This window comes from Epinephelus lanceolatus, chromosome 13 (assembly GCF_041903045.1).
Source record: "Epinephelus lanceolatus isolate andai-2023 chromosome 13, ASM4190304v1, whole genome shotgun sequence".
NCBI classification, from domain to species: Eukaryota; Metazoa; Chordata; class Actinopteri; order Perciformes; family Serranidae; genus Epinephelus; species Epinephelus lanceolatus.
In genome coordinates, this window is record NC_135746.1 from 2,816,845 (window position 1) to 2,930,754 (window position 113,910).

General features: G+C 41.9%; 2 protein-coding genes across 4 annotated transcripts; one reads left to right on the forward strand and one right to left on the reverse strand.

Annotated features, from left to right (window-relative positions):
• The first annotated feature begins 3,437 nt into the window (after positions 1–3,437).
• On the forward strand, positions 3,438–4,899 carry LOC117270479 (thyroxine 5-deiodinase-like). Its single transcript, XM_033648110.2, has one exon. It carries the CDS (start codon positions 3,625–3,627, stop codon positions 4,429–4,431), a length of 807 nt encoding a protein of 268 aa, XP_033504001.1. The 5' UTR covers positions 3,438–3,624; the 3' UTR covers positions 4,432–4,899.
• Positions 4,900–60,858: 55,959 nt separating this feature from the next.
• ppp2r5cb (protein phosphatase 2, regulatory subunit B', gamma b) lies at positions 60,859–105,810 on the reverse strand. 3 transcript variants are annotated; one of them, XM_033649346.2, is made up of 16 exons: positions 105,711–105,810; positions 105,102–105,161; positions 96,861–97,023; positions 76,516–76,715; positions 69,349–69,459; positions 69,153–69,245; positions 68,889–69,019; positions 68,721–68,780; positions 65,998–66,106; positions 65,814–65,867; positions 64,038–64,208; positions 63,790–63,917; positions 63,585–63,686; positions 63,267–63,339; positions 62,041–62,157; positions 60,859–61,094 (listed from the first exon to the last, which is right to left on the reverse strand). In XM_033649346.2, exons 1-16 carry the CDS (start codon positions 105,735–105,737, stop codon positions 60,960–60,962), a joined length of 1,734 nt encoding a protein of 577 aa, XP_033505237.1. In that variant the 5' UTR covers positions 105,738–105,810; the 3' UTR covers positions 60,859–60,959. The 3 variants fall into 3 exon arrangements, with proteins under 3 accessions (XP_033505237.1, XP_033505236.1, XP_033505238.1); XM_033649345.2 differs by having other exon boundaries at positions 96,861–97,026; XM_033649347.2 differs by lacking the exons at positions 96,861–97,023; positions 105,102–105,161; positions 105,711–105,810 and adding an exon at positions 84,566–84,780.
• Between the last annotated feature and the right edge of the window lie 8,100 nt (positions 105,811–113,910).

The following is a 113,910-nucleotide window of genomic DNA, read 5'->3' on the forward strand; positions in this document are numbered from 1 at the left end:
CAACATGCTAACGTTATTAGCACAAGCCTATGGCATTTTACATTGTATAAATTAGCCTAGCAGCTAGCAGAGCTTTCCTCTTCTCATATGAAGCCAGGGACAACAGCAACATTTAACAAAGGTAACGTTACAAAATTCAGCTCCATTACAGCTCACAAGGTTCACTGACAAAACAACTGTCTTATACTAAACACGTTTTCCAAACAAATACAACATGCTAACTTTATTAGCACAAGCCTATGGCATTTTACATTGTATAAATTAGCGTAGCAGGTAGCAGAGATTTCCTCTGCTCATATGAAGCCAGGATAAATCACACACAAGACTTAAAATGCTATTTTAGTGGAGGCTTTATTGTCTTCACAATTTATTGTTTCTTATCTGTGAAATTAAAGTAAATCAAAGCTTTGTTTCCACTGAGGGAAATGGTTTCAGCTTACAGAGACAGACAGGAGGTCTGCGTCACCGCAACATGAAGTTACATTTCTTGGGAGGTGCACGTCAGGCTACAGCATAGGTTACAGCGTAGGGTCTGCATCGACATGGAGCCTACGCCGTAGCCACGACGTCGATTCAACGCAGAAGTATAAATTCCGGATTAGGAATGCTACCGACTGCTGGGTGACTTAACACACATATTCTCATTGACTGATTAATTTGCGCTGATTATTTATTATTGTGGCTCATTTATCATGAACACAGTTACAAGTAGTAAAGGAGCATGACATAGGTATGGAAACTTTGGTATTCCTGACCCTTCATCAGTGATGATCACTTCACAGCCTGCAGACTTAACCTGGCCTGTGGACGCAGCTTGGTGGAATGCTGAGTATTTGCTAATTCACAATGTTAATAATTACATTCACACTGGGAATTGTTTTTGTACTTTGAATGTAAATAAGATGCCAGAGTGCATCATATGCAGCAAAGTACAGCTCATTGATCCAAATAATAAAAAACAAAGGAAAAAGTACCAGGGGAGAATTGGCAGGGGCCTAAATTCTAGAAAAGCCTCTGAGTAAACCTGACCTGAGCAGGGCTGCTGTGACTGGAATTGCTTTTTGACAAAGATGAGCGAGAACAGCAAAAGTCAAAAGATTAAAAGAGGCAGTTCATTTATTATATAATGATATAGATTAATAATATTTGTTTGTGAATTATATACAGTTGGGTATCCCTGCCCTGAATATTAAATCATGCTATCACAACAATATTTTTTCTTTATATATATATATATATATATATATATATATATATATATATATATATATATATATTAGGGCTGTAAAAATAAGTGCTTTCATTTTGACTAATTAATCACAGAAAAAAATAACACCTTCAAAAAATTAGCGCTGATTAATCACATTTCCTGGTGCCCTTTGACCCAGTGCATCATTGAAGGCCACAGTGGCTTTGTCATATGATGGAGGCAGTCGAGACGACGCTGCTCAGCCCCATGAATGGAACATTTACATTTTAAAAATGTCCAGATGGAACTGCTGATATGAGCACTGATATCTGTAGTTTCTGCAGTAAGGAATTTCCGTACCATCGGAGTACCTCAAGCGTGAAATATCACCTCAACGCAAAGCGTTTAGCAGCGAACCCTGAGGTCCGAGCTAGCATAGCCTCATGCTAGTGCTAGCAGCCAGCCTCGTCAAGGCGCACTGGACCTGGTGTTCAGACTGAGTAAGTCTACCTGTGACCAACTAACTAACTCCCTTACAAAATGGATTGCAACGGACTGCAGACCAGTTTCAGAGGTCGAGGACAAGGGGACAATTGTGTCCAAAATCCAGCAGCTTGACTACGACATCTATCTGCCAAAATTCACTTGAAATGAAATTTTTTTAAAACTTTCACAGCAAAAGTTGATGCTTTTAATTTAGATTAATTAATCAAAGACCATGTAATTAATTTGAATATTTTTTCAATCGCTTGACAGCCATAAAAATATATATTTGTATTCAAACTCTATTCAAACATAATTCCTGCTAGCTGGCATACATGGACGGGCAGAAAATTAAGATTAAGAAACGTATGCGATATTAAACAAAACATCACACATCGACACAAATTAGAGCTGCAGTATTTCAACAACTACAGAAAATACATTTGCGGGAGGTTTTCCACAGTAAATTATTGTAACAATTAATTTCAGGACAAACAACAAAATCCCACAACTTTTCCAAAACTTTCAAGGATTTTACTATGAATTTTCCAGGTTTTCCATGACCATGGGAGCCCTGCTTTTCTATGTGTATGAAAGAGCAGTAGGTGAGTAAGTAAGTTAGTCAAAAGACTGACACTCTTCTGTCTGCTCTGTAAATATTAAACTATAGCCAGCAGCTAATTAGCTTTGCTTAGCATAAAGACTGGAAATGGGGGGAAAGGTTAGCCTGATTCTGCCCATTGATACAGTACCTTATTATTTTATTTGTTTCATCACTACAAGAACCAAAGTGTAAAAAACACTGTGGTCTGACAGGAGGTTATGTGCCGGACTAAATTCCTTGAGTCTCCGCTGGTTGCCTGGCAACCCCAGGGTAAGGAACAGACTTGGATTTTGATACGTTGGGGCGATGAGGTGACGTGACTCACGCCAGAGCACTTTAACCTTTAATTCACCAGATATGACCCACTGGAAAACATTATTTTGGTCACAGTGGAGTGTTTCTGACACAGCTGGCAGCATAAGAAATTCAGTGTGAGATAAAGCGATATTAAACATAGGAAGCGACACAAAAAAAATGTAGACACAGATTGTCTTGTATTTGGCCACAGCTGTCGGACTCTTTAATTCGATTCAGCGTTGAAACAGTGATTAAAACTTACCTGCAAATGAACTTGGCTCAATCAGTGTCATTTAGACTGGACACCTGTGCAGTAAAACATGATGAAACCATCATGAAGCTCATTTGTTGTATAGATTTTGTCAGAGGGGAGCTGAGGGCTGTTAAAGTGGCAATAAATGTGAAGTAAATGGGTTCATTTCTGTGTAAAAAAAACTTTAATGTATTGAATATGCTTCAGTTTTGAAACTGGTGGTGGCAGGTTTGTTCTGCCTCCTCCTCCTCCTCCCGAGGTGATCAGGGGCCCAGCAGATCAGTGAATGAGTCATCCAGCCTTCACACTCTGTATGAATCCAGCGCCGTCTACCGGCCACAGCGGCCCCTGCACCCATGACAGTCAGCTCTGAGTCCACAGGCTGAATGAAGGAAGTCAAATGTTTTTCTTTTTCCCGACTTTCAGGACCAACCGTGCGTTCAGCCACAGCCAATTAAAACTAATCCAAGTGTCTCACAATGTTGGGGGAAAAAACAGCCATCCAGAGTGGTGTTTTGTGTCTCACATGTGGACTGAGGACGCAGTGTCTCAGGCTGTTTCCAGCACCTCTCTCTCCCTCTCTCCCTCGGGAGGTAATCCCCACCATGTGAGTAGGCGGTGCGGGTACCGGAGGCGTGTTTTTCCTTTTTTTCCCCCCCATTATTCAAATGCTGCTGTACATATAAAAAGAGTGCCTGCGTGCGTCAGATAGCCTAGTTTTCTCCAATGGGTAAAGGTGACTAAATACTTGTTGTTTCTCTCGCCGGCCCAGTCGCATCCTATCGGCAGGGGGAAGAGATGATGCACGACTCCGGCGGTGTCCAAATGGCGAGGGCGCTGAAGCATTCAGCCCTGTGCCTGATGCTGCTGCCCCGGTTCCTCCTGGCCGCCGTCATGCTGTGGCTCCTGGATTTCTTGTGTATTAGGAAAAAAGTGCTGCTGAAAATGGGGGAGCGGCAGGACGGGCCGGACGACCCGCCGGTGTGCGTCTCTGACTCTAATAAGATGTTCACCTTGGAGTCCCTCAGGGCCGTGTGGTACGGCCAGAAATTGGACTTTCTCAAATCTGCTCACCTCGGGCGCGCGGCGCCCAACACCGAGGTGATGCTGGTCCAGGAGCGGCGGCAGGTCCGGATCCTGGACTGCATGAAAGGGAAGAGACCGCTCATCCTTAACTTTGGCAGCTGCTCCTGACCGCCATTCATGACGCGCCTGACGGCGTTTCAGCGCGTCGTGAGTCAGTACGCAGACATTGCGGACTTTTTAGTTGTATATATCGAGGAGGCGCATCCGTCGGACGGCTGGGTGAGCTCGGACGCGCCGTATCAGATCCCCAAGCACCGCTGCTTGGAGGACAGACTCAGAGCCGCGCAGCTGATGCTGGCCGAGGTGCCCGGCAGCAACGTGGTGGTGGATAATATGGACAACTCGTCCAACGCCGCGTACGGAGCCTACTTTGAGAGACTTTACATCGTGAGGGATGAGAGAGTGGTGTACCAGGGGGGCAGAGGTCCAGAGGGATACCGGATTTCCGAGCTTAGAAACTGGCTGGAGCAATACAGGAACGATCAGATGAATTCCCAAACAGCGGTGCTCCATGTGTAGTTATAGAGATGCTGAACTGCTGCTGATCTGTTTCTGCTTCAAGTGTCCAACTCACAGTGCGAGATATTCCGATGCTGCTATCAGACGTTCACACACGGCACATTTTGTTGTTTTCTTATTCAGGACTCTTTGACCAATAGCCTCAAGTCATGTTGAAGCCTCTGTGTAGGCTGTAGGCTGTTATATTGTGCTTGTTCTTGACCTTAATTAATTGCTCATAGCTGATTGTCTTTATTTTTCTGTCCCGCTCCGGTGTCTCTGTGAAGTTCGGCTTTTAAAAGGCGAAGCCAGAGAGCCGGCACTGATGTTCCTGACACCGGCAGCGGGTCCATGTTAGCAGGATGCCTTCCTCAATGATCGATTGCCAAACTGATGTAATGTTGAAACGATGTAACTGAACAAATGTTTATAATAAAAATCAGATCACACGTGCATGATTTACTGTGGACTTGTGGCAAAGAACTTAAAGTTTGCTCATGTTGCTGTGCTTTATTCAACTCAACACGCAAGAAAATGGGTTTTAACTAAATTTGGTTTTGCCTCAACATCTGATGACGTCATACCCGCTCCCTTGGCACGTTCAGGATGTTTCATGAAACTGTATCCTCATATAGAAGTGTTTATCTGTGTGTTACGGTGATTTTCCTTGCCTCCTGCTCTTCTATAATCAGACCTATTCAGGTCAGAGTGATCCCTCATTAGCATACAGTAGTAATCTACAGTAGAGTGTGGATACTGTATCCTCGTGACTGATTCATTAACCCACTTTCAGCCATGAAACATGCAGAAAGAAAAAAAAAGGAGGCCAAGGGAGAAAACCTTTCATGTGTGTGGAAAAGAGGAAACCGAATCCAAATCAGTTTTATTTATAGAGCCGAAAAGAAGAGGGCTGTTTTGTGTTGTGTGACAGGGTTAATCAGAAATGACCATGAATTATGAAACCTGGTGGTGATCGAATGAAAAGGCAAGGTCAGAAAAAGTCTCAATGACAAAAAGGTGCTTTGAGATTTGATGAAATGGTTAATTTAACTCTCCTTATTGGATTTAAAGATCCCCATTCTGGCAGCTAATTTGAAGAAATGACTCATTATTGAACTGATTCAGGAGATTCACAAGATGTAGATTCTCATTAAAACTAGATCATGTCCGGAGGAAATCATGCTCACAGAGAGCAGATCAAAGTAAACATGCTTCTTAGAGGGGAAAAAAATCCTATTTGATCAAATGTTTCTTTTATGTGAAGTGTACAGAGCCGTGACATTTTCTATACGTGGATCAAAATGAAACAAAGTGAGTTGAGCTGATTAGTTGGTGCGATGCAGCGTCTATAATCCATCCATCTTTATCTCTTCCTCACTTTCTCATTATATCTGGAGTCTCTCCCCTATACATTCATGTGCACACACACACAAGCAGGAATTCACACACAGACACACTGCAGCATGTAATTAGGATTAGAGAGCAATGTGATTACTGAGGATACTCTGCAGCCATGGGCACGGGAAGAGGGGGTGCTGAGGGGACAGCAGCCCCTACTGCACCTGTTACAGCACCAACAGTTAATAATAAACAAAGGTTTTAACTTTTCTTTTGGTGTTTGGACTAAATGTTTGTGGTAAAAGATCTTTTTTCCTTTCTTTTAATAAGATCCATTACCATTTAAACTTTGTATCAGCCTGTCACATTTTACTCTGCAATGTCTAATGTCTGTTCCAGGGTTCCCACACTTTTTCATGGACAAAATTTCCAAACTTTTCCATGACTTTTCAAGGACTCTTAAAGATTTTTTTTCTTGCCCCACATTCATTTAATTTATTTCAAAATATACGGGCCCGGTCTCACTCCAAAGTCGTTGAAATCCAACGCTTGGGCAGTGACGAGCAGCGTCAGAAACCAACGAGAAAAGGCGTCCTTTAACGGTGGCATGATACGTGGCCGATTGCCGTTACAGTTTAACGGCACCTGGCAGTGTCAGAGGGAGACGCGGCGGGACAAGGACAAAAGTTAAGGTGGCAAAACTCTGAGTGGCGTGGGCCAGAACAGTGGTGGATGGGCCCAACAAACACAGACTTTCACCCGAGAAAGCTATGTTCATGTCCCGTAAGATTCTAAAGCCAAACCCTGTTCTTTTCTCCTAAACCCAACCATGTTGGGTTGTTGTACGACGTAGTGTGTTTATTTTTAAAGAGACTGTATGCAAACATTAAATTTCCTGTGAAAACAGAAGTGTATCTTGAAAGTTGACACGGCATCCCAGAACGTCAACAACCAACGCACCCAGGGTACCTTGCATGTCATATGTGGACGTGGAAAGTCCATGACCAACACGACGAGGTTGGAGTGAGAACGTGTTGAATAAACACACTATGTCGGTACAATACTGCGAACACACATGGTTAGGTTTAGGAATAAAGAACAGAGTTCGGCTTTACAATCTTACAGGACACAATCATCGCTCTCTCGGGTGAAAGTTGGTGTTTGTTGGACCCATCCACCACCCCTACCACCCGCCCGACTCGAACATTTGCCGCCTTAACTTTTGTTCTTGTTCCGCCGTGTTTCCCTACTGACGCCGCTCGGCGCTGTTAAACTATAACGGCAACGTTAAAGGAAAGCTTTTTTTGCCGGTGTCTGATGCGGCAAGTCACTGCCCAAGCGCCAGATTTCTTCGGAGTGAGACATATCGGATTCAAACTCTATTCAGACATAATTTCCGCTACCAGGCAGACACGGAGGGAGTGAAGAACCCATGGGAGAAAATGACGCAACCTACATGATGGTAAACAAAATGTTGTCACACATCGACACATATTAAAGCTACTTTAAGTCAACAGCTTAAGAAATTTATTTTGCTGTTATGTTACAGCACATGGAGAGATATCCACAGAAGATTATTGTAACAATTTCTTTACACACAACATATTATCATGACTTTTCCAAGACTTTCTATGACTGACTAAATCCATGACTTTTCCAGGCCTGGAAAATGTGGTTGTGTAATTCCAAGACTTTTCCAGGTTTTCCATGATTGCGGGAACCCTGCTGTTCTCATGAAGTCAGAGTTGTTGTTATTTTTACTGTTGAACTATAGGTCCCATCAAATCAAAGTAACAAACAGTCGTCACATATGACCGCTTTGTCAGTGGACTTTTATGTCTACATATTATATGCTAGGTATCCTCCTGCGTCTGCTGTTGATGTAAGCAACCAACAACAGGAGGTCAACAAAAGTACACGTATAGGTTTAGAAAAAAACATCATGGTTTTGCTCTACATTCATATCAGAAGCAAATACCCGGCTCCCCGGTGAAAGTCTGGGGTTTGTTGCACCCATTTACCACCCATACCACCCCGCCCCGCCTGCTATATAGTGACTTTCCAGCTCCTTATGTTACATCATTACCAGACCAGACCTGACTAGAGGCGTATCGTACAGCTGCAACAGGTGACGTTCAGCTGACCGGCAGCATATCATACCTCCTTGAAAGGTGGCTTTGTGCCATGCTTGCATGTGTGTCAGGTGTGCTGTGGAGGTGTTGAAGGTGCAAACCAAGAAGCAGTGATGCCAGGTAGGTGTCTGTTGCTGGAAGGGAGACAGTGAGAGAAAACATGGGGCAGCTTTGATAGCCTGGAAGGCCCAGGTGAGCTCAATCAAGGCAACGACCCTCCCTCGTCAGGCTGATGAGGTTGGCTGGAACATCCTCAAAGACGTTGGGAGACGCGTTACCATATACTTTTGATTTCATGAAATCCTCAGGAAAGAATTCAGACTTAATTTGCCTCTCTGGTGTGAACTTGCATGAATATCTGGCATAAACTAATATTCAGCAGTTTTCATTGATTCATTTTTTGCCCCTTTGAGAGTTTGTGTACTGTAATTAAAAGTGCAGTGTTTTGCAGCCTGTAGCAACCACTCACATGTGTATTTCTTTTTCTTTGTACTCTCCCTTTCTCTCTCCGTCTCTTACTCACTGAGGAGGACAAGGCCAGGACACAACATGTGGGGTAACTGTAATGTTGTCCGGGTGGAAACAGTACACTTTCAGACCCATAGGACTTGTTCACACTGTACAGTGGCAGAAACAGGTTGTGATAACAAGAAAGAGAAAAAAAGGTGTGCAAATTTGTCATAAATCAGGGGAAATACAGGAGAATTGTGACCCCCAGAGGAAATCAGGAGAGGGAAATAAAAACACGAGTCTCCAGGGAAAAGCCTGAGGGTTGGCAAGTATGGCTCCAGAATATTTTCAATGTGAACCTGTTCCCGGGAGCAGCACTGTCTCAAGTCCAGCTATCCAATGACCGCTGCTTCTCCCACAAACAATTGGATGTCTGATATGATACAGAACAAAAAAATAAAACACCATGCACATGCTGCTCAGCCCAAAATTGTCTCTCAGGCATCTGACTATAAATATTATGGGCTCACTGCTGACAGAAGCACTGTTTGGTCCTTGCGAGGCTGTGGAGCCTTCAGAGTGAGCAAGTTTCTGCTGTAGGTGCGCTCCAGTGTGTAAAGGCTCTAAAAGAGCACATAATAAAAAACATTAAAAAAAGCCATGTAACAATACAGCACAGGAATACAGAAAATCTGCATGCTAATTATTCACATGGCCCTGTATTTTCATAAAAAAATAAATAGATAAAAATAAATAAATATAAATATAATATATAATATATGATACAATATAAATATAGAATAATATAAATAATAAATAATAATATAAATGATTTAAACAATGATAATAATAATAATAATAATAATAATAATTTGTGAATGAGGCCTAATGAATTACCCCAAAATAGTGCCCTTTCCCACTCCACACAATAAAAACTTATCCTACAGAAACTGTAAGGGGCTAACCACACTATACTAAACTAATCAGACCCCATATTGATGCTAACGTTAGCTGTTGTTGCTAGTCCTGTCCCTTGACCAACATATACTGTTAGCAAGCTGCTGGGTGATCTCAAGCCATGCATTGTTCTTTATTTGGTTATTGAGGTAGTCTTCGCAGAGTTTTTCATTAAGACAACTGATAAGACCTTTCCTATTTTGGAAGCAAGCTCGCTGTGACACGGACGTAACTGGAACAAAGGATTTAATTGGTCAAACATTCTGCAGGCTGCACAAGTCAAGGTCCTTCCGAATGTTTCACAGGGGTGTGTAAGCATTTATAAAAACCCATAAGATCAGTTTTTATACATTTCTGTGCAAAAATCCTAGCTTGGTGTGAAACGACTGTAACATCTCGTTTCCATGCAGTTTTTGTTTTGTATCCATATTTCCATGTAGTATACAGAGTACGCCTCTAGTGTTTAACGCAAGGACATGCATCTCTTAACGGATGGATACAAACACCACTGCAGAAATGACAGGAAAGTCAATTTTGAGTGTTTTTCGCCATCCAGTCTTGTGGAATATGCACATGGAGACAAATAAGTGAGAACGAGGTTGGCCTGTCAGGTGTGTGGACAGTTTTGTGAAATATCCTGTTAAAAGACGTATGATCCACTATGCATGCACTCTATAGCATGTTACCAATGTTTGCTAGCTAAGCATGCCTTCAAATTTTCACTTGGAAAAACAAATACATGAGTAGAGCTGTGTTACATTCATGGATGTATTAGCAGGACTGGATACAGTGCTGAATGCAGGACTCCGTTCATTCCTATGGTAGCTGTTCAGTGGCGCGTATAAGGATGATCCGGGAATTAGCAGCACCACGTCCACACTGTGAGGCACATCGAGCAAGCGCACGAGACTCTTACGGCAGCCGAGTTCTGCCGAGTGCTACCAGGTGGCTAACTATCGCTTTCTGAATGACTAACTTCCGGTTTAGCACTCTGCTAACTTAAATGGGGATTAAGTAATTTAATGGTGTGACTTTTTTAGACTTTCCAAATGTTATCAGACCAAATGGATCAAATCCTGATAGCCAAACATGTCTTTTCATGGGGGTTGTTTTTTTGAGCCCGCTGGCATCATGTTACGGACCCTGGAAATTGCAGTACCACTGTTTGGCCACTATGAAAAGTGGCTTCAAAGCCCAGCACACTTCTTGGGGGCCTGATTACATTTATCAATCTGTTAGCTAGTTTGTTTTGATGCTGACGTCCTGTGGCACAGCACATTCTAGGTGTTTCTCACTGTCAAGGAAGGATCCTAAAACCGCTGAATTTGAAGGACGCTACGTCATCGAAGGACTGTTCCAATGTCAAGGATCCTTCCGAGTTTCACGAAGGACTGAGTCCTTCATTCAGAGAAATTCGAAGGATGCATGTGTGGATCCTCCGCAGGTATAAAATCCCCACAATGCTTTGCACAGTACACGATTTGCTGGAAGTGAGGGCAGGGCCTCTTCAATGAAACCTGCGCCGGCGGAGCTCGGCAGGATTTAGATTAATATGTCATTTATTTGGATTAATGTCTCCATGAGTTTTTATCATCCAAGCATGAAAAAAATATTGACAGAAACCAAATAATTTACACTTTGTGATGTGTCCACTGCCGAATAATGAGATTTTTTTAAATAACTTGATTTAGATAAAACATAAAAGCTTTAAATGAATCATTCACAGCAGAGATGGAGCGTTAAGTGTATGTTCACTAAATGCTAGTGAGGACTCTAGCCTTGCCTCTGTAGGATCCTTCCTTGGGAGGATCCTTAACTTTGAGAAACACCCACTGTCTGTCTGAAATCTGTTGCAAATGTTCAATTTTTTTTATTTACTTGAGGCAAAGTCTGAACTGAAAAACAAGGCAGGAGTTTCACAAACACTTCGGAGATCATGGACGTTCTCATAGGAATGAATGGACTTCTGGGCGGCTCACATACCTACACAGAGCTATGTCATAATGAGGAGTAGGCATGGACAAAAACATTTTGGCAAACGCCAGCGGATGTGCAGCAGCACACAACATGAAACTACCTGACAACAGCAGAACAATCAGAACACAATCCTGTTTTCACAACACCTCAGCACAGCAATGCTGCAGCAGTAAAATGTGAAACACTGTGGAGGCGAGATTTCCACAAGGCGCTTAATCAAGTGAGGTCAGAAAGGGCACCGCTCTAACTGAGGCTGACCTGACCTCCGTTCAGCTTCTGAGCAACACTGGTGGAGCGTCTTTACACCTACAACTGAGGATGCAGTGCGACCTCACTGAACCTGAAAAGTTCCAGTCCATGAAACTGGAGAACTTGTTTCAAACCTGCATCCACAAACAAGGGGGCTCTTCAGTGGAGTGGAAACGCTGATTCAGCTGTGTTTGTGTCTACCTGCTCCGTAACACTCATGAGGGAGTTTATCAGCACCGCTCCTGAGAAGGGATCTACTTTTAGAGTAGAGTCTGCCAAAGAGACTGCTCTATTTTAATCACTACCACCTGCAGTAATTGCTGATGCTGACTTATTCATTATATCACACCTGAGTTGTGATATTTTACAAGTAGAGGTTTGGCGGATTATGCGGATTGAATTATTCTCACTGCTCTACATGATTACAACCTGGTCTGGTTTTATTCTGTGTTCCAGGTTGCTTTACCTGACCCAGGGGAGCTTTGACGGTTTCTGACTGTAAGTCGCGCTCTTTCATGCTTGCAATTAAAAGTGTTCTTGACGCCATTAGGAGAGTCGGCCACAGTTCCAACACCCCCAACTTCAAGCACCTCCCAGCATCTCTACACGAAGCCCACGTCTCTCCTCTGTAGTTTTAATGTATTCAGCAGCCTTCATGCTTCAGTTGATGCTCATTATATCACCACATGCATGTACTGTATGGCTGTGCGTGTCCTTAAGCATTCATGTAGCGTGCTGCCAGGGGTGAACTGAGAGCAGGAGAACTGACATGCCCCCTCTCCACTCCATCGTGAAAAACTTCTCCCTCACTGTATCTGTGCTTAACGGGAAGAAAGAAGTATCTGTCCCTGGGTAAACCTCCCTTTTCAAATCAATTACAGCCCTTCAGACACAAACACAGCGAGAAGAGGTTCGGTCAATCAGTGATGTCTGACGAAAGAGCTTTTTTTAAAATTACAGTGGTGACCTGAGACTGGCTCATAACACAAACTGTCAAAAGGAAGAAAGAAGGCTATCACTGTCAAGCAGACAAAGTTATGATCTGTCTTGACAGCAGAAATGCTGGAAGGTGATTGGAGTTGTTTGTGCTGACACTGCTGTGTTTTCATTGATTGACACCACTGTTGCCTCAACCTAATGTTTGTAGGATCAGCCCCTCCAGGACGTTGTAATCGCAACATTTAATGCTAATTTAGTCAATCCCTGTTTATCGTGAGACTGCTGCTGTGGGACCAGAGCTTTGTGCCTGGGACAGATTCACACACACAGTGACAGGGCTAACTGTTAGCATCACACAGCTAACATGATCCAACAGTTATCAACAGGACGAACAACATGGTGGAGTTGTTTCAGTGTTGGTGTGAGATTAACAAAGGTTCCCACATATTTTCATGGAAGTTTGACTTTTCAAGGATCCGTGATAATTTTCTGTCCAACATGCATATCAGATTCAAACTGTATTCAAACTAGGGCTGCACCCACTAAGAATTTTCCTAGTCGACCAACAGTCCTCATCAGGGTCCATCAGTGGACTAGTCAGCTACATGTTTCTGATATGAATGTAATGATTAAATGATATATTTTGGTGGTTTGAGTTGAAGGTGTGAGAAAGAATAGTATCAGTAACATTGTTAACACTGTGCTACGTTACAGAGAAATACAAACCGTACTAATGAACCTTCATTAATATAGGCCTATATTTTATCTCCAAGTGCACGTCACACACTGAGCGAGCCGCCTGTTAATGACGCTGTGGGCTAATGGGCATGTAGCTACTTCCATGTTTCACATGATACGTCATGTTTGTAGTCGACCAATGAAGATGAGTTTACATATCACCTTGGGTTCATCCTTCACCTTCTCAAAATGATCCCACACTTTGGATTTCCTGCCCGACATGTTATTAACTAGCCTGTGGAATAACCGCAGGTTATTAGTACTAATTGCACACAACAAAATTCTATGATTTTTTTCAAAACTTGTAATGAATTTTACTAATTCCATGACTTTCCCATCACCTTGGGAACCCTGATTAACAGATGTTTACTGCTGTTGCTGTGAAGCTTTTATCCAAGCAAAGAGACTGTATACAAACTTTACATTTTACTGTGAAAACAGAAGTGTATTTTGAAAACACATAATGCAAGTAACAGGCTGCGACATCCCAGAGCATCAACAACCAACACAGTCGGTGTACCTTACATGTCATATGTCGATGTGGAAAGTCCATGACAAAGCGTCAATATGTGACGAGGTCCGAGTGAGAATGTGATGGTATTTCAGGCATCTAACCAAAAACCCATTGACTTCTAGACAAGAGAACTGGGAGTGCAAAATGCTGACTCATTTTCAGATTCTGGGACTCATTCCTGGGGCACTCTACTGAGGGCTGAAACTAATAGAAAGCCTTTAGCCATGAATATTGGATTTCAGCATGTCAACGGATTATTTTAGCACCTTATGTCTACCAGAGAGTAAAAGGTGTATTGACAAAATCAGGATTGTTGGTCTATCCCAGTGTCCCTTCCCCTTGGAAAAATACTCCCACTGAATGGCCAGATTTTTATCATTGATTCACAAACTGAGATCATCATTTAAGCTTATAAAGATGAAAGCCAGGCCTTGCACATCTACATTGGCTTCAACCTCCACAGTTTGTCTGGTCAAATTATCAAAACGCTCGCTGCACATATTCTGAGTGTCAGGATCCCAGTTTTCTCATTTTCCCTGCTAATACCTCACGTCTGTATCCACTTATGTCTTCTTAAAGGCTCAGGTTTTCAGTTCGGCAGCTTAAAAAAAACATTCTGGGTTTCTTTACCCCATTGGTTGTGCATCCCACCACACATTAGCTTTTATGCATGTTTCTGTTGCTTCACATCCAGGTTGGAACACCTTCTCACCACAAACCAACCGCACCAGAGTTCCTTTGGAACCGGACTGAGACCTTCTTGAAGAGGTGATCTCAGTCCGGTTGTTTTGGTGCACACCTGAGTGTGATTGCTGTGTTCACACCTGCCCAAACGAACCGCACTGAGGGGGCAAACGAACTTGAGTTTGATTGAACTCAACCAAACAGGGCAGGTGTGGACCAGTCTGAACCAGTTGGTAACCATTGTTCTACAGTATAAGAACAGGGACAATTTTACAACAAATTCCACAAAGTAGCAGTCAAAGTAACACACTCAGCAAGAACACTGTTAATTGCGCACACAGAGGAGTGTGACTTACACAGTCAGAAAGCAGTCAAACTTCCTCAGTGTCAGGTGGAGCGACCGTGAACACAGAGAAACACCAAACCAGGTTACAGTCACAATCCACCAAACCTCTAAACCAAACCTGTAAAAAATCTCAATTTGGGTGTTTGATGTAATAAATAAGTCAGTGTAAGCAATGATTTCACAGTGGAAGTGATTAAAATAGAACTATGTTTTAGGCACACTGTTAACAAAAGTGCTGCTAAACTCCCTCGACATCTCCCCTGAGCGAGAGCCAAGTTTTTAGTCGACAAAGCTCGGAGAAAGATCTGTGTGAGGAAAAAGGAGACACAGTTAAACCCAAACAGCTGAAGCACTTTCATTGTGGAGTCCACTTGTTTGTCGAAGCACGTTTGACAAAAAATCTCCAAATTCGTGGACCGTTTGAAACTTTCAGGAGCCGTGCCTGCCTCAGTTCGCCTGCTATTTTTGTTCGTGTCTCTCCATGAACATCTGGGTCCCGTTCAAGTTTGTTTCCAAAAGAGGGCCATGGGCAGGAGATATCCTTGACTTTGCCACGCACACCATCTGGTAGTACACAGCCTGAGAGTGTTGCACACATCCTGTGACACACAGCTCCAAAAGATGTTTTATATAGGCATTTGCCCTCAGCTAATCCTTTAATGAGGGTCGAAGTGCTCTGCACGAAGGTACGTGTGTCGGCTACCACGCACACTTCTCAGGCGACCTCCTGAAGCACAAAATCTAGCGGGTGAATGCACAATGATAAATAAATAAATAATGAAGCGGGACAAATCTCTTTTAACTGGCTTTGACCCCATGAAAGCACCCAGCCGTGCACACGCACTCTGCTGAGTAATGAAGGATCAACAGAATACAAACGAAGAATGAGACGAATTAACTGCATCTGAATAACCCTAAAATACAATAAAGAAACAAACATATTTATTATAAACTGCTTGTGTTGTAACACCTGTTAGGAGGGGGCCCTGAAGACCCCTGAAGACCCCCACTTCCTGCGTCCATGCTCAGCTCACTTTTTCTCAGGTTTAGCTCTCAAAACTAGCTTTTCTCCATACAGAAAACATTTGTAACTGACTTGATTGACAAGGGCGACTTTGGCTCAGAGGTAGAGCGGGTCGTAATTGGAAGATTGGCGGTCGATCCCAGCTCCTCCAGTTTGCATGTGGAAGTGTCCTTGGACAAGATACTGAACCCCAAATTGCACCCTATGGCTGTTCGATCAGCGTGTCAGAGTATGTGGATGGTTACTGAGTAGCAAGTGGCACCTTGTAGGTCGCCTCAGCCACCAGTGTGTGAATGTGTGTGTCAATGCGCGAATGTGACATGTAGTGCAAAAGTGCTTTGAGTGGTCAGAAGACTAGAAAGGCGCTTTACAAGTGTAGTCCATTTACCATTGTTTAGAGGGCTGTTTTGTCACTGAGCTCGCTCAAGTTTGTAACAAGACAAGTCCACACAAATCAATTTATCTAATCAATGAGAAAACAAGATGGGGTGTGGAGAAATGGAAGGAGTCAGTTGTGAAAAGCATGTGTGGGTGACTTACTGCACGGTGGTCCCCAGCTGGTGGGTCGCAGTCCAAATGTTGGTCATGAGTCCATTCTGAATCGACTGCAAGTGACTGGACCCCTTGGCTTGACCAGTTGGGAACCACTGACTCAGTGTATGTGTGTGTGTTGCCAAATGATGTAACCAAGGCAGTGAGACACTGGGTGCGGTTACATGATGGCTTCTCATTCAGAATGAAATAAATCAGAATGAAATCATTCGGAATTAAAGTCTTTCCAGGTAGTTTACATGAAAAATATTCATTCTGAATGAGGGTTTACACGGGAGATCAGTTTAATTGCCTTTTAATCGCCTTTATTCGGGTCCACACAAGGTTTGGGGAAGGTTTCTGATTGGATAGGGGGCGGGGCAGATGTTACGTGTTTCCATTTATCAGAAGAAAACACTGTAGTCCTTGCTCCGGATAACAAGATGCTTGACGACGCCGTTCTTAGTGCCTTTTTCAGGCTTGTTTTGCTTATATTCTTGAAGCAGCAGTACGACAACAACCTTGTTCTGCTAATGCTTCGTCTGTTGAGGAGAAGAAGGGAGGTAGAAGGTCGAAGACCGTGCTGTGGCGAATGGAAACCGGTGAGTGCAACGAGTCTGACTGCTCTATCTCAGCGTGTTGCTATGCGCGCTATATACGTCATCGCGCCAGAAGGGCAAGGAAATGAGCATGTGCAGAAAGACGGAATGAACTTAAAGAGGAATGAGTGTATACAAGTGCGAGAAATTCTTTCATTTGGAATTAGAAACGGAATATTCCAGCCCCTTACATCGGATTGAATTTTCAATCACCACAGGATGTCTCAGCCGTCACAACTTGATCTGAGAAAATTCATAAAACCTGGGATTTGTCATGGAAACAGGTGAAATGTTCTCAATCTGTCCCAACTTCTTAAAGGAAAATCACATTTTAAAACAGATATACTTACATATGATTTAAGATTAGATTAATTTATTACCATTTGCACAGGTACAGGACAGTACCTGTGCATCTGAACTCTCTATCAACTTTGTAAAAAGAAAAAAAGGCGATTAAATGAGCAGCAAGCTACTTGCTTATGAAAAAAATACCCGCTATAAATAATATAAAATGCACATTATGAATTATTGCACAATGAATTACTTCACTATGAATTCTCTGCATGACTGAGCTGAGGGAGCGAGTGGGAGGAGGAGAGGTAGGTAAATACAGAAACACAGTCTGTAAAGTGTGTGAGTGTTGTGAAATGTTGAAGGGTAACCTTTTTTTATCCTAGACCCTGTTTTCTCATGTTTTTATGTGTAAGTGATGAATGGGAACAACTATTTTTGAAATTGGTTCAGTATTGAGTGAGCAGGCTGCAGCCAGCAGCCACTAAACCAGGGGTGTCAAACTCAGTTTAGTTCATGGGCCACATACAGCCCAACGTGATGTCAGGGGAGCTGGAGCAGTGAAACCATCACGTAATAACCTAAAAATATCAAACCTCTCAATTTTTCTCCCTTTTTTGTGTAAAGATTCTGAAAACATTCATCTATTTACAGAACAAGTGATGAACAGCTCATGATATCCTAAGGTTAATATGTGCAAAGTCAACAGTAGGCTATGTCTCAGTTTTTCCACCTGCAGTCAGTCTACTACTCACTTTCATTACATGCGACTTTTAATTCACAAGTTTCCACTGAAGTGGAAGCTGCTGAAGAAGCAGGTTAAGTCTTTCTTTCTTTTTCTTTTATTTGAACCCAACAGCGACAAAAAAGCCTTTCTCTATATGGCTATTTAGCGTAGCCTCGGTCGGGTCGGACACAGCAGAAGTCAACAAACCAGAATACGGCACCTGGAGGCGGAAGTAAGTCTGCACGCCCGCAGCGGCCAGCAGCCATTAAACCACAGAAGAAGAAGGAGCCGTGTTTACGAGTAGGATTTAAGAAACAGGCTAAATGACATGTAGTAGGGAGTAGGCTCTTGTACAGTAGGTGGTGGTATGCACCTGGAAGTTGTTTGCGATCCGCCAATAAATTGAGAGAAGAAGAAGAAGAGCCGTGTTTACAGAGAGTGTTCTTCGAGTAAGCGGTACGCAACGGGCATTGCTGAGCACATAACAGTTTTACCAGATGTATCTAGAAGGACTTGGTTGTACTTTAGATGTCATGGCGGATAAAGAAGGAGCACCATCTAAAAGAAAAAGAACAGAAGAAGGCTAAACGGGACAGTGATAGGGCTCGAGCCCAAACGCGTGTAAACCTCGGTCGGGCATTCACCAAGTGGAGAGAGCTGAGAGATTTGAAAGGTTTTAAAACTGATCCCGAGTTGGCCCTTTTCCTAATCGACAGGTATGTAATTTTTGTTTTTATTTAGAGAATATACCGCAACTTGTCAGACGTTGTTTCACTTCAATATATGACGACATGGAAGTTATAAGCAAGCTAAATGTAACGTTAGCTGATGTGAACCGCTTTTGTCTAGTAACGTTACAACAAACGCCACAAAATTATCTGCGACTGTGACCATGAACACAAATATACAGCAGGCAGTTGTCCTCAGTTTATAAGAACGTTAGTAACGTTAATCCTCTCGCTCTCCAAAACAAATGCATGCGGTAATTGCCGGTTGTAGTTGAGATTTTACGAATGAAGCCGAATGCCGGCTGCAGTCGGAATTTTACGACACCAGGCTGTGGGTGTCATACCTCTTCGACCAAAAGGGGTGCTATAATCAACGAAAACGGAAAGTTCCGCACAGCTACTTTAAGTATCTACTCACTGTTTAAATTGCTCCTGAAACCTCCTGACATCAACATTAGGGGCTCTAGTTTCCCAGCGCAGCGCAGGTGGCAAACCCCACGCAGAGCTAGTTTCAAGCAGCGCAACCCAAGGCGTGCTCAGTTTGGTAGTTTGGCAGACCGAGGTGCGCTGAGATGGGTGTGGCGGCGCAGCAGGGGGAGGTGTCGACAGATCCAGCTTGGCACAGTGACAGTTTCGTGCAAAAAGGCGTCGCCGAAGGTGCAGTAAAAGCTCACCAGCTGAAACCAGGTCTACTGTCAGCACAGGGGGAGCGCAGCCGGTGTAAGCCAAAGTTTGGCTGACCGGCGGACAGTGCGCACACGTCACCAAAACCTCACAGGCAGGTTTCCAGAATGTCAGGCACATTAACGATGCAATAAATACCCACAAAAACACTATTCAATGCAACTATCTGCAATCAGCACATAAATGTATCTCTATATCGACTGTCCCGTCACATCTGATGTCAGATCAAAGGGGATTGGCACCGTTTGGCACGTTTGGCACGCGTAATGGAAACCCAACCTGATTTGATTAACACAGCTGCAAACTAATGAGTTCACATCCCTCTCAGCCAACCACAAACAGCCACAGCATCAGATAGGGAGTATATATTCAGCATCTGTCATCTTAGAAAAGTCAAAAGAAAAGAAACAGAGTGAGACTGCGAGAGAGAAAGAGAGAGAGCGCACGCACGAGAGAAACGCAACATTGATTTACAATTGTGGTGACCTCCTCCCAGGCTACCTTTGCATCATCAGCCCGTGGAGGTCTGCTCGCAGTTCCGTATATTCGGACACTGCGAGCTTGGACCTCCCGGACCAAAACATCAGTTTCCTCCTGGGAGAAGTTTGGCCGTCTGACGCTGCTGCTCTCTTCTGCCATGGCGAATTGAGTAAACTCTCATTACGCCTTCGCGCGGCGCATTTAAGGGCGAGGAGAGGGGCTCATTTGATTGGTGTGATGTGTGTAAAACCCACTCCACGCCTTCTCTCCTCCCTCTTTCCGACTTGTGCCGGTAGGAGGGACAGAGGTGGGAAAGAGGAGTAGCTGCGCCAGCGCGCACGGTGTGCCAAACTTACAAAATCCGCCTGGCCACACCCAGTTGGCGAAGCGCAGGTGCGCTGCGCCCCTGCCACGCCCGGTCTGCGAAACTAGAGCCCTAGGTGTGCAGAGTCATCTAGTGGGCCGGATTGGACCCTTTGAGGGCCGTATGTTTGACACTCCTGCATTTAACAGTCTGCCATGTAAACACCGTTACACGTACATCCATTAAATTTCTTGTTTTGCCACTGACAGGCTCAGATTGTAATTTTAAGTGTCTGATAACATTATCTAAAGGATCCCTACAGAGATAGACCGTTTTGTTTACGGGTAAGATCTTTTCACTTTAACCAGAAAGTTCCAAAATCGATATCGCCAAACCCACCAGACTCATTTTAGCGTGTATAGAGCCAACATGTTGTCACATTTACGTGGGCGAATTAAGAGTTTATTTCAACCGAATGCTAAAATTACTGTTTATTTGAGTACAGTCTGGTGGGTTTGGCAAAAACTGATTTTGAGGCTGTTTGTAGTTAAACAAAAAGGATCTTATTCTTCAACAAAAAGCTCTATCTCTGTAGGGATCCTTTCCATAATGTTTTCAGACACTAATGATAATAACCTGAGCCTGTCAGCGGCAAAAACCAACACATTCTCACTCCGACCTCGTCACATATTGACGTTTGGTCATGGACTTTCAATGTCCAGATCCGACGTGCAAGGTACCCTGGGTGCACTTGTTGTTGATGTGTTGACACCGTGTCAAGTTCTGCCTGTTACATGCATTGTCTTCTGTCAAAATACACTTCTGTTTTCACAGGAAATGTACAGTTTACATACAGTCTCTTTCAAAATAAAAGCACTACTTCGGTACAACACTGCGAATTGACGTTATTTTGGAATTATTCTCGACTCAAACCTCACATTCAAGATACAGGCGAAGAAAGTCACGCAAAAAATCAAACACAACCTGGCCAACTTCAGATACATCAGAAATTGTTTAAACTTGGAAGCCGCAAAATTCTACTTCAGTGCAATGATAATGCCCCACGTAACATACTGCCTCACCAGCTGGACCCAGACCTGCAAAACAACATTAAAACCAATTCATTCTGTGTATAAGCAAGCCCTAAAAGTCCTGGACAAGAAATCTTTTCGTTACCATCATTGCAGTATCCTGGACAAGCATGTCCTTTTAAGCTGGGATAACACTGTAAAATTTCACAACATAAATCTAGTTTTCAAAATTCTCCATGGTTTGGCTCCACCACCACTTGCTGACTTTTTTTACATTGAGCAGCAGACTGAGCAGATCGGCCTCAACAACTACCCTCATTGTACCACTGAGAAAAAGTTCCTTCAGCCAGTCAGCCTTCTCAGTGCGAGCTGCCCAGTTCTGGAACTCATTACCACCACACATTCGCAATATTGAAACACACAAAGCCTTCAAACACACTCTAAAAATATGGTTAAAAGATAATCAGGCCTGCGATCACAATCAGTAGTCCATACTAATCCTATAATTCTGTCTATCTGCTTGCGTGCCTCTCTGCCGCCATGTTGCCTGCTTGACTGCCTATCTGCTTGTCTGTTTCACTTGCTTACATGTTGCTTAAATGTGCATTGCGTTTTGTTTTGTATTGTTCTGTATTGTTTTGTTTCTGGTGTCCTGCCAATATGTTGCATGGCTACTATGTTTGTCTGTTTGCCTGATGTAACCTACCTGCTGGCCGAAGCTTATTTTCCTGTCATTTAATGCGCTTGATGTGCTTTCCATTGTGATTTATGTGCCACTTCTTGTCTTTTACTGTGTGTGTTAAGCCTTCTATTCTGATCCATGTGCTTTTATATGTGCTGTATATTTTACTGTTATTACGTAAGGTCTATTGTAATGTATTTTTTTTCCTTTTAGCTGGCATTTAACACCTTGCCTGGGGACTGCAGTTGGAAACTAGCTACTCAGCTAAAACTGGCACATTTACAGAAATGTTCATTAATGTGCACTGTCCCCGTACAAATAAACAAATAAATTAAAATGAAAATGAAAATTTTCCCTTCTACAACAAACACACATGGTTAGGTTAAGGAAAAAAAGAACAGGGTTTGGCTTTACAATCTTACAGGAAGCGAACACCTCGCCTGGGTGAAAGTCAGTGGTTAGTGGACCCATCTAGAACAGAATACTTTATTGTCATTCACGTACACATAGACAGTGCACACGGAACGAAATTTCGTTAGATTGACTCTTCCAAATAGCAAAAATATCAACATGATCAGTCGATCAGTAAAAGTACTTCACGTGTATATTACAGTGCTTCATGTGCATATAGTTAAAGAGAAATCTAAAAATAAATATATATAAAATTAAGTTAAAAAGTGGCAATGTATAGTAAAAACAGTAGCTCTAGCAGCGGTTTATTGGGTGTTCAACAGTCTTATGGCCTGGGGAATGAAGCTGTTGCAGAACCTGGTTGTTCTGCTCTTTATACTGCGGTACCTCCTACCAGAGTTCAGCAGTGAGAACAGTCCATGGTGTGGGTGTGTGGGGTCTCTGGTAATGCCCTTTGCTCTTGTCAGACAGCGTTTATGACCAACATCCATGATGGAAGGAAGAAAAGTCCCAATAATTTTCTCTGCTGTCCTCACCACTCTCTGAAGGCACTTCCAGTCCACAGATGTGCAGCTGACACACCACACAGAGATGCAGTTGGTCAAGATGGATTCAATGGTGCTTCTGTAGAAAGTGGTGAGGACGGGAGGGGGGAGATGTGATCTTCTCATTCTGCGGAGGGCTTGATACTCGGACCTTTTGCCGCCTTAACTTTCGCTCTTGTCCTGCCGCGTTTCCCCCTGATGCCGCTGGGCACCATTAAACTATTAAACAGCAACCTGCTGCGAAACCTTTCGACATGAAAGGACAGCTTTTTTCATTAGTGTCTGACGCCAGAAGTCACTGCCCAAACGCCGGATTTTGACGACTTTGGAGTGAGACCTGATTACAAAACAAGCACATTCACTAGACGAAAATTGACAGTGTGAACATGCCCCAAGTGGTTAATTCGCAGCCTGTTTTGTGGCAGTCGGCTGCAGCTCTTTTGCTCAATATTGAACCAGTTTCAAAAATCGTTGTTCCCATTAGTCAGATACAAAAACACTGGGATATATGGTCCACACTGAAAATATCAGAGTTACCCTCTCAGTGTTTCTGGAGTGTGTTTCTTGCAGCCTCAGCGATCAGTCTGACCGTGGCTGGAAAGAGGCTGTTGAAGCGTGCCTTCTGATGCTGATGCTCTCTGGCCTGTGGTGTCTCAGTATCCTCAGTTCTTCCACCTGAGCGGAGAGTGAGCTGGGCGGGGGGTGCTCTGTGCTTCCCTCCTGCAGCGTTTTGTATAGAGTGCATCCACAGAGGTGAGGTCAGGGCCAGCAATTCTCTTTTAAGTTTTGATGACTCGTTAAAGAGATTTCCTCTCAGGGTGGGTGGTGTTTCCTAACTGTACGGTGATGCTGCTGGCGAGGAGGCTCTCAAAGAGTCCTCTGTTGGCCTGTGGCAGGGCTGACAGCTGAGACCTGACTTTTTCAGCTGCCTGATGATGTAAAGCTGCTGCTGTGTTTTTGGTCCAGCTCAGGTTTTCTGTCATGTGAAGGCAGAGAAACTTGTGACTGTCAACCTGCTTCACCTCAGTTTTCTTGATGGTGAGAGGCTGAGAGTCCAGAATTAATGTATTACTTGTTTCAAAAGCAACAATCGTGCTCGGAGTCTGGACAAGATTAGGGTCAGGCTACTAATGAAAAAACACTCCAGTTTCATGTAACAGCTTTGGGACACGTAATGTGGCTTGCATAAGGAGCCATTAGACTAAAGCTCCATTCACACGGGAATAGTGTTACCTGTGGACCTCCAGTCATTTGTAATAATTGCGTAGGTTGTCTGTGACCTTAATCCAGTTTGAATCTGCCATGTCCACGGGCACAGTTTGAATTTTGAGTCTGGAGGTTCACACACCCAAAAAAAAGTCAAGAGGAACTGTAGTGTGTACAACAGAGGCTTTGTTTACATGAAAATTAATAACCACGACGCCAGCAGGTGCATTTCCTCATCCCATCTGATATGACCAATGAGAGTACTGCGATAATTACCATAGAAATTTGCATAAACTGTAAACCTGACAGTAAACCAGGTACAGATTCCAGTAATGAGCGTCAATGCTCGACAGTAACGCTTCCCAGAGGCAAGTAAACTTTGCATTGGCGTGAGAGGAACACATCATGCAGTTGTCTGATCGGGCAGGTGAGAAGTAAATGTCTGCTGAGCTGTAGAAACTGGCCCCTACGGAAGTTAACTCTGGGGTCGACGATTGCCTCTTTTATACTGCCTCTTTAAGGCGAGAACTTCCCGCTGTTATGCCGCCTCGCTGTTTTGTATAAAAAGGTACAATCACAGAATGGGAGGAAGGGTTGTCTTGCCTTTAAGCAAGCATTGGAGGTAGTAACAGTGCTGAAACAACATCTGTATAAAAAGGGACGGCCAGCAGCACGAAATCATGGGCGACATAGGTGTCATATTTTAATAACGTGTTATGCGTGTGACCAACTGCTGGAGATTTTAAAAGAAGCTAATAGCAGTTAGCATCTAACTCAAAGAGGAACACTGGCTGAAAATGTCAGAAAATTGGGAAAACAATGAGGTCTGCAAGCTCCTTACCCTCTGAGCAGAGGGCGAGATCAACCGCCATATAACAGGGATGGTGAATGATTGCTGTTGTCATGTTAATGTCGTTGTTATTGTTTAGAAAGTGCTGCCGATGTGAATGCTCAGCATATTCTCATAGAACGGTTCATATGATATATTATGAAAAAAATGCAAGCACAACAGTTGACGTGTGATATTCTACAAATCAGTGCCCCGTGAAAGATGTTACATCGTTAACATACAGTTCAGTGATTAACGTAAAGTTGCGGATGTTAGGTTTAGGAAAGAAACATGTCTCAGCTGAGTCAAACCAATCAAACTAAGGCAGCACGTGTATGGCAGAGGGCTACTTGAGCTCAACGTGGATGTATGCAATTTGAGTAAAATACAAACTTTGCTTATCCCATGTGAATGAGCCACATGAAAGACAGATGTGGGAGGTTTGATCTCTAAATCACATGAGGTTCCCTGGCAACACTAGTCCCGTGCGAACAGGGATTAAGGGTTTGAAAAGTGATGACAAACTACAGGCAGTATATCTTAACACGGCATTTTATCAGATAGAGCCTCTGTTTGCATTAGACAACACAGTCCTCCGGGCAATCTTACCTCCATGGGACAAGCGTTACTGTGACAGACTTGACTCAGAGTTTTGGTTTAAGCGCTCTTTCTCAAAATACAGAGATTTAAAGTGTGTTTATAAAATGAAAACCTTTTAATTGCTAATGTTTTAGATATATTTTCCCACAGAGTACACAGTTCTTTTCAAGTTATGAAACAAAGTTAATTGGAGGCAGCTCAAAGGTCTAAAGGTGGAACTTATTGGACACTGAAGCAGCAGCCAGTGTTTGCAAAGTCTCAGTTTGATGCAATCAAATAAAAGACAAAGACATGACAACAACAGATTTTTGTCATTCCTTCCAGAAAGAACAGCTGAGGCTCGTGAAAACGGGTCGATGGTGTGGATGGCAGCACTTGTTATTCAACAAAAATATCTATAAAAACTGTGGGGGCATTTTTGTCAGATGTAGCCTTTCTGCAGCTTCATCTCACAGACAAACAGGCACCAGGCAGAACAAGAACAACCTTTTTGTTGTTGAGCTGTTTATTTTATTATAAAAATGTGATTTAGTCCAATAATTTCTTTGGCCAGCGCACAAACGATTTATAATCTCAGTGAGATGTCACACTGAGACAAGATGTTCTGGCAACATGGCTGTTAATCTTGATCTCTTCAATCTTTTAAGTACACTTGACTATTTAAAGCTGCCCTAACAAATATTTTAATTGTAACAATTAATTAAATGACTACGTAATGAGAAAGTGGTCACTTGTAATGATAAACCCACTGAGCATTAAAACCCACCACAGAGATTTAGATTCTTTCAGCCTATTGTTTTGGTTTTCCAGCTCAAAGATCTACTATTTACGATTATTTTTTAAAACAAGTAGCTAAAATCCATTTTATGCTTCCTGTCCAACACCCCACTACAACAATACAAAGTTAGCGAGTGACTGATAGACATAATAGGGCCAAGTATTTCACTTGGGAGTTGGTGGAGGCCACAACGGAGCTAAAACAAGTATAAATGTTGCGCTTACATTAATCACTTGTTTTAGAAACATGATTTCTATATGAATGCTAATGTTGCTCAATGTGTAAATAGTCACCTTGTTGCCAACATGATCACCTGACATCAACTAATAAATATCAATGTTGTGTTTACAGGGTAGATTGTATATAATATTAAACATAGCAACTGTGATGTCACCCACAAGCCCTGAGGAAGAGCACTGGACTTTGAATTCAATTTTACATAGTTATCAAAATTGAAATTAAACAGTCTGAGTCTGTCATGTGATACTATGGGGCCCAAAAAGACTTTTACCTTGGACTTACCTGGCGAAAGAGACATCTGTAAATCAGTGGATATACTTTATTTAATGGCTAATGGCTTTATTAAATGACTTGTAACACTATCAGGATTTGATCCATTCAGTCTGATAACATTTCGAAAGTCTAGCAGAGTCACACGATTAAATCTGTTTATTCCCATTCAAGTTAGCGGAGTGCTAAACTGGAAGTTAGCCATTCAGCTGGTGGAAGTTAACTGCTCGGCTGCCCAGAGTCTCTGGTGTGCTTGTTACTTGGGCCCTATTAAGCCTAAGATCTGAGTAATTTCATGCAGTTTTTTGACTTCATGTGCCACTGAGGTACATCCAGGTCTCTTTTTGCATTTATGGTCACCCATTGGTAGCATTTTGCTTTTTGGCCGTTGCCATCTTGGATTTCAGGAGCCCAGAAGTGACCATATTTGGATGAGAGGGAGAAGTTAGCCCTAAAGCTAGCTGCAAGCTTTGTTAGCATGGTGCATTTACAGCTATGGTAACCTTGATATAATGCTAATGGTAGTTTTTGCTAGTGGAAAATGGGCTTAAAACCTCTTAAAAATGTATTTACCAGAAAAACTGAACAAGCTAACCTTAATGTTAGCAGCTAACTGGGTTAGCATGGTGCATTTACAGCTATGGTTAACTGTGATACAGTGCTAATAGTAGTTTTTGCTAGTAGACGACAGACTTAAAACCATTTTTAAAAAAAATGTATTTACTGGAAAAACTGAATATCCAATTTAGCTGCTAGCTGGGTTAGCTACCTGCATTTACAGCTCTGGTTGGTAATACTATTTTTTTTTTTTTTTTTTTTGCTAGCAGACAGTAGGCTTAAAACCATTAAAACAAAAAGGTATGTACCAGAAAAAGCGAACATAGGACTTCTTAAAGGGTCTTTAAGTACAACCAAATGCTGAACAAAACTTTTTTTAGGGGACCAAAATGCTATAGTTAACCTTCATTACCAGAAAAAAACAAATATGGCTATACTCTGTAAATGTGGGGTTACACCCCAGTTACTCTCCCTAACCAACGTTGTCACCGTGGTAGCAATGGACGGCACCCATCTGTCACTTAAGCAGCTATGCCTTTCATAGAGTGTGCCAGTAAACCCGGAACTCCGTTAGCGCTTTTGGCACTTTGGGTTCTCTCGTCTAAAAGTCAATACGTTTTTTTGAATGGGATTTTGGTAAAATGCTTCAAATAAGGTCTGTGGTTAACAAAAGTTTAAGCGAGTTTCAGGTTTTGTTCTACGACATAAAACACGTCGGTAAATACCCTACGTGTGAATTTTGAAGCTTTTACGTGTTGTAAAAAAGGCGGTTGCTAACAAGTTGCTCAATACGACTACAAACCCTGTCGGGGACATTAAACGTCATCACCCCCGAACAGGTGAGAGTGCTGGCAGTCCGCCATTACAGCTTCTCATTTAGCTTAAACAGTCCGATTTCCCCATTATACAATGTTTTTAAAATAAAGCGGCTGAAATCAGTTGAAAGCTTAGTGGCGGTGACGTCAAGAGTCATGCGACCGCGGAGTAGTCATGTAGTCCGTTAAAGCCTAACGTTAGCTTTTTACTTCTAGCGATCGCATTTAAGCTTCAAATGTGGTATGAAAGGTGTTCATATGTGAAGATTATCTCGCTGAACAAAACCTGTAGGTATCATAAACTTGTGTTAGCCACAGAGCTTATTTTCTAACATAATCCAAAACGCAATGCAAAAATCACATTCAGTTTCTCTTATGGGAACCAGTGCGATGCTAAACTTTGGGGTTTTGAATGGCCGAAGGTTGTTCCTTGGTTTACAGCTTGTTGCACTGCCTCCAGATGGCCCAAAAATCAAGTAAATCACCACTAACAGTGAGGTTATCCATCTCAGAAGTGTTTCTTCATAATCAGCATATTTTATTGGTCTAACAGTGGGGGCATCCACCCATGACTCCACCCCCCTGCATGTTGGATTATGAATAAAGCACAAGAGGCCCATTTTGGTGTGACAAAAACAGTGTCCTCGTCCTGCTCTGACTCAGAGCCTGAGGGGCCGACTCTGCACATGTTTAAAAACTACTCCAAAGCCGTGCTAGTGAGGCAGTTCATAAAATAAAATGGTTATTATGCTGTTTGAGACAAGGTACAGCTTGATGGGACATAAAATGCCTTGTTGAAATATCATCATCATCATCATCTAGCCAATCCCATGACTTTCCATTTAGCTGCAAGCCCTTGAAGTCATATGATGTAGAAAATGAGGTTTGTAACCATGGGACAGTGCATCTGTGTGCACAGACACTCTGTAACACACTTTACAATTTTTTGATGTCCTGACCTCAGTGACCTCAGAGTAACTTCATCACAAGAGCTTTTTATTTGTTCTGGGAATGAAGGCAAGATTTGGGCTGTTTTTCAGAGACGGGTTCACGTCATTCTAAAAGTATAATAAATGGCACACAGGTGACAGAAGTTGACATGCAGTGACTTCACACCTGCACTGATGTGTTGTGAATCTGAGCTGTGTGGAGCAGGGATATTAGTTCCTGATGCTGAAGTCTCATATAGTGTATAGAGATGCACAGACAATATAACTTGTGAAAACAATATATACTCATTATAAATGTACGAGACAATAACACTCAGTTTCTATTCACACAGCGTAAACAATAATAATATGAAAGAGAAGCAGTGATGAGTCATTTTCAATGGGGAGTTAACCGAAGACGACAGTATGCAGGTATCGATATAAGCGTCAGTTAAACTTCAGGGATATCAATGTGTCCATTCAGGAAGCACAAGTGATTGTGAATCAGCAAATCAAAGTGACAACAGGTGCAATGGAGAGGCAAAAGCAAGACAACCCCCAAAAGGGAATGGTTTTACATGTGGTGTCCACAGACAGTTGCTCTCTCCTTATCCTTCCTGACTGATTGTTCTCCAGTTTTGTGTTCTGCTAGTGTCCTTGTCACTGCTGGTAGCATGAGGCCGTACCTGCAGCCCAATCAGGTTGCACAGGTAGTCCAGCTCCTCCAGGAGGGCACATTCATACGTGCAGTCACAAGAAGGTTTGGTGTGTCTCCCAGCACAGTCTAAAGAGCATGGAGGAGACACCAGGAGAGCGGCTGTTACACCAGGAGAGCTGGACAGGGCCGTAGAAGGGCATCAACCCAGCAGCAGGACCGGTATCTGCTCCTTTGTGTGAGGAGGAACAGGAGGAGCACTGCCAGAGCCCTACAACATGACCTGTTTCTGACCACACTGTCAGAAACAGACTCCATGAGGGTGGCATGAGGGCCCGACGTCCCCTAGTGGGACCTGTGCTCACAGCCCAGCACCGTGCAGCTCCATCATGCGCCAGAGAATACCAGAATTGCCAGGGCCGCCATTGGCGCCTTGTTCCCTTCACAGATGAGAGCAGGTTCACACTGAGCACATGTGACGGGCATGAAAGAGTCTGGAGACGCCGTGGTGAACGTTATGCTGCACGTAACATCATCCAGCATTACCAGTTTGGTGGCGGGTCAGTGATGGCCTGGGAAGGCATATCCTTGGTGGGTCAAACAGACCTTCATGTCACAGCCAGCTGTACCCTGACTGATGTTAGGTACTGGGATGAAATCCTCAGGGCGACGGTCAGACCTTATGCTGGTGCGGGGGGCCCCGGGTTCCTCCTGGTGCGGGGGGCCCTGGGTTCCTCCTGGTGCGGGGGGCCCTGGGTTCCTGGAAGATGAAGGCATTGATGCCACTGACTGGCTCTCTCATTCCACTGACACAAATCCAACTGAGCGACTATGGGATATTATGTATCAGTGCATCTGACGCCACCAAATACCGCCACAGACTGTCCAGGAGCTCACTGATACCCTGATCCAGGTCTGGGAGAGATCCCCCAGGACACCATCCGCCGACTCTTCAGAAGCATGCCCAGATGTTGTCGTGCATGCAAACAGGCAGTGCTCGCATACAATTTAAAGAGCTCCTCAAAGCTGTCATAATCCTTTGTTTTTGACTGTGAGGAAATCCCTTCCTAAATTCAGCTGAAAATAAACCTTTTATACGTTTCATAAATTTTATAGCACACTGTTTATTTTGTATATTTTTGTTGTTGTCTTGTGCTGCCATTGGTTACTGTACTCTTATTTTGTATTACTCCAATTGTTGGATTTGCTGTACATCAGTGCATCTACAGGGCAACTGTTACTGTTCTTTCTATTTTTTCTAATTGTCTCATTTTAGTTGGGTGCATCAAGGTAACCCAGGAGGTAATTTTTCCAACCAGGTAGCAAATGGGCTTGTTCAAGATGAGCCAGGCCTGCGCAGATAGATCACCGGCAATCACCACACAATGCATGATCTAGATTTGTGTCGGACCTCATCCTGACTTGTTCTGATGTCATGCAAAAGTGGGTTTAAGGCGGCTGTAGTTTTTAGATCCAGGCACTTCAGTTGCTCTTCACCGGCTGCAAGTCCCAGTGCATGATGGGAAACGCCTAGCTCTCATCTGATCGAACAGCTGATTGGTTTAGATGTTGACTCAACAGTCTGACATTTTGTATAAACTTCTCATTTTGTTGGAGAGATTTGGGTTTTATTTGTCTGATTTAAAGGTTGTGTGGTTGGTGATGTTTAGTCGTCAGAGAGACAAAACACATTCATATCACAGATCATAAACTACACATAGGCTAGTGTACTGTATATTAACATTGGACTGTTTTAATTATTGAAGTATGTAGCAACACAAAGTCTTGTAGGTCAGCGGGATGTGACGAATAACACGCAGACGTGAGGTCCTGACAAGGATATATCTGATTGATCTTTCATGAAAGAGTTGTTTTGTATTTCTTTCCTCTGTGCTCGACTGTTAGGCTGATGTTTATACTGTATTTATATGGGTTGAGGGGGCAGGTCTTTTCTGCAGCAGCAAACTGATAGGATGCTGATGTACATGAGAATTCATATAAAATGGAGGCAGAAATGACCTTATCACCTGTGGAGCTTTTTAACAGACCGTGAACACACTGATACATGTGTCTGATAACTTTTTAATAAATGGAAATCAGATCTAACAGGATGTGAGTGTTTCTGTGACTTCCTGTACAAACTGAAGGCTGCTGGAAACAGTCAGGGAACTGTCGGACTCGATGGCGGATTTTTTCTCACCGCCCTCTGCTGCTCCGGCCGCCTGCTGTCGTCCACTTTCCAGGCGAGGCACAGTTCATCTCGAAAGAGCCAATTAAATCATTGCAGAGGAGGAGGGTGCAACAAGATGACATAATAAAAGAGCACCAGTCAAACCAAAGGGTTATCTCCGGGTCTAAAAGTGAAGCAGAAGTGCCTTTAACCAGAATTTTTACTAATGGTCAGCAGGGGGCGACTCTGAGGTTCTCCACCCCTCGCCCCTCCAAAGCTCCACCCTCTGATCCAAATATGGTCACCTCTGGCTCCAAACGACAGCTACGGCTAAAATGTGAAACTGTAGACTTTCTGAAACAGTCAATATCTCAAAACTAGATGATGGAAACAGAAAATGATGAAAATACACCATTTATTTTTATTTCATTAACTTGAGAAACGCTACGCCATGGTCACACTGGACACGGAAGTGCCACGATATGTCAGTATTCAAGCAGCCGCTCATCACCATTCACCTGGCCGTTCACGCCAGGAGCACATTCTTCTGAGCTGACTAGCAAATGACTGCAAAGTTACATAATTTGTGCCGAAGAGACATATGGAACAGATGCGTTTGGGGAAAGGAATGTAAACCTTGGGCTGCATAATTTACCTCTCGCTAAGCCCCGCCACTTTGTGGTGGTCCAACAAGCTGTCGCAGTAAGCATGGAGCCCACACTGTAACTAACTGCACTCCCTGAAGAATTATGATCATATTTTTGGGCAAATGAAAGAGTGATTCCAGAGAGCAGCAGACAGAGGGGTCTACAGTGTGTGTTTGAAGGATATATCCAGGATGTCAAACTGACTCAGCAGCAACAACAGGTTAAAAAGACAAAGACAGTTAGAAGCTAAAGCCGAACTATAGGCTACAGATCACAGTGTAAAAGTGAACCAACACATCACTGCTGATCGCCACACAAGACAATGAATATAAAGGGAAACTTTGCTCATATTGATCCAGCTGTGTGGCATCACAGTGTGTGCAGATGAACTGTGTTTGGCTTCCCCCATGTGCCACTGCCAGCAGCCGGACCTCTACAGCCAGACTGTCGGGGAGCCCCGGGGGAAGCAAAATAATGTTCATCTGCGCACACTGTGATGACACACAGCTGGTTGAATATGAGCAAAGTTTCCCTGCTTCCCTTCACTGGTTTCTGTACAGCAGGGTCGGTCTTTGTTTCACTGTTATAATCATTAAAAAGCAAAAGCAGCATGTGTATACATTCAGTAGGCTATATCTTCAGTAGCTAGCTAGCTAACCCTACACTTTTCAGGGTTTGATTTTGGTTTTGGAACAGGGAAGAAATGTATATCTTTTTCCAACCTCTCCAGGTAGCGAAGGGTTGGTTACAAAAACAATTAACACACAAAAACAGCTGTGATAATAATAAAACATCAAGAAATCAAGCAGACTGTGTGCACAAATTGAAATCAATGAAAGTTCTGAGATGAGATTACAGCGTCATAATTGTATCTTGTCAAAATCATGTAATTGTATGTCATGTATAAATAACAATATTTCTGTACGAAAGATGTTTTGGGTGGGTGTAATTTGCATCAAGTACGAACAGCCACTAATTGGAATTTTCAACACATAATTCTGAGTTTATTACATTTTCTGTAATACAAGCTTATGTATATTATGTATATTTTTAGTACCCATGCATAAATGCATTTCTGAGAGATCACATCCACTCACAAACGTAATGACACCACTTCAGCTGAGGCTGATTTTTTAGCCTAATCAGTTTCTATGAGGAACAAATGGCTGCAAATACAAGAACAAAGTACTTGGAAATCTGACCAACTTTTACAAACATCACTGATCCATACTGAAGAGGCACATTAATCATGGTGAGAGGAGGCTGCTTTGGAGAAATGGTCAGAGTAATTAGCCTGAGAAGAATAGGCAGGAAATGGTAGGAAGCCAATGATGCAGACAATAATTTAGGGATGGAAACTAGATGAATCATTCAGTTTTTTTTTGTTGTTGTTGGTTTTTTTTTTCTTTTGGAAAGTGTTAGTCTGGCAGCCAGTCACTCTGCATATCACCTCAGCATGGCATCTGTATCCTGGTTGCCATGGCGATGCGGTTGCTATGAGATCAATTTATCTGGAGATCTGGCAGTTGCAGATGTCACTGGGTGCTGCTCTCCATAACAAAGCTTCGGTCAAATTACAGACAGTTAAGGCTCATTCCTTCTTCTGACCGAGTGACGGCAAAGATCTTAATAAAGGCAGAGAATCTAACGTGTGGTGAATCCTGTAGTCTATTCTTATCCCTCCTCTGATCACCCCGACAAAAGCACTGAAGCAAACGCACACTGTGGCGTGTTCATTATATCGGATGAATACCATAAGATGCTCGGATCAAAGTGCAGCTTGACATACATCCCTCCCTTCCAACCTCGCTCTCCTCTCCCATCCTCCCTCACTTCAGAGCCTCAGGGCCGTGCGGTACAGTGCGGCCCCTGCATGACGCATGTCTCTGCACCTCTGACGTGTGGATCTGCACAGGAGTGGGAATACCACCTACTTGCTTTCCACCAGTTAATACCCCTGAGCAGCATATGGAAATCTGCCTTTTGCTCTTCTGTATTCATCACAATGTGGATAGAATCAGTTTGAATCATCTCATGTGGGGGAATCAACAGAAATCTGGTCCATGCAACTGTTTACGACAGTAGGGTTGAGACAGTGTTTGGGTTGAATTATTATGACTCGGATAAGGTTAGCTGAAGCTATTGCTAAGGCTAGCATTAGCCTCTAGGGAGGGAATGTATTTGGGGGCAACAGCAGCTAAGTCCGTGGGGACTTGGGTTGGGAATGCTGGTTCAATTCCTGTACAAACCAAGTACTCCTCGGGTTGAAAAAACTTCATCTCAGAGCGGAATAAAGCATCACGTGATGATTTGAGAGGCGGGCCTTCTGTGGTGGTCATGACAACAAGTTTACAGTTGGTAAACAATGGTTGCTGGATACCCAGAGCTATACGGCCTGATGATAGACAGCAGGTTGTCAAACTGCCCCTGAGTCATCCTAAAATATGCCTGTAAACGTCCATGATGGAGGAGAAGCTCCTGGACCAACTGGTGGTACTCCCCATGATCCAGCCTCTTTTTTAGGGTCTCATGTACCCACACAGATCTCTGTTTATCTGCTGACAGCCTCTCACCCTCAACCAGAGCTACAGACAGCACCCTCTGCCTCAACATGGCAGCAACTAGATATTGATTACTGTCAAATAAATAAAATAAATCAACAGTATATTGATTACACAGGAATCTTAAGAGGGGATGGGGTGGTTGCCTGGCAACAATAAAAAGGTGCAGCAGGCGTTTTTCTACTAGTGGCATTCGGTTAAATTAAAAAACAGTGCAGGACGCATTTTGCAGATGACTAAGGAGAAATCTGGACCCCTTGGCTGGATCATTTGGGAACCACTGTTTTAGACTTTCCAAATATTATCAGACTGAATGGAACAAGTCTTTATATTAAAACGAGACATTTCGTAGTGGCTGTGACACTCAAAACAATTTGACTGAATGCCTTTATTGTCATTATACTTTACAATACAATGAAATTAGGAGCGCCACTCCACCATGGTGCATCCAATAAACACAATAAATACAACATTAAAAAAAGGAAACAAATAAAACAATAAATATAAAAGAGCAATAATGACATAAAGTGCATGTGCTGACCTGCAAGAGGTGGCATTGAGTGGACTGAATTTGTTTACGTTTGTTCAGTGAAATTATTAAGAAGCTATTGTGAATCTGGTGGTTCTGGATTTGATGGACCTATAATGCCTAACAGAGGGTAACAGTTGGTGAAAGCAAGAAAATGTATTCAAATATATTATATTTTATTCCCATGCATGCTGTGCAGAATAACCAGAGTCCACAGCTCCTCCCCATTACTTACTCATTGACAATTGTGTGTTATCGATCGTACACTCCCAGTTTGAACAGGCAGACAAGATAATCAGCACAGTTAGGTCGGTTCCAAAAGTCACACAATTTCACAAACTACCTAGTAGCCGATGACCAGGGGTGGATGGTACACAAACCAACAATTTGCAAAGATGGGGTCAAGGTGCATGCCAAAAAGAAAAGCCCGAATTTATGGTCGGAAGGAGAAATACACCTACTTTTAAACATTATGAAAGACTTGGAGATCTGCAGGTTTTTGGATTTGTGCAACACTTACCCTTTCAAGAAGGTGATTGAAGGAGGGACACCATGTTCAGACGGTCAAACAAATCCGCCACCGGTGGAAAACTGAAAAAATCGTGGCACAATCGACAGCCATTCCACTTTTCCATATTTTCACGATAAACGACACGTTAGGGCACATTAATCAGATTATGCGCAGCTGCATGTAACTGGGACTATTAATTAAATATTCATTTTCATTATTCATGTCAGAATAAGGGCAAAAACTGGAGTATTTTGTGCACTAACACTGACTATATTCAATGTAAGTCAGTGCAATGTCCTCACAAACAAACAACCTTGTGTGTAAAAATAGAGAGCAGTACCTTGTCAGGTCCAGGTGCGTCCCATTAGTGCTGACGACCCCCTTAACACTGCCCACCTGTTGCCTGTAAACACAGACTGAGCTCCATTTAGTCACGACAGCCTGGATCATAGAGTGACAAAGGTCGGGGGGCCTATGGAGTGCAGCCTGTACATGTAATGTGTGTGTCGGCTGTGGGAACGCCAGTGTGTAGGAAAGAAGTAAAATTAGGTTTGGAACATGTCACATGTAAAGCTGAACATGTTGAAGGTTGTAAAAATGTGTTCACACATAACATGAAACAAATGCTTTGCTTTTCAGACAAATTCAACTGCTGGACTGTTTTTGAAACCCCTTATTCACCCCAAACAGCCAACATACGTTAGCTTTAGCAAGATTTAGCTGTTTATTCACCCCAAACAGCCAACATACGTTAGCTTTAGCAAGATTTAGCTGTTTATTCACCCCAAACAGCCAACATACGTTAGCTTTAGCTAAACTTAGATGTTTATTCACCCATAACAGCCATTATATGTTAGCTTTAGCTAAACTTAGATGTTTATTCACCCCAAACAGCCAACCTATGTTAGCTTTAGTAATATTAAGCTGTTTACTTGCTCCAAACAGCCAACATATGTTAGCTTTAGCAAGATTTAGCTGTTTATTCACCCCAAACAGCCATTATATGTTAGCTTTAGCTAAACTTAGCTGTTTATTCACCCCAAACAGCAAACATACGATAGCTACATTATAGATTTAGCTGTCAATTCACCTTAAACAATGTACATTAGTCTTAGCTAGATTTAGCCGTTTACTAACCCTTAACAGCCAACATACCTTACATAGAGCCAGATTTCATTCACCCCAGTCATTATATGTTAGCCTTAGCTAGATTTAGCTGTTTATTCACCCCAAACAGCCAACATATGTTAGCTTTAGCTAAACTTAGATGTTTATTCACCCCAAACAGCCATTATATGTTAGCTTTAGCTAAACTTAGATGTTTATTCACCCCAAACAGCCAACCTATGTTAGCTTTAGTAATATTAAGCTGTTTATTTGCTCCAAACAGCCAACATATGTTAGCTTTAGCAAGATTTAGCTGTTTATTCACCCCAAACAGCCAACATATGTTAGCTTTAGCAAGATTTAGCTGTTTATTCACCCCAAACAGCCATTATATGTTAGCTTTAGCTAAACTTAGCTGTTTATTCACCCCAAACAGCAAACATACGATAGCTACATTATAGATTTAGCTGTCAATTCACCTTAAACAATGTACATTAGTCTTAGCTAGATTTAGCCGTTTACTAACCCTTAACAGCCAACATACCTTACATAGAGCCAGATTTCATTCACCCCAGTCATTATATGTTAGCCTTAGCTAGATTTAGCTGTTTATTCACCCCAAACAGCCAACATATGTTAGCTTTAGCTAAACTTAGATGTTTATTCACCCCAAACAGCCATTATATGTTAGCTTTAGCTAAACTTAGATGTTTATTCACCCCAAACAGCCAACCTATGTTAGCTTTAGTAATATTAAGCTGTTTATTTGCTCCAAACAGCCAACATATGTTAGCTTTAGCAAGATTTAGCTGTTTATTCACCCCAAACAGCCAACATATGTTAGCTTTAGCAAGATTTAGCTGTTTATTCACCCCAAACAGCCATTATATGTTAGCTTTAGCTAAACTTAGCTGTTTATTCACCCCAAACAGCAAACATACGATAGCTACATTATAGATTTAGCTGTTAATTCACCTTAAACAATGTACATTAGTCTTAGCTAGATTTAGCCGTTTACTAACCCTTAACAGCCAACATACCTTACATAGAGCCAGATTTCATTCACCCCAGTCATTATATGTTAGCCTTAGCTAGATTTAGCTGTTTATTCACCCCAAACAGCCAACATATGTTAGCTTTAGCTAAACTTAGATGTTTATTCACCCCAAACAGCCATTATATGTTAGCTTTAGCTAAACTTAGATGTTTATTCACCCCAAACAGCCAACCTATGTTAGCTTTAGTAATATTAAGCTGTTTATTTGCTCCAAACAGCCAACATATGTTAGCTTTAGCAAGATTTAGCTGTTTATTCACCCCAAACAGCCAACATATGTTAGCTTTAGCAAGATTTAGCTGTTTATTCACCCCAAACAGCCATTATATGTTAGCTTTAGCTAAACTTAGCTGTTTATTCACCCCAAACAGCAAACATACGATAGCTACATTATAGATTTAGCTGTTAATTCACCTTAAACAATGTACATTAGTCTTAGCTAGATTTAGCCGTTTACTAACCCTTAACAGCCAACATACCTTACATAGAGCCAGATTTCATTCACCCCAGTCATTATATGTTAGCCTTAGCTAGATTTAGCTGTTTATTCACCCCAAACAGTCATTATGTTAGCCTTAGCTAGATTTTGCTGTTTATTCACCCCAACAGTCATTATGTGTTAGCCTTAGCTAGATTTAGCTGTTTATTCACCTGAAACAGCAAACGTACGTTAACTACAGTATAGCCAGATTTAGCTGTTTATTCACCCCAAACAGCGAATATACATTACCTATAACCAGATTTAGCTGTTTATTCACCTCAAACAGCCAACATAGGTTAGCTTTAGCTAGATTTAACTGTTTATTCACACCAAACAGCCAACATACGTTAGCTTTAGCTAGATTTAACTGTTTATTCACACCAAAAAGCCAACATACGTTAGCTTTAGCTAGATTTAACTGTTTATTCACACCAAACAGCAAACATACGTTAGCTTTAGCTAGATTTAACTGTTTATTCACACCAAACAGCCAATGCATGTAGTTTAGCTAGATTTAGCTTCACCCCAAACAGCTGATGTACTTTAGCTTTAGCTAGCTGCCAGCAACTCTACTTCAACTCTTCAGCTGCTTGCAAACAGTTACATATTTCAGCTAAAAAGTCATACATTCTTACTGTTGTATGGGTGTGTTAACATTGTGCACAAAACAAATGTTTGTTTAGGCTGACCAAACGTCCTCTTTTGCCTGGGCATGTCCACTTTTCACGTCCCATCCGGGGCGTCTGGGGGTTTTTATAAACTGATGATAATGTCTGGTTTTCCGTGTGTTTGTTTGTGTGTGTTAGAGTGCGGCACGGGCAGCGTATTTCTGTCCGAACCCGAACCGAGCCCGACATTATTTAATGACCAAAGCACTGAGTTTGTGTCACACAGTGGTTGCAGGCTATTTAACAGGCCGGGCGTGCGCCGTGGGTGCTCAGCTGCGGAGAGGGAGACCTCTGTGTTTGAGACGGGAGCGGGAGGCGGGAGGTCCAACGCTTCTAGCGAGAGGAGAGGGAGAAATAAAACAAAATAAGATAAAAAAGGAGACACCTGTCTCCCTCTTTTATTTTATTTTCAGCGTTTAATCAAGGCGGAGACGGGCAGCTGGAGGTCCGAGACTTCCAGCGAGGGGAGAGGTAGAAACAAACAGCCAATGTGTGTGTGTGTGTGTTATGTTCAGGTGTTGTCACGTAAATAACAGTGCCCAAGCTATAAACAGGACAGACAATAGGATTTTATTTATTTTTACACTACATTTTCACTGAAAGCTGACCGAATCCGACCCGAGCCCAAATACAATTTATAGCTACATTTTTGACCAAACCCGGCCGACCTGTCGGGTACCGTCGGGCTCAGATCGCCACACTCTAGTGTGTGTATGTGTCCCCTATCTATAGGGGCCTATATGAATTTCTGTCTTTGAGAGATATTATTTTGTAATATAACTGAATTTTCTATCCATACATATAAATTTTAAATATATTAAAATTATAAGGCATCTTTGAGTAAACTGCGAGTATCATTTAAGTAGGCTATCTCGTGGCCGGGCCGAGTGTCCTCTTTTTTGGAAATCAAAATATGGTCACCCTATGTTTGTTGTTCACACAAATTCAACTACTGGACTGTTTTGTACATTAGTTTATTGATCCCAAACAGCCAACATATGTTAGCTTTAGCTGTTTATCCACCCAAACCGTATGTTAGCTTTAGCTTGCTGACTGCTAACTTTTTTTTTTTCCAGTTTGTTTTCCTCAAGATTCTGTCATGTTTCACTTTGTCACTGTGAATTTATGAAGTGGAGTCAAAAAGTTTCGGCATGGGGTAAATTCTTCAGTCAATCGGACATTTTCAAGTTGCGCGGTCACGTATTTGTCCCAGTTCGTGTTGGTCAAGGCAATTTTTCTTTCCATTAACCTTTTGACTTAATTTGCTATGATGCCACCTCAAAACTTGTCTTAGCATTTGTTCTTAACATACCTCAAGACTTTAAAGGGACAGTTCACCCAAAATCAAAAACACATATTTTACCTCTTACCTGTAATGCTATATTTATCTAGATTCCTTTGGTGTGAGCTGCTGACTGTTGGGCATATCAGTCACAGAGATGTCTGCCTTCTCTCCAGTATAATGGAACTAGATGGCACTCGGCTTCTGGTGCTCAAGGTGCCAAACATCTGAAGAACTTAACAGCAATGTCTCTTTCTAGAAATCATGACCCCATTACTCAAGATAATCCACAGACCTTCTTGTGAGCAATTTCTTTCAGGAATTATTTTCTTTCTCCAGAACGACACCTGCCAACTGCATTACCGTGTAGTAATAAAGCGTGCCAGCTCACCTAGCACCATTGAACTGGCTACCATTACAGCTCAGCCTAGGAGGACAACCATTAATGTTGGCACTTAACACCACTGTCCTATTTCCAGCCTCGCAGTGCCTGGATTTAAATGCATTTTTCTCCCGCTCGCTTTCTGCTTGTACTTATCGACTCCCGTAGCACCTCTTTTTCTCTGCTCCTATTGCAGCTCGACTTCTCTCTTCACCATGAATTTTTAAAGAGAAGTCTGTTGCTCTTGCTGTCATGTGTGACAAAGAATGGATGAGGAGAAACTCGTTGAGGTTGAGAAATATCTCCAGTTAAACGACCCACAATGCCGTTATTATAAAGACAATGGCCAAAAAGATAATGCCTTGTGAGTCATAGCTCTGGAGATCAGCTCTTCAGGTGGGAAATCAACTTTTATTACAGCTGTCCACACTTGATTTTAAGCTAATGCATAGGTGAAGAAAGATCTTTCAGTAAAAGAAGTAATAACTTTTCGTGGTCGTCCGTTGGCAAGCTGCAGTGCAACGCATCCATTGTGTGCTAAGGGCAGCACTTGATGTACGTCATATCTGTAGCCATGGCGGCGCCGGTGTGTTTTCAGCTTAAAAGTCACTTGGTTTTTTTGTGCCACTATTGCACAGGGTAGCAGCTGGCTATTTTTCTAATGGAAAGTACCAATATAGAATCCATTTGAAATAGTTGTATTCACAATAGTTGATTGATTCCTATTTTTAATCACACAACAGGACCGTGGTAAAGTGCCTTTGAAAAACAGCTGCACCATTCATTTAAATTCAGGTAATCTTCCAGCTGATGTAGTTCACGTGACGGGGTCAGGGATGCTCAGCATGGTGAAAGGGGTGCTGTGTTTACATTGCAAAGAACATAATGCAGTGCACTATGGAAGCTGAGCTTGCTCAGTTTCCTGTTGACATTTGATTGCATCATCTCATTGCTTAATAACAAATTGATTCGGTTGAGCCAGCGTGTGGAAAGACTAAAATGGAACTGACAGCGTCAGAGGGTTTCATCTGATCAATGGATGCACTGTTGTGTTGCGTGTGAAGAACATACTAAATGCTAATCATTTTTTCCTCCTAAAGTGGTGGTCCAGCATATGATTTATTTCTCAATTCAAACCCCATCAACAAAATCTCCCAAAATCTAAATTTAGACCACAACACACAAATTTGGTTTAATCACCAAAGCTGTGCAACATGTTCCTGCATTGCTGGATTTGATTTGCAGATACATACACACACATGCAAACTGATCCCATACTAGTGAAATAATGTTATAATGTTACCCTGCTTAAAGGAATACTGCACCCCTCCAAATGATTATTTGCATATCAATTATTCACGCCAGGTTACGTCGAATTTGTGAAGAAAACTTTTTTTCTCACAGGCCAGTGAAAGAATCAATTTAAGTCATAGGCGACCATGTTTAACAACAGCAAAACTTTATCAAAACATCTGTATAAAAACTCTCACAACTCATGCAGTGTAATTCAAGTCTACTTTTTCGAGTCATATGCTCAGTACTTCCCTAACAGACAGAAATTTCCATAGGGAACCCAACAGAAAGTGAGTCTTATCTTAACTCTCTTAACAGCCAGACTCCACTGACAAAAACTGCAATTCAGTCAGGACCACTTTAATCAAAGAAAACCTTATTTCCACTGCAATTTGATATTTGGCAGCATGGCTCTGTTCTGGGACCTCTCTGCCCCTCCACAGGTCCACACACAAATGAGGAAAGCCTGAGGCAGAAAGAGCACACCTCCCTGCCCTTCCATGCACCTACATGGAAAGCCTAAGGCTTCGCACTCAGTCCTAAGCAGACTCAGAGCTGAGTTCAGTTCGCTTCAGAGGGGTCTGAGTTATTTCGGGGTGTTCACATATGCGCAAAAAAATTTGGAGTCACTGCTCTGAGTCTGCTTAGAGGGCTGAAAAGGACCAAGTGTGAAAACCACCAAAGTCAAATTCACCAAAGTCACACAGTAACACAAACTACTGATTGAGGTAGTGGTAGACCAGCAGCTCTGTGGATATATAAAGAGAACTGCAAGGAGCATTCGAGATGGGGCCTGTTTATTGCTATGAAAGTTGCTCAGTGGCGCATAAAGCCAAAAAAGGTTTGACATCCCAGGGTATAAAACAACCAGAATTTTCTGCATCATTGGGCCCACAGAGAAAGTGCACTACAGACTTCTGCAAACCAGGCGTCTAACTTCAAGTTAAGCCCCCTGCTAACTTGAATGGGGATGAAATGATTTAATCATGCAGCTCTAATTAAACGAATGGACCTAATTCTGATAGTGAAACAATTCATTTCAAAATTTAACCACCAATTTACAGATGTCTCTTTCACAATGTATGTCTATAGAAAAAAAAATCTTTTCGGGCACAATGGCATCACATGGTGGACCTAAACGTTGTAGCTCTACTGTTTGGTCACTACCATATTGGCTTCAAAGCCAAGCACACTTCTTTAAGGCCCAAGCAGCTCCTGTGTTCAGTGATGTAAAATTACTGTTTTCATCAGTGGTGTCTGGCTTTAAAGACACATTGAAGGTCCCTGTCCAAAAGTGCTGTCTGCTGACAGAACTGAGCATACAACTGGATAAATGAGACTTGGATTATACTACACGAGTTGTGTCAGAGTTTGAAACTGGATGTTTTGATAATTTTGCCGTAGTAAAACATTGACCCCTATGACGTCAATTCATGAAGAATTTTCTCTGGTTTTGGACTCCTAATTCATCATGGAGGCCTGCGAGAAAAAAACATTTTCTTTACAAAATCACCATAACATGAGGTGAGTAATAGATATACAAATGGTCATTCAGGGACTGAAGTATTCTTTCTCAAACTTGAGGGCAATGAGACAAATCTCAGTGTATATGATGGGTATGCAGCATATCCTGTGTTTAAGAGTACTTCTTGTGTGCTTCATCCTCGGGAATGACTCACCTCCGCAAGATGCAGGTAAAGGTGTGAAGTGAGGTCGGCAGCAGACTCTGAACAAACTGTAACAGCTGAGGAAAGCTTTAAAGAAAAACCAAGAGACCATGTTAACGCTTCACTTTCTCTGCTCGCTTAACATTAACAATATATTATACCAACCTCAGCAGGCATTGTCACTGTGTTTCCTTTGTGTAAATTCTATAGCTGCTGGGTAATACTTCCAGCACACACACACACACACACACACACACACACACACACACACACACAGTACGCAAATGTGTGAACAATGGCTCTTGTATCACAGCCAGTTACACATAACAGCATGTGCCTTACGAGGCTCTGTTGTTTGTCCAACATGGTTTTACCTTGTGGTCTCTCTCTGACCAATGTACATCTGACACAATCAATAGAAATGATTTTTCTATCCTCAGATGCACCTTCAAACAGAAACCCACGTGTCAGTTCAGTTCTCTCTTTGCGTGTCCTCGACCCAAGAGCAGCTCCCACTCCTGAGTGTTCAAAGACCGTCAGTCACATACTCATGCAGCTCCTCTCGGTCTCCTTAGCTGACCTGAGGCAGCATGTTTTCATAAGTGTTTTTCCCACAACACGTGCAGACAGGGGGAAGCAAACGACCATGATCTGTGAATTATCTTGAGAGGGTAGAAAGTTAGTCCAAGCAGCAACTAGGACACAATCCTGTCCCCTGACACTGAGGGTGGACATCCAGCAGATTATCCTTCCTCCACCGCCCAAGACAAAATCAATACATTTTTTTATGTGTTTTTATGAGAAGCTCCAGAGCCTTTGCTGCACTGAATCCCCACTCTGCTACCAGAGATCAGCCTAACATTTCAATTAGATCCAGCAGAGGAGGCTCCGACTTGCTTTCTATCAATGGAGTGTATCTGTATAAAGGTCTCGTGTGGCAGTGTGACTTTCACGGACAGAATCGTCTAAGTTGCAGAACGCACTCAGCATAATCACGTTTGTATTATCTACTACAGTTTGCTTGTTCTTTGTTATGATGTCTTTTATTTTCACATGATTCTGTAAAAAAAAGAAAAAAGGAATTGACATCATGGTTTTCCATGAAACATATATGTTTACATACAGCGCTGACATATGGAAGGTCATGCTGATAACAGGCCTCACAAATTATCTTGAAATATGGGTCTGTTTGCAGAGTACACATGTACTCGCGGCTTGTTTGAGTGGAACTTGACAGGGTTAGATGAGGTGGAATCCCCATTTTGTACAGTATAGTTCGTGGAAAATGGGCCAAAAAAATATATTGTTACCTTACACAGTAATCCCAGTACACTACTCGCCCCCATCACTTTGCCCTTTCCCCTCCATTTTGTGCTTTCACATCTAGGGGTAGGGTGTCCTGATTCTTGTTAGGATAGAGGGGTAAGGCAACGTCTTCGGGCTTCATGGCCTTCCAAACTAAGGTTTTTCTGAAGCACACACCAAAATGAGTGTTAGAAGAAATCATCAGCAAGATTGCTGTGCATGGATGGATTACTGAATGGGCTTATCAGACACAGGCCCAGGGGCCCAAAGTGTTAGGTGGCCCCCTGGCCCTCACTTACAAAGTCACTGAAATTAACATGAAGTGACCAGGAAGAGACTCAACTTGTGTGTGATTTATCCTGACTTCATATGAGCAGAGGAAATCTCTGCTAGCTGCTAGGCTAATTTATACAATGTAAAATGCCATAGGCTTGTGCTAATAACGTTAGCATGTTGTATTTGTTTAGACAATATGTTTAGTATAAGACAGTTGTTTTGTCAGTGAACCTTGTGAGCTGTAATGGAGCTGAATTTTGTAACGTTACCTTTGTTAAATGTTGCTGTTGTCCCTGGCTTCATATGAGGAGAGAAAAAGTCTGCTAGCTGCTGGGCTAATTTATACAATGTAAAATGCCATAGACTTGTGCTAATAACGTTAGCATGTTGTATTTGTGGGGAAAATGTGTCCAGATAAAGACAAGTGTTTGTCTGTGAATGCTGCGAGTTATAGTGAAGCTGATTTGTGTACTTGTGTTTGAAATGGTCTCTATTAAGCCATGTTTAATGTGTGTTTAATGTGTGATTAATGTGTGTTTTGAATCAACTAAACTTTACAGCACTTCACAGAAACCTCACCGCCAACTAGTGTTTTGGAGGTGTAACTGCAGAGTGACACAGACACACCACCGCACAAGTTTAGATGCTCACAACAGTGTAGGTGAAGCACGTAGGCTACAGCGAAGGCACAAAATCAGCGGCAAGATGGCTGCACAAGCAACAAAAGAAATTCAAGAATGTATTTTATTTGTTAATAAAGATTTAAAAATACAGCAACCACCGTATTATCTTAGTTCAATGTCTACCAATGTATCAAGATCCTTTGTTTTAGTCCATAAGAAGCATAACAAAAGAAATCACCAGAATGATGATGTCTCCGTAGCTAACTAGCTAACTAGCTGGCTAGCTAATGTAACATTGTTATTGCTGATTTGTGCATGACAGTTATGCATTTTTGACATTTTTTCATGCAGCAGTCTCCCATTTTAAGGAAATATGAAGCCCAAAATTTAAGTTAAGTCCAGCAGTGAAGTTGCTGGTAGGGTAAGAGCACAGGTTGCTAACGTTAGCCTTCAGAGCCCTGCTTTGTGGCCTGGTAATGAAGAAGTGTTATTTTTTTATTTGATGACTTGTCCGATCAATTGATGGCATGAAATGAAAGTTGTGACCAAATCATGAGTGTCTCGACAACTCCAAAATGCACGCACGAGAAATCACCTCTGCAGAAGACCGTAGCAACACTCGTCGTGTCTGTTATGTAAATGCAAGCATACCAATGACGTAATACAGTCTTGAAGGGGAAGTTTTCAACCACTACCCGTGTTCCAAGGGGAAAGGTGGCACTTGAAAACGAGTGGTAAGGGTGAAAACATGAAATGAGTTTTGGCCTAAAGGTGTAAACACCCATAAATGCACCCCTGCACATGCAGAGAAAAGACATTGACATGTGCTGTTTAGATAAAGCCTCTCATGTGAACATCCCTTCCTGCAAAAGGTCGCCTCCATCACTTTCTGCACACCCGTCTATCACTCAGCCGAGTGGAAACAGAGCAAAAGAGTGTGAAAGATCTCTGCCTGTGTGTCTGTCTCTGTCTCTGCTTGTCTATTCCATCATCCCGTGCCCTCTGTCTTCCCTGCCCGGTGCTCCGCTCTCCGTGTTTTCTGCCCTTTGTGTCCCTTAAGTGTGCTCTGACCTTGTGTGCTGAGAGTGGTGAGGCTCCAGACGGTCAGGTGAGGCTGCCGTGTCTCCGCTGTTCACTTCATCTGCCCTACATATAGTCAGACAGCTACCTGTGTCCCTTGTACAGACTAAGGCTTATGTGTCTGCGTGGCCTCAGACAATGGGGTTGTCCCCAGGTGGCCCAGATACTGCAAGATAATAAAGGTTGTGTGTGCGTGTATGTTCCAGACAGTCACAGATGAAGAGCGGCTCTGTTGTGCTCGGACTGACAGGCAGCGGGATTACAGCTCAAGAGGTTACCACAGTTTTATCTTGCAAATGCGCATGCACATGCGTGTGGTGCGCGCACACAAACGCACAATGTCAACAATGCCTCTACTCTTATATATTTATGATCAGGCAGAAGTGGCACTGAGGGTCGGGTTATAACTCAGATGTTTTCTTTTAGATTAACTTTTTGGCTTTTGCCTTTATTAGACATTAGACTGATGTGTGAGAGGGAGGGGATGATAGCAGGCTGGAATCGAACCACCCGCCGTGTAGCAAGGACAATACCTTCATCACTGAGCTACTGAGCACCTCATAACTCAGATGTTCTTATTCATCTAAAAGCAGAGCTCTTAGCCCAATCAAGTCTGAGCTGTCTACATCATAATCAGATGCCAGCGAGCTTCTGGATATGGTGTTTTAGCAAATTGATCTTTCTACTTAATTAGCTAGAGACTGTGTTGACAGGCAGTGATGTGGTCATAAAGGCTTATGCACACATGAATCAGACGTCAGTGGTCAATGTCATCTCCAGCTCTATGGTAGACGTTTGTCCATGGATGGATTACTGTAATATCTTAGCGCAGGACTTTAAAAATTGTACATTTTAAATGTCCTTTTTTAAATTAATAAAAAGGGGAAATTTGTGCACTTAAAAAAAAGTATGTCCATAAATACTGTGGAGAAGGAATCAGTCCTAAAAACCTGGTTTCCTCGTAGTGAAGTCAATGGGTTTTTGGTTAGATGACTTAAATAAAGTCTGTAGTTAACACACACTTAAGATTTTCACATTTTGTCCTATGACATAAAATACATCAGTAAATACCCCACTAATGAAACTTGAAGATTTTAGGTGTCTTAAAAACAGCAGGTCCTAACAAGTGGCTGAATAAGACGACATAAGCCCAGTTTCCACACTTTCAGTATAGTACCTTTGGAACCAAAAGTAACCCTTAAGGCATGGTACTAAAGCCCCGTTTCCACCAAGCAGTACAGTTCAGTTCGTTTCCACTGTGAAAAGTTGTGGATGGTCCCAACAGAAGCGTTCCTTAGCGTCCCCATGTTTGGTCCCCCCTCTGTTGGGGTACCTAGCACACAGATCTGGTACTAAAAGGTGGAGCTGTGAACACTGCAGTCTGATTGGTCAGTAGAGGACGGTCACTCTGCTCAGGGCTGAGTTGTGTCTGGTTTTGAGGCTCATGTAACCACTGTTCATACTGTGGAGAGTTTTATTAGTAAACTCTAACTATAAAATGAAAGGATGTTTTGCTGCCTCTCACAGCAGCTGGAGTCTGAGAAAAAATGACTTCATTCACTGGGCCGACTGCCGGCAACTTTTAAGGTGGAACGTTAACTTGTAATGTTAACTTTAGTTTTTATATGACACACACTGTTAGTAATGAGTGGATCTTCAAGCGTTGATATAGATTAATTTCAGTCAGGTTATGTAAACTGCATATATTCTTATCCTCACTTCCTGTGGGCTACAGCAACACTAAACCCCTGAGCTTGCCTGAGAAGGACTAAATGCACAAAGCTGCTATTTTTAAATATCCCATGGAGAGAGACTCTCACTGCAGCCTGTTCTATTTTGTTGTGAAAATGTGGGCGTGCAGCCTCGTTCTGTGGACGATAAACCAGGTGCAGACTTCCATCTGTGTCAACGCTGATGAGGAAATACAGCGAGTGCTGGACGGAGCAGTGAGTGACAACAACCCCGCCCACATTTAAGAGGACTGTCTGAACAGACCGAGGGTCTAGGTACCATGTCTGAAGGCTTACTGCTGGTTCCAAAGGTACCATATGAAAGTGGCCTATCTGACTGGTATTTCCTGCCTATGTTGGTTGGGAATCGGCAGATTGGTAGAATCGGTCAGGTCATGCCATAACTTAATCATGTCTGATTATCTATCACTGTTTACAAGCAGGAGTTTGTGTGTTTGATAAGAAGAGTCGAAGGTGAGCAGGTATGCTCGCGCTACAGGTGAGTGACTGAGGGCCAGGGCTAATTTGCATATTCATCAGCCAGCGCATATGTAATGAGGCTAAAGTGCAGAGTTACATCTAATTAATTTAATTCATGAAGGGATTTTTTTAATGGAGAAAACTTTTAAATATGTAATTGTGTTTAATAGTGATGAGTTTTCGGGGTTTTATCAGTGCCCGCAGAGGAACTTTAAAATGTCGAGCATGTTTTCCGAGAGCCCGAAGGGACATCTTGAAATGTCTTGCTTCGTCCAACCAACACTCTGGGATCATAAGAGGCTCAATTAATGACCAGAAGATTGAGAAAATGTTAAAGTTAGTTAACTATCAAAATGGTCGCTGGTCAGTTGGCCACCACAGGAGCTGACTTCTTGTTTAAGCTCTAAACTAAAATCAAGAACACATGAAATCTCCCGAGATAAAGTTCAGCTGCTCTGATGTGATGTCTCAAAGCAGTTTCATCTCACAGCGTCACCGGTACACTGTGGAGGTTAACACCTTACATGCATATCATTATCATGTTTAAACTTCACTGTGAATACAAAAACACAGACACAGGCGGAGAGGTGAACTGCACTCTCACTGTTGTCTGTCACAATTCTCACCTTTAGCTCCTTTAAGCTACGTGCTGTCTAAGAGCTAAATCTGCACTCTGGTTAAAATTAAATGACAGAAATGACAAGTATGCACGTGTGAAACTAAAATGACGGCACTTTGTTAAGTTGTATGTACTTAAGTCTTGACAGTGTTTTAAGCACAGATCAGGGGGTTTGACAAATACATTTATATTGCCATGATTGGCTGAATGTTTATATGTTTATACACTCAGCGGCCACTTTATTAGGTACACCTGTTCAGCTGCTGTAAAGTGTAGGCCCAGTTTACTATGCAGCTTAATGTTATATATTTTGTAGGGGGTTCCTGTGCCGTCTCTTTCAGCTGCCTTGGCCTGAACAACTTAACTCTGCATCTTCTTCCAATTTTCTATCTTTCTAAATGTTTTGAAGTTTCATAAAACTTCAAACCTTATTATCCCCTTGAGAAAAAACTTCTACCAGGCTTTGGGATTAAAGACATTTTGTCCTCAAGTGTAATTTCACCAACTTTGTCTTGTCGTGTCCCCTGTAAGGAAGTTAGCCCTTTTAAAGCCGGATGAACCTGAAGGGAAGACGCTCCATCCTCTCTCTGGTGTGTGTGTAAGGCAGGATGCCGGGCCGCTGCTGGGCCTGATCCCAAGTCCCCGGCTTTGATGCTGAGGACTTTGAAGCCCGAGTGTCGAGCATCAAACAAACCGGGACTGGGCTGCACCCCAACCCCTCCATCCTCAAGGGGTGTGTGTGTGTGTGTGTGTGTGTGTGTGTGTGTGTGTGTGTGTGTGTGTGTGGGGGGGGGGGGGGGGGGTGAAGTGTGACTCGTGACTTAGCTAAAGAGGACTTCAGGTGCTACAGAGCTCCAGCACAAGAGGAGAGATGGAGAGGGAGGATACGAGACCACGAAGCTGAGTCGGATCTCAGACCCCCGGGGTGGTGTGATGAGTCACTCTCTGGCTCACGATCTACACACATACACTCCAACAGGCAGGATTGAACACACACACACACACACACACACACACACACACACACACACACACACACACACAGATCCAGACACAGAATCAGGTCCGCGCAGATGTACCCACACTGCACTTCACACTAAAGTAATGCTTCGCTGAAAGCTTTTCCTAAAATCTGATTGGATGCAGTCACAATGGGGGTCGACGCTCCAAACTTTTGAGCTCTGTTTCCATGGCGATAGGTTCTGACATCTCCTGTCGTGACAAGATGTTTTGGTTGCGAGGACCAGGGAGGTGGAGAAGGGGGAGGGTGAAGGGGGGTCTGAACGCTGACAGTGAACGCAGGCTGTCAGAGCATCCTGATCACGTTAAAAAAAGCAACACAACATACTTCAAGTCGAGATCGACAGCTCGGTGCTCTGACTGCAGGCGTAACAGTGAACCCAGGTGACCTCAGCTCAGAGTCTTTTTAACTATGCACAGAAAAAAAAACAGCTGACGTAGTTTGATTTTCAATGACGTATCCGGCCCAGGGGAATGTTTCCTTGTAGATAATCGGGGTACAATGTGTTGATAATGAGGCAAATTGGGGGTTTTGTGGGAGACGATCCACGTCCTCATTAGGCCAGTCGTTTAGAGACAAAGGCTTTTATGCTACCATGTTTTGCTTGTTTACAGTTAATACAAAAATTAATGTTTGGCGCTGGTAAACAGCGTCTGTGGAATGCACCAGGTGTGAAACCATCACATAAAACATGCAGTAATAAAACATTAATACTCACAAATCAACCTCTGCCATGTTTTCTCCACCGTCTCATCGTCACTCACCACATCACAAAGCTTTTAGAGGTAAATACGTGTGAGTCTATTTGCTTTCTGAGTCCCCGCAGGTTCACTCGGGTTCAGCGCAGACCCCAGCGGGGGTGCTAGACACAAGAGGGTGAGCTGGTGCCAAACCTCGCTGTTGTCTTCAGATGAATAGGGGAACTTAAGTGACCTCAGACGAGCCAATCTAGAGAGCATTAGGGTAACTGTGACCGGCTGACGGCAGCGCCTAGCAACATCTCCGCAAGAACAACAAGTGTCCTTCAAAATATGTATGAAAAATATCACTGCTTATGAATTAAACTGGAATATCACTGCCTGGTTATTCAGGAAATGCATGAATTAACTGCTGTGCCTTAATTCAACTGTGCAGTGTGATTAAATAACTTCAGAACAAAAGCAGACACATGAGATAAGAGACAATATTTAGAGGAGAGGCAGCCTGTCAGATCATTCAGAGAAAAAGCCACCGGGCTGATTCTCATAGTCGAGTTATACGGGGAAAGAAAACACTGACTGGATCTCTGTGTTTGTTTGTGTCGTGCTAACTAATTCATGACAACTGAACTTCAATAGAAGAAATATCAAGTGAGACACTGAGCTGTATTTTCTTCTGTCAGATTTTATATATTTGAGTTTAAACTACCAAGTTTTTATGTATTTATCATTTAGATATGCATTATTTACACTTTTGCTGCTGATGTTTAGTTTTATCCATCATTTTTAAGAGAGTCAAATGCAATGAAATTTCCTTCTTATGTGCACTGCTGACAGCGTGGATTTGAATGACAATAAAGTCTACCTACCCATCTACCTATCTATCTATCTACCCATCTATCTACCTACCTATCCACCCACCTACCCATCTACCTACCTACCTACCTACCCATCTATCTACCTACCTACCTATCCACCCACCTACCCATCTACCTACCTACCTACCTACCTACCCATCTATCTACCTACCTACCTATCTATCTACCTACCTATCCACCCACCTACCCATCTATCTACCTACCTACCTACCTACCTATCTACCCATCTATCTACCTACCTACTTACCCATCTACCTACCTACCTACCTACCCATCTATCTACCTACCTACCTACCCACCCATCTACCTATCTATCTATCTATCTATCTATCTACCCATCTATCTACCTACCTATCCACCCACCTACCCATCTACCTACCTACCTACCTATCTATCTACCCATCTATCTACCTACCTACTTACCCATCTACCTACCTACCCATCTATCTACCTACCTACCTACTTACCCATCTATCTACCTACCTACCCATCTACCTATCTATCTATCTACCCATCTATCTACCTACCTATCCACCCACCTACCCATCTATCTACCTACCTACCTATCTATCTATCTACCTACCTATCCACCCACCTACCCATCTACCTACCTACCTACCTACTTACCCATCTATCTACCTACCTACCTACCTACCTACCTACCTACCTACCTACCTATCCACCCACCTACCCATCTACCTACCTACCTACCTACTTACCCATCTATCTACCTACCTACCTACCTACCTATCTACCTATCCACCCACCTACCCATCTACCTACCTACCTACTTACCCATCTATCTACCTACCTACCTACTTACCCATCTATCTACCTACCTACCTACCTATCTACCCATCTATTTACCTACCTACTTACCCATCTACCTACCTACCCATCTATCTACCTACCTACCTACCTACCTACTTACCCATCTATCTACCTACCTATCTATCTACCTACCTACTTACCCATCTACCTACCTACCTACCTACCTACCTATCTACCCATCTATCCACCCACCTACCCATCTACCTACCTACCTACTTACCCATCTATCCACCTACCTATCCACCCACCTACCCATCTACCTACCTACCTACCTACCTACCTACCTATCTACCCATCTATCCACCTACCTATCCACCCACCTACCCATCTACCTACCTACCTACTTACCCATCTACCTACCTACCTACCATCTATCTACCTACCTACCTGCCCATCTATCTATCTACCCATCTACCTACCTACCTACCTACTTACCCATCTATCTACCCATCTACCTGCCCATCTATCTAAATACCTACCTACCCATCTACCTACCTACCTACCCACCTACCTATCTACCTACCTACCCATCTATCTACCCATCTACCTGCCCATCTATCTAAATACCTACCTACCCATCTACCTACCTACCTACCTACTTACCCATCTATCTACCCATCTACCTGCCCATCTATCTAAATACCTACCTACCCATCTACCTACCTACCTACCTACCTACCCACCTACCTACCTACCTACCTACCTACCTACCCATCTATCTACCCATCTACCTGCCCATCTATCTAAATACCTACCTACCCATCTACCTACCTACCTACCTACCTACCCATCTACCTACCTACCTACCTACCTACCTACCTACCTACCCATCTACCTACCTACCTACCTACCCATCTATCTACCTACCTACCTACCTACCCATCTACCTACCTACCCATCTACCTACCTACCTACCTACCTACCCATCTACCTACCTACCCATCTACCTACCTACCTACCTACCCATCTACCTACCTACCTACCTACCCATCTATCTACCTACCTACCTACCCATCTACCTACCTACCTACCTACCTACCCATCTATCTACCTACCTACCTACCCATCTACCTACCTACCTACCTACCCATCTATCTACCTACCTACCTGCCCATCTATCTAAATACCTACCTACCTACCAAGTAAGCCTCCTGAAAGCTTCATTAAAAGGTTTCCACTGTGAGGTAAGAACACAGTCATCTATGTTGACTGATCAGATGTATAAAAGCTGGATATAAACACTTAGTAAAGTTAATATATCAGTGTGGAAAAGTGAAGATGAATCATCAGGTTTCAAGGGTGTGTGACGTGTACAGATGTTGTCCAGCAGGTGGCAGCAAAGGACTGCACTTTAATTTCAATTTGTCAAATTCAACGGGGATTATATACACTTGTTTTTATTTTTAGGATTTTCTTTTCTTGAGGTTTTATATTGTTTTTGGTTTAAGGACATTTCAGCAAAAACAAACAATGATTTTATTTTTTTAAATGCTTTTTTAAGGATGCAAATCACTGACATATATTTTGGGAGTGCCCTGTAAATAGAGACAGACAGTTTTGGTCTGAGACACCTTACCTATTTAATACTTTGACTTTAGGAAAAGCTGACTCTTGATATTAAGGGGTGTAATAACTTTAATGTGTTGTGTGTCAAAATTTGATTCATTTATGTCAAAAACAAATATATTTACACATTATACTAAAAGCTTATTCATTTAATTTTAAAATATGTATCGAGAGGATACGGGCGTGTGTAACGTGTACGGGGTCCCTCAAGAAAGAGGCTGGGAGCCACTGTCTTTTAGGATGCCTGGTCTCCAAACACACTTTAAATAATGAACTGGAATGTCAAATTTGATAATGTATACCTTTGTTACACAATCTTTTTTCTAATGCAAAAAAGTTTAAGAAAACTTGATAGGATACACAGTTTAAAAAGGATAATGAGGAAAGAAGGTCTGAAGATATGGTGTTTAAACTTTTGGATCTGCAAGTATATATACTGTATTCTTCTTTAATAAAAATAAATAAATAAATAAGTCTATATGAATCCTCCTCCTCTCCTCTGACGTACAAACTCATGTTCATGCTAACCTGACAACAAAGACGTGAAAGGCTGCAACACGTCACCTCTCCAGACAGAAACTTAAGACTCAAGATTCCTGCAAGGGGACAAAAACAAAAGACAACTTAAATGCGACAATAACGACTCTCAGAGCAGTTTTTTTAGGATGAAAATATAAAACTCACATGTTCTCTTTATTTGCTGTATATAGATAGATGTACACCACTGGAGATTTGGATAAAAGCACACACAAAAAGCTCATGTATGTAGATTCTCAACACATGTCTGAAAGATGAAAAAACAAAAACAAAAATAAAACGGAAAAAGATGTGGGATTACAAAGAGATAAAAAACTATCCAAATTCTATACTGGTTTTCTAAATGTAAATAGTCACATGTGTTGTGCCACATACCAACTGTCTGCAGTTGCTAATAACCTCTGGGTTCTGTACACAGGGGGGGTATTTTGTACAAAATATGAAAACTACCATTTAATAATAGTTATGACATAAAATAAAAGTACATTATATGTACAATATTAGATGAAGCCGTTTAGTATGAGACGTATACTAAAGGACACTTCATTCTTTTTAAAGAAAAAGCTTATGTAATGTGAAGAGAGCTCCAAAGAAGCCAATATTAAAGCCATTTCAAGAAGAACAGCAGTCACCAGAGGGACGATCCTGCAGCGCAGCCGACAATCAGAGAATGCAGATAGCTGAAGGGATGGAGTCACTTTAATCAAATCCACTGGGACGGGGGTGGTTTGGTGTTTTTGAAGAAGGGGTGTATGACGTACTTATACATAGTCAGTGTGTTACCCACAGTAGATGTTAGTCGGCACGCCTTCAGTTTGGAGAAGCAGGCTGGAGCCATCTACTGCTGTGGACGGGTGTAGCAACAAAATGATTTTAGCCACCTAAATAAATCAATATCAGTTTTAGTGTATGCTACATTTAGAGTGTTTCATGACTTTACTTTTTTGTCAGACAGCCCGTTCTGTTAACAGCTTCAATTCCCCATCTCTGCTCTCGTCAAAACGACCAGACCCCATTGACAAAATTAGCTATTTTAGCTCACTGAACACAGGAGCTGCTGGTCTACCACTGCCTCGTGTCGTCAGTTTGTTTGTGTTATTAAGTGGCTTTGGTGAATCTGAAGTAACCGTTTTAAATGCCGAAGTCACACAATGACACAAACTAACTAACTAAACGAAGCAGCAGTAGACCAGCAGCTCCTGTGTTCAGCCACGTTAAATCACTGTTTTTCTCAATGGAGTCTGGCTTTGAAGAGAGTGATATTACAACTTCATTTTCCGATTGGAAATCACTGTTTGACATTAAGGTAAAGCAGTGAAAATATTCTAAATATAGCGCACACTTAAACTGAAATTGATTTTTTTAGGTGGCTGAAATACATTTTGTTGCTGACCCCTCCACAGCAGTACGCTGCTTAGCTTCCATGTCAGACTCCAGCCTGCTTCTCGAAACTGAGGGCATGCTGGCTGACATCACAATGAATAAGTACCTTATACAACCCCCAAAAAATCTGAACTTTCCCTTTAATACCCAGGGCAGAGGGGGATGAGGTGTTTTGTAAGAGCCTTTGGTGAATGTTGTTCTTCAAGACAAACGTGGAAAGAACAAAAACGTGACTGCAGTATTATTTACAATTTGCACATTCAGTTGAAACACTGACAGGAGGTTCTGCAGGCAAAGGAAGAATAAAACCACAACAAAAAAGAACTTGTGAGCATCCAGAAGCAGATCGAACAGATGTCCAAATAACGAGCCCTAAGGGTGGAGAGGGGGGGGCTGGGGTGGAGGTCGGGGGGGGGGGGGGGTTACAGCCAGGATGCAGGTCTGGGCAGAGGGGGGGTCAAACGATGGTACAAATCAGAAGCGGGATGGAAAAGTCACGATGGGAGGTGATTTCCTCTCCTGTGGAGGCTAGCTGACCCACACACCAAGACAGACAGCATCACGGATTTCAATTCTTTACTATTTTTTTTTTTCAGTTGTGTTTCTATTGTTCTTTCAAGTTTTATCAGGAAGTGCTTCATCGCTGAAGTGGCTCGGGGCGACCACTCTGCTTCTCCTCTCTAGCTTTTAACTACAAAACCAACTTTGTAGCTTTGACAAGGCATGTGTGCTGGAGGTGTGCCAAGTACAGACTGTCCTGTTTTTTTTGTGGAAACTAATGTTACAATTTCTTTTTAATGATCATTTCGTCTCATGCTACTACTCGATTCTCTGTTGAGCAAATATCCCCTTAGACTATAAAAGGCACTGTGAAAAGAAAGGCTTATGTTTGACCTCTTCAAACCAAACATACCTCATCTATCGGAGCAGTCAGATCTCTAACAAGTGTTTTATAAATAAAAGGGTCTTGCTTGAGAAGAGTAGAAAAAGCGATTCGCCATCAGCACAGTTTTCTGCCCCCGTTTGACTTCTCCGGACACACAGCAGCATTGTGTAAATCCCAGACGAGCAACTGCATCTCTCTGACCTCTCGTAAGCCTCACATGAATGACAGCGACTTGTACTGAATGCTAACGACCATGTTGAACACGCTCCTGCCATGGCTGGATGTGTACGGGCGACCGAAAATAAATCCCACAATCCCCTCTCATGTAACTGGCACGGCAAAGCTGGACTCATCCCGAGGACCAATCAAATGGATCTAAACATGTAACAGTAAACTGTCTCACCATTGTTTGAGCCGCTGATGCACTCAGCAAACCTGCGTTAACTTCTTGCCTGATTGTTTTTAAAGGGACAGTTCACCCTAAAATCAAAGATACATATTTTTCCTCCTCCCTGTAGTGCTGTTTATCAGTCTAGATTGTTTCGGTGTGAGTTAAAGAGTATTAGAGACGTCTGTCTTCTCTCCAATATAAAGGAACTGGACAACACCAAAAAAAAAAAAAAAAGAAACACATTTGAAAACTCAACATCAATGTCTCTTTCCAGAAATCATGACCTGGTTACTCAAGATAATCCACAGACCTTGTTGTGAGCAGTTTCATGGAGGAACTATTTTTTTTCCTACCGAACTACACCTATCAACTGTATCACCGCACAGAAGGAAGGGTACATCTACTCATGGACGAGAGGTTAGTGACAGCATGAGATGTGTTGTTAGCTAGCTCAGTAGTGCTACTAGAGCTGCAACGGTTAATCAACAGACAGCAAAGAAATAACCGACAACTACTTAGACAATCGATTAATCCTAGAAGTAATTTTTTAATGAAAAAAAAAAAAGCAGAAAATGCTCTCAAATATGGAGATGTCCTTCTTTTCTCTGTTTTATATCATATTAAACTACATGTCTTTGGTTTTGGACTGACAGAGCAAGAGATTTAAAGACATCATCTTGGAAACTGGGACGGATATTTTTCATTATTTTCTGACATTTTCAAAACAATTATTGAGAAAAAAAACTGGCAGATTATTCGAACAAACATAATCTCTGGTTGCAGTCCTAATTCTAGGTGAGCTAGTAGTAGATGCGCTTCTCCTTCGGCGCAGTGATACGTTTGGTGGGTGTAGCTCAAGAGAAAGAAAATAGTTCCTACATGAAACTGCTCACAACAAGGTCTGTGGATTATCTTGAGTAACCAGGTCATGATTTCTGTAAAGACACATTGATGTTGAGTTTTTCAAATGTATTTTTTGGTACTTTGAGCTCCACAAGCTGAGTGCCATCTAGTTCCATTATACTGGAGAGAAGGCAGACATCTCTACGGCTGATATCTCCAACACTCTGCAACTCACACCAAAACAATCTAGATGGATAAACAGCACTAGAAGTCAGAGGGAAAATGTGTAAAGCTGCTTTCACACATGTACGGCAAACCTGAAATTATCTAGACATCACCCAGGGAAGCTGTATGTGAGGATGCAAATGTCCGAATCAGTTGGATTGGCCCATGTGTGAACAGAACGGGTAACTTTCCGAAGAATTCGCAGCAGGCGAGTGGGTGTGTTGGTGATGTTTCTGTTAGCAGTTTGCGCAAAACTGGAGGAAAATAAACATTTAAGGTTGAAGAAGAAGAAGAAGAAGAAGAGTCATTTACACAAAGACTGCAATGAAAATGTCAGCGAGGCGACGAGATTCGGAAACTTCTGAAGCTGAAATCATAAGACAAAGTCAAGGAATGGCGAGAGACTTTGTGGTTTATGATGGATTTACAAACCAGCTACATGACCACGGTGTAATTCCATGTCATGTCCTGCTTCCTGCACGCTCTACCCAGGCACCATGCTTCTGACACAATCTCCAGCTGTGTGCTACATGTGTGAAGGGACAAGTCTAGAAAATGTGAAAAAGCAAAAACTGCTTATATGAGTAAACAGCTTATCTTTAATTTTGGGGTGAACTGTCCCTTTAAGAAAGGAGCCAACTTGCTGAGAAACTGGCGCCTAACAAGCCCTCTACACAAAGATCTTTGAGATGAAAAACCGCAGACCTCTGTTAGTCCGGCGCTGTTCGATGAACAGAGTTGTGCTGTAACGCTTTTGATCCAGACACTCTCTGCTGTAGACCCGGGTGACCCTGTCCTGATTAACAGAATGATCAATGAATCCAAACAGCTGATGGAACAAACAGCCGAACAGAGCGGTTATACAGACAGGAAATGTGTTTCACTCTGAGAAGAGCTCCTAATATACTATGTAGGAAAAAATAAAATCTAAACAGCTGTCTAGTTTAAATGTTATGAGAAAAATAGCTAATATTAAATATATAGAAACAACTGACATTTTCTCATCAACTGATTTTTTTTTTTTTTTCTTTTTTAGAAATTAAACTGAAGGAGTCCTCTGTGGAGGTTACAGCTGGGGGGGCGGGGAGGGGGGGCTCATATTATTTGTACAAGCACCTGACATCTATAAAGAGGCAAGAAGAGAAGACAGCTCACACACAGAACAGAACACCTGAGAGAAATGACCAGAAGGGGGCAGCACAGCACCCTGAAAACACAACAGAGGACAGAAGAAAGAAAACAAGGGAGGAGAGAAGAGATAACAACACTACAGTATCTTGGGTGAAGCTCGGGGCCTCGGTGCACGTCGTGGTCATGCAGGACCGTCCAGCACCACTGACGTTTCTGCTGGACATTAACCAGGTGGATAAAAGAGAGAGGTGTGGGTGTGTCCCAAAAAAAGCCGGATCGGGCTTTGACGCGCGGCTTTAGACATTTTCTGTGTCAGGTGGAGCTGTTCAGTTCTGTGTTGTGCTGGGCTGAGAGATACCAGAGCTCTGTCGTTGTGCTGGCCGCCGCGGGCCTGTGGTTCCTCTGTGGATGCTGCTGCTGCTGGTTTCATGGTGGATCTGGGGTGGTCTCTTAGTGGCCGTCGTGCGTCGTCAACATTTCCTCGGCTCTCCGGTGCAACTCCAAAGCTGTGACAGTGCAGATGTCCTTGGGGAGTTCTGATTTTCTCCTCATCAGTGGACGCTCTCGACGCTGATCTTTTTGGATCTGGACACACAGACACACAACAGGATCAGTAACATTCAGCCAAACTTCACATGCTCAGAGTGTGTGAACCTACACAGCTCCTCAGGTCCTCTGACAAGAGTCTGTCAGCTGCTCCAAAGTGCAGGACTGAAACACATCTGCCTCCTCTCTCATAGAAAATATCTTTTCAGTACGATTCAGTCTGATCTGAATGTCTCACTGTGGCTGCACGTCCAAAATAATTTATTCAAGTATGCGTTTTTATTTATTTAGTTACGACTGATTGTATGTGACTGTTGCCTTGTGTGTGTCAACCTTGTTGTTGTCATTCTTGTTTGTTGCTGTTGTTTTTATTGCTACTGCGGCAGAATCAATTGCCCCTCGGGGACAAATAAAGGTCTTGAATCTTGAATCTCGAAAATAAATGGTCTGTGTAGGTAAATAATTTCACTGCATGACAGAATTTAGTGCAAACATGAGCAAGCCTCAAAATGCAGTGTGAAAAAAAAATATCAAAAAATGACAAAACTGAACAGAACCACTTGCAGAGGCAAACAGATGACTTCAAGGTAAATGATTTAGTGCTTAAATTCTCCCAGTTTGTCCTCTGACCCAGTTGGAAGTTGGAAGTCAGCTGGATGATACTTCACATGACTCACGTCTGTTAGCTCTGAATAATCATCTTGACAAAATAAATTATGTATAAGTGAAGGAGACTGTTTTTATTCTTCACTTGAAACAGCCTCAAATGTTTTATCCGAGGTTGGTTACAAAGTTTATTTAATTTTGTGTCCAATCACATGTTCGGAGTTTCTGCTAAACACTTACAAGCCTCGTGGAATCCATTTGATCGTACACGCTCTAAATGCAAACGACTCAATGTACGGACATATTTGTAGACACAATAAAACAGCAACAAGCCATGTTAGACGTGAGGTCATGGTCATATCCACTGCTACATTCCTACCTGTGTGGCTTCCTCCTCTACTGTCTTCTTTAGCATGTTGACGTCGTCTAGCAGCGGCCCGTCTGTCTCCATGTCCATCGGAGAGCCTGAGTCTATGGAGTCGATGTATATCAGAAACTGTGTGGAGAGAGGAGAGGAGGAGACACAGTTAAACCTGGAACCATCACTGATATTACTGTTCTCCTGTGTGCTCAATTATTCCTGCTCCTGACTTTAAATCTTTGATTAACTTTAAGAAATTGAAAAAATCTGAACCCTCGGTGACCTTTTCTTCAGTAGCACCTGATAATGTGATTATATCCTGGAAATGTAATAAAACAGCACTTAACCTGAGCAATAATGGAATAAGATGTCCCAGACTGATACTGTAATGACATTTTTACAGACACCCTTCAGGTGGGCTTTTTTTTTTTTTTTAAAGCGGGTTGGAGTCTATCCCAGCTGACATTGGGCGAGAGGCGGGGTACACCCTGGACAGGTCACCAGACTCTCACAGGGCTAAAATAACTATTAAAGGGAAATGAACCCGCTCATGCCCATGAAGACTGGTCACTGTACAAGGATCGTCCATTAGACCAGAGTTGGTGGTGGATCTGAGCCTGGTAAGATCATCCTGATGACGTGAGCTCAACATTCTATCTCGCTCTCTGTATCAGTCCGGCTCAAATACTTTCAGTGGGTGGAGCCAGACTGATATAAAGAGTGAAACAGAGTTATGAGCTCATGTCACCAGGATGGGTTGGTCTTAGATCAGACACCATCCGCTGAACATTCACTCACAACAGCGCCCTCACAAGGGAGCAATTTAAGGTTTAATATCTTGCAGAAGGACACTTCAACTTAGGCTGCTTTCACACCTGCCCTGTTTAGTTCGGTTCAATCGAACTCAAGTTTGTTTGCCCCCTCAGTGTGGTTTGTTTGGGCAGGTGTGAACACAGCAGTCACACTCAGGTGTGCACCAAAACAACCAGACCGAGACCTTCTTAAAGAGGTGGTCTCAGTCCAGTTCCAAAGGAACTCTGGTGCGGTTGGTGACATTAGAAAGTGTCACATTTATCTTGCAAGTGTACTCTTCTTCAACGTTTGCTTTACTTCCTGGATTTTTACCACATGGAAATTCTGACCAATCAAGAGCAGCTTTCTCACACAAGGCATTTGATCTGGTCCTCTTGTAAATGCTGCCGTGAGAACACGAACCAACTCTAGGCTTAAAATCTCTTTCTCACCTGTGGGTTTGACTTCGCGAGATTCTCGATCTTCAGCCAGGCTTCTTCTCTCTCTTTCCACTTGGCTTTCTCTCTGAGACACAAAACCAAACCAGGCAAAATCATCAGAGAAAAAGGAAGAACTTACTCAAATATACACTGACGTCACAGATCTATCATGTTCAAAGTATGTTAGGAGTCTGTGGTTTAGTTTACTGACCTGCTCGGTCATTCTTTCCATTTCTAATGATGTTTGTATGTTTTCTATGATGTGTAATAAAACCAAGAGAGCCGTAGCTGCTCCACAAATCGGACCCTGACTCCTCGCTGGTGACTTACTTGCTTTTCTCTGCCCTGAACTGTTGGGTGCAGTCATCAAACAGCTTCTGGTTCATCTCCATGAAGAGTTTCAGAGCGTTGTAGATCAACCCGTGGATCGTTCTGCAGACACAGAAAGATTACCACAGGTCACTTACGCATTTAGTATCATCACCGGGCAGAGACACAAAGACAGAGACAATGGAAAGCCTGTGCAGTGACTCACTTGTTCCAGTGGGTCTTGGAGTTGCGGTAGAGGGATGGGAACATGATGGGCAGGATCTTGGCGGCGTTGTCACTGATCAGGCTCATGATGTACTCATTGTTCCAGTAGTACAGAGCTCGTTCTGCCACCTGAGAACAATAGTTTATAAACAGGGTTACATATGCACACAGTCAACTTTTAATTTAAAGAAATGTGTACAACTACATACTAAAATCACTTCAAGTGTGTAGTGGGATGAAATGTCAGACCTGAAAGTGCGGGCTGGACACACACTTGGCCAGCTGTCTGAAGAGGGGCTCCATGACTTTGACGAACTCCGAGGGCTCGATGACGTCCAGGATCTCCTCCAGCTCGTTGAGGAACATCACTTCTTTCGGACTGTGGGTCTTTGGCCAATACTTTAACAAAGCCATTACCGTCTGCAAACAAAGTCGACAGGATAATTAAAGGAGGAGAAAAGTACAGATATAGTCGATAATTATGGGAAAACCAAAAAAATTTCAAGTCTTTATACACCGAGGGGGAAACAAAGCAGTCGCAGTCAGACCATGCTGAAGAATTGCTGCGTGGCTTTCTGCACATTAAATAAACTAAAAAAATCCAGAGTTAAGGAGTAATTTTCAATCTGGCAAATGGGAACAACACGTTTTGAAATCTGTCCAGTACTGAGTGAGAGCAGTGGCCTGGCTGCATCACCATAACCGTCCACTAAACATGCTTGTTTTTGCCGCTGACATATTATTTTTATAAGTGTCTGACAAGATTAATGATAGGATCCATACAGAGATATACCCTTTTTGTTAAAGAGTAAGATCGTAATTGTTTAACCACAAACAGCGCCCAAACTGCTACCATCAAATCCACCAGACTCCATTTAAATGAACAGTAACTTAATCTTCCTAAAACACACTTTATTCAAAGTTGAAAGACACAAAATAAAACTCACAGAAACCATCTTAGTTTGTCTTTCCACTGTTTCTACAATCACCAACTCTGGTTTGGTGGAAATTAACCATCAATTTACCAAGTTAGAGGTGGAAATATGTTGGTTAGATACTAGCTAAAATTACCATTTATTTAAATGGAGTCTGGTGGGTTTGGTGATGGCAATTTCGGGGCTGTTTTTGGTAAAATGAAAAGAATCTAATGCTTTATTCAAATAGTGTTAGATTGTTTAGCCACTGGTATAAAAGTTGTTCCTCCAAGGCCTCCAAGCAATTGGAGCCTCCTGCAATCCTTAAGGCTGCAAATCCCTGATTGATAACGCTGCAGCACATAGTCAAAGCATAGGCTAATGGTGATGAGTAACATCAGCGCTACTATACTATCTCGAAACTTACATAGATTTCACTGACACATGCCAGTATATTACATCACAGCATTACTGGCTGTAGGGTACTGATATTATAGTAAGTTTATTTAATAATATCTACAGTGACTGTTTCATATGCGAGTTTAAAAACCTTGCACTCTCTCCACGCCCCCTAACTATGACTCCAACACCGACTGTATCTACTGACGGCTGACCTGTCAAGCTCAGTGAATCTCAAATGGTGTGCTGTGATGGAAAGCTAATAACCTGTTGATGAAGCACTACTGGAGCTGGCATTTAAAAAGTTGAACAGACACATATATAGAGAGAAAGCAGATATCTATGTATATACTTTGTCATCCGGGACTGAAGACCTTTGAATCCACTAAAACCAGATTTATGTATTTCACCATGTCTTGTTATGAAGTCACACAGGCTAAGCAAGGAAATGACCTCCATCTTTATCCCCTTATTTTCATCCAAAATAATTCAAATGCATTTCCTTTGCTCTTTATTAAGATTTTAAAATAATAAAAACAGGCACCTAAGTACTTGACAAAGCACACAGCAACTTCAAACAGTGAGGAAATATCAAAAACTAGACTTTGGCAACACAGTCTTTGGGTTCATACAGACATTAGTTAACCCTGAGCTGACAGGATATCGGAGCACAATATTAATGACATAACAACATTAATAAATCCCATCTTACCGGCTCTGTGAGGGTGCTATCCTTCTCTAAGAACTGTACCACACAGTAGGCCAGCTGTGGGAGAAAGACAATGTGACGTTAACACTCGTGACGTAGCTGCAGCACAGTAAACACTGATGCTGTGAGGTTTTGTTTATGGCAGAGCGAAGCATAACACCGCATTTAAAGCTGACAGTGTGGTTACCTGTGGGTGGTAAACACTAAGAGACTTGACTTTGTGTAAAGGCAGCAGAACTTTCAGCAGGAATATCTTGTGCTCTTCTTTCAATGGTAACGCAAACCCATTGATTATGCTGGAAGGCAAAAGACAGTCATTAGAAATATAACTTCACTGTAATGAGTCGAGACACAACAGAGAGGAAATAAAAAGACTCCGTCTGTATGTATCAACAAAAAATGTGTCAGCTTTGTCATTTTACTACTTAATAACATTATTGGAAATAGGGCTGTCATAAAAACTAATACATCAGTACCAAGTAGATGCCAAAATCTGGAAACATGACGGTACTTGTTTTTCCCTAGTAGTGTAAGTACTGTAGATACTGGAAATGCAATTCTTTTGCAAGTGTTGTAGTCTGACGTTAAAGGCCAAAGCAGAATGCCTACTGGCAACAACAACACAGCAAGTGCAACTGCAGCGACACCTCCATCTTGACTTGTCGAAAGGCTAAAGCTAATTGGGGTTGCCCCCCCGTGTTAAATGGTATCTCCCAGGTGCACTACGTCATCAAACCATGTGATGTTTGGTATTGTCGGAGTCAGGAAGCTCTCGACTTTTCAAAAATAACATCGTTTTTCTTTTATTTATTATGTATTTTGCACCAGAGCAGCCTAAACACAACAAGTCCAAAATCGCGATGAGTGGTGACAAGTCATGTCATGACGTTTTTCAACGGGAAAAGTTAAAGGATTACTTGCGATCTCATGTGGAGCCGTCAGTGGGCATGTAGCTGTTTTATAAAAAGGTAAGAGTCTCACTCCTACCACTATTTTTGGCTGAGATATACCGTCTAGAAAGTGGGATCATAACTTTCTCATTTCATATGGCTTTATTTGGTGATATTTTATGGTGTTTCTGTGTCATAAACAACATCAGCTATCATAATCACACCTGATTTCAATAAGGTACAATGTTTGAAGCTGGCTGAGTGTTGTTTGATCACTGATAGGACTGTTTTGAAGCCGAGTGACTGACTTGTCATTTGGAGCTCCGCCTGGATCTTTTCATGGATAAAACACTGTAGAATGGTCATACTTTGAGCAGTCTTCTTCAAATTTGAAACAAGTGTTCATTGATAGTGTGCCTACAGCCCCACAGTGTCATTTACCTGCTCAGATGAAGCCACAGACAGTTATTCATCCTGAAAAACATGTTTTATTTTATTTTAGGCACAATCTTCAATTCTTGACTGACTTCAGAGGCCTATTACTCTGTCTCTGTATCACCTAGAGTGTTTCTGATACTTTCACTAGAAACTTCAGAGAGTTTTCTTTCTGGCAAGACCTCATGCATGCATGTAGTCAGAGCGGTTCAGAAGCTACCATCATTTAAATTTGGGTATGTCATTTTAGGCGTTTTTGCTACAAAATGGGGGTGGAGTACGAGATGTTTAATTACTTGCAACGGGAGCACCACGTATTCACACTATGCTACAAACGGCAGCAGCATGATGAGGGCCAGTGGCTATTCTGCTTGGAGCGCTGCATATTCTGCATTTTTTTCTGATAAACAGCTATTTAAAAATATTCAACTTAGGTTAAAACGCTGCACTCGTCATTGTCACTTTTTATCCAGCCATCAAAACACAGCAGAGGTGGGGTGGGACAAATAGCCTCCCATTAAGACCAAATGTCACATCTGACATATACAGGTGCTGAACAACAACAGAGGAAAAATATGTTAAAATACAGTAGGCTAAGGGGCCATTTATATGACAACGATTTCAGTAGAAACGGACAAGTCTGTCCTTCGCGTTTCAAAAAACTTCTGCGTTTATATGACGTTATTGAAACGATCCCCGTTCACACGGAGCCGCAAAATTTACTGGAAACGCTGTAGTATGCACGCCAGGCCAATGGGTGGCAGTGTAAATTTGCAAAGCAACACCACGGCATGACGCCATGTGCCTGCGCTGAAGCGCCTTCCTCTACAACGCGGTGATTACAAACCAAAACAAAGAAGACACACTGGAGAAAGCATGCACAGATAACTTTATCTGGATGGACGACGAGGTGGAGTTGCTACAGGAACAGATCTACACTTCACTTCAAATCAACAGGGTGAGCAGCACAAACAGAGCTCGGCATTGTTGTTGTGACGGTCGGCATGCCTAGTGACTGGAACCGTAATGGGCATGTGCGAAAAAAAGTTGAAATCGTTGTCGTATAAACGGGGCCTAAAGGGCTGCCCCCGACTAAGAATTTTCCTAGTTGACCAATAGTTGTCATCTAGAGCCATTAGTCGACTAGTCACCTGCATGTTTCTGATATTAATTTAATTATTAAATTAATGGGCATGTAGCTACTTCCATGTTTCAGATGATACGTCATGTTTGTAGTCGACCAATGAAGATGAGTTTACATATCACCTTGGGTTCGTCCTTCACCTTCTCAAAATGATCCCACACTTTGGATTTCCTGCCCGACATGTTATTAACTAGTACCAGCTGCAGTTTGTTTATTGTTTATGTTTGCTGCAGATATTCTGCTGGTTGTTATAGTCTTGTTATGTTTATCGCTTTAATAAATATATTAAATTGTATGTCATCAATTTTTACCCATGGTTTTAAAAAATGGTACTGAATTTTTCAAGGTATTGTATGAAAGTTAGACATTCCAGTATCGTGACAACACTGAAGCATTAGGATGAGAAATGGTTCATGTGTGCACCTCTCAGAAATTTCTTACCTGCCTAATATTTCCAGTAATTCTGCTATTCCATTATGATGTTCAGTCTCATAAATGAACCTGGAAAACAAACCTCATGATACATCATGGTGGAACACTCAACAGAACACACTCCATTAGTCACAAACACAAGTGCCACTAGTGAACCGTACTCAATGAGTCACTCACCTATAAAATATGTTATTAATCTGTTTCCTAATGTACGCTCGCAGGCCCAGGAACTTGCCATAGATGCGATGAAGAGTGGTCTTTAAAAAATCTCTTTCCCTGGGGTCTTCACTGTCGAACAGGTCTAACAGCTGTGCACAAAACAAAGGTCACTGAGAGCAAATTCAAAAAGAGCAGCAAATACAAAGATCAAACAAACGCACACAATGCCCTTCTCTCAATCATTTATAACCACACACATACATTCATATAACATGTACTCACCTGCATTACAAACTTCTGGTCAATATACTTTTTGGCTATGTTTGGTTGAAAGTCAGGTGACTCTAAGAACCGTAGGAAGAATTCATAGACGAGCTGAGGAAAGAAGAGCCGAGGTTAAAGGATGTCAGAGTAACAGCTGTGTGGATTTATTCACATCATAAACAAGACTCTGCCTGAGTGTGTGTGTGTGTTGTACCTGTAGATGTGGCCATGCAGCCTCTAGCGTGGGCTCATCTTCTTCTGGGTCAAACTCAGCACCCGTGGGGTTAGATGATGGCGGCAATGTCCTGAACATATTCACAGAAAACTGTGGGGAAAAAAAGAGAAAAGTAGGTCAGCTCAACAACAACAACACTCAGTAAACACAGGGGATTCATGGAACCATGTTTCACCTTCAGACAGAGATAAACTACAGATTTCAAATTATTTTTAAATGTAATATATCCAAAAATCTTAGGCGCATGATAGTGGACTAACTCTGGTGCGGTTGGTTTGTGGTGAGAAGGTGTTGCGACCTGGATGTGAAGCAACTGCAGTCACATGACACATTGTTTGGGTTAAACATGAGCATGTTACAGTCCTGGAGGATTATTAATGTGCACCTCCTCCTGTACTGCCTTAATATGCACATTCAGCACATCCAATGCATCAAAACATTGTTTTCTAGTTGGAGCCGCGCCTCGTTTTCAAACTGTATGGTTTGACTAAAATGAACAATGACAGCAATATAGTCCACGATGAGCAGCGCTAAAATCAACCTGCGTAGTTGTCCCTCCATTGTGACATTAGAAAGTGTCACATTTATCTTGCAAGTGTACTCTTCTTCAACGTTTGCTTTACTTCCTGGATTTTTCCCACATGGAAATTCTGACCAATCAAGAGCAGCTTTCTCACACAAGGCATTTGATCTGGTCCTCTTGTAAATGCTGCTGTGAGAACACGAGCCAACTCCAGGCAATTATACAACTTTGGAACAACATGAGTCTCTGATTCAGACCAAAGAAGACCACTCTAGGGCTGACAGCACCCGAGGAAAACTACTTCAGCTAAGGTTATAGGATATAAAACATGCCATGGTTACTTATATAAAACATTGACAAACAAAATTCACCCTACTTTGACAGGCTTAGATGATGCTCTACCTGAAACAATCCTGACAACTGACACAACCACGACAAATCTGACCTATTTCAACTATTCAAAGTCGCATCATTTAAGCTTCATCTTATCGACCTCTTTGCTGTTGGTCATCAGCGTACATTGATGATATTACCTGGTTCCAAACAAGGTGAGCTGATACTAGAAGGTGGAGTTAAATCACTGCAGACCACTGACTGGTCAGAGAGAATCATCACTAGCATGACACGGGACACCCTGCACAAACCGCCATTTTCAAATAGCAAACCAACTGCAACAGCAACCTCATTTTTGTATTCCCCCTGTCCCAAATTTTAAAAATGGCCGCCAAAAAACAACACACAGACATTCCTCATCCCTCACAGCTGTTTAACACAGCATTACTGTGGCAACCAGCTGCACATGGGGTACAATCTGCAATGGCAAACCAACTAGACAAAAGCACCTGTTACCAAGAGCGAGTCGAGTCAAGTGGAGCTGAACCACACAGTGGAAATGAGGTGTTAACAAACACTTTTTACCCACAATGCCCGCTGACCTCATACTAACATATAGCCAGGGTAAAAATATAACAGTACTGTTGCCAAACTCCAGCAAACATTAGCTCTGATTGTTGAGTCTGTCTATTCAACCTGCGCCTTTGACAGCTGATGATTGAATGTTTGCTTCTAAAACACACCTGACAGCTGAAATAATGAACCTAGTGGGGGAACTCAGAAATCCATCAGCGACAGTATTTGACAAGCAAACAGGGTTGTTAACAATCAGTGACTTGTCCCACAGCACTACAACAAATAATCAATAGGCTGAGAGGATGACTGCAAAGTACCAAAGAGGAAAACAAGCCTGTTTGCAACAACTTTCAAAATAAACTTAACCAGTGACATGTTCTACTTTTTAAAGGGGAAAACCACCAAAATTAAGAATTTAAATATATTATTTCCATGGCCAAGGAAAGTTCAATAAATATTTGTGAACATGAGCTGCTCTCTGTCAAAGCCAGAACCAGAGAAGTAAGTCTCAAACTTGTGATGTCATAGGGTATAAAATCTGGAGCTGCTCCGTGTCCTCATCAAATTTTCTTGCCCCCAATCCTGATTCAAGTTATTCCATATTGAGTATCTGTCGATAATACAGATGCACAGTTCAAGTACTTTAAAGTTATTAAAATCAATCCAATGAACAAGTCTGACTAAATAGCTGCAATGCATTAAGAAAAAAAAAATTGTTCCTTAATGTTTTTACTACGTATTTTTGGTTTATTAAGAAGTATAGAATAACAAATCCTCTTTTAAATTCTTTCAACCTCGATGCTGTTGCAAGGGAGTTTCTCTCTCCCTTTCAGAGAGTATTCTCCAGTGTTTGTTGCCTCGGTGCAGCCGATCTGTACATCTTTTGCACAGATCACAGCAATAAATTAGCATTTTCTTTCTGTTTTTTTGCTTGCGGAGCTATTATTGCGCTTGCAGTGGCGTGGTGAGTGTGACCGACCGCTGTCTCTCCTCTGCCCACGGTGGAACACAATGCGCCGGAGACGACGCAAGGTAAAACGCAAGAGACTCTCATATTAGGCTGAGACAAGTGCTCGTAATTTTGGTAAGTGACAAATAAACATGCTGTTGTTTATGGCGTGTGGTGTTTCGCTGCGGGCCGTGCTCAGTCCCTGCTCTGACACACACAGGAGAAACACCAGTGTGGCGGCTGACGTTAAACAAAGGATGGGATCAGGCTCTATGTAGCTCGATATAGCCGATACCTATCAGTTTAAAATGTCTTCACTGAGGATCCTTCTCACCTCCTCCACCGTTTCTTCCAGTTACTGCCATCAGGCTGAAGCTACAAAGTCCCACTGGCCCGAAAACATCTAGAAGAAATCCTTCATTCCCTCGGTACTAACCACCCTGATGGATCTAAAATAGACACTGCACTTTAATGCTTTTATCAGTTGCTGTTGAGCATTGTTGAGTCTTGTCAAAGGAGAATTTCTGTCACTGTTGGGACAGACAATAAAGTTTATCTATTCTATTCTATTCTTGATCGGCCCTGAAACTGATCCTGAGATCTGATCGGGACATCCCTCCTCAGAGAATTCCCCTGGACACTCTCATTGTCATCTGTAACATCATTCCCAATTCGTTGTCTTAAGGGCAGCTGCAGACTTCATACTCGATGACACTGTAAATCCAAGTTTTAGCACTGTACTTTTGGGATTTGGGAGCAGACAGTTGTTCATGGTTGCATATATTTTCAGACTGTCTTAGACCACTGGAAGAACTTGAATGAATTTTAATCCCATTTCTACCCCTTAAATCTTCCACTTGGTATTGAGTGCCCTCGTTTGCGAGATAACCCTTGATGAGGGAAGTGAGTAATATTAGGGTAGAGATCTTTCCCTAAGAAATGGGACACCACTTCAAGCAAATTGGCATGGCCGACCTGCAGGCATACGCCACGCTTTGTAGCGGTGCAATGAAAATGCCAGCTCCAGCGCTTGTGTTGTGGCGTGTGCTAAGTTTATTCTTCTCTGTCTGATGAATCAACGGAGGAGAAATGCTGAAAACAGGAGGCGCCTACGACGTCTTCTAGTTCTGATCGATTTTGTTCGGGTAAGTCGATTTGTTTAAATATTTTGACGCTGTGTTCAACCGAGTTGCTGATGAGTTTACACTAGTCCAACCGTCTGTTGTTTTTATAGCCTACATTTCGATCGTACAGTAACAAATTGTTTTCCAAAACTTGCCAAAGTTGCTGACTTCGCAAGGTGTTCTGGGAAATTTCATCTTCCACTTTGTTGAGAGTGTGGGTCGGGGCTCCCTTGGAATCTACGGCAGGTTTTAAGTGTTGGAAACCACTTCCACCACCTCAATTCTGTTTTGGGACACCACTAGCCTAAACGTGAAGTGCAAAACCAAGTGCAAGTGGGTATTTCTAGGGGAAGTGTGGGTATTGGGACAGGCCCTAAATCAGCCTCTGCAAACCGGTCTATCTTCTGGTTTAATTTTGCTTTTGAGAAACAACTTAGCTGTTAACTAAAAAAATAACTCACCCTAAAATCACTTCCTGTACTCCACTTATTGCCCAAAACTGCTCCATGAAAAAAGTCTGTCAAAATGAAGTTTATATTGTGCTAATCCATCCTCAATCTCCCTTAAAATTTTAAATGAGAAAATGTTGTATTTGCTTTATGAAAATGGAGTGAATGAAAATGTGTGTTGATGGTTTAATATTCCCTCTTGTGTTTATCTGAGATAGCACCCTGGTTCACTGGCGATGACGCTCCCCCGACTGGGAAGCATCCATCTGTTTTCCTTGGGAGTCTATTCTCACTTTCCAGACAGCACACTTAAGACAGTCCCTGCAGAATGCAGTCGACCAGAGGTCAAAACACACTCACTCACCATCATGTTTATATTCCTAGCAGAGACTGTTTCTTACTTCCCCCCAGAGAGTGGGACTAATGGAACAACCACTGTCGTGTCATCCAAAGGTCTGCCAAAATATTGTTCTACATTTCCAACACCGAGCCATCAAACATGTCCTGAAAGAACAAGGGCTTTCTGGAGGAAATAACATGTACGGCCTTAACATAAGAATACACTCTTTATGGCTGAAAAGGGAGTTTGTCGTGTCAATCTCCGTACTTTGATGATGAAAGCCATCAGTGGACTTCAAAGAGTCCTTGTCTTTAAGGGGGCAGGGGAAAAGGGCTGTCAGGAATAAGAGTATATTTTCATGCAGATTTGAAAGCTCTGTTGCTGATCAAATGAAGCCACGAGGAGGAGGATGGGGGTAAATTTGCACCTTGATCACCTGCAGCTTACCATGTGGCATTGAGGCAGGGCTTTGATTAAAATCAAAGGCTTTTAAATTTGGCTTGGGAAAGCAAACCTGGCACCAGGAACACATCCAGGCCACGACCTCGGAGGAACACATCTCTAATAAATATACAGTAGGAGCTCACACTGACTACAGTCCGACTAGACAAACTGCTTCAGACCTGCAGAGGGCGGAGCTACAGATGATTTAGCTTTAGTGACCTCACATGGGTTAACTTTCTTGGCCATCATTAAACAAACACCACTAAGTGACCACTTAAGGGAGACAAAATAGATGGATAAGGAAAACATTTAGGTTAGGATTATGTGACAAAGATCTTTGGGTTTACACTGAGGTCGGTGCTGCTCATGTGAGTTTTCTATGACTCAGTGAGGAGCCGAAAAATAAAGACTAAATGGGTCTGGAACAAGTAAGTATCGCTGGCAGCGCAGCAGAAACCACAGCGCATTGTCTTCCCATGGTGCTGGAATAAAGTCCACATGAAAAACAAGATCTCGGAGGATAAAGACCCATTATGCTCATTTTAAGGTTCATACTTGTATTTGGGGTTTCGACGACAGCATGTTTACACGCTTTAATGTTCAAAAACCCCCACTATTTTCCCCATACGCTCCAATTTAGTGCCAGTCTCTTTAAGGCCCCCTCCTGAAAAAGCCCAGTCTGCTCTGATTGGTCAGTGTTTCTGGATCTTCTGCATCTGTGCTCTCAACTTCTCTGCACCATCATTGCAGGGAATGACTGTAACAGAGTATAACGGCACTTTCTACGTGATTGGGTACCAAACCCAATACTTGCAAGGGTACTGACCCAATTATGTCGGTGCCAGAGAGGACTGATCCATGTTAGAGCCAAATTTCCGTACCTGGTTTAGACAAGAAGTGCGGCAAAGTTCCCTGAAGTCTAGAAGCCAGCCACAGAGCTCCACTGTGCCGCCATGTTTAATTTGAGAGTGGAAGCGCCTCAAAGCTGAGAAGCTAGCAACAAAACTCTGCGGAAGCTCTGACGGTTTCCCAGCAAGCCAAACTTATTACTGCAGCGCTGATGTGCTGTGATAGTTTTGGCACCTGGTCTATTTACTTATCCATATTATAGAACAGACACATTAGCTCTATATGTCATTAGAAAAGAGCAGAGGAGCAGAACTGCCAAAAATTGCATTTTTGTTACTACAGAGAAAGTAAAGTACTGTAAAAAGGTACCACAGGGGAGTGGTTCACATGTGAATGGTGCCCAACACTACTTTCTACTGTGAACAAAAGCTTCTAAACCTCATCTTCAAAAATAAATTTGTTCCAGCAGGAATATAAAATCAGGTAGAAATTCACAACATTAGCACTGAGATTACATGTTTCTGTGACGTTAGCTTGTAGCTACAAGTAGTACTTTGGCGTAATCATGTCAACACTTGTAGTAGCGTGCCTGGGGCAGATGACCATATACTGAAATCTGCACGAGCGATGTCATCTTGTCTCAAAAATGTATATGACTGTTGAAAACAGAGTATTTAGAAAGGTACATTCATATATATGACGGACAATAAGAAAGAGCATAATAGGTCCCTTTATATGAAATACGAAGGCAAAAGCTAAATTCAAGTGACTGAGATAGTTTTTCAAGATCACATGCATTTAGTGGTATACACTTCATTAAAGTGTATCACAGAACTCTAAAGACAATGGAAGACAGTCCTCGTGCCCATGTTATCCATCACAGAAGACCATAGCTGCCGATTTACTCATCTACCTAGGGAGAGGACTCCATTTTCATATTTAATGAATTACAGGGTCAATATGGCAAAAGAAAAAGACCTGTTACGTTGCCCTCCTAAAAGACTCTTTCAAAACACACTGCCTTTCTTATTAAAGATCTGACATGGAAGATAAAATATTACTGAAAGTAATAATCAACTTTTCTGCAAAGTCCAAATATAAAATTGAACCACAAATCTACAAAAACTGTGACAAGGATTTTGCCTTAAAGATTTCATTTAGCGCAACTTTAAGACATTTTTTAAAACAGCAGCAGTGTCACATTTATTGTAACTTCACCTCACTGATACGAAACTCAAACCTGCAACAGTAGCTTAAAACCAACATCCATCCTGTCCCAGCACAGACGAGGCCACATTGTGAAGGAAATAAAAATACCACAATCTGTGTCAGGCCTGCAGCGTAAGCAACCGCTTTGCCTTACACCGTATACAGGAACTTGTAGTCTGGAGCTGATTAATGTACAGTACTCAGATAGATAACCTGACAACACTCACTGCTCCAACTGTTGGAGAATTATATTTTCCAATGAGGAACCTCCAACAGCTCAAAATAAAATAAGATAATGACTGTTAACTTGTGAATGTTAGTGACAAATCCGTGTCTGTTTCAATACTGACCACATGAACCACCTCTGGGTAGATGGGTTCGGTGATTACGTTCCTGTTGTGGGTGATGTACTCCACCATCTCGCTTAGCGCCGCCCGTTTCACCTCCTTCCATTTCAGGTCACTCAGTGGGTCCGAGACAAAATCAAAGAGGACGCAGCACTGCCGCAACTTCTGGATGAACAGCTTCTCCTGCTCTGCGGGGGGAACATCTACAAGACAGAGAAGGAAGGACAGTGGGAATTAACACGTCTGACATAATGTGTGTGAAGATTTCTTTTATTAGAAAATAATTATCCCAGCGTGTATCTGAGAAACTGTCCCTCACAGTTCTGTCCCTCACAGAACAACATCTTACTATCGCACAGTTTGCTGAACAATCACTGTTTCACGACCATGTTTTATCTCAATATCATCATCAGGGATGAAGATGTGCATGAAGTTCTACTGACTGATTGGACAGTTTCGGCGTTTGGCACCCTGCATCATCAGGGCACACCTGGAGAAGTCAAATCTGGCAGCTGACAGATGTTCATGCAGCAGCACTTGTAAAGTGTTAAGCTATATTTATCTCCTTTGGTTTCACAATGAGCTCATAGAGAGATAACTGATCGTAAGCATTATTAGTGAGCTATTATTAGACTGCAAACCAATCGCATGTTATGAGAAATGACTAACAGAGACAGGAGGAAAAGAAGGCGTCTTGTACAGAAATGATTCAGGGATTAATGCTGTGGGATGACCGTTACAAACTTTTTAATGAATGAAAACAAAGTACACAGAGTTGGAAACCATGATGGCAGTTTGAACAGCTTTTAAATCAGGGATAATACCCTCATTGACGTGCATGAGTGTTACCATGGTTACATGAATGCACACTAGCATAGATTGGTTAGAGGAAGTACATGGCCTTTATCAGAATTTATTATGATATTGCGGATTTACTATTGGTTTAACTGTTGAAATCGTGCTAAAATCACATATCTGCTGTCATAAAATCCTGCACCAGGGTTTGATTGTCAGCTTTCACACCAGCCCAAATGAACCTTACTAACCATGCAAACGGACTTGAGTTTGTTTCAACTGAACCGAACAGGGTAGACATGAAGACACCCTGACATAATCAGCACTAGAACATAAACACAGCAAATTGTTAAGCATAACAGAATGGGCTATAGAGAAGTGGCCAAAAGTGCTGTAGGAGCTTTAAAATTTAGGAAAACGTACGCATGATGTTGCAGCACCTGACACTGACCCAGTTACTCTGGCTGTTTAAGGTGGGATTGCTGCAGCATTATTCCATACAGTACAATAGGGAGACAGAGTTCAGGGTTTCCCACACATTCATTTCTTTGTAGCACCACATCACGATTAAAACCTCTGCCGCCATGTTTAGATTCTCTATTTTTGGAACTGCATCTTTCATTAGGTGGCTGTTGAAATATATATATTGTTCGGTTGTTTTCTACAATACGCTCTCGGAGCACAGAGCGTTCTCTGGGCACAGACGGAGCAGCAGAACATCAGGCGCAGTTAAAGTGAAAATTAACAATGCATTGTGCTGGGTCTAAAAGCAGCTCCTCTGATTAGGGATGCATGATAATATCAGCACCTCACCGCTGATACTGGCTTCAAATGATCAGAATTGGCCAAGATGCTGATTGGTATCAATCAATATTTAGCTTTAAAATCAATATTTAGAATAGCCCAGCATGCTTTCTCTGCATGTTTTTTTTTTATTTCTATGTATGTATACATAGAAAGAGCCTCAAAACTCCACAAACTGCTGCTGAGAAAAAAAGAAGAAATCTGCCTGCGCTGCGTTCATGGACCCACAAAAACCTCCGCATTTAGAAAGGGGACACAGACTGATACACAAGGACACACCTGTATGTCTCGATGCTTTGTTTGTTGCCATGGTAACAGCCAAAAAACACTTCTTTTTTTTCTTTTCATTTATTCAACATGCAACACAAAGACATACACAGAACACACAACACAGAGGAGATGTTAACGTCAATATTCACACACTTATCTATACTTGAAATCTCTTCATGTCCATATTCACCAATAATAAATGCACCTGCAATGGTGATAACCCTTTCCAAAATACACCTACTAGTTAAGCACACAACCCATAATTTACCATTTATAATCCAATAAAAAGAGCACAAGAAAATCTACATATATGTATAACACACATAACAAAAACAGTAATAATAATAATACCACTTTTTTAATGTTTTCAAGTTGTTTTTTCTCCCAAAGCTTCAAACGTTATTCAGGTTCAGTACAGCTTATGGGCTGGGCCATATGGAGAAAATCAAATACGATAAATACCTTGATGATCTTGAAGATATAATAACTAAGTGGGTAAAGACAACTGAACAGCTAGCAGTCTGGTAAGTTCAGAAAATGACATCACATCACTGTAATGTTGCCTGTCAAACCAGGAGGAGACAACACTCATGATATTAATCCAAAATCTAAGATGGTATCTATCTCAGATCATGCTATCGATATACTGCCCAGCCTGAGTGCAGCTGTATTCTGCTGCTGTGGAGTTCATGTGTTGACATGTAGAGACTTAATTGAAAGACTTTGTAAATCAATAATTCAGTCTTTCAAAGACAGTGTCACCACTGCATCAATGATGCAGAGGCTCTACATCTGCCTCCAGGAATATTGAGCCGCACCTGTCTGTGTATAATCATTAACTTCCCCATTTAAAAATCATTACACGTTTTTGTAGCTTCTGCACACTCACTGAGAACGAGCCAGTCTCCACTCTGAGCCAGCGTGCGTGCATTATCGCCGTGCAGCAGCTGCTGCAAATAAATCAATGATTAACACAAATCATCCACGACATGCTTACTCAATATAACATGTAATCATTTCACCAGAGAACAACACGCCAAAGTGGTGCATTTTGAGCTCATGTTAAAATATACTGAGACTTTCAGCAGCTTCCCAAAATACTCTGGAGCTGTGCCAGGAGCGAGGAGCAGAGGAGCTAAATGCAGACTCACCGAGGAGTTCTGTTCTGCACTTTGGAGCCGTTACAAGTCTGCTGCTCCCCAGAGAACCTGAAGGGCTTTCCCGACTCTACAGCAAAAGTGTTTCAGACACACCAGGAACAAAGTCGTGCAGTGCTTCATAAACAAGTGAAAGAACTTTAGAGCCAGAGTTAAAAATAAAGGTAACCATCAGAGGGACTGGAAACAGACATTATGTGTGCTGTCAGTAATCAGGCAGCACAACTCTGCAGCAGGTGTTACTGATTTGCAGCTTTTGTCATGATGTATGTTCTGCAACGGGACATGCTGCTTTCACTGAGGGAATAACTAACTTGGTTTCATTGACAAAATGTCAGCCGCAGCGTGTAAGAAACGACAGTAGAAGGACAGCTTCTCCTGCAAGTCATTTGAGCCACAGCTGGTCAGATACCAGCGATACAAACCCTGAAACCAAAAAGAAGCGTAACGGTGCCCATTCATGTCGCCCGTCCAACATGGGGATTAGTGACTTAAAACAAGAAGTCACCTTATGAAACCTACCCACAGGACAGCATTCACAGCATCGTCACAGCCTTTGATTCATGAGTCAGTCTTGTCTCCCCATTAACAATCTGCATGTGTACTGTACGTCACCATGGTGACCACAGGCAGAGATAGGACTTTGGACCTGGGGGTGACCACCGCTAATCAAAGATGTACGCAGGCTGCTGCTAGTGTTACACTGAAATCATATGCGGCTGATTTGTTGAGCCCGTCAGCTGCGCCCATGAGATGTGTCAGCCAACCTGACCTTGTGCAACACCAACTCGGAGTCGACAGAATACCCAGAATACTACGGATGGGTCACGATTTTCGAATAGTCGTTTTATTTTTGAAAAATCGATTTTTTAATGCGACTATTACTATTCGCCGTCTTATTTCCCCCCCTTTATTTGACATGCAATTCAGCTCCTAACCGCACGAGGGCAGTCTAGGATTGCTACAGCGGTGTGAGATGCTCTTCTACAAACAGGAGAAACATGCAGAGACTACTACTCCGTGAGGTATGTCCGCAGTCATTCGGGCTTTCATAGTCGAGCGCACTTCCACGTTGTAGTTTCCTGTAAAAATGTCCGTGAAAAATCCCTGCGATGTGAAAAATACATGCCGAGCAGTCACTGGTGTGCGCGAACAGGGCTTGCGGACGTCCGCTTTGAGTCCGCGTGGACCTCCGTAGAGTCCATTCCGCCCGAGTATGTTTGGCCCTTTAAAGATGAATGGATCTCTGTGTGCGTACGATTTTCGAATAGTGTTTTTGCTTGTGTTGCCCATCCCTACAGAATACATCAATCATTCATCACTTCTAAAAGACTTAAGGTAGAAATGCAGACATGTTACTGTTAGGAAACCATTTTGTGTCATTACGTTCACAGAAATTAAGCAAGTACAGATTTAAACATAGTGGGAATATGGTTAGGTGTGCAACAGGTAGAGCCTCAAAACACAGCTTCATCATTATGACATCAAATTCCCAAAGGAAATGCTACAAAACACATCTTAAACTCAAACCACGAAACCACACAGAACTACAAAAATACTCATATTAAAGCTGTTAATAATTAACCAACAAAAAGATTTGGCAATCAGTTTAACAGTACAAAATATATATTTACATATAAAACCAGTCACACATGGATGACTGATAAAGATAATATTCAGCTCTTACAGAAACCTGTACTGACATGGATCAGCTTGTGGGTGCCATAAATCAAACTGCTTTGCCCTCACATCCCCTCACATACAGAGCTGTCAGCAGATCGTAACAGATAGTGTCCCACTGAAGAAAACATTCTGCGGTTTAGTCCCGTCAGAAGACACAGAACAACAAGGTGAAACTCAGATTTCAGAGCAGTAATGTATTTGGGTAATTTTGCTTTTCTGTAGCAAAAGAAAAGTGCATCAATTGAAAGTGTGCACCACCCGTCCCTTAGTAACTACAACTGTTTACAACAAACAACAACACAGAAAATAAAAGCTGTACTAACTACAAATCCACAAAGCATAGCTATTAGGTACTTTATCATAACAGGAAACAGATTACTCACGTACACATAAATCATCTTTAGATAAAACCACACAATCATCATCTTGCATATGAATGCACACTCCTCTAAAGAGAAAATGGCTTTAGCTTTGCTGACATCTTTCCCAGTAACATTTTGAATCCATCGTTAATATAAAGAAGGAGCCAGTAGTCTGGCACTGAAACAAACATCAGAGTCAATACATAATTAATACTTCAGTTTAATGACTTGGCACTGGTAAAATAGGTCAATTCGGAGATATTCGGTACTGTAGGTTGTGCACACTCCCACACAGACTCGAGCCTAAACCTGGGACTGACAGTACCAGCAGGCAGACTTTCCCTACACCTCCACGCTTCTGAGTCACAGCTGGTGTTCAACACACAGCACGAAATACAGCTACCTGTGTGCTACCTGTAAATGCCATGTTTTATTTCTATACATGTAGTAATTGATTTAATTATACATCTCCCCAAACAGAACGCTCGTAAAAACACATCTGCAACTTGGGTTTCTTGACATGTTGGACGAGGCGTCAAACGACTTGTTTTTAAATGTGTATATCAGCCCTCGGCGTTTACTTGTGCAACACAGTACCTCAGAGACAAGAAGTCCAGCCAACTGATTACAAAACATTTTTAAGTCTATATTCAGAACCAGTACAAGATAGTGACAAGTCTGCAAGTAGCTCTGCAGTAACATCATACTTCACTTCCCTCTATCCAAACTACTGGCTACAAACAGGATCTAATCGACCGCATCAAAGGTCAAACAGCTGGCAATTTGCTTCACCCTTGAGCTTTGGCTACCACATCCGTGGAGAACCCTAATGGGGATCTGTTTTATGTTTCGACACAGTGTTTATGTGAGGCACAGCTGAGTATATTCTTTTGTTCTGTGCTCCTTTCCAGCGAGCTGTAATTTTAATCTGTGAAGCCGTTGCCACTGAGCAATATAAGTTTTCTGGGGGGAAACTTGCAGTCACTTCTCTGTGTCCGTTACTGGACTCTTTCCCTGTTCCCTCTCGAGCATATGCACAACTTATAAAGAGTGTTCAGTCGTTTTTTGACAGAGAACAGGAAAAGATTCACGCCACACTGCAAACAAATCTCTGTATATTTGTCTAAATATAAAATCAAACAACAAAAATGAATGCAAATGTGTTCAACCCTTTAACTACAGCCCTTTTTACACCGCCTTTAAGCCGGCTGCAGAGGAAGTAACAAAGCCAAATCGACGTCTGTGTAAAAAGTGTGAGAATGCAGGACAAGACGAGTGTGATGTTTTGACAGTGTGTTATATGTGCGACCCTCCACAAGGCGATTTAAATGGCAGCTAATAGCGGTTAGCAGCTAATTCAAAGACGGAGAACAGAACCAAAAATGTCCCCAAACTGGGGAGTCAGTGAGGTCTGGGAGCGTCTTACCCTACGACCAGAGGATGAGATCAACCGCCATATATTAGGGATGGTAAATGATTGTTACTGCCATGTTATGCAGGTGTTAATGTTCAGAAAGCAATACATCACACCAGAGGCCAAAGCTGTTTTACATGTCACGCCTCTTTTGCTTCTGGAACACCAGCATGCGATGTAAAATCACACCCTGGGGCACCATTATGCCGGCGTTGTTTGGTTCTGTATAAAAAAGCAGAGGTGGCATAATGAAGGATCTTTGTCACGACACTAAGGCAGGACCTGTGTGTGAAAAGGGATTATGACACCCACAAATCATCACCTTGCTCGCCATGTGTTGGTAGGTTTATTAAGTTAAATGTAAATCATTATCATCATCTAACAGGTGATTTTGGGTTAAATTCAGCAGCACCTGTAAGGTCGGCTGGCAGTGCCCGTTACTAATGAGCTGAAACGTGGGGCGGCCGACGAGCGCCTCATCTCATCAACCCCTGAGTGCCAAAAGGTCTACCAGCTCCTGTTACACAACAGCACTAGGGTTTCTGAACAGGCCTAAAATATTAAGAGACACGCTGTGCACCTGCAGACTTCACACACAGGCCTCTCTGCATGGACGGGCAACTAACCTTTACTCATCTGAAGGCTCCAGCGTGCACACAGGAAACCAGTCATGGGCACAAATTGCTGCCAAGTACATCTCAAATCCCACAATGTCTATCAGTGAATATTTAATGAAGTGATTAATAAAATTGCCAACACTGGCAAATATCTTTATTCTGTGTCAGTGCAGACTCAGGCCGATCGATGCAACTCGTGTGGCTACAATTATTTCCATGCTTTTAGAAATCATGAGGCCATTTAACACCCACATGAGTCACCAATAGCACATGTGTGTATCAATAGGCTGCATGTTAAATGTACACTGCCACATCTGCAACAAGAAAATTATTCATGAACAAACTTTGCCTTGAATTTACTACACTAAAACACTCATTCAGAGGTTTTCTCAGCACTGATCTAGAGTCAGTTTCTGTCTCCACACTTGCTGCAGGTCCCAGCCTCACACTGTAACCCAGAAGCCTGCTGGACATTCAGCAACAACACACAGACAATTTCAACTTACACAAGTGCCTAGCTGACACCAGACACTCACAAACAATACAAAACCAACAATCACACTGACAACAAGCTTTGACCTCACTTCCTATGACATCAGCAGGCTTGATGGGGGGATGGGAGACTCAAAACTAGCACTCCTTCTCACTCTCTCACCCTCCCTCTCTGTCTGAAGCTAAGCTATGCAATGTCTTGGCAAAACCCTTCCTCGTTGACATACAAACACAATCCCCTGCTTCCTCTTCCAAAAGCACTCATGCCGCCAACACTAAGAGGATAAATGCTCTCAGCCTCTTGCAGAAACTTTCAGAAAAGTCACCTGACACAAATATTTCCTTCCACAAAACCTAAATTAGCAGCTGCAGTTGCTAAATAGCAACAACATTCTTGCCCCTCTCCCCTTGACACACACAAACACAGAGCAGCACAGGAGGCAAATCTCCTCTTCTCACCTCTAAAATGCATGAGGGCCATAGGCTGGAAAGGCCCATTGGTGCTCGGTGCATCCAGAACCATCCCACTGGTAGTTCTAGTGCATGCCAACATCAGTGAGCTGAGGCAGGAGACAGGGGAGAAGAGGGCAGCCTGGGCTAAGGCGAGGAGCCAGCCTCCATTTTAGCACGAACACTCGGAGCAGAAAATGAAGCTCCCCTGCTGCTGGAGGGAACCAGCTAGTTAGTGATGTCATCCCCCACTGCAGCTGCCCGGTTGGCTGGCCGCAATCACATGGGCTGGCTGTCAGAATAAATAAACATGAGGGAAGGGATTGGCTGGTGGGCTGAGGGGGAAGGGGTGGGACTGTGGCTGTGATTGGAGCGAGAGCAGCTACATCTGTCAAGAGTTTCAAAGCACAAACTACAGATCTGCCGTCAGTTTAGCTCGCTTTGTTACTGAAATGCAAGAATAAAGCCAGAAAAAACACATTCCTAACCTACATGTAGGCCGTCTGTGAGAGCAAGGAGGGGTTAGGTGACACTTCTCTTTTCTCATTCACAGCCTTACACCAAACACAAACCCCAACACCACAAGAGACATTAAAAAAAAAAAGATAATGCTCAAGTCCTAAAAGTTCAATACCCTGAAAATAACACATGAAACCACAAGCGTTCAGCAAGCATGCCACAGTGCAAGTTTCAACATGATTTTTTTCTGTATAAAACTAGCTACAAGCTACAACATCACCTAGAAGCTGAGGTTTGTACAGAACACAGGGACTGCTTCACACTATGTGTCAGAATAAAGCCCTTCTTATGTGTGTGTGTGAATTTTTGCATGACAGATGGCTCTCCAGGAGCACAGCCTGAGCCCAGGTGTATGTGACAGAGAAACAGGAAGGCAGGAAGTCTCAATGTGATCAACACAGGATGTGCATATGCAGAGAGCAGCACTCTGTCTGTCGCCGCAGCTCTGGGGATAGAAACCTGCACTATAAGGCTGAACAGGAAAAGGCCAAATCTAGCGTGACGGTTGCATGCACTGAAATCATCCCTAGGTGTAATTAAACACGCAAATGTACAGTCATTTGTACAAATCAGAAATGCTCTCTAAAATCCTGTAACCATTCCACCGCTACAGCTGGGAAGGTGAGTCACAGTGTGCGACTAACCATTGCAATATTATGCCATATACTATCACCAGTCTCCATATGCACTGTGTGTGTCATCATGCTGTGAGGATTGTGAGCTTACAGCGCGCGCGCACACACACACACACACACACACACACACACACACACACACACAAACAATGATTTTGACTTACAGCTTTAGCATCCCCAATTAAGCACTGTGCAAAACAACACAAATGCAATGCAGGGGTGGAAACATGTAGTCCAAAATGTAGAATTTGCTCATGTTTGCTGCACTATCACATATTTAAAGGGGCACTCCATGACAAAAAAGCAAGTGAGAAGCTAATCAGGGGGGAAAGTAATTAATTTCCTGTGCAATCTGACTTTTCACACGCCTCAAGGACGCCTGTAACGAGACCCCAATCCCATTTCAAATTTTTACCCCAACCCCTCATTTTTGAATGTCCCTTTGCCCCGTGGAACAAAGTTCCCAAGAGTAGTGGTTGAAATTTACCACTATAAAATGGAGCGGCACTTCAAGTCATCAATGGCGTTTACATAAGCAAATTTGACTATGGCAATAACTGTATTATCACAATTACATTTGCCATTTATCTGATGGAGATAGATAAGCAAGGACGCTTGCAATTCGTTCACAATTCAAGTTTCATGCTATCGATCAATAGAGCTAGCCTGGAAATCCAGACCCAAATCTAGAAAGATTTAGGGTCTGGCTATGAGTAATGCAAATGGCCCAACTCGAGGGGCGGCACCAAGCATGTATTTGAAAATATCACTGCACGCAATTGGATAACACTACGACCAATCAGAACAATACACGGGGTGACGTATCCAGAGCTTAGCTACCAGCGGAGCTAACTGGTAGATTAGACTCTTGCCGTATCCGCTCGGCAAAACAGCAAAAACTTCCTTCTTGCAAAGGAAAGATTCGAGCGCCGTCTTCTGTTCCTCTTTTAGAGAAAAAGCCAAGTCTAACTCGTTCACTGTAGCGGCCAAAGCTGTTTCAAACAACTGGTGTTCATCCGTAGCCATCTTGCAATGTTTACTGAGTGATTCCGTCACAGCGCTGTCGCCATCTGTTTAGCTCGCCTCTGGCCCGCCTATATCAGATACACTGATGTGATTGGTGCAGCTCGGCTCCAACAGCATGGGTAATGAGCATCATTACTGATTGCCAGAGTGACTCGCTGAGCAAATTCAAATTAACGATTATTTTCATTGTTGACTAATCTGTCGATTATTTCTTCGATTAGTTGACTAATCATTTTATCGAAAAACGTGTTAAAATATAGGGCTGACCCTAAAACTGTGAAGCTTCGTTCGATGGCACGGGATTTGATTGTGGGAAAAAAAATCCGAAGCTTCTGCGCTTTTTCCCCGTTTTTTTGGGGGAGGCCTTAAACGCAACACTAACCCCGTCAATGACCCACGAGTGCACTCAGAGCACTCAGACCCGCTCTGAGTTGCGCATCTGTTTGATTGTGCTGCAGTGTGCGCCAAGGGTTTTAATTTAAGGTGCTCACAGACTCAGGCGCACTATCTGAGGGGACTCCGCGAGGAATGTCCGCAGTCATTCAGGCTTCCATAGTTGAGTGCACTTCCGCGTTGTAGTTTCCTGTAAAAATCCGCGTGGTCATAAAATCTGAGCTTTGAGCACAAAGGGCTTGCGGACGTCCACTTTTAGTCTGCGCGGACCTGTTGAAAAATGTCGGTCTGTCTCTCCCAGACCCCAGAATTATGTTATCTAATGTCTTGTATTATGTCATCTAATGTTTTGTTTCGTACTCACGCCAAAGGGTTTTAGTTCACCGTCATGGGAGAGTGTGTAAAGCTGCCAATATTTGAACATAAGAAGCTGCAACAAGAGTATTTTGGGTACTTTTATAGTACTTGTCTATGAAGAATGACTCAAACCGAGTAGTCGACTACTAAAATAGTCACCGATTATTTTAATAGTCAATTAGTCATCCATTAGTTGACTAATCTTTGCAGCCCTATCGATCAATCAAACGAGTCATCAAATAAAAAAAGAACACTGCTTCATAACCAGGCCACTAGTGCTGCTTTGTAGGCCAGTGGTTCCCAACCGGTAGGTCGCAGTCCTAAAGTGGGTCGTGGGCCAATTCTTAATAGACTGAAAGTGATTTGCAAATGTGTCAAGTTTGTAAAAAAACAAACAAAAAAAAAACACACTTTACTTTTAACTATAGTAAATTACCAGCACAGAGCTTTTATTCAGAAGTGCTGTTTCCTGCTGTAGAGTGAGTGACTAATGGAATGGACAGCTACTTCGCAGAGACAGCAAACTAGCTGAACAACAATGCCAAATGTAAGTATGAGGCTGAATGTATTGAATTGTGGGACCTAGAACTAATGACTAAGGTAGAGCTGGGAACCACTGGTGTAGGCTAATGTTAGCAATCGATACTCCTGCCCTAATAGCCTGTACTCGTGTCAGAGGAGCAGTAACAAGTGCAGCAACTTTGCTACTGGGCTTTTGGGCATCATATGCAATCAAACGGGGGGATGCAACATGGTCACATGTCAAAACACAGGACAGTCGTGCACAAATCAGCAATAACAATGTAATTTTAGCTAGCTAGCTAGTTAGCTAACATATGGAGACATAACCACACTGTGAGCATACCTGTTTTGTTATGCTTGCTATAAAAAAAAGGAGCATAACATGTGGAAAACTACTGTAAATTATCAACATGCATGATTAGTTTTCCATCATTTGCTAAATTTGTGTCGGTAAGTCAAGTTCCGCTCTGTTGCATACAGAGTCTAATTCATATCCATCTTTCTACATGCCAAAAAATAAGCCACAAAATCATTATTTATTGCTAATTATGTTCATTTTGTGCAGCTGATGTTGCTGGAAACATTGGTCTAGATAAAAATACACTTTCATTTAGTACAGTTGAGGGACTTTTCCAGAGCTACAGAATCAAAGCAGTGCGTTTTTAGGTCATGAACCCACTATATCTACAGCTGCCCTATGTAATGAGTGTGCACAAATGCACAACAAAGTGTCACGCAGCTCCTCCCTGCGGGTCTGTACTTCTGCTTTGGACGTGCAGAAGGTGCTGGTTCAAGTCAGGAAGTCACATTTGGCTGAAACACCTTATGTGTATGTTGTGTTTCCGTCTACTAGTATAGTTTAGTCTCCTGCTGAGTGGTGTCATTTTAATGGTATGGTATGTTTGACGACTGAATGCAGAGGACGAGTCATCTCAAATATCATTATAGCTGCAGCTTGTGCGACTGGATGATCCTGAATTGAGCTCTCACGTGTATTGGTGCTGCTCTGTTAATTAAGGATCATCAGATAGAAGGGTAACATGAGCTGTTGTATGGGGTGGCTAGAGTTTGCAAGGAAAGATTTTATGCTCGCTAATAACTGATTTCTCAGTTCTTCTCTGTAAATAAGCTCTCCCAGGTTTCTGGTTAGACTGATGTAGAAGAGCTCGAACTTTCTTAAACTGGGCTACACTGTAAAAATGGGAACAAACACATTCCCAGCATAATGATCTGGTCACCAAACTCAATTTAGCAGTACAGACAGAGCTCCAGCATCAAGTCTGGCTGGTCCTAATCTATACAATAGAGGGCATTTCAGCAGCAGGCTCTAGTCTGAGTGTATAAAGGGCTCATTCTGTTCCTTAGTCATGGGGCAACCTCCCATCAGAAGATCTGTTGTTCTGACCAAGACAACGCTAAACGCACCCACTTGTTACAAACACTCTCCAAATGTTCCCCTGGCACATACATTCATCAGGCTCGCGCTTTTATTTCTGGCGGTGGCGAGAGAGTGAACTTGTGAGGCATCATGAGTCTGGTCCTGGATGGGACGGAGAGCGTGCTCGCTTGTGTTTCTATATCCATCACTGATAGCAGCAGGTCGGCCTGAAATACACAGTTCATTTACAGATCTGCTGATGTTCAATGTCATGGTTCGCTGTAAAAAACGCTTCAGGCTCAAATCTATTTGGAGAAACAGACCTATCAACACAGCTGAGGCTCTATTAACAGTAGCTTGACTTAATTTTCCCCCTAAGCAGCTTCCAATGATAGAAACGCAGCTCTGTCAGTATCCAAATCAATGCTCATTCATCTGCTCACTCTCACTCCTATAGAAAGTGATCTATACAAATTATAGGGCCTCTGTGTGCACATGTGTCGGCTCGGTTTAACTCACATAAAGGTGTGTCTTTAACTCATGATGCACGTCTTGAGTCGATGATGTTTAAAAGCAGCAGGGTGATCTACGGCTATAGTCCCTCATTATTTTGCTGCAGGTTTTTCCATTACACAGCATGGCAGGTAATAGCAGTTTACCTGTCAGAGGTGAGCTGTTTGCTGTTGTCTGCAGCTCTTCATCTAACATCTCACTGTGGCTGTTTCTGCTTGTTCCCTTCCTCCCTGCAGTATTGGTAGACTTGTTTCGATTGAAGAATAGCGAATAACAAAGCTATGCCAGTTTGCTGAAAAACACATTTCACTTCCTATAAATTCTTGAAAATAAAAGTCCATCATACAAACATAGACGTGGGAGAGAAACTAAACTTGTACCACAAAGATTCAGTCAGAAGCTTCAATGATACTGAGAGATAAACATCTTTATAAACGTCAGATGAGAGTTGAGTCTTGCGTCAGGAGTTGGCTACAGTCGGCAAGACGTCACCGCTACCCACTTGGAGGCAGTCGAGCGTGCCTTTAGCCCGAATCTGGAGATGGTCCGCCTCAGGTGCAGCTCGGCCCAAATCAGATCGGCCAGCGCAAATCAGAGGGGCCGTAAGTGCCAAAAGAAATGCCCATTAAGCCCCTTTCCCACTGGACAAAAAGCCCACCAACATCTGGCTTTTGTATTTAATGGGAAAGGCCACAATCGGCATTCACTCCCAGTATAAATGACTGTGTAGTTGTCATGGGTATTCAACGTCTCCAGCTCCGATCTGCTTCAACTGGCAGAGATGGAAATACAACACCTGAGTGGATGCGCTAATTTTATTCCCTTTGCTAACCAATGCAACGACACACCGCCACAATATACCGTCTGTGTCTGTCCAAGCAGCACTCACATGACAATCAAAATTTATACACCAGAAGTGATGCACCAGAAAAAAACAAACAGCATACTCCTCTGCTGTAGAGCCGTGGCAATGGAAAAGCAGTGTATCACCTATTCCTAACAGGTTTTCCCGCATTTAAAAACCTTCATACATGCGTTGAGCCTAGTTCACATTACATGATTTTCACCGTGGTTTTGAGGTCGCAGAGGATCTTGAGAGCCACCTTGGGTCGGAGGTGAGTCGGCAGATAGTCTGCCACGACGAGTCCTCATGTGTGAACAAGCCTACAAGCAAGTCACCCCCTCGTCTGTGACTGGGACTGGATATCTGGCATGCTAGAAAACTGGAGACACGACTGACAAAGAGCATCAGCCAATGACAGGCGGGATACGTCCCACACCAGCACGCAGGAGGACGGAAGACATGTGAGGAGGTCAAGCCACAGGGTTGCCAGATCTAGTTGCTTCTTTTGGGCTTGTTTCCATAGCCCTGGTTGCTTGTTTCTCTCCCAAGATCTGGCAACACTGAGTCAAGCCGGCAAGCAACAACAACAATGGCGGCGTCTACAGGATCACGGGGAGCGTGTTGTGTTTGGACCCAGGCCCTGGAGGCAGATCTGATTCAACACTGGGAAGAATATCCATGCCTTTACGATGTGACGTCACCGCGTTATCTGGGGCTCTGTCGGCGAGGGCTCGGTGGAGAAATCTTGTGGTGTGCACACAGGTCGTAACGCAGTTGGTGAGACTCCGGCTGACAGAAACACACGTCACCAGGTATGAACACTCAAAAGATTACGATAGTCTCCGCGACGCAAAATCAGGGTGAAAATCGTGTAGTGTGAACTAGGCTTTAGTTTCAGTTGACAAAGGTATTAGAGTTGTCACGTTCATTGTGGCTGCTCTGTATTACTCTCACAATGAGACTTAAAATACAGAGGGAGAAACAGCTCAGATTCTTGGCTGCAATATACTGATATTATTTAGGGACACAGGTAATCACAAATGCTGTACATGCTAAGTGGGAACACCTGTAGCTGTAAGCTAAATATACACTCAATAGAAACACTACCACTGAAACATTTCATCATAATTCAAAAAGTTACTTATGTTGGTTGTAATTAATGGTGAGTGGTTTTCTGTCTCTATGTGTGTTTCTGTTTCTAACTATACATCAATTACAGTTTACACATACCATAATAAAGTCAACATTATGCCATAACTTGTTATCATAGGATGCTATAAAGTCAGATTGGATGACTCTCTAACGTGCTCTACTTTCCTCTGCAGGTCAACCACATAATGTGTTAGCAGTGGAGACACTTTTCTATTAATTATTACTTCAACATTAGCATTTCTTTACTGACTCAAGGCTGTTTCCTAAAATAGCTTGTATGAGAGAGAGTATTGTATGAGAGCAGAGTAATGCCAAACCATTGCAAGGTAGTTAAGGCCTATCAGCCTGATCACAGCTCCTGCGTTGTGTTTTGTGGGGAGGTTTTAACGTCAGATGTTTGACCAGGGAAGTCTCTCTCACGAGGAAGTATGGGAGTCTCTTCCTGTACCACCTGCAGGAGTGGCAGAGGAAACCCTTCCCTGACACCAGCCTTGCTCTTTGGCATCCTGCATTAAGTGTCTGTCCAAAATGCAGGAAAAAAGTATTACAAACACCTGCTTCCAGTGCCACTTTGAACTTTTCTACCCTGCCAGGCACACTAAAACTTGAAGTTTGAGTCCTAACCTGGCTGTTAGCAACACACAAGACAGCACGCAAAGAACTTTACGAAGACGGGATTAACATTTGACTCTACCTAACGTAAAAACCTCAAGCATGTATGAGACACACAGGCAAACACTATAGTACACTCAGTCTGAAGCACACCTTATTTTAGACACTGTTTGAGCAGTAAATGATATTACACGTGGATTGTTTCCTTTACTATTCCTTCAAATTTAAACCCACTGTGAAACTATATTTTCATCTCTCTCTTCCCTAAGTGGAGAACACGTCTGGAATACATCAATAGCTGAGGACAGTTGTATATTTCGGTGGAACACAGGAAATGTGTCATATTTCTCATCATGCTATTACAAGCCAGAGACTTGTCTTCCTGCAGAATGAAGAAGACTAGATATACAGTATAATGTACCAGTACAACGGTTAGATATTTATTCTGGTATACACAAAGGAAAGACTATATCAAGCAGTGGAAAAATGGTTAAATGTTAACACAGACAATATGCCTTTATCTGCAAAAACTAAACCGCAATATAAACACTACGATTCATTGATAAGAATCAGTGGTTTTGTTTCTCCTGAAGCATTGCTAAAATATCAGGATATGGTCACATGAAATCCTGGCAGTTGTAATGTTTGCTCCAGTTCAGCAACATTATACCAACTCAAAGATTTGATACTCTAGCCAGCAGATGGCGACAAACCCTACTAGACAGATGCTTCATGCAGGACAGCGTCTGCTCTGAAAGAGGACACATACAGAGGCAACAACTGTTGTTCTGTGCTTTTTGGCAGGTATGTTTACGCTCGAAACGAAACCACTATGAAATAAACAGGCCTTTAGAGCGTTCATCACCAGTTTACAAGCCGTACGCAGAAAGATCTTTTATCCGAAACACATTTCTCAATTTCTGTTCTTATAAAACAAGCTTATCATGAAAAGTCTTAAACAGGAAACATTTAACTGCTGTTCCACTGAACGCTGGGACAGTTAAATTGTACTCTAGAGACACAACAAGCACACTGAGGTTTGAGGTGTGTTCATGGGAAAGGCCTGCTGGTCAGGGTTTTCAGTCTCGGCCCCATGGCTCCACAGGACAGGCTCTCAGACATGTGTTTCCATCAGGAGGTGGTGAACATGCCTGGAATGAAAACAGGCCAAGCGAGGAGCCTGTTTGGACAGGACTAAGTGATAACATCTACCGGGCCACTGTGGGATAATATTTTGCAGAGTGTTATCAAAGCTCCCACTGGGGTGCGAGAAGCGAGCGGCCTTTATCATAAATTAAGTTACGCTTAATGCTTTCTTGACACAGCACAAGGGTAATGGCTAACCTAGATTAAGATACAGAGATATTTTAATGGCAGAACAAACTTCTTTGTGTCCATTAATTCTAATCTCACACAAAAGACTGAAGGGTGAACAAATGGCGCACAATAACACAAACATGATGTCGCCTTTTGTCACAGATCGAAACTCCACGTTGTCCTCTCAGCCAAATCTTTCAAAGAGAGAAATAACATTTGTAAATTCTCTCTGAAGAGGAATGCAGCTTTTGCTCCACTGTGTTTTAGCAAGGTGCTCACTGCAAGTAGGGTATACTGACTTTAAGAGCGAGGAGGAAGGGCACTCTTTTTCTGAAGAACAAATAAAATCATATCAAGGCCTTTATTTTACTGAGTAACACCGAATTCTGTGTCAACAACAGGTTGTTATGTTAGGTTTTAACTCACAGGACTCCTGTCTCTGTAAATGAGGAGTTGGTATATCTACGGCCCTGTCCACAAGGACAAGGACAATTTTGAAAATGCCCCCCTCCCCTTCGTTTTAAAATAAAAAATCCCGTGCACAATAAAAATCAAAGTCCAAATGAAAAAGTGAAAAAGGAACATGCCAAACCAACAGGTGCCGACATAACCATAACTCTAAAGCCATTCAAAGAAGAAGAGTTAGAAGATGTTGGCTGATGCTACCTGGAGCAGTGACCACCATTTTGCATTTTGATACCTCTGTTCCTCAACTTTTTTCTTTTCCCCCAAACTTTTTTGCAGGTCTGCGAACACAGCGCAGGCCAAACTTCATGAATCATTTTTTTCCTCAGCAGCAGTTTGTTGAGTTTGATTCACGGGGTGGATAATTGACCAGTCGTTCTGATCACGGCTGATTCAAGACACCTTTTAAACAAATTAAGCACTGCAGCTAAGCATTGCATGCAAGTAGTATATATATGTGGTGTTATGTAGAAATATGGTTATTAGAGTGAGTTAAGTCAATCTACATTTTGCCAACAGGTAAGTGCAAGTATTGGAAATGTGGACTTTTACATAGAAAGGCTTCACTCATTTTCACAATAAGAAATTAAAAAATGGATTAATGAAAACAGTTAAAATGTTTGTAATAAAGACCTCACAAATTCAAATATAATATAAGGTCTTATTGTTGTAAGACATTTTAACACTTTTTTTAGGGACCTGTAGACACGCTGAGCTGCTGCAGAATGCAAACTTTTAGCCCCAGCTCTACGAACAATTACGTTTCACGTTCACTGCCTCACACAGTCTGCTGCTCTGTCTGTCCACACAGTATGCTCTGCACTCTGAGAGTGGTGCAATGAATAACTGAACGGTACATATATTTCAATAATGCATAGTCCAATTCCAAAAATAGATAATCAATACGTGGCAGCAGATGTAATCATGGCAGGCCGCCACAAATAAATGAAAGTGTAGGAAACCCTGCATTTATGTTATAAACCTGTAAAAAGTCCCGTTAGTGAGGTTAGACCCGGCACTACTATGCTCACGTCCACCACTGCACAAAATGCTGCCTCATTTCTGACGCCTCATAAAGGAGATAACGACACACACTCTGATGCCTCAAGCCAAAATCTGTTTTCCCTGTCCGCAAGTCAACACTGAAAACTGAGTTTCTGAACATCTTCCTCCTGAGCGGAGTTTTACAAAAGCCTTTTTCAAGTGGTCTAAAACGCAGACTGCCTGTGGACCAAAGCCTAGATCATACAGACAAAGCTGTTTTCAAATACACCCATGTAGTTCCCACATTCATGTCATCGTTTCCAATTCAGATACAGTGATGATGTTAGACTGCACACAACATGCAGTGTCCAAGTCTTTCTGGACAGACTCGTTGCCACGTATGAAACAGTGAGATTAAAGTCAGCACAATTCAGGTCACAACAGCCCCGTAGACTTGTCACTGTCAAATTAACTCAAAAATATAGATATATATATATATCTGTCTCTGATAGGAGATGGTTAATTCTGTCTGTCCCATCTGTTACACTGCCAAGCAAAACCTGCAAAATCCAAACTTCCCAACTACGTTGTTCACTTATTAAGCTGTATAGTGTAACTGACTTGCTTTCAATCTTATTTCCACTTTCATCTGCAACATAGGTTTCTTTAAAAATGTTTAAAGCATGTGAACTTGTTGACCTGTAATACATTTATAGCTGTTTGTTTTCAGCACACCGCTAGGTTATATAATTATTGTGCTGGGAGACGGCAGAGGACAACACTGTTGTGTGTATCCATGCATGCATTCACAGACACATGCATAGCTAGTGCGCCTGGAGGCCTATCGGCAGTGCCCATTCCTTAGTTTCCATCTGGTTTAGCACCGGCACTGAGTTTAGAAATTAAAGTACACGTCAATATACATCTGCCGAATTCTCTTCTCCAATGGAGGAGGAGGAGAGGAGGAGGAAGAGAGGACTAGCAGGACGCCTGGCAGACACTGCCGGTCACTGGCATCATCGAGAAACACAAGGACCATGGAATTAAAGCTTTATCTCTGGATTACCACTAAATATAGACGCTTGGGCTAAATCCAGCGCAAAGTCCATGCCATGTACGTCCTCTGTTTGTTTCCACGTATTGCATAATGTCATGCTCAGCTTGGTAGTACAATGAGCGGTGATGCAGCAGGGGGATCTTCATAGATGTGTCGGCGTGGAGGGAAAATAACCGTGTGTGTGCTTGTAAGCATGCACGTCTGCGAGGCCTGCATTTATCTGTGTCAAGATTATAGGGATTTCTTACCCCAGTTGCCTAAAGGAAAATTCTGCTCTGTGTATGGCTTCTGGGTGATTTCCTGAGTCTTGAATGAAAAACATTTTAAATTCATTATTTTGGCCAAAACAAAAAAGGAAAATTGTCCCCAATTCCACAACAAATTACAAAACCCTCCAGCCTGGAAACAGGAGCTCGAGTAAAAGTGCTTGTGTATGTATGTTCATGCTACAACTCCAAAACCCAGAGCACTGGGTGGATAGGAAATTAGGTCATTAGATGGCAGCATTCAGTGATCATATCAGTAAATACCTTTAAAAGCAGGCAGCTTCTGCAGCTCCCTGTTGTTGCTCAAGCTGAAACGAGAGGAGCTCTGCCTCTTGTCCTTTTTGACAGGTGTCTGCGAACCTGGCTGCTTCCCCTTCAGCAGCTGAGTGGTGGGAGGAGCACTGTTGCTGGCCTTCCTGTTCGAGCTCTGCTGAAACAAGAGGAAAAAAAAAAAACCACATTAGAACATGTGGTGCACAGGGTGTGAAACAGAGTGCATGCACCTCTTGAGGAATCTGATAAAAGTGTGTGACTGCCATACACTAGACGGGACATTTTAATTATATACAGTGTGTCACCTGTTTCCTTAACAAGGCAGCGACATGCATTGTGTAACCAAGGTCATAAACCACACTTTACCAAATGTACAGACACCATATATATAACAGTACATTTATCTGGGGACATTCCAAGTTCACATGGACAAAACAAACCGTCATGGCTTCTTTATCCACTCACCAACCCACCCAGCTGTGTCTCAGGGGACTTATAAAAAAAAAAACGGTTAGTAGGGCAGGATATAATCCCGGTGTGGGATCAAGTGAACATGGCAAGTTTCTCACAGCTGGTCCCACCTGCCCGCCGCGATCCATTCATCAACACACACCTGATGGCGCACAGCTTACTTCGCCACATGCAGCTGTGGAGCCGTGTCAGTTGGAGTCTCGGGGGAATTATTAAAGTCAGTTAAGACCCTGATAGAGTTGGTCACAGTCTGCAGCGCTGTAAGATGGGAGCTTAAGAGCTGGGCCACTCGCAAGCTGTCTGGTTGGGTGGGAAATAAAGCTGAGCTGGCCGCTACAAGGAACTAGATTACATATTCATGTAGTGCAAAGACACAAATTAACTCTTAGATTCTTGAGCCAAAGTCGTATCTGTCATCTAGGATTTTTTAATGTAATACTTTGAATGTACCTTTTCACTTTCTATATGTTATAAACATTTTCTGCGGTCTCAAACCCTGTAATGTATACAGTATAATGTCAACTTTTTGTTGCAATAAAATAAAAATCGATTACACTGTTGGTGCGTCTTACATTACAGTAGGTGCTCCCAAAATTTTGCTGGTCAGTGCTACCTTGTAAAAAAGTTAATTTCAAGCCCTGAGAGGGTTGATAGTGGAGGGATATCTTTCTAAATTCGCAGCTAATTAACAAAGCAGAACAAAACATGGTTCGGGGAATCCATGCAAGATAAATGTAGGTGGTTTTATTTTGGCATCGTTGGGCAAAAATCCCATCATAACATTTGAGCATATTGTAATTTAAGAGCACCGAGAGGAAACTAGACTCTCTCACATCTACTTGGATCTGTTTTTAGGCTGTGATGGAACACTGTGGCCAATCACAAGTCACTTCAGAGAGGGCGTTCCTATTGGCTGCTCTACAAATGCAGATGTGTGTACTATTTAGTGTAAGCCTGACACAACAGCAGAGAGCCCTGCAAAGAAAGTTGCTACTTCAACACTGGCACCAACTGCCAACACTGCAGAGCAACCCAAAGGAAAAAAAATAATCTCACAATAAACAAAATAAAACACGTCAATATTGGCGACGCGTTTCAGAGATGGAGAGAAAATGTTGCTAACAGTTTAGCCTTTTGCTACAGGAGTGAAAGGCTCACAGCTGCAGCTTCAAGTTCATGTTAATGTAGCTAACGTTAGCTAGGGCCTAAAATCACTGTGTGGCCACCACCTCTCCCCACTGCTACAGACCAGCTTGCTGGGAAGAGAGCCGGCAGCAGCTCCAGAGATGTAGCTGCAGCAATCTGAACCCAGCCAGCGCTAACCCCCAGCTCCTGGGGACCAGATAGCCCCGACTGCCTGCCTGATCAGGAACTGTCTGTTCCTGGCGCTGCTGTGAAACCCAGCACTGGGGGGGGGGTTTGCACTGGCCAAATTCAAGCCACTACAGCCACCAAGTGAGAGTCCATTTCCCAAGCTGCTGTGCGTTCTCCTCCCAGGGAAGCAGTCCACAGCGGCACGGAGCGAGGTAGAGAGACCGTGGGCTGGATTATCTTGTCCTTGTCTCGTCTGTGGTCTGATTAACAAATAGAGAGAGCAGGGCAACGAGGGGCCTGAGCGGAAAGTGCTACAGGCAACTCTACAGTGACATAAGATTACATAAATCTAGGTATGGGAAGCGCTGGGTTACTGTATAAAGAGCGAGCATATGCCTGAGATCAACTGGTGGGAGGGGCTTGAGACAGAGAGGGGAGCAATGCAGGAGGAGTTCTGCCATCAAGAATTCTGCCTACCCGGGCTTTTAAGTGGCCTTTAAATCAAATATACAGTCTTGTCGTAAATGGGTTTTAAAATGGGGAGCTATAACTTCTTAAAGCCTTGCAGTGTGCACCAGACTGTGTATTACAGCAGCCACTAAAACACGAACAGGTGGTCAACAGCCCTCACAATATGAATATTAAATGTCCTGTAAAGAGGAGGACTACATTTGGCTGCACCGACAGATGTCAGCTGTCAGAGCAGCCCTGAAACGGGTGCACCGAGGATTTTACCTTCCAGTGAGAAGGAAAAGCCTCCGGTTCTTTGAAGAATGAAGGTTGAAATCTTTCCATGATGGTTCAGTGATGTTTATATATGTTGACTGAAGAGGTCATGGAAGACATTTGACTTAAATCTGTTGCTTGTAAATTCGTTAACATTATGCATTTTATCTTGAAAAAATCATGAGAACAGTGCTTGAAACCACACAGTGCGCCTGGTCCTATTGGATGCCTTCATGCTACTGTACAAACACAGATCATGACCATGCAGCGTAACACTGTGACACTGTAATGATGCACACCAGATGCCTCTGCTATTACAGGAGTCAGGACCACCATAATGTTTAACAGTTTGTGACGTCGGCTGGATTTGGCTTTTCCAGATGTAAGCAAAAAAGTCAAGGGCTACTGCGACCGTGTCATCCTGGCAGGTTATGTAGATCGGTGCATTAATTTTTGATACAAGTTTCTGACGGAGATGTCGATTCATTTCTGAGGCACCAATCATGTTGTTGATTTCGTCAGATTGAACACTGTTTATTTGTGTGGCCAATGCTCAGTTCAGACCAAAGATTTGCAAAGAGACGAACTGAAACAGGCAACTACTTGCAATGCTCTGGTCTGCAATGTTTGAGAAACCTGCCAGTTCACACCGCTGCAACTTTTCTCTGCAACGTTCTTCGTCTTGTTGCAAATCTTTGGTCTGAACTGGGCATTACATGTATGACAAGGACTTTTTAGACTCCTTAGAGCTACACTGAATACCTCACGTTAAGCTGAGTCTCACATAAAAATAACACCAATAGGATCACACTCTGTGAAACATTCTGCGATCTGAACTTAATGACTTGCTCAGTTATCAGCTTTATAATTCTGATTATCTTAATATGAAGTCATCAAAGTCATTTTCTCTGTCCCCTGGATGACTGCATGCATTTACAACACTGCTTTCACCATTTTAACGGCATATCGCAAATTACTGTTCACTGTAATTAGCAGCAGTATCAGAAAGGATTTGGAGAGTTTATAACTATAGGAGTCACACTGATGGTAGTTTTGCACCACTGGCTTCTCAACCAAGCATCAAAAGCTAAACATCAGGATTGTATCTGCAACAAAGCATCATCAGTAGACACATTTCACCATGATCTGAACCTTAAATTGTTCATACACACATTGTAAACAAATCTTGATGGCTGTTATATATCATAAAGATGGGAAAAGCTGAGATTGAAGTGTCAAGAACCCCAGTTACTTGCTATACAACAAAACCTTAACTTGTCTGGTGCCACTTAAAAAAACGCTCATAGAGGCCTAAATCAGGCGAGATTTTCTTCTTCTACACCACAGGAGTTTTGTGTCCTCCATGTGAGAGCTTGCCTTACTATATGACACATGATCCACCTCCCTGCTTGTTTCATACGAGCAAACAGGGCCCAGCACTTTACAACAGAAGTGAGTCCACTCAACCATGTCTCAAACTAACCGACACTGTATGAAAACCACACTCACTGTTTCAATGAAAATACACATCGCAAGCTCTGTAAATAGGTTCGTCGCAATGATTAATAAATTAGCTGTCAGCTACTTTGATAATCAATAACTTGGTTTAAGTAATTTCTTAAGGGAAAAAATCTAATTCTTTTGATTCCAGATACTTGGTCAATTTAATCGACCAATTATAGCCAGATGTTAACACTTAGGGGTGTAACGGTACACAAAAATCACGGTTCGGTACGTACCTCGGTACACAAGTCACGGTTCGTTTTTTTTTCGGTACAGTAATGAAAAAAATAGACAACTATTAAATATCTTTTACTTATTGGTAACCTTATTAAAACATACCACCACAGCAGTTAACTCTTTTTACACAATTTTTGAATGAAACAAATATATATAAAATCCTGCTTTTTCACATTGTTTGAATGAAAATAGAAATATAAAAGTGAAAAATAAAATCCTGCTGTTTTTTTAACACATTTTTTGAATGAAAAATATAAATACACGTTTCTGCTTTCACAGTTTTACTCAATTAAAATAAAAAGTATAGTGCAGCTGGTCAGCTTTAAAGCCTGCTCAGATTCAGTTTTACTAGGAACTTACTTAGCTTTCCCACTTTGTTAAAGTGCAGTAAACAAAACATGCTTATATCTAAAGTGCAGCTTAAACAATTTTACTCAACTCCAATGGCGTTGGTTATTTCTTTAGCACGATGGTCAGGGAAAACGCTCTTTGTTTTTAAACGACGACGATATTGTAGTTTGCACCAGATTGCTTTTTCTAGTCGTGCCGGTTAACGTTCAAACTCGGGTGGTGTCGCTTTAGATGCGTTAGCATGTTAGACGTGTTTCCAAGTACATACCCGGCCGCTGTTCTGCAGTGTCGGCACACTGCTTTTGTCTTGTCAACTTGTTTATTTCCATCTTCGTATTTTACCCTGAAACCAAAGTGTTCCCAAACGGAGGACTTAAGGTTTGCGGGTGGGTCTTCAGGTTCGTCAGGCTCACTTGCCATGTTGTCAAAATGCTAGAATGCGCTGCACAAAGTGAAAGCAGAGATTTACGGTTGGACTCGGTCCGTCGGGGAACTAGATATTTTAAATGGTTCGGCTCGCAAAAACGGAATTAAAATAAAACAAAATAAAATAAAATAATATCCTGCGCCCAGTAATTCGGTACAGGGTCATGCCGAACCAAAAGTCGCGTACCAAACGGTTTGACACAGATATATGTACCGTTACGGCCCTAACACTTATATTTTCATCACTAATAAAATGCAGGGAATATGGTGTTTTACTTAGAAATGATGTCCTTGTGTTACTTTTTGCACTATATCCTACCTCTGTTAGATTGGCAATAATAAGAAGAATTCTGGTACTGTGAACACACATGTGAATGTCTTAATTCATATAGACTTTGCATGATTATTTTATTTCCCAGATGTTTACTGCCTTTTTGCACATCATATTTTTGTGCTTGTGTGGAACAAGCAGCATATGAACAATTTGAACACAAAATAAATCAAAAATATGATGCTTGTTCCACACAATTTCTGATAATAAAAGTATTTGAAAATAGTAAAATGTTCTTCCTTCAATTTATATCTTTTTAACGAATGTCTGAACTATATTCAAGCCATCAAAAGCAGGTATTTCGGGGTTTTTTAAATTGAAAAACATAAAAATTTAATCGGCCGATATGTCGGTTATCGGATTTTTTTTATTCCATAATATCGGAATCTGCATCGGCCCCAAAAAAACCATATCGGTCGGGCCCTACTGACTATCAATGAGTTGTAGACAGACCGAACAACTAATCAATTAATCAAGCAAACAGATGACAGATTAATCAATAATAATAATAATAATAATAATAATAATAATCTTTGATTGCAGCTGTAATAAAGAGTGGGGGCTATTGAGGTGCACTGCATTATTTTTGCACAGGTATTTCAGATATAACAGGTATATCCTATTTATAACCTGAGATTCATGTGTGATCAGAATCAGAAACACTTTACTGATCCCTGGGGGGAATTATGTTACATTACAGTCGCTCTGATGAGAATATTAGAGGTAAAAATAGGTATAACGTATGAAATATGTAAAAATAAAATAGATGCATTAAGCTGCAATGGTAACACTAGTATGTATATCTAAAAATATAATATATGCATAATGTGCAGAGAATGTAAAATGTGCAACAAATCTGAAAATATGCCTTATGCTATGTTACAAAGTATAAAACTAGTATGTAAGGTTTAGAAATATAAAAATACGTGTATAACGCCACAATGTACAACACAATATATACATCACTAGGAATAAGAATAATAAGTATAAACAATATGTGCAACATATGTTAAATATACATTCAAGAGAGTGGTGTTGTTGATGAGAACAAGTAAGAATACTGAAGAATACTGCACCGTTGAATATCTGCACAGAGTGCTGCAGCTGAATTATTGCACCAATTATTGTTCACTTAAGAGTGTTACAAATATTTATTAGGCCGTTAAGTCCCTGTTGCAGTTGAAATATCATAAATAAATTATGTAATCATAACTGCTGACAGGTAAATTAAGTCCAAGTGCCAGTCTGTTGACTCAATGTGTCTGACAGTCTTATGGAGGAGCTGTAAAGTTGGAAGGCCACAGGCAGGAATGACCTGCTGAGGCGCTCTGTGGGACACCTCAGGCAGATGAGTCTATCATTGATTAATAACTGTATCTAAAACTATTCTGTCAGATGATAAAATATATTGTGATATAATACTTAATCATCAAGACCTTCCTCCATGCTCAGGATAGTTTACCGATCTGAGGGCAGGATCGTATCCCATCCGAGCATCATTATGCACAGACGTTCCCACACATCGCTGCAGAGGACAGCAATGGACCCTGATACATAGTGCTCACACACAATGGACCCATAAATCAGGCTGCTCCCTATAAACACTGTGGTGTTCACACTGACAGCTCCCTCGTATGGGACACACATGTTGACAACCTCTGGTGTACGCTACAGCAGAGGACGTGCTTTCTGAGGAGGCTTCGACTTTATGGTGTCAGCAGTAAACACGTTTTTATTTTACCACACGATTTTAGAGAGTGTGATCCAGTATGGAGTTCAGGTATGGAATGGAGACCTGTCAGCACAGTTCAACTAAATTCAACCACAAATAACCCTTCCATTAAGATTCCTTTAAGGTCATTCTGATTGATAATAATATACATCTTGTACTACCATGATACCACGATATTTTCTGAGACAGAAAATCTGATGCCATTGCAAGCCTACTTTTTCAGCCTCTATATGAAGAATCTGTGCTCAGGGAGGCACAGAAGACACTGAACAACCCAACACACATACTGAACCCTGACTGGTGTGTGTTTATGTGTGTATTCAGTATGACGCAGGACTAAAAGGCACGGAGAGGCAGCTAATAACTCTGGAACAGTCTGCCTGAGGGTCTTAGGGGCTCTATATCTGTTCAAACTTTTAACTGTAAGCTTGAGACACACCTTTTTACCACTGCTTTCTCCTGAAACTTATTTCTAAGTGATGGTTGTTTTATCTTGTCTTAGGCTGTAGTTTTAACTGACTTTTACTTTATCTTTACCTTTTCATGTGCTCCCCCTCCTCTGTAGACACATTGAAATCGAGGCTGAAGACCCACGTGTTTTCTAAGGCCTTCGATTGTCCTTAAGGTTTCTGTTTTATCTGTTATATTTCATTTTCAGATCTTACTATTCTGTGCTTTATTTTCTTCTTTACACATTAATTTGTGCATGTTTTGGGTTTGTTATGTTGTTTCTCTTACATTTTGTTGTCACCATATTATTTTACTTATTTTATTGTACTGTAGTACTTAAGTCGAGTCAGTGTTTTTAAAATTGCTTTATAATTATTATATTTTTGTTTTGCTTATTTGCTATCATTATTTTCTTATATGATTTTATCACATTTTTTCGCTTATTACAAATGCTTTGCTCGTCTTTTATGTTCAGCACTTTGAGTTGCATTATGAGCATGAATTGTGCTATATCAATAACGTTATCATTATTTTTTCCCTTACCATAATGCAGAGGTTGAGCTTGTTGAATCATTATATCACTGATACTGCACTCAGTTTTTAAACAGTAACATTGCTGTGGCATTTAAACTTGTGTAGAAATTGCAAAAGACACTACTAAGTCCTGGATGCCGCCCCAGGGTTCACATACCTCATGCTCTGAATTCTCCTGTCCTCCACTCTTGCCCACTTTGCCTGACTTAGGGGACTCCTGCAGGAAAAAAATAAGTTTTAAGCACTTAAATCAACTTGACATTAGCAGGTTGACAACATCAGTGAGCAGCCTCAGTGAATGCCGCCATGCAAAAACTCCCATCTAAATATAGCATCCCTGCCCACCCAGTCTCACACTACTGTTTGAATACACTGGCAAGTCTGCTGCTAGCTAGCTAACGGTACTACAGAGTCAACCGCATTCACACGACCCCGGCTTTCTGCTTTATTAACACACACAAAGAGTTTATTTAACACCTACAAACACACACACATCGTAACAAGCGTGTGTATTGACAACATACAGTCTCATGCCTGAATAACGGCTCCATATTGTAATAAAGCAGCGCAAGTGCTAACATGTTGGCAGAATACCGTTAGCGGCTAGCTGGTGATGACTGCAGGTTTGCTAACGACGGGACACTGCGCTGATTGCTATTTTAAACCTCTCGTTATAACGGCGGGTTTATCAATAAATACACCGGAAATCGGCTCCTGCAAAGTTTATTTCCGGTCGTTATAACCTGTTAGTTATTCTCAAACTCACCTTGTCCTTTTTCGTTTTATTCGGCATTGTACAACCGTAGCCGCCCTTGCTCCCCTTTCGGATACTCCACAACCAAAACCTTGACAACTCTCAGGGCACCAAACTGAAAGGCGGTTCAGCCTCTACTCGCACTGTGATTGGCTGCTGTCTGTCACATGATCCCGACGTCACAGAATGACACGCTGAGAGATTGCAGGGCGGTGGGAGCCCCCTGTCGGTGAAAGTGGGCTATTACACCCATACAATGTGATTACAGTGGGTGATGACTACACATGAGATCACTGAGAGGAGGACATGATGAAGCATACTCAACATGTGCTCCTTAATCAGAGATACTTCATTGATCCTCTGGGTGAAATTGGGCCACATTATTGCTCTCATACATAAGCCATGAATAGAATACTGAATGGACAACCAGCCAAAATGTCACTGTCTAGGAAGAGACTCAAAGTGACCACTCATACCCCTTTTCCACCAACATGGAACCAGTTACATTCTGGTTTCCACACCTAATTTTGGGGGCGGCAGTAGCTCAGTCCATAGGGACTTGGGTTGGGAACCGGAGGGCCAAATAACTACAAAAACGGGCCAAACAACCACAAAGTGACACAAACCTACAACAAAGTAACACAAAGCAACCACAAGGAGACACAAAACGACTAGAGAGAGACACAAAACGACTAGAGAGAGACACAAAATGTCTAAAAAAAAGGCTCAAAATGATCTCAGAGAGACACAATATTACTTTAGAGATCCAAATCACTACATAATACACAAAACAACTGCAATGAGACACAAAGTGAAAACAGAGAGACCCCAAATAACACAAAAAAGACTTCAAATACATATAAAACAACCACAAGGAGACAACCAAAGGACAACCAAGGAGACACAAAATGACCACAAGGAGACACAAAATGTCCAAAAAAAGATATAAAATGACCTTATGGAGACACAAAATGACCACAAGGAGACACAAAATGACCAAAAAAGATATAAAATGACCTTATGGAGACACAAAATGACCACAAGGAGACACAAAATAACCAAAAAAAAGACATAAAATGACCTTATGGAGACACAAAACGACCACAAGGAGACACGAAATGACCAAAAAAGATATAAAATGACCTTATGGAGACACAAAATGACCACAAGGAGACACAAAATGACCACAAGGAGACACAAAATGACCAAAAAAGACATAAAATGACCACAAGGAGACACAAAATGACCAAAAAAGACATAAAATGACCTTATGGAGACACAAAATGACCACAAGGAGACACAAAATGACCAAAAAAAAAGATATAAAATGACCTTATGGAGACACAAAATGACCACAAGGAGACACAAAATGACCAAAAAAAAAGATATAAAATGACCTTATGGAGACACAAAATGACCACAAGGAGACACAAAATGACCAAAAAAGATATAAAATGACCTTACTGAGACACAAAATGACCAAAAAAAAAGACATAAAATGACCTTATGGAGACACAAAATGACCACAAGGAGACACAAAATGACCAAAAAAGATATAAAATGACCTTACTGAGACACAAAATGACCAAAAAAAAAGACATAAAATGATCTTATGGAGACACAAAACGACCACAAGGAGACACAAAATGACCAAAAAAAAGACATAAAATGACCTTATGGAGACACAAAATGACCACAAGGAGACACAAAATGACCAAAAAAGATATAAAATGACCTTACTGAGACACAAAATGACCAAAAAAAAAAGATATAAAATGACCTTATGGAGACACAAAACGACCACAAGGAGACACAAAATGACCAAAAAAAAGATATAAAATGACCTTATGGAGACACAAAATGACCACAAGGAGACACAAAATGACCAAAAAAGATATAAAATGACCTTACTGAGACACAAAATGACCAAAAAAAAAGATATAAAATGACCTTATGGAGACACAAAACGACCACAAGGAGACACAAAATGACCAAAAAAAAGATATAAAATGACCTTATGGAGACACAAAACGACCACAAGGAGACACAAAATGGCCAAAAAAGATATAAAATGACCTTATGGAGACACAAAATGACCACAAGGAGACACAAAATGACCAAAAAAAAGATATAAAATGACCTTATGGAGACACAAAATGACCACAAGGAGACACAAAATGACCAAAAAAAAGATATAAAATGACCTTATGGAGACACAAAATGACCACAAGGAGACACAAAATGACCAAAAAAGACATAAAATGACCTTATTGAGACACAAAATGACCACAAGGAGACACAAAATGAACACAGAGAGACACACAGTCACCACAACATCTGTGTGCCAGTTGCCTCACAATCCGCCCATAACAGAGGAAGAAAAACAGACATAAGTATGTGAAAATATGTCCGTTTTGTTACAACGTATAACACAATATATCAAAAGAAAATATAAGAAATATGTACAAACATGTGCATCATGTTGTATTCATCAAGTCCATGCATCCATGGCTTGTATAAGACATGCAGGTCTGGCCCCATGTCACTGTCAGATCTATGAAGGCGTAACAGGCCCTATATTTATGATTCAATCACATTATTCAGTCAGAATTCTGAGTCAAGTTTTTATTTTATTTTAATTTAATTTACTTATCTGACCCAAAACCACGATCACATGACGTGGAGCACAAACATAACATACACCAGGCCTAAAATGACGTCACACAGAGTGGCTGAAGTACAACATACACAAAGGAACACAGTCTGCAAAAAAAGCACCTATTAACAAATAACTTGTGGCTTATCTGTAATAAATGACTTTAAACATAGATCGGCAGTTTGATATGATACTTATCTCCTAAATGATTGTCAATACAGATGATGCAGATCCTCTGGTGTCTGTCCAGCGGTTTGGGGAACTCTGGTGTTGTTTGTTCTAATGTTCCAAGTAGCCTGTCTGTGTTTTTGGTTTCATGCAACGGACACTTTTCCTGTCTGTATCTACTCACTTTCTGAGGATCTTCTTTCATGTTAATATACTCACTGGCCACTTTATTAGGTACACCTATTCAGCTGCCTCTTGTTCCAACCAAGGTGTGCAGAAGAGCATCTCTGAAGCAACAACACCTTGTCCAACCTTGAAGCAGATGGGCTACAGCAGCAGAAGACCACACCAGGTGCCACTCCTGTCAGCTGACAACAGGAAACTGAGGCTACAATTCACCAAAACTGGACAATAGAAGATTGGAAAAACCACATTCAGATGGAAGCATGGATCCATCCTGCCTTGTATCAACGCTTCAGGCTGCTGCTGGTGGTGTAATGGTGTGGGGGAGATTTTCTTAGTACCAACTGAGCATGGTTTAAACACCACAGCCTACCTGAGTATTGTTGCTGAGCGTGTCCATCCCTTTATGACCACAGTGTACCCATCTTCTGATGGCTACTTCCAGCAGGATAACGCACCATGTCACAAAGCTCACATCATCTCAAACATGACAATGAGTTCACTGTACTCCAATGGCCTCCACAGTCACCACATCTCAGTCCAATAGAGCACCTTTGGGATGTGCTGGAACGGGAGATTCTCATCATGGATCAACTGTGTGATGTCATCATGTCAATATGGACCAAAGTCTCTGAGGAATGTTTCCAGCACCTTGTTGAATCTGTGACAACAAGAATTAAAAAGGGGGTCCCACCTGGTACCAGAGAGGTGTACCTAATGAAGCGGCCAGTGAGGGCATGTTTATTTTCTCAGTCTGACACACCAAAGAGAATGACAATCATTGCATGGAAAGCTTGCTTACACAGATCCTCAATGGCCGTTATAATTCATAATGAACCACAGATATTTCATTGGGTCATCGTGGGGAAAAAATCAGCTGTGGTTTTTCTGAATTAACGAGATAATGATCTCGTTCATTCAGAAAAACTAGGCACAGTTTTTCATGTAAAAATTTTTTTTCAGAATTCTGAGACAATGATGTTGTTAATTCAGAAAGCAGGGCAGTTTGTTTTCCAGGAAAACTTTACTCAGAATTCTCATTCTGATGTTGTTAATTCAGAAAGTAGGGCAGTTTGTTTTCCAGGAAAACTTTACTCAGAATTCTCATTCTGATGTTGTTAATTCAGAAAAACAACTGAACTAAGTTGCAGTGAAATACAGTTTTTTTTTTAGCAAACTCCTCTCTGGCCCAGGCTTCTTATATATTAATATATGCTGGGTTTTATTTAATTTTCTACACCAAACTGAACACACGAGACAGTCATTCACAGAGTTGAAAAGTTGCATCATATGAATAAGTCTGAAAGTTCATCTGCTACTTGTAGATCAGTGAAGATTGTGGTGTATATTTATGTAGAAATATTTTTTTCTCTTTTCTTTTTCTTTGTTTTTTAAGAATTATTTATGCATTGTTATTTATACATTTTTATATATTTTTTTTATTTAGTATTTTTTTCCCATCTTGTGTATGTACATATATTTTTATTAACACTTGGTGACACTGTTTGTTAGAAAAAATAGTTCAATAAAATATTGATGATAAAAAAAAGGTTCTCTTCCTGTTTTTGTTTTTTTTATAAATTTTTAAATATCTATTTTATTGGCAGTGAGAAGATTTACAAAAGACAATTACAAATACTTTACTTCATGCCTGACATTTATATCAAAACAAAATCAAGTGATTAAAGAAAATAAAAAGATAAACATGCAAAAAAAACAACCCACAAAAATCATTAAATAAAATCAAAAATAAACATCCGGGTTCAAGTTAATTTTCAGATTCCCCGTCAAAAGCCATCTCGAATATCTGAGGGAATATGTTACTTTTCTTTTACTGTCTCAAAGTCACATTTTGACAAATTACATCCCAAATAAAGAGCAATTAAAAACCTAAATTAAATAAAATAACACTGGGAAATTACACTTTTACTTCTGACTTGTTATATTGTTCACAAATTCCTGAAAACATAAAATTTCCCACTGAAAATTTGTCAGTTTCCTTCCCCATTAGCTGTATTTTGCAGGGATCGATTGCTGACACCAAACAGAACGATGCACAGCAGAGAACAAGTGGCAGGAAAGGTAATATTCAAGTTATACACGTGTCTCACAGAGAATCTTGTTTACGAGGTCTGATAAAGTCAACCCCACCGTGGGTCACACAGCTTTCTAAAACATTTGAGGAGCCTGGTAAATCTGTCTTTGAATGCAGCAGCTCGGTGTTGCATCACTGCCATCTACTGGTACATTACTGTCACCTACAAGGTCTGCTTTTCCCACTGTATGGTATTCAAATTCCAATTTCCCCAAAAAACAGGTGTCCACAGGTGCAAATAATCAGATAAATCATGTCTCCAGTGAACATGCTGGACCACTGTCACACTGTCATGATTACTGGGACACTTCAAGAGCAGAGTCATCGTTTGGTGATTAGTAACACCTGAGCTTCTCCTGCAGTGACGAGCCAAAATGTCTGCTGTACTGTTACAGTGATGAAGTGGGTAACACTGAGGAGATGTCCTTGAATTAAACGTTTCCTTCTCTTATTCTGATTTAATTTGTTTGGAAAGATTCCCGTCACCATGGCTATAGTCTGGAAAAAAGAAATGTCAGTATTGTGATGTTTATCAGCCACTGTTCATGTCTTTGAAGATGCCCTTGTGATCCTGTCCTCTGTGAGACATTGGTAGAGTCCACCTTGAGGTCTGCACTCAATTAAGGATGAACATTTCAAGTGTCTCCATCATCCACAGTGTCTGGTCTCTGGTCTTATCTCCTCAAGAATGCCTTTTGTTTGTTTGTTTGAGATATTGTCTTATGCCAATATGACATTTGAATTGTTTGAGTATTCGTCCCTGTTTTGAGTGAGGTACACTGTCTATATGTTTGTGATAATGGGTGATGCTGTTTGTCTGTTGTATTGCTTGTGTTGTTTGTCATCACCGCCTGCTGACACTGAGCTGCATTTCTAAATGCAAAAATGTGGAAAAAAGAAAATAAAATGATGAATAATTTGTATTTATAATGAGAATAAAATAGAAAAAACAAGGGAAAAAAAAAGAAAATTTTAACAAAAAATATTTAACCCAACCCCTGTCAATAAAAAGAGAAAATGATATATACTTTTGACATAAATGAGCAAGAAAAAAATAACTACTGATGTTATGGTTTGAGCGTTACAGCTGTTTCTTCTACACATTTTTTAAGCAGATAAAAATTCAGTGACAATTAAAAATAAAAGATGATCAAAAAACAGTTATTTTGTGTTTATTAAAATGTATTAATTATATGTAAGTATTTGTGATATTGAGTTCACGGCTTCATAAAACAATCATCAACGATTGAACACTGAATTCAATCAGTCTCATTAAATCATTGATAAATGTTATATTTGCTACATGTTGTATCAGATAAAAATTGCTGGTACCATCCTGTTCATTTTACTACACAGCTTGAGGACACACAATTATTTGGATTTTTTTCCCCACTTATTTTCATTACTTGCACCAATGGATTTATTTTAGCCTCTGATGTGTTATAAATGCAGCCATTTTGCAAATTTCAGGCTGATGTACTAGAGAACTACAACTATGTCTTAATTGAGTTATGTTCACACAATGAATTTATTTAAGCCCCTGATATGTTGTGAATTTTGAGACCTGGAGTGACATCACTTTTCTTATGCTGCTTTCAGGTGTGTTTCCCAAATATTCATCTTTGAACTCTGAGCAAACTGGTGCAACGTCTTTCAAAAGCATGGGAAAAAGGCAATAAGCCACTTGGTAAGAACTGTCCCACAAATAACAAATATACATATATATGTATATACAAAAAAAAAACCTAGGGAAAAAAGAAAGACAAAAGTTAGGGGAAAAACTAAATTTATAATTCTTCTTTTAAAATCATGCTCCAATCATGCAGCTAAGCTGCCAGGACACTATTGTAATCCTAGGTATTCTTCTTCTTCTTCTTCTTCTTCTTCTTCTGAGGAAATCATACTTCCCATGGGTGAAAACTCACCAAACTTTGCACAAAGGTCCAGTCTCATGCCAGATATCCTCAGCTGTAAACTCAAGCCAATAGTCCTGATGGTGGCGCTACAGCAAGCGTCTGAAGTTCAAAACTTTGAAAATTCATAACAAATCAACCATACGTGCTACAACTTCACAACTTTCATCAAACTGTAGCCCCAATACTGAAGAAACTTTTGTACATACAAACCTATTAAAAATTATGAAGTTCATCACTCTGTTTTTTTCAAAAACTGTAAAACTTCTTAAACCTATCTCCTCCCACAATTTTTGCTCAACTGACACCAAACTTGCTACAGAGCATCTTCAGACTGTCCTACACAAACTATGTTTCTCAGATTTTTGATTTATCAAAAATTGAGCCTACAGTGCATCAAAATGTTTGACTGTAAACAGTACTGTAAACATATACATGCAAATTCTTGCTAAATAAATCTTCAATGTTCATGAAAAAAATGACAAAATTCTAGAGTCATGGTAGATGATGTGTGGCAAATTTCAGAATTTTATCTCAAAAACTGAATTTTTGACAGCATTTTGAATTTTGCTCTAATGTGAACAATTGGAGTCAATGTAAAAATGGCAATTTTAAACATCAGTTTTTCACTTATGGAGCAAATCAATCATTGTTACAAACAAATTACCAAACATCATGCTGTCTAGATGAAATATGTGTATTTTCAGATTTTTGATTTGATAACTTAACTTTTTACAGTGGTTTAAAATCTGCTTTTCCATGCATGGACGGCTGCTAAACCTGCACGTCTGGCTTAGTCAAGTTTGTGAAGCTACACATGAATTGTCACTGACTAATTAGCTCAGTGAGGTAGAAATTGATTCTTAGTCTCAGAGGTTGTGAGTTCAAGCCTCAGCTGATGCAAAAGGCAGATTGTGTTGCTAAATTCCTAAATGTCTTCCAATTCTTCTGCTTGTTGCTCAGAATTGCCTAAAAATGCCCAGACCCGACACATCGCTGTGCAGCAGCTATAATTATTTGGGTCTTTTCTTTTTTCATTGCTCATGGCCTTCATCCCCCTCTTTTATTTTTTTAAACAAGCCAATTTGTTCAGGTTTGAAAGGGTTAAGGAAGATCGAGAATGTCTGCAGCTTCTTAAAAAGGCTTAAATGTCATAAAGTTCAGGCCTTACAAGTCATTTAAGTCTTACATTTAAAT

Coding starts and splice junctions, on each gene's coding strand:
- ppp2r5cb (XM_033649345.2), bottom strand. CDS start 105,737: ATGCCGAATAAAACGAAAAAGGACAAG. Junction 65,868..65,997: donor TTAGTGTTTACCACCCACAG/GTAACCACACTG, acceptor TTTCTCCCACAG/CTGGCCTACTGTGTGGTACA. Junction 61,095..62,040: donor TAGAGGAGGAAGCCACACAG/GTAGGAATGTAG, acceptor CTGTGTGTCCAG/ATCCAAAAAGATCAGCGTCG.